Genomic DNA, 103,725 nt, shown 5'->3' on the forward strand with positions numbered 1-103,725 from the left:
TGTATACGAAGCGTGCTACTTGAGACGAGACTTTCACATAATTATAATTGGCCAAATTAATTTATATCGTTACAATGTCGGCTGCGTGCTTATTATTCCTCAGATAACAGTAAAAAAGTGAGGGTCAAATTGTGACGTGAGATTTTTTTACCATACATTTCAACCCTTCCTGCTCCTATCAGTGGCATCTCAGTACTTCTTTAGAAGGATAAATCACAAAATATTGATGATGACATTTGACTCTAATTCATAGGCTATCTCTGCTGCTGTTGACCTCCCTGTGACTTCCATAAACCCACATGCAGATGTTTTGTTTGAATTGACATGGAACACTATTGAAATCTCATCAGTAAACTATTATTAAGTCTGTCTGTTGATATGTCATTAATAATGGGGCTTGCGAAGCAAGAATCCCCACTTTAAGTCTTCTACATACTTCTGACTTATTATTTAAATAATAAGGCCCAAGGAGTGTGTTATATGGCCAAAATACCACGGCTAAGGGCTGTTCTTAGGCACAACGCATCGCGGAGTGCCTGGATACAGCCCTCAGCCGTGGTATATTGGCCATATACCACACCCCCCCGAGGTGCCTTATTGCTATTATAAACTGGTTACCAACGTAATCAAGCAGTAAAAATTTGTTTTGTCATACCCGTGGAATACGCCCTGATATACCATGGCTGTCAGCCAATGAGAATTCAGGGCTCGAATCACCCAGTTTATAATTAGCGTTATACCACAGCGTTGTTGAATACTTGTTTCTGATTGGCTAAAAGGGTCATTTTAGAATGAACATTAAAACCAGATAACGGACAGTTAGAACCCGGCAGATGCTTGGAATTTAGAGTGGTAGAAAGTGGCTTTAGCAGCAGAGAGAGAAGAGGAAAATGTAGAGAGGAGGGAGTGAAAGGATGTCAGGTCCGCAGGGAGGCGAGTTTTCCTCCATTTCGTAGAGCGACTTCCGGGTTGGAGCGAGCGGTCGCATCTGCACTCGGTCCGCAGGTAGTATTACATTTCATTATAGTACAACGGTTTGATTTGTCTAATCTTAGCAATTTCTTCTTAGCTAGCTACATAGCCGTCTTTGTATCATAGATAATTGCGTAATTATCGTATTTCGTCATCCTAACGCAGTCTACACTGCCCTGCAGCTAGCCAGCTAGCTAACGTCCACCGTTAGCTAGTCCACCGTCTACCGATTAGCAGCACAACTATTACACTCAACTGAACGACTTGATTAGTGTAGTGTTAGCTAGCTACATAGTTGTCTTTGCTGTCTTCGTACCCAAGATAATTGTGTAGTTTAGAGTGTGTAGTTTTATGTCGTCCTTAACATAGGAGACTCTGCTAGCTAGCCAACAGCTAGCCAACGTCTACCGAACAGAACTTCTGCACTCAACAATCCGGTCGCATTTCGCTTCGCTCCACAGGTAGTATCACATTTTTCATTTCATTTCATTACAGTACAACGGCTTGATTTGTTTGATCGTAGCTAGCTACATAGCTAGCTACATAGCCGTCTTTGTATCAAAGATAATTGTGTAGTCTAGAGCGATTTCCTAGGTTAGCTAGCCAGCTATTGTCGTTCTTTTAACGCAACGTAACGTAATCAACACTGCTAGCTAGCCAGCTAGCCCCGAATAGCAGCACAGTAGAAACTATTACACTCAACGGAACGACTTGATTAGTGTAGTGTCAACAACGCAGCCAATGCCAGCTAGCCTACATAGTCAACAACGCAGCCTCTGCCAGCTAGCCTACTTCAGCAGTACTGTATCATTTTAATCATTTTAGTCAATAAGATTCTTGCTACGTAAGCTTAACTTTCTGAACACTCGTGACGTGTAGTCCACTTGTCATTCCAATCTCCTTTGCATTAGCGTAGCCTCTTGTGTAGCCTGTCAACTATGTGTCTGTATATCCCTGTTCTCTCCTCTCTGCACAGACCATACAAACGCTCCACACCGCGTGGCCGCGGCCACCCTAATCTGGTGGTCCCAGCGCGCACGACCCACGTGGAGTTCCAGGTCTCCGGTAGCCTCTGGAACTGCCGATCTGCGGCCAACAAGGCAGAGTTCATCTCCGCCTATGTCTCCCTCCAGTCCCTCGACTTCTTGGCACTGACGGAAACATGGATCACCACAGACAACACTGCTACTCCTACTGCTCTCTCTTCGTCTGCCCACGTGTTCTCGCACACCCCGAGAGCTTCTGGTCAGCGGGGTGGTGGCACCGGGATCCTCATCTCTCCCAAGTGGTCATTCTCTCTTTCTCCCCTTACCCATCTGTCTATCGCCTCCTTTGAATTCCATGCTGTCACAGTTACCAGCCCTTTCAAGCTTAACATCCTTATCATTTATCGCCCTCCAGGTTCCTCGGAGAGTTCATCAATGAGCTTGATGCCTTGATAAGCTCCTTTCCTGAGGACGGCTCACCTCTCACAGTTCTGGGCGACTTTAACCTCCCCACGCCTACCTTTGACTCATTCCTCTCTGCCTCCTTCTTTCCACTCCTCTCCTCTTTTGACCTCACCCTCTCACCTTCCCCCTACTCACAAGGCAGGAAATACGCTCGACCTCATCTTTACTAGATGCTGTTCTTCCACTAACCTCGTTGCAACTCCCCTCCAAGTCTCCGACCACTACCTTGTATCCTTTTCCCTCTCGCTCTCATCCAACACTTCCCACACTGCCCCTACTCGGATGGTATCGCGCCGTCCCAACCTTCGCTCTCTCTCCCCCGCTACTCTCTCCTCTTCCATCCTATCATCTCTTCCCTCTGCTCAAACCTTCTCCAACCTATCTCCTGATTCTGCCTCCTCAACCCTCCTCTCCTCCCTTTCTGCATCCTTTGACTCTCTATGTCCCCTATCCTCCAGGCCGGCTCGGTCCTCCCCTCCCGCTCCGTGGCTCGACGACTCATTGCGAGCTCACAGAACAGGGCTCCGGGCAGCCGAGCGGAAATGGAGGAAAACTCGCCTCCCTGCGGACCTGACATCCTTTCACTCCCTCCTCTCTACATTTTCCTCTTCTCTCTCTGCTGCTAAAGCCACTTTCTACCACTCTAAATTCCAAGCATCTGCCTCTAACCCTAGGAAGCTCTTTGCAACCTTCTCCTCCCTCCTGAATCCTCCTCCCCTCCCCCCTCCTCCCTCTCTGCAGATGACTTCGTCAACCATTTTGAAAAGAAGGTCGACGACATCCGATCCTCGTTTGCTAAGTCAAACGACACCGCTGGTTCTGCTCACACTGCCCTACCCTGTGCTCTGACCTCTTTCTCCCCTCTCTCTCCAGATGAAATCTCGCGTCTTGTGACGGCCGGCCGCCCAACAACCTGCCCGCTTGACCCTATCCCCTCCTCTCTTCTCCAGACCATTTCCGGAGACCTTCTCCCTTACCTCACCTCGCTCATCAACTCATCCCTGACCGCTGGCTACGTCCCTTCCGTCTTCAAGAGAGCGAGAGTTGCACCCCTTCTGAAAAAACCTACACTCGATCCCTCCGATGTCAACAACTACAGACCAGTATCCCTTCTTTCTTTTCTCTCCAAAACTCTTGAACGTGCCGTCCTTGGCCAGCTCTCCCGCTATCTCTCTCAGAATGACCTTCTTGATCCAAATCAGTCAGGTTTCAAGACTAGTCATTCAACTGAGACTGCTCTTCTCTGTATCACGGAGGCGCTCCGCACTGCTAAAGCTAACTCTCTCTCCTCTGCTCTCATCCTTCTAGACCTATCGGCTGCCTTCGATACTGTGAACCATCAGATCCTCCTCTCCACCCTCTCCGAGTTGGGCATCTCCGGCGCGGCCCACGCTTGGATTGCGTCCTACCTGACAGGTCGCTCCTACCAGGTGGCGTGGCGAGAATCCGTCTCCACACCACGTGCTCTCACCACTGGTGTCCCCCAGGGCTCTGTTCTAGGCCCTCTCCTATTCTCGCTATACACCAAGTCACTTGGCTCTGTCATAACCTCACATGGTCTCTCCTATCATTGCTATGCAGACGACACACAATTAATCTTCTCCTTTCCCCCTTCTGATGACCAGGTGGCGAATCGCATCTCTGCATGTCTGGCAGACATATCCATGTGGATGACGGATCACCACCTCAAGCTGAACCTCGGCAAGACGGAGCTGCTCTTCCTCCCGGGGGAAGGACTGCCCGTTCCATGATCTCGCCATCACGGTTGACAACTCCATTGTGTCCTCCTCCCAGAGCGCTAAGAACCTTGGCGTGATCCTGGACAACACCCTGTCGTTCTCAACTAACATCAAGGCGGTGGCCCGTTCCTGTAGGTTCATGCTCTACAACATCCGCAGAGTACGACCCTGCCTCACACAGGAAGCGGCGCAGGTCCTAATCCAGGCACTTGTCATCTCCCGTCTGGATTACTGCAACTCGCTGTTGGCTGGGCTCCCTGCCTGTGCCATTAAACCCCTACAACTCATCCAGAACGCCGCAGCCCGTCTGGTGTTCAACCTTCCCAAGTTCTCTCACGTCACCCCGCTCCTCCGCTCCCTCCACTGGCTTCCAGTTGAAGCTCGCATCCGCTACAAGACCATGGTGCTTGCCTACGGAGCTGTGAGGGGAACGGCACCTCAGTACCTCCAGGCTCTGATCAGGCCCTACACCCAAACAAGGGCACTGCCTTCATCCACCTCTGGCCTGCTCGCCTCCCTACCACTGAGGAAGTACAGTTCCCGCTCAGCCCAGTCAAAACTGTTCGCTGCTCTGGCCCCCCAATGGTGGAACAAACTCCCTCACGACGCCAGGACAGCGGAGTCAATCACCACCTTCCGGAGACACCTGAAACCCCACCTCTTTAAGGAATACCTAGGATAGGATAAAGTAATCCCTCTCACCCCCCCTCCCCCTGAAAAGATTTAGATGCACTACTGTTCCACTGGAGGTCATAAGGTGAATGCACCAATTTGTAAGTCGCTCTGGATAAGAGCGTCTGCTAAATGACTTAAATGTTAAATGTAATGTAAATGTAATGAGGATAATTGGAAATGATAGAGTGCGATGGGACAAGGACATCCCGGCCGGCATAATAACCCCGTCAAAGCTGGGCCAATTGTGTGCCGCCTCATGGGTCTCCCAGTCGCAGCCGGCTGTGACACAGCCCAGGATCGAACCTGGATCTGTAATGATGCCTCTAGCACTGCGCCATTTGGGAGGCCCATTTTCTCATGTTTTGACCCAGTCGTTAATTCTAATCATTCACAGACAGACTTGATAAACAAATCATTGGCTTGTAGCTAGCTAGTAGAGATTTAATGAAAATGAAAGACAAGAACTTTAATAAATAATGATTTAATAAATATCCAATAGGCTTACATTTGGGCGGCAGGTAGCCTAGTGGTTAGAGCGTTGGACTAGTAACCAAAAGGTTGGAAGATCGAATCCCTGAGCTGACAAGGTAAAATAATATTTTGTTCTGCCCCTGAACAAGGCAGTTATCCCACTGTTCCTAGGCCGTCATTGAAAATAAGAATTTGTTCTTAACTGACTTGCCTAGTTAAATAAAGATAAAATAGATAAAAAATAACAACTATTATGGTTATCGAGTAATAGCCAATGAAGCTAGTTGGTGATGTTAATAGTGACATTTTTGTTGATGGCACGAGTGAAAGAACTGTCCATGTTCCTGCCGCTAGTTGGTGACAGCCAGTGCTTGCCTCTTCTTTGGCAGAGAATGGGAGGTCACACACATCGTTGCCAGCTAAAATGGCACTCCAGCGCTTTCTGTTCTCCATTTTAGGCTACCAATAACTCTTGAGTTCTCTCAGACATTATTTCCCTTGCCTCCAAGCCCGCATCGAATAACCTTTCCATTCTGAAGTTGCTACCCAAGCAGGCTGGTCATTAGTTATTTTCTGTCGTAAATTCGTTCTATTCATTCGACGTTGCTATGCTTAACAAGTCATTGGCATGTAGCTAGCTGTCATTCAAGAGAGAAGAATTTAAATAAATAATGATTTAATAAATATCCAATAGGCCTGCATACACTACATGACCAAAAGTATATGGACACCTGCTCGTCAAACATCTCATTCCAATATCATGGGCAGTTGGTTCCCCCATTGCTGCTATAACAGCCTCCACTCTTCTGGGAAGGCTGCGGGGACTTGCTTCCATTCAGCCAAAAGAGCATTCGTGAGGTCGGCACTGATGTTGGGCAATTATGCCTGGCTCGCAGTCGGTGTTCCAATTCATCCCAAAGGTGTTCGATGGGGTTGAGGTCAGGGCTCTGTGCAGGCCAGTCAAGTTTTTCCACACTGGTCTCGACAAACCATTTCTGTATGGATCTTGCTTTGTGCATGGGGGCATTGCCATGAAGAAACAGGAAAGGGCCTTCCCCATACTTTGCCACAAAGTTGGAAGCACAGAATTGTCTAGAATGTCATTGTATGCTGAAGCGTTAAGATTTCCCTTCACTGGAACTAAGATATGTACCCCGAACCATGAAAAACAGCCCCAGACCATTATTTGTCCTCCGCCAAACGTTACAGTTGGCACGATGCATTGGGGCAGGTAGTGTTCTCCTGGGCTCCGCCAAACCCAGATTCGCTTGTCGGACTGACAAATGGTGAAGAGTGATTTATCACTCCAGAGAACTCGTTTGGCATGGTGATTTTAGTGTGCTGCTGCTGGACTATGGAAACCTATTTCATGAAGCTCCCGAAGAACAGTTATTGTGCTGATGCTGCTTCCAGAGGCAGTTTGGAATTCGTGCTTTAGTACTCGGCAGTCCCGCTCTGTGAGCTTGAATGGCCTACCACTTCGTAGCTTAGCCGTTGTTGCTCCTAGACATTTCCACTTCACAATAACAGCACTTATAGTTGGCAGGGACAGCTCTAATAGGGCAGATTTATTTATTTAAAACTTCAACAATGTCTCATTGTCTTCTGTGCTCTATTATTATAGTTGTCATATACTGTGGTATTCTAGTAGGACACTGTATACAAGTGTAGTAGTCCGAGTGTAAACTCAGCAAAAAAAGAAACGCCCCTTTTTCAGGACCTTGTCTTTCAAAGATAACTCGTAAAAATCCAAATAACTTCACAAATCTTCATTATAAAGGGTTTAAACTCTGTTTCCCATGCTTGTTCAATGAACCATAAACAATTAATGAACATGCACCGGTGGAACGGTCGTTAAGACACTAACATCTTACAGACGGTAGGCAATTAAGGTCACAGTTATGAAACCTTAGGACACTAAAGAGGACTTCCTACTGACTCTGAAAAACACAAAAAGTAAGATGCCCAGGGTCCCTGCTCATCTGTGTGAACGTGCCTTAGGCATGCTGCAAGGAGGCATGAGGACTCTAGATGTGGCCAGAGCAATAAATTGCAATGTTCATACTGTGAGACGCCTAAGACAGAGCTACAGGGAGACAGGAGGGACAGCTGATTGTCCACGCAGTGGCAGACCACATGTAACAACACCAGTGCAGGATTGGTGGTTGCGAACATCACACCTGCAGGACAGGTACAGGAAGGCATCAACAGCTGCCCGAGTTACACCAGGAAAGCACAATCCCTCCATCAGTGCTCAGACTGAGAGAGGCTGGACTAAGGGCTTGTAGGCCTGTTGTAAGGCAGGTCCTCACCAGACATCACCGGTAGCAACGTCGCCTATGGGCACAAACCCACCGTCGCTGGACCAGACAGGACTGGCAAAAAGGGATCTTCACTGACTAGTTGCGGTTATGTCTCACCAGGGGTGATGGTCGGATTCGCGTTTATCATCAAAGGAATGAGCGTTACACCGAGGCCTGTACTCTGGAGCGGGATCGATAGGGATGTGGATGTTCCGTTATGGTCTGGGGCGGTGTGTAACAGCATCATCGGACTGAACTTGTTGTCATTGCAGGCAATCTCAACGCTGTGCATTACAGGGAAGACATCTTCCTCCCTCATGTGGTACCCTTCCTGCAGGCTCATCCTGACATGACCCTCCAGCATGGCAATGCCACCAGCCATACTGCTCGTTCTGTGCGTGATTTCCTGCAAGACAGGAATGTCAGTGTTCTGCCATGGCAAACGAAGAGCCCGGATCTCAATTCCATTGAGCACGTCTGGGACCTGTTGGATCGGAGGGTGAGGGCTAGGGCCATTCCCCCTAGAAATGTCCGGAAACTTGCAGGTGCCTTGGTGGAAGAGTGGGGTAACATCTCACAGCAAGAACTGGCAAATCTGGTGCAGTCCATGAGGAGGAGATGCACTGCAGTATTTAATGCAGCTGGTGGCCACACCAGATACTGACTGTTACTTTTGATTTTGACCCCCCTTTGTTCAGGGACACATTATTTCATTTCTGTTAGTCACATGTCTGTGGAACTTGTTCAGTTTATGACTCAGTTGTTGAAACTTAAGTTCATACAAATATTTACACATGTTAAGTTTGCTGAAAATAAACGCAGTTGACAGTGAGAGGACGTTTCTTTTTTTTGCTGAGTTTATAAGGAAATCAGACAATTGAATATATTTCATTAGGCCCTAATCTATGGATTTCATATGACTGGGAATACAGATATGCATCTGTTGGTGACCGATACCTTAAAAAAGAAAGGTAGAGGAATGGATCAGAAAACCAGTGAATGTCTGGTGTGACCACCATTTGCCTCATGCAGCTCGACACATCTCCTAAACATAGAGTTGATCAGGCTGTTGATTGTAGCCTATGGAATGTTGTCCCACTCCTCTTCAATTGCTGTGTGAAGTGCATGGATATTGACGGGAACTGGAACACGTTGTCACACATGTCAATCCAGAGCATCCCAAGCATGCTAAATGGGTCACATATCTGGTGAGTATACAGGCCATGGAAGATCTGGAACATTTTTAGCTTCCAGGAATTGTGTCCTTGCGACATGGGGCGTGCATTATCGTGCTGAAACATGAGGTGATGGCGGCGGATGAATGGCAAGACAATGGGCATCAGGATCTCGTCACGGCATCTCTGTGCATTTAACTTGCCATCGCTAAAATGGAATTGTGTTCGTTGTGTCCGTAGCTTATGCCTGCCCATACCATAACTCCACCGCGACTATGGGGCACTTTGTTCACAACTTTGACGTCAGCAAACAACTCGCCCACACGACGCCATGCACACACTGTCTGCCATATGCCTGCTACAGTTGAAACCAGGATTCATCCGTGAAAAGCACACTTCTTCAGTGTGCCAGTGGCCATCTATAGTGAGCATTTTCCCACTAAAGTCATTATGACGCTGAATTTCAGTCAGATCAAGACACCGGTGAGGATGACTTGCACGCAGATGAGGTTTCTGACAGATTGTGCAGAAATGCGTCTTTTGTGCAAACCCACAGTTTCATCAGCTGTCCGGGTGGCTGATCTCAGACGATCCCGCAGGTCCTGGGCTAGCATGGTTAAAATCAAATCAAATTCTATTGGTCACATATACATGGTTAGCAGATGTTAATGCGAGTGTAGAGAAATGCTTGTGGTGTAGCGAAATGCTTGTAGTGTAGCGAAATGTTTACACGTGTTCTGCTGTTGTGAGGCCAGTTGGACATACTGCCAAATTCTCTAAAACAACGTTGAAGGCAGCTTATTCTAGAGACGTTCAATTCTCTGGCAACATTCTCTGGTGGACATTCCTGCAGTCAGCATGCCAATTGGCCGCTTCCTCAAATCTTGAGACATATGTGGCATTGTGTGTTTGACAAAACTGCCACACTATTTAATCAGCTTCTTGACATGCCACACCTGTCCAGTGGATGGATTATCTTGGCAAAGGAGAAAATCTCACTAACAGGGATGTAAACCAATTTGTGCACAATTTGAGAGAAATAAGCTTTTTGTGCGTATGGAACAGTTCTTGGATCTTTTATTTCAGCTCATGAAACATGGGACCAACACTTTACATGTTGTGTTTATATTTTGTTCAATATAACTAATTTGCTTTAAATAGTAAGGTTAAACTTTGTACACTTCTTCCACTACCACAAAAATACTTTTGAAGAGCTAAAGCAAGCCCCACAACTTTACTTCATGTACAGTTACCATCTAGTTTGAGTTATCATTTCAATGTTGTTTATGCATACACTGATTGTTCAAAACATTATGAACACCTGCTATTTCCATGACAGACTGACTAGGTGAAAGGTACGATCCCTTATTGATGTCACTTGTTAAATCCACTTCGATCAGTGTAAGAGGGAGGAGACAGGAATAGAATATATAATAACTGTTAAGCCTTGAGACAATTGAGACAAGGATTGTGAATGGGCAAGACACAATATATACAGTTGAAGTCGGTTTACATACACCTTAGCCAAATACATTTAAACTCAGTTTTTTATCATTCCTGACATTTAATCATAGTCAAAATTCCCTGTCTTAGGTCAGTTATGATCACCATTTTATTTTAAGAATTAAATTAAATTGTTTAACTTGGGTCAAACGTTTCAGGGAGCCTTCCATAAGCTTCCCACAATAAGTTGGGTGAATTTTGGACCATTCCTCCTGACAGAGCTGGTGTAACTGAGTCAGGTTTGTCGGCCTCCTTGCTCGCACATGCTTTTTCAGTTCTGCCCACAAATTTTCTATATGATTGAGGTCAGGGCTTTGTGATGGCCACTCCAATACCTTGACTTTGTTGTCCTTAAGCCATTTATCCACAACTTTAGAAGTATGCTTGGGGTTATTGTCCATTTGGAAGACCCATTTGGGACCAAGCTTTAACTTCCTGACTGATGTCTTGAGATGTTGCTTCAATATATCCACAATTTTCATCCCTCATGATGCTATCTATTTTGTGAAGTGCACCAGTCCCTCCTGCAGCAAAGCACCCCTACAACATGATGCTGCCACCCCCGTGCTTCACGGTTGGGATGGTAATCTTCGGCTTGCAAGCGTCCCCGTTTTCCTCCAAACATAACGATGATCATTATGGCCAAACAGTTCTATTTTTGTCCCCATGTGCAGTTGCAAACCGTAGTCTGGCTTTTATATGCCGGGTTTGGAGCAGTGGCTTCTTCCTTGCTGAGCAGCCTTTCAGGTTATGTCAATATAGGACTTGTTTTACTGTGGATATAGATACTTTTGTACCTGTTTCCTCCAGAATCTTCACAATGTCCTTTGCTGTTGTTCTGGGATTGATTTGCACTTTTCACACCAAAGTACGTTCATCTCTAGGAGACAGAACGCGTCTCCTTCCTGAGCGGTATGACGGCTGCGTGGTCCCATGGTGTTTATACCTGCGTATTATTGTTTGTACAGATGAACGTGGTGCCTTCAGGCGTTTGGAAATTGCTCCCAAGGATGAACCAGACTTGTGGAGGTCCACAATTTTCTTTCTGAGGTCTTGGCTTATTTATTTTGATTATCCCATGATGTCAAGCAAAGAGGCACTGAGTTTGAAGGTAGGACTTGTGGAACTTGAAGGTAGGACGGGTACACCTCCATTTGACTCAAATTATATCAATTAGCCTATCAGAAGCTTCTAAAGCTATGACATCGTTTTCTGTAATTTTCCAAGCTGGTTAAAGGCACAGTCAACTTAGTGTATGTAAACATCTGACCCATTGGAATTGTGATACAGTGAATTAATCTGTCTGTAAACAATTGTTGGAAGAATTACTTGTGTCATGCACGAAGTAGATGTCCTAACCGACTTGCAAAAACTATAGTTTGTTAACAGGAAATGGTGGTTGAAAAACGAGTTTTAATGACTCCAACCTAATGACTCCAAATGCAACTGTATTTGGCTATGGTGTACATAAACTTCCAACTTCAACTGTACAGGATTCCATATGTTTTATTTCATTGTATCGATTCCTTCACTATTATTCTTCAATGTAGAGAATTGTAGAAATAAAGAAAAACTCTGGAATGGGTAGGTGTGTCCCAACCTTTGACTGGTACTGTATATGGGAGACATTAAGAGATGTGAAAAAACATGGTTGTGTTTTCTTGTGCCTCAGGTAGGGGTATCTCAAACTAAATACCTTTTTGAAGGTTGGCCACCAGACTAATTATGGCAATATGTTACTAGCATAATCAAATATGGACATATTTTACAACATTTTACCAATAATATTTGTAAGGGGACTCAACAAATGTCAATCCATTGGTGTCTGTTTGTTCTGTCAACTTTGAGCAAGTTATTCTTTGGATTCCAATATGGCTCTCATCTTCATCATCACATTGTGTTTCAGTTTCTATGAAGAGCTGCTGGCCCATGGTGTTCTGAAGCCACTGTTGTCCTCAGTGGAAGGCGAGGTGATGGATGGAGGCCATAAAAACTATGTCACTCCCAACAGGAGTGTCGTCCATCGTCAACCATTTCCTCAAGCAGCCAAGGTAGCCCTGTCTCCTACCCTTTTTACCTTTTATTTGAAGAGCACACATTTCATGTCTGTCTCAAATATCTTTGACAAGGACCTTGTTGGAGATGTGATTTGCTTGTGTCGTTGTCTATTGAGTATAAGATAGCAGAATGTCATACCAGGTTAAAGTCATGGAATGTCATACGAGGTCAAAGGTTGCAAGTCGTCAACCGATTAATCGGAATGGCTGATTAATTAGGGCCGATTTCAAGTTTTCATAATAATCAGTATTTTTGGACACCGATTGTGGCCGTTTTTTTTGTTTTTGTTTTACACCTTTATTTAAGTCAGTTAAGAGCACATTCTTATTTTCAATGGCGGCCTAGGAACGGTGGGTTAACTGCCTTGTTCAGGGGCAGAACAACAGATTTTTACCTTGTCAGCTCTGGGATTAGTTTTTGCAACCTTCCGGTTACTAGTCCAATGTTCTAACCACCTGCCTTACATTGCACTCCACGAGGATCCTGCGTGGCAGGCTGACTACCTGTTACGCGAGGGCAGCAGGACGCCAAGGTAAGTTGCTAGCTAGCATTAAACTTATCTTATAAAAAACAATCAATCTTAACATAATCACTAGTTAACTACACATGGTTGATGATATTACTAGTTTATCTAGCGTGTCCTGCGTTGCATATAATCGATGCGGTACCTGTTCATTTCTCATCGTATCACAGCCTACTTCGCCAAACGGGTGATTTAACAAGCGCATTCGCAAAAACTGCACTGTCACCAATGTGTACCTAACCATAAACATCAATACCTTTCTTTAAAATCAATACACAAGTATATATTTTTAAACCTACATATTTAGTTAATACTGCCTGCTAACATGAATTTCTTATAACTAGGGAAAGTGTGTCACTTCTCTTGCGTTCCGTGCAAGCAGTCAGGGTATATGCAGCAGTTTGGGCCGCCTGGCTCGTTGCAAACTGTGTGAAGTCCATTTATTCCTAACAAAGACCGTAATTAATTTGCCAGAATTGTACATAATTATGACATAATATTGAAGGTTGTACATGTAACAGCAATATTTAGACTTGGGGATGCCACCCGTTAGATAAAATACGGAATGGTTCCTTATTTCACTGAAAGAATAAACGTTTTGTTTTCGAAATGATAGTTTCCGGATTCGACCATGTTAATGACCAAAGGCTCATATTTCTGTGTGTTATTATGTTATAATTAAGTGTGATTTGATATTTGATAGAGCAGTCTGACTGAGTGATGGTAGGCAGCAGCAGGCTCGTAAGCATTCATTCAAACAGCACTTTCGTGCGTTTGCCAGCAGCTCTTCGCTGTGCTTCAAGCATTGAGCTGTTTATGACTCAAGCCTATCAACTCCCGAGATTAGGCTGGTGTAACCGATGTGAAATGGCTAGCTAGTTAGCGGGGTGCACGCTAATGTCGTTTCAAACGTCACTCGCTCTGAGACTTGGAGTAGTTGTTCCCCTTGCTCTGCATGGGCCGTGGCTTTAGTGGAGCGATGGGTAACGATGCTTCGAGGAGGGCTGTTGTCGATGTGTTCCTGGTTCGAGCCCAGGTAGGGGCGAGGAGAGGGATGGAAGCTATACTGTTACACTGGCAATACTAAAGTGCCTATAAGAACATCCAATAGTCAAAGGTATATGAAATACAAATGGTATAGAGAGAAATAGTCCTATAATTCCTATAATAACCTCAACCTAAAACTTTTTACCTGGGAATATTGAAGACTCATGTTAAAAGGAACCACCAGCTTTCATGTGTTCTCATGTTCTGAGCAAGGAACTTAAACGTTAGTATTTCTACATGGCACATATTGCACTTTACTTTCTTCTCCAACACATTGTTTTTGCATTTTTAAACCAAATTGAACATGTTTCATGATTTATTTGAGGCTAAATTGATTTGATTGATGTATTATATTAAGTTAAAATAAAAGTGTTCATTCAGTATTGTTGTAATTGTCATTATTACAAATAAAATAAATTAAATTCGGCCGATTAATCGGTACCGGCTTTTTTTGGTCCTCCAATTATCGGTATCGGCATTGAAAAACCGTAATCAGTTGACCTCTACTATCAACAGATAAAGGAGGGGGATATCCAGGCCTTTTAGAAAACATTCACAGGAATTGAAGCCTACAAAACCTAATAGTACAGTGTTAGCAGATCAAATCACAACCCTCATGCAACAACAGCTATTTTATTTCCACTAAAAAGAGGTTGAGGGCTCCATCTATATTTTTTCTGGATCTCTATGGTGCGCCTAACCTGGTTCTTCATCTCTAAAGAGATTCTGTAGTCTAATTCTGGAATGTGAACTCCGGGTCCTCGGAGAGAAGAGCTGTGCATCCTTGCTCTAATTTACTATCTCATCCTGTGTTTCCTCCTCATTGTGCATCATTTGATTACTGTTTGTGGTGAGGTAACATACTGTTCTACTCGTCTCTTGCCACCGCCATGTGCGGCAGAGTGTGTGTGTGTGTGTGTGTGTGTGTGTGTGTGTGTGTGTAACCATCTCCAGGCTGTGTGTATCATTAACCACAAAGTTTGAATCATTTCCCCAGTGATGCACAATCAAACAGGTTCTCTGTATTTGACATCCTCTCTGGATTTTTCCTCACCGCCTCTCTTTCTCTCCTTCTCTTCCTCCGTCCGTCCCTCTCTTTCACTGGAACGGTGAGGTGCAGAGGTGTTATTTAACCACCAAGTCACCCACATCTACCAGAATGGCGCGAGCTGGGAGGTGTGTCGGAAGGGCACGGCCACGGAGCAGTTTGACGCTGTGGTCCTCACCGTGGCCATACCGCAGATCCTACAGCTGCAAGGAGACGTGGGCTCCTGTGAGTATTGATCTACCAACCATCCGCTGATGCACAGACATATGCATGGTTAGTCATAATACTACACAGCTCCAGTCTTTGAGGGTCTGTATGTGCTGTATGCTGCTCCTTTTTCATCCTGGCCTTTTATCAATTAGGATCCAAGGAGGTTAAAAACAGCTGGACTGAGGATCTTGAGGGCCTGAGTTATGTACCCCTGATATACTGTACACTGAGTGTACAAACATTAGGAACACCTACTCTTTCCATGACAGACTGACTAGGTGAATCCAGGTGAAAGCTATGATCCCTTATTGATGTCACCTGTTAAATCCACTTCATTCAGTGTAGATAAAGGGGAGGAGACGGGGTTAAAGAAATATTTTTAAGCTTTGAAACAATTGAGACATGGATTGTGTATGTGCCGTTCAGAGGGTGAATGGGCAGGTCAAGATTTAAGTGCCTTTGAATGGGGTATGGTAGCAGGAGCCAACTTGACACAACTGTGGGAAGCATTGGAGTCGACATGGGCCAGCATCCCTGTGAAACGCTTTCAACACCTTGTAGACTCCATGTCCCGACAAATTGAGGCTGTTCTGAGGGCAAAACGGGGTACAACTCAATATTAGGAAGGTGTTCCAAATGTTTGGTATACTCAGTGTATATACAGCCTATGGTGTATATACAGCTACTTAATTTTATGTTCATGATGAAGCTCCCCATCATTCCTCTGACTTAAGAAATTGGATGTTATGAGAAATCTTTCTTGATATTTGCTCCTCACTCCAACACATATGTATGAATGCATCACTCTGGCCTCTCCAGACAGACAGACAGAAAGACAGCTGACTGGCTGGACGGTGGGTGAATAGGCCCCACCAGTAGACCAACAAACACAAAGCCTGTCCTTGGCTGCCACACCGCTGTCCGGGTCCCTCCAGTCGCATGTTAAATCAGTCTCCAGCTGTCTCTCTGGCTGCGAGGGGCTCGCATCCACAGCCAAATTTGTATTCTCCAAGTGAGATTTCGAAACCCTAACGCAGTGTAGTGTAGATTCCTAAAGGACAAATATGGAAATGGGAGAGGAAGGCATAGTCCTCCAGGGTGTGTAGAGTTTCTTGGAAACGGTGAATAATGCAGAGTGTGAGCAGAAGTCGCTGCATTCCACATGAGCCACTGGACTGAAAAGGGGAATAAGACAAGTGAAAACGGTGGAGGAAAAGTGCCTATTGCTATTAGGGTGAAGAGATGGTCTAAGATGCTGAATTCCGAATGACTAGTTTGGTATCACGCACAGTATGTTGAGGATGGTCAAAGTAGGGCAGTACAGTCGTGGCCAAAAGTTTTGAGAATGACACAAATATAAATTTTCACAAAGTATGCTGCCTCAGTTTGTATGATGGCAATTTGCATATACTCCAGAATGTTATGAAGAATGATCAGATGAATTGCAATTAAGTGCAAAGTCCCTCTTTGCCATGCAAATTAATTGAATCCCCAAAAATCATTTCCACTGCAATTCAGCCCTGCCACAAAAGGACCAGCTGACATCATCTCAGTGATTCTCTCGTTAACACAGGTGTGAGTGTTGACGAAGACAAGGCTGGAGATCACTCTGTCATGCTGATTGAGTTCGAATAACAGACTGGAAGCTTCAAAAGGAGGGTGATGCTTGGAATCATTGTTCTTCCTCTGTCAACCATGGTTACCTGCAAGGAAACACGTGCCGTCATCATTTGCTTTGCACAAAAAGGGCTTCACAGGCAAGGATTTTGCTGCCAGTAAGATTGCACCTAAATCAACAATTTATCGGATCACCAAGAACTTCAAGGAGAGCGGTTCAATTGTTGTGAAGAAGACTTCAGGACGCCCAAGAAAGTCCAGCGAGTGCCAGGACCGTCTCCTAAAGTTGATTTAGCTGCGGGATTGGGGCACCACCAGTACAGAGCTTGCTCAGGAATGGCAGCAGGCAGGTGTGAGTGCATCTGCACGCACAGTGATGCGAAGACTTTTGGAGGATGGCCTGTTGTCAAGAAGGGCAGCAAAGAAGCCACTTCTCTCCAGGAAAACAATCAGGGACAGACTGATATTCTGCTAAAGGTACAGGGTTTGGACTGCTGAGGAATGGGCTAAAGTCATTTTCTCTGATGAATTCCCTTTCCGATTGTTTGGGGCATCCGGGAAAAATGCTTGCCCTGAGAAGACAAGGTGAGCGCTACCATCACTCCTGTGTCATGCCAACAGTAAAGCATCCAGAGACCATTCATGTGTGGGGTTGCTTCTCAGCCAAGGGAGTGGGCTCACTCACAATTTTGCCTAAGAACACAGCCATGAATAAAGAATGGTACCAACACATCCTCCGAGAGCAACTTTTCCCAACCATCCAGGAACAGTTTGGTGACAAACAATGCCTTTTCCAGCCTGATGGAGCACCTTGCCATAAGGCAAAAGTGATAACTAAGTAGCTCGGGGAACAAAACATTGATATTTTGGGTCCATGGCCAGGAAACTCCCCAGACCTTAATCCCATTGAGAACTTGTGGTCAATCCTCAAGAGGCGGGTGGACAAACAAAAACCCACAGATTCTGACAAACTCCAAGCATTGATTATACAAGAATGGGCTGCCATCAGTCAGGATGTGGCCCAGAAGTTAATTGACAGCATGCCAGGGTGGATTGCAGAGGTCTTGAAAAAGAAGGGTCAACACTGCAAATATTGACTCTTTGCATAAACTTCATGGAATTGTCAATCAAATTCTTTGACACTTATGAAACACTTGTTATTATACTTCAGTATTTCACAAAAATATCAAGACACTGAGACAGCAGACTTTGTTAAAAATAATATTTGTGTCATTCTCAAAAGTTTTGGTCACGACTGTAGAGGATGAGTTGGTGAAGCGGAGATATCTTCCTGAACTGTGCTGCACTGCGAGTGACAGTTAAAGCTGGGAGGTACACCTGAAAGGAACTATAGTCTGGCTGAAGTGATGGTGTCAGCTATGTTACCATATACTGAATGACTGTGACATGTACTTTATAAACAGTAAATGTCAGTCCAATTCAAGATTTGCTGAATCTTAAGGAGCAGAGGGAATAGGTTATTTAAATTTAGACAGAGCCTCTGTAAGTATTACATATCGAATAACCTGTCTCTACAATATTCACAGTGTTGTCTCGAGAAAATTGTTTTTAAAAATTCTCTACTGGGGATCAAATCAAATTGTATTGGTCACATGCTGGTCACATGCAACAACTTTACAGTAAAATGCTTACTGTAGACATTCCCAACAACAGGGTTAAAAAGTAAGACAAATATTTGCTAAATAAAAAAGGAAATAGTAGCACAATTTCAACAATAACGAGGCTACATACAAGGAATACCAGTACTGAGTCAACGCTCAGTGGTACAAAGTAGTTGAGGTAATTGAGATAATACAGTATGTACATGTGGGTAGGGGTAAAAGTACATAATGTGCTGCTAGTGAGTTCACTTAATAGACAAATTCCAAAGCTAGTTAGTCGGCCCAGTTTGACTGCTTTCATTCAAAGCCATAGAAATGACTTCAAAGCCCCCATGACTTAGAAATAGATTTATGGATTCATTTGAGAAATGTGCTCTGTGCCTTTTGGGCTTAGGTTTACTGTGAGAAACTCTATCCATACAAATGGTTCTGCTTTACAGAGACAGGCTGGAGTCATTTGGGAGCATTCTTCAGAGCCCCGGCTCCTTTGTTGTTTGTAATTTATACACAGATCTTTTGACACTTGCATGCATATTTTCTTCTCGCTATAGTTTTCGGTCAAATTAAATCTGACCCAAACGAACCATCTGTCTGCATGTAGTGTGTTGATCTCATCATGGATTGATTGTGTGTATTCATCAGGACAACTGGTTCATTCTAGAACACTCAACATCATTGGGAAAACAATTGTTACTGTATGAATATACACTGTTCATCGAACATCTCATTCCAAAATCATGCACATTAATATGGAGTTAGTCCCCCCTTTGCTGCTATAACAACTTTCACTCTTCTGGAAAGGCTTTTCACTAGATGTTGGAACATTGCAGCGGGGATTTGCTTCCATTCAGCCACGAGCATTAGTGAGGTCTTGCACTGATTTTGGGCGATTAGGCCTGGCTCACAGTTGGCGTTCCAATTCATCCCAAAGGTGTTCGATGGGGTTGAGGTCAGGGCTCTGTGTATGCCTGCCAAGTTCTTCCACACCGATCTCGACAAACTATGTATGGACCTCGCTTTGTGCACTGGGGCACAAACAGGAAAAAGTTGGAAGCACAGAATCGTCTAGAATGTCACTGTATGCTGTAGCGTTAATTTTTCCTTTTACTGGAACTAAGGGGCCCAAACCATTATTCCTCATCCACCAAACTTTACAGTTGGTGCTAGGCATTGGGGAAGGTAGCGTTCTCCTGTCGTCCGCAAAACCCATAATCGTCCTTCAGACTGCCAGATGGTGAAGTGCGATTTAATCACTCCAGAGAACGTGTTTCCACTGCTCCTGAGTCCAAAGGCGGCAAGCGTTTACACCACTCCAACCGACACTTGGCATTCTGAACTTAGGCTTGTGTGCGGCTGCTCGGCTATGGAAACCAATTTCATGATGCTCACGACGGACAGTTATTGTCCTGACGTTGGTTCCAGAGGCAGTTTGGAACTCGGGAGTGAGTGTTGCAACTGAGGAGAGACAATTATTTTGGTGCGCTTCAGTACTCGGCGGTCCCGTTCTGTGAGCTTGTGTGGCCTACCACTTCGCGGCTGAGCCATTGTTGCTCCTAGACATTTCCACTTCACAATAACAGCACTTAGAGTTGACCGGGGCAGCTCTAGTAGGGAAGAAATCTGATGAACTGACTTGTTGGAAAGGTGGCATCCTATAACGGGTGCCACATTGAAAGTCACTGAGCACTTCAGTGAGGCCATTTTACTGCAAATGTATCTATCGAGATGGCATTGCTGTGTGCTCGATTTTAGACACCTGTTAGCAACGGGTGTGGCTGAGATATCTGAATCCACTCATTTGAAGGGGTGTCCACATACTTTTGTATATATAGTGTATATACTTTTTGCCACACTCTGAATAGGCCCGGCAATAGACAAGCGTCCTGTCCAAGCGGTACACATGAAGCTGCCTTATGCTACAGAAACAAGAAATAACATCCTTCCCCTAATGAGCCATTCCGGCTCTTCCAAGCCATGGCTTGTGCAACAAGGCTACTTAAACACTGAGTATACCAAACATTAGGAACGCCTTCCTAATATTGAGTTGCTACCCCCTTTTTGCCATCAGAACAGCCTCAATTCGTCGGGGCATGGAGTCTACAAGGTGTCGAAAGCATTCCACTGTTGTGTCAATTTGGCTGGATGTCTTTTGGGTGGTGGACCATTCTTGATACACACAAGAAACTGTTGAGCATGAAAAACGCAGCAGTGTTGCACTTCTTGACACAAACCAGTGCCCCTGGCACTTACTACCATACCCTGTTCAAAGGCACTTAAATATTTTGTCTTGCCCATTCACCCTCTGAATGGCACACATACACAATCCATGTCTTAGGGCTTAAAAATCCTTATTTAACCTGTCTCCTCCCTTTCATCTACACTGATGGAAGTGGATTTAACAAGTGACATCAATATGGGATCATAGCTTTCACCATGATTTACCTGGTCAGTCTTATGTCAAGAAAGAGCAGGTGTTCTTAATGTTTTGTATACTCAATGTATATTTATATATGTTTAAGACCACCATACATTGGTTTGCCTTTATAGATTAGATGCAAATTATATACAGTATATAAGATATTATTCTAAATGTGGGTGGTAGTAATGACTTTGTCAGATTCATTCATTATGCATTTTATTTAGCAAAAAAGGTCCTCCGAAAAATGTGAAGATGTCAGTGATAGTGGTGCAGTGCGAGGGACTGGACAGAGGAGGGCAGTAACAGGTGTGAGCTGGAGCCAGTCCCTGCCCCCATGAGGATGCAGTCTGGAAGTCATTTAAACAGAATCAAGCTCCAAAATAACCCTTGCTTCACACTTCCTCCTCTGTCCTGGTTGCTCAAAATTCTGAAAATATGAGACACTGATAAATGTGTTGTCATTATGTTGAACAGAGAAATGGGGAATAAGAATAGTCTGCGGATAATGTGCAGAAATCTACCCAAACAGTAATTCTAATAAAACATGTCTAGAAAGCCAAATCATACACAAAAGTGATTTTTTTTCATATCAAATCATTTTTGGCAGCTACTGTATGAATTTTACTTTTGATCTCGCTGAACAGAGTCAATGTGGATTTATCTATTCTCTGCAGACCCTTTTTGAAATGAACAAGTTTATTGGTAAAACCCCTCAGAACCACCTTGACTGAGTCTCCAAAGGGATCTAGTTTTTTTTTTAAGTATCTGAAACCGCAGGGATCTAGTGTTTCTTGAAGCATCTGAAACCGCAGGGATCTAGTGTTTCTTCAAGCATCTGAAACCGCAGGGATCTTGTGTTTCTTGAAGCATCTGAAACTGCAGGGATCTAGTGTTTTTTGAAGCATCTGAAACCGCAGGGATCTAGTGTTTTTTTGAAGCATCTGGTGGTCCAGCTCTTTGTTGTGCAGTTAGTCTTTAGATAATGGTTTCATGTGTTCTACGTTTGGTTAACATAATAGAGATGGTCGAGGTATAGGCCTGTTGTTCTTAAGGTTTCAATATAGCATGGCTCTCTTTGCAAAAAGTGGTACGATTTCCTCCATAGAATTCCTTTTGTGTTGCTCTGGGCAAACTTAGGTTAGGAGTACAGTATGTGAAGACTTACCTATCTGCACCTGTTCCTCTAACTGTTTTTAGTCATAGACTATATAGATTTAGTGTGAATGCATGGCTTTTTTCCCACCTCATTTTGTGGACAGTGTGAACACAGCATCACACTGGATCTGATCACCAAACATTTTGCTCCCTGCTTTTACATGACCGTCCATTCTGGTCCGGATTTGAGCCATTTTTATTACGGTACTGGTTAGCGATTATATCACCTTCATGGTTTTGTTTTCTGCCCAACGGTTATTTTATCATTTATTGTCGCCCTGGATGTCTGCCTAGTTGAGGGCTTCTCTTCGGCCACCTCCTGTTACCTGCTGCACTGCTCCCCGTCTGCCCTGGTCTGTCTCTCCCAGTCTGCTACAGGTGCCCTCGCCACTCTCTTTCCCTCCCTCTCTCCCCCCGGAGATTCGCAGACTTGTTTACTGATCTGCTGTTGGACTATTTGATTAGTGATTCTTGCTGTGTTTTGTATTATTATTTAGGAACGTTTTTCATTTGAAGTAGCCCATTCATAGCCCATTTAATGAGGGTTTAGCGTTGCGTTGGCTACATATCTTAGGTTGTTCTGTTAACTTTGTATGTGCCTAGCACTGTGTTTTCCCCCGTGGTAATTGATAGGGCAATAAACTAACATGCTGCTGTCGCTCGTTTCGCTGTTGTCTGACCTTGGCTTTTACCATGTTGGCAATACTTTTAGAGCCCGTTGCTCTGTGAATGAGGAAATACATGACTGTTTCTCCTTTGTGTTTCGGGAGAAACCACCCTCTTGCTCCGTAAATGCACGTGAGAACTGTGCATATTTCTCCCAAACAACATGGGAGAAATCTGACTCTTGCGCTTACATGTCAGGACTGTTCTCTTGGTGCTTAACCATGTCTCTGGACTTCACACATCTCCTGAAATATGTGGCCTTAAAGACTAGTGACTATGGATTGTCGTTCAAGTCCCGTCTGTAAAAAAACCCGATCTAGACTTGCCATTATCTTGCTGCTTCTACTGTCTGGAAATGTGCAATCTAACCCAGGTCCTGACATTTATACCCCTGCCGAAGTAAGTAGTCAGAGTGGCCTAAAGTTTCTGCAAATGAATGTAAGAAGTCTTCTGCTGAAGCTTGGCGGTCGTTCTAACTTCTGTTACCAAACCTAAGCAATTTCAATATCTGTCTTTGATCCTAAACCTCGTCTCATCTTTAGATATTGTTGTATCTTGTTGTTTATAGACCTCCATCTGCTACTGCTGGCTCTCTGGATTGTATTTTGTTTCAAATTGTTATCACAGAATGTCAACTCTGAGTTTGTCCTGATGGGTGATCTGAATCAGGATTGGTTAGCATCTAGCTCTGATCAACTCAAGATTTTATGGAATACCTATAATCTCACCCAGATTGTCAACAGTGTAACTAGGTTGATTATAAAGTATCCTCTTTGATTGATTTGATCTTAACCAATACTCCTCATCGTTTCAATGCTTCTGGTATTTTTGCAAATGACATTAGTGATCACTGTGCTATTTCCTGTGTGTGAGATGGTAAAACTAACTCCTAAGCAATCTCCACGTGTCATTATGAAAAGAAACTAGAATCAGTTTGATATTCAAGTTTTTTTACATGACATATCTAGCATGGAATGGAATAGAATTGAATTAGTCCCTGATGTTGAACTAGCCTTATCTTACTTCCACAACACATTCCAGGATGTATGCAATAGGCATGCCCCTTTTAAAAAAAAATCCGGATTAAGTGCAGAAAGAACCCTTGGTTTACTGATGAATTTACTAAAATCATAAGGGAACGAAATGCTATGTGGGCTACAGCAAGAGGATGATTGGATGTCTTTTAAATGTCTTTGAAATATGGGTGTGGCAATGACCCGAAAACTGAAAGCATACCACTACCTTAAATCTACTTCGGATAATTTAAATAATCCCTCCAAATTTAGTAGTGAAAGGTTTGGAGTGCAAAAAAAGATACACAGCTTCCCAAACAATTGTTGGTAGAGACACAGATTGTAACTGAGAGAACCTCTATTTTGAAAGCCTTAAATCAGCATATTCTAGATGCAGGCAGTTTATTTGAAAAGGTTGAAGTTATAAATGAGCCCCCCGTGAATTTACCCGACACCCCTGTGCACTCCTTCGCCAGGTTCTCCTTCTCATCCTTCTCCGTTTCAGAAGTGCACAAAGCCCTGAAAGAAATTGATAGAAAGAAATCCCCTGGCCCTGATGATCTAGACCCCCGCCTCCTACACCTAGCTTTTGACATCATTGCTCCCCCCTTAACATGTACTTTTAACCTCACGCTTGACATTAAGGAAATCCCGAAGTTATGGAAATCTGTTTTTGTACTGCCTCTCCTGAAAGGTGGAGATCCTTCGCTACTTGACACCTATCGACCCATATCAACATTGTCTGTACTGTCAAAGGTACTGGAGTCCTTTGTTACGTAATATGTAATTGTTGTACTGTGTGTGTCCCTATAGTTTGGTCCAATGTTGCGTAAGTTGTTTAGTCTGAAACTGTCTTGAAAAAGTTGTTTAGTCTTGATAAAGAGATGTTATCTCAATGAGAAAAACCTGTATAAATAAAGGTTAAATAAAAACATTTAAAACGTTGTTTTAGTAGATGATTGGACTGGATGTGTGCATGTTATTCTGTTGATTTCTGATTTATTGCCTTACGATCGACGATCTGGCCACTATTCCTTTAGAACTGCAAACAATATGAAATAAATCAACCACATATCCAAGCTGTCAAATGTACAGTGGGCAAGTTCTGAACATACTGTTCAATGTTGTCTCGTCTGAAGCGTTTGGTTTTATGATTGGTATCCGGCTGAATACTCAGGCATAGCTTGTGCGCGTCTTGTGGTGTGTCTTGGCCTTCACAGCACTTTTCCTTTCCTTGCAGGGGAAATGAGTGGGAAATACGGCCATGTATCGTTTGCAAAAGATGAATGAACTCGGGGAGCACTGGCGGGACATGGCACGCCTGATATAAATCACTGTGGTCTCCTGGCTTATTTGTTCCCCATAATATATTGCAGAGGATTTGGGGTCAGCGGTTTGACACGGTTCCTGGAGCACTAGTTTTAGGGAGGAGAGGTGTCCTTTCATCCAGGGTGGCTTGCCAACGTCTTTGCCAGAGGCTTAATGCATTCTACCCTAGCCAATTGCATGACTTTTTAAATTTTTATTCTTGGAAGTGAATTCCCTGTCTTAATGTTTGGAGCGTTTGCAGAATCTCCTCTTTTTACCCTTTACTCTAGCGAAATGTCTGATTTCATTGACAACCCAAGCCAGCTGCCAAAAATGAACAACAGAAGCAGGAATGTTGGTTTTGCAAGAGCTGGCAGAGTTCGCAAAGTCACTAAATGACATAAGACATTTGAAACGGTTTCTGATGGCCAGTGTGTCTGTTGCAGTGTTCACAGGGCCCCTGTTGGTATGGAGGGTGTTCCCTACAGCCAGCCGCAGCCCACACACACACAGCATGCTGTACCCACATTGGAAACCGTCCATGAAACATGTCAACCCACAAAAAAAACATGACACAATCCTCCTCTTCCCCACACTTTCCTCGAATTCGACTGGATCCAGGCCATAAGTGGACCACTATCGGTATTACAAACAGGTGGTTAACCCGGTCCTGGAACAATGCAGAAGAGCTGAGTAAGGTCATTTTTTAAATTAGAATGCGATATAAACTCACTTCCGCTTTGGCACACACCGTTTTAAAGCATAAGAGGAACTGTTTCTGTTCTTGTGGGTAAAGAAAGAATAGGACAAAAGAGGAAGTTAGTTGACCCTCTGTTATAAAAATGTTACAGGCTAACCCATAGAAAAGAGTAGTGTTTCTATGAAACAATTATTTTGTCCTAAGGCCTACAGTATATCACAAAAGTGAGTACACCCCTCACATTTTTGTACATTTTTGAGTATATCTTTTCATGTGACAACACTGAAGAAATGACACTTTGCTACAATGTAAAGTAGTGAGTGTACAGCTTGTATAACAGTGTACATTTGCTGTCCCATCAAAATAACTCAACACACAGCCATTAATGTCTAAACCGCTGGCAACAAAAGTGAGTACACCCCTAGGTGAAAATGTCCAAATTGGGCCCAAAGTGTCAATATTTTGTGTGGCCACCATCATTTTCCAGCACTGCCTTAACCCTCTTGGGCATGGAGTTCACCAGAGCTTCACAGGTTGCCACTGGAGTCCTCTTCCACTCCTCCATGATGACATCACGGAGCTGGTGGATGTTAGAGACCTTGCACTCCTCCACCTTCCGTTTGAGGATGCCCCACAGATGCTCAATAGGGTTTAGGTCTGGAGACATGCTTGGCCAGTTCATCACCTTTACCCTCAGCTTCTTTAGCAAGGCAGTGGTCGTCTTGGAGGTGTGTTTGTGGTCGTTATCATGTTGGAATACTGCCCTGCGGCCCAGTCTCTTAAGGGAAGGGATCATGCTCTGCTTCAGTATGTCACAGTACATGTTGGCATTCATGGTTCCCTCAATGAACTGTAGCTCCCCAGTGCCGGCAGCACTCATGCAGCCCCAGACCATGACACTCCCACCACCATGCTTGACTGTAGGCAAGACAAACTTGTCTTTGTACTCCTCACCTGGTTGCCGCCACACACGCTTGACACCATCTGAACCAAATAAGTTTATCTTGGTCTCATCAGACCACAGGACATGGTTCCAGTAATCCATGTCCTTTGTCTGCTTGTCTTCAGCAAACTGTTTGCAGGCTTTCTTGTGCATCATCTTTAGAAGAGGCTTCCTTCTGAGACGACAGCCATGCAGACCAATTTGATGAAGTGTACAGCGTATGGTCTGAGCACTGACAGGCTGACCCCCCACCCCTTCAACCTCTGCAGCAATGCTGAAAGCACTCATACGTCCATTTCCCAAAGACAACCTCTGGATATGAAGCTGAGCACGTGCACTCAACTTCTTTGGTCGACCATGGCGAGGCCTGTTCTGAGTGGAACCTGTCCAGTTAAACCGCTGTATGGTCTTGGCCACCGTGCTGCAGCTCAGTTTCAGGTCTTGGCAATCTTCTTATAGCCCAGGCCATCTTTATGTAGAGCAACAATTCTTTTTTTCAGATCCTCAGAGAGTTCTTTGCCATGAGGTGCCATGTTGAACTTCCAGTCAGTATGAGGTAGTGGGAGAGCGATGACACTAAATTTAACACACCTACTCCCCATTCACACGTGAGACTTTGTAACACTAACGAGTCACATGACACCGGGGAGGGAAAATGGTTAATTGGGCCCAATTTGAACATTTTCATCTAGGGGTGTACTCACTTTTGTTGCCAGCGGTTTAGACATGAATGGCTGTTTGTTGAGTTATTTTGAGGGGACAGCAAATGTACACTGTTATACAAGCTGTACTTTACATTGTAGCAAAGTGTCATTTCTTCAGTGTTGTCACATGAAAAGATATACTCAAATATTTACAAAAATGTGAGGGGTGTACTCACTTTTGTGATATACTGTATATGCATGCAAGTACAGTATAATAGTGATCAATGGTTTTCACTGTCCTCTAAATATGTTGAGATATATTGATTTACAATAATATACTGCAAGTACTGGCTTCTTAGTAAAAGCAGTGTTACTGCCTAAATGAATGTAGATATCTCCCGTGTTATCTGAGTGTGATCGCTTTCTTAGTCGAAGCTTAAGTGTTACTCTTTTTATAGAGGTGGAAGTCAAATGAAAAGCAATGAGCAGATCTATCAAAGGTTATCAGTGTGTAGCCACTCTCAATCCCCTTTGCACTGGTTTTATCATCTGTCAAACAAATTAGCCACAGATCTGCATGATCAAAGTGCACTTGGTCCTCCCCAGCTCTCCCTCAGCCAAGGCCCAACTATTTTTACTGAGAAATTATAACCTGCCTCCACCAAGCTATGAATCATAAAGCCCTGATCCACTCGACTGTAGTTTATGACATCCTTGCGGGTTCACAGCATTTCACCTCTCCCCAAAGTACCCCTTCAGGTTTCCTCAACTTTTATTGCCCATAGACTGTCACCACCACTTGCGACCCTGGCCTCGAACTGATATCCCTCCCTTCGTTCATCTCTCCGTTATCTGTCCCTCTGGCCGGACCACACCCTCTTCCCATGGAGGCCAGCATATAGCAGTGCCTCCTCTGCTGCCCGCCTGCCTTTCTCCGATGACATCATCCGTCCTGTCCGGTCACAGCACAGTGCTGAGAGCCTTTAGGCCACTGCTTTGATTTCCCTGAGCTGCAGATAGCCACAGATAATTACAGCAGGATAGAAATAAGAATAAGTACTGCCGCATGGAGCGGAGGGGAGTATGATGGAAGCACCAGAACCAGGGCAGTCAGGCAGTCACTCACCTCCTATATTTGACCCCTCATTCTCTGTGTCGGCTCCCACGCCAGTCTGATATTGAGAAACCTAATTCTTGTTCCGTTCTTATGAAATGCCTAACTGTTCTTGGCAGGCACGCCTCGCTTGTGTGGCAATTTGTGTTTTTGGCAGCCAAGTTTGATTTGTGGCTTTGATAGTTTGAGATGAATAGTATGCACACTGAGGATTTCTCCCCAGAACTCCCTTTACTTACAGTATGCTTTTCAAATTCATTAGTAAACAGCCATATTGCACATTTCGGTTTATTCATTGTTGAAACATTCATTATTTATGCAGTTGTATCCTTTGAACAGGTTCAGGTTTATAGTTGGACTGTGTTGTTATGCACAGCTTCTCTATTCAGACAGTGTGTATGTCTGTCTGCCTGGGGTAGCTACAGCAGTGCTTCAGTCTGGTGTGCCTAAAATGATGTAATCCTTCTCTCTGATTACTGTCAGAGATGCATCCTTTTTTTTTTTTTTCTGCCTGCTCTGTGTCGTCTTACAAAGACGAACCATAGAGGGGACAGAAATGTGCAATATATGTCTCCAAAATATATGTTGAGGACTTGATGATGCTAGAGTGTAGGCTACAGTATATGTTCTGTATGTATGTTCCTCATTTCACGTCACACCTACAGATTGTTTCCTGTTTCCACTAGCAACCCTGTTTTCGCTGCTTTTTCTGTCCTCTTGTTTCTTGCTGCTTTGCATTGCAAGTGCATGTGAAAATATATAATGGACTTTCTGTTGCTTGTTAAGGGTAAGGAAACAAGTAGAAGGTTTATTGGTTCCTCACTGTGGTTGATGAGACGTTTTATAAAGGAGACGGAAACAAGTGGTGACGCACATCCCCTATCCTCTGGGGTTCAAGTATTTCACACCCACTTAACGCGTGAACCCCTTATTTACATAGCTCATCCGTAAGTACCCAAAATACTTCCAAAGACTCCTGCCTACCAGCACTTTTATTCAAAATAGAAACTATGGCCACAGATGTCTCGCCAGGTTCTGTCTCAGCTGCACAGAGCACTGTGAAGGGTTTATATAGCAGCTAGGTGGCTTCACATTCACAGGCCTGCCAGTGTGCACAGATGATGTCATCGATTGAAAGCACCAAACACATCCATTTTAGGGGTTGCATAGATGTCAGCCAAAGCTCTGCACTAAATGGGTGGTTTGCAATTTTTCAATTCTCTACTCACTGGCTGAATTTGAGTAAGTAGATATTTTTTTCCAGTTGTACCAACGGCTTTCATTCGTAGAGGAACTGTTGTGTAGTTTGAAATGGGGATTATTGATTTCCTATTCTGTTCAATTCTGTTCTGTCCTGCAGCACTCTGACTGCACCAGTGACACTTCTACAGAGGAGAGAAGAGGGGATGTTCCATAGATTTAGAGAGAACTAATATTTCGTAGGTAAACGGTGTACTACTGCAACTTTTATGAATGCATTTGGTAGCTATCCATCAACCCAGTTCAAAGTCAGAAACAAAAATACCTTTCTAGTTTAGTTTGCATGATACGAAGCAATATGAATAGCTTTAAGGAATACCTAGGATAGGATAAAGTAATCCCTCTCACCCCCTTAAAAGATTTAGATGCACTACTGTTCCACTGGATGTCATAAGGTGAATGCACCAATTTGTAAGTCGCTCTGGATAAGAGCGTCTGCTAAATGTCTTAAATGTAAATGTAAAATAGCTGGGTCAGTATGAATAGGTTAAGCTGGTCAGAACTAGTGCTTAGCTCCCCCTATAAAAAGACAGTGGAACTTGCACATTTTTACTCCCTCCCTGCTAAAAATAACCACTCTGGCTTGACGTCAGTCCTGGAGCCTGCAGGTTGTCGCTCTAAATGTCTCTGTTTGGGACCGAATTAAACACAACCTATCTCTGAAATAAACCTAGCCATTTAAGCCCTGAGGTGCTCTGTTTACCCAGAAAATGGTTTAACTGACATCGGAGCAACCTAGCTTCATTTGCTTGGCTACACAAAGGGGTCCGTTAAGCTTGTTTGCAGAAAGGGAGAAAAAAAACTCCAGCAAATACATTAAGAAACATCCCCTGAGAATGTGTGCTGTAGCCCTTTATACTCGTACCCCGTATACGGGTTGAAAATGGCAGATTTAGTCACTGATAAGTGTCTAAATTGGAACACAGTGGCTGTACAGTAACATGCTATACATTACGTCAGACCTCTGCGCTTCACAGCGCTGTGTGGGTTTTGACTGACAGCCGTTCTGAACTTGAGCACCGCACGCGACAAGTAGTTGCTCCCATCCCTCCCCTAAATGTTTTGTTTGTCTCAGTGAGGGAAATGCTGTATATTAAGAGGACTCTATGTATTTTTGAAAGATGAGACGTTGAGGATTATAATAAATACCACTTTGATGTCATACAAGTAAACATCTGAGTCCAAATGTGCACTTCACACTTCCATATCATAAAACTCATGTCATAAACAGGGTCAACATGTATAATCACTGTGTTTTAGGGCTGGGCGGTATACCGTATTTTATGATATACCGGTATTGATGCACGGACCGGTTTGGGTTTTTACTTTACCTTCTATAACGTAATTTGAACGTTTGGCTTGTTAAATGTGATATGCTGTGTGCAATGTCCATTTTTATAGTTTACTTCGCTATTTAAGTAATCTCTCTCTCTCGATGCAACTTTCCACACAGACCTAGCCCCGCCCCCTGTCACTCAAGGAGCACATTTGTTTCTCGACTACGAGACACTTGAGTTCAGTCTGCATGGTCAATGCAGCACATGCACCAATGTCGATGACAACGATGCTGTTTTATCTTTGCTTCTCAATATAAAACCACTAGCGTTCTATAATTACATTATTTGTTTGTGTTTCTTACATCTGCAAACAGCTAGTTTGTTCTCTGCAACTTGGGCCTAAATCTTGTTAGCTGCTAATGCTAATCACTAGCTAGTTAATGAGTCAGCGCAAACGTAATTAGCTATAGAGCCTGATTAATACCAGTGATAGTGCAGACCTAAATCAGCATGTTGTTTGTGAAACAGTATCTTCTAAATCAAAGGGGAATACACGAAGCAAGAATGTTAGCTAAATTAGGTAGATTATAGGGTTCACTAGGAAAAACTTATCAACACTTTGGTTCCTACCCTGTCACAACTCTTCCCTGGCATTTTCATTTGTTGTCATGTCAAACAACACTGTATTCAAAGTTCCCACTATTATATTCCAACCATAGAATTAGAATATTCATTATATTTCCATGATTCCAACAGTTCACCCAAGTGTAAAATGTCAATTGCAACATTTATTTAAAAATAAGGCCTAGATGTTTTACCCATATCGTGCAGCCTTGCTTGGCAGTTTGGAAATGATATCAAATGAGTGCAGGAAATGCAGAAATTGATCAATTATTTTGGGTTGAATTGAACGGTTTAAAACAATCAGAGTGGGAAAAGCACCATTGAAATCACTTAGAATGTATGTGTTGTCACTCTAGGGTCACGCACTACTCATAAAGCAAATTTAGAACTTTTATTGTTCAAAAACATAAAATACCGTCCAAGCTTTTTTTAAATACCATAACATGATATTTTGGCCATATCGACCAGCCCTACGGTGTTTGATGCACAGTTACAAGATGATATGGCGTCATACCTTGGGTTGTTCTGAACAGAATGTTGTCTGTCGTAGGGTTTTCAGCAGAAGAATTTACTTCCCTGTTCATTTTCAACGAGGGCACACAGAGAAATGTGCGGGGGATTGTGAGAAGGTAAGTGGCGAAACCCTGCTAACGGAGCGGTTGAAAAAGTTGCACTCTGTTTCATGCTAATTTCAAGCGTTGGAGCGAAGCGTTGTCAAGAGGATGCGCCACCTCTGGTCAAAACCCACTGTATTCGCTATGGAACATGCACCTGAATGCACTCATGACTCCTTTCTATGCGCACCAAAATGACGATCTGTTTCTCTGAATTGCCTTTGTGAAAGCCTAACACTGTAAGATTGCATTTTATAACTTAGCTAGTCATGTTGGCAATAGAACAAGCATTCAAAGGATGCCCACCTGACCCAGATCGTGATTTATACGTTGTTTTACATTTTAGTTTGTTAACAACAGTAATTGTGTGACGGTGGGGATGCAGGGTTGTGTTCCAAACAAAACGACTTGAAGTGTGCCTGCTCTAGTTCCTCAACGGCACAGCTTGGAGAGCTATAAAAAAAAAAAGCACCTCATAGTTGAAGACTCTTCTTTGAGTCATAAAAGTGCGTTGAAATGACTTAGGAACTGTGCACACTTTGGAAAGGTGTGTGTGTGGCCACTTGGAGACACCAGTTAGTCCTCTCACTCATATCCTTGTATTTTTTTGTTGTCTTATGTTGCACCTATCCCACATTTTCCAGTAATATTCTGAACATGTTACTGAATGTATCCAGAATGTATTCAGATATCGTTATCAATTAATTCTGTGAAAAGTACAGTAAATGTAAAATGCACATAGAATCAACAGTGTAATGTTTGGATTCAGTCTTGTGTCAGGTGAAATGTTGTGTCCTCAACTTTGCTCTAATAATTTTCCCATCACCTCCAATCTGTTCCCTTATAATTGCTCGGATGTGTATGCATATGCTTTTCATATCCCTTCTGTAAGAAACATTTCAATGTAGCCCTATCCATATAAGCCAATTCCCACGAGTGTAAAGGGTTAAAAGTACACTGTTGCTGCAGCTGTGGAGGAGTTGGTCAGAATCAGATCCGCTTTTCCTTGCCGTCTTCCATGCATCACCCCGGAGATAAAGAGGCCAGAAGTTTTCTTCTACAGAAGCAAGACGCATGCTACAGCGAGAGAGATGTGTGAGGGGATGTATGAATGTCCAGACCGGTCTATATGTTTGCCACTCATATCTCTAGTCTGACTCTGTGGCTCGGGGAGAAGTGGTAGCTGAAAGTGAATATTTGTTGTGGTGAGGAACAGCAGAGTCAGTTACTGGCATGGCTATCTGAGAGCTTTGTCTGAGATTTTATCTTTTAATAATGCAAAATACACAAACAGAAGGACACCAAACAGTCAGAGAGAAATAATGCATGAATGAGATATTCTGACCCGTTCTAATGGTAAAACCCCAAGTAGGCTACTTCATCCAGACTCCTCTGTCTGGCCAACACACTACCTCATTCTCTTTGTAGAGTGTCTCTAATCTGACCCTAATCTAGATGCGTGCTGCAGTTGGAAAAGTCATTTAGCCCCCTTCCTAAAATATATTGTCTACGCCATTCGTCATTCCAACAAATTAGTTCTCAGATGGGATCCATTAGGAAACGGGGCTAATGACGGGGCCGGTCACTCCTGTGTGGGGGCTTTCTGACCGCTGACAGACACAGAGTGCTGGGCGCTGAGCCGCTGACCTCTCCTCTCTTCCCCTCTCAGTAAGCACGCCAATGACTCACCCTGCCCAATAAATATTTTACTTATTGTTGGACACAGTTCATGTACAAGTGCATTAAAGGTTAGCAAAACAACCTCCTTTTTCTTTTTTCCCCTTCTAACTAATGGGATGCCGTCCAAAACCTCTCAGGCAAATATTAAATCAACCTTTAAAGGGCTAAGAGATCATAAATTGGGGGAACGGTGCAGTTAGAGCTCGCCTCACGCGCGGAGTGCTGGCTCTATGAATAACTTTTCAATGCGCTGCTGTGGTGCTGGGGCCGAGCCCCCCTAGGGAAGCAGCCAAAGGCAGGGTCCTGGCTGGGAACAATGGAGAATGGCTGGGAGTAGTGTTCTGACCCATTCAAACCTTTGTGTTCACTCGCAACAATGTCCATTTAAAACAATACTAACGTGAAATAAATCTCCTACCACCCCCGTTTTAAAAATAAACAGATGCTGATGATTTTGTGAATAAACACTTGCCGGTAAGAGTGCCAGGACTTAGCTTTTTTCATTGAGTCCTTGGTTTGTGAGGCACAGTTTATGCTTTGCATATCACATTCAGCTATGCTTTGTAAATTACGCTTGGAAGCATGGCACTCAAGAATGTTTACAGTAACAGTGTGTGCAGAGCAGCTGAGATGTGGCACTTTGTACTTCCTATTTTACCATCTTATTTCTTAACTGTTGTCACACTTTATCATTCCTGTCAAGGAAAGCGTGTACATCACTTGACACCTAGGCTAGGGTGTTAACAGGCCTGTGGTTGTGGTCAGTGTATTTGCAGTGTTCTCATCTCATCGTGCTGTTGTATGTTAGCCTTCCTCATTTTGTCTTGCCGGTTGACTATCCTTTATTATAGAGTTGGTGTTGGTGGACAAACCATCCTTATTACAGTGAGAGGGACATACAAGGATCTTCTCAGATTATCAAGTGCAAGTGTTAGGTCAGGAAAAGCAAGGGTGTTATTTTAATAATTTTTCATGGGTTGTGGGATTATTTAAGATGATTTAAGATTCTCTTTGAAGAGGTAGGGTTTTTAGATGTTTTCGGAAGGGGGCAGGGACTCTGCTGTCCTAGCTTCGGGGGAAGCTGGTTCCACCATTTGAGGTGCAAGGATAGAAAAATAGATTTGACTGGGCTGAGCTGAGCTGACCTCCCGTAGGGGGAGAAATCAGAGGTGGCAGAACGGCAGTAGTGTAAAGTACTTCAGTAAAAAATACTTTCAAGCACTACTTAAGTAGTTTTTTGGGGGTATCTGTACTTTTTTTTTTTTTGAGAACTTTTACTTTTACTCCAGTACATTCCTAAAGACAAGAATGTACTTTTTACTTCATATGTTTCCCTGACACCCAAAAGTACTTGATACATTTCGAATGCTTAGCATGGCAGGAAAATGGTCATGCGCTAATCAAGATAACATCCTTACTGCCTCTGATCTGACGGACTCACTAAACACAAATGCTTTGTTTGTAAATTATGTCTGAGTGTTGGGGTGTGCCCCTGGCTATCCATACATTTAAATAACAAGAGTGCCATCTGGTTTGCTTAATATATGGAATGTGAAATGATTTATACTTTTACTTTTTGTAATTAAGTATATTTTTACAATTACGTTTACTTTTTATACTGAAGTACAGTACCAGTCAAAAGTTTGGGGACACCTACTCATTCAAGTTTTTTTTTTTTTTTTTTTTACTATTTTCTACATTGTAGAATAATAGTGAATACATCAAAACTATGAAATAACACATGGAATCATGTAGTAACCAAAAAAGTATATTTTAGATTTGAGATTCTTCAAAGTAGTCACCCTTTGCCTTGATGACAGCTTTGCACACTCTTGGCATTCTCTCAACCAGCTTCATGAGGTAGTCACCTGGAATGCATTTCAATTAATAGGTATACCTTGTTAAAAGTTCATTTGTGGAATTTCTTTCCTTCTTAATGCATTTGAGCCAATCAGTTGTGTTGTGACAAGGTAGGGGTGGTATACAGAAGATAGCCATATTTGGTAAAAGATCAAGTCCATATTATGGCAAGAACAGCTCAAATAAGCAGAAAGAAATGACAGTCCATCATTACTTTTATACATGGTCAGTCAATTCGGAAAATTTCAAGAACTTTCAAAGTTTCAACTGGATGCCAGTGGAGTGTGTAGAGTAGCGTGTGACATGGGAGAACTTCTAGTCCAGGCTGGTGATGACGTGCCTGGATTAGGACCTGTGCAGCTTCCTGTGTGAGGTAGGGTTGTGCTCTATGGATGTTGTGGTGCATGACCCTAAAGGAGTGAGTCACTGCTTTGATGTTTGCAGAGAACCACAGAGTGTTTGTTGTCCAGGGTCACGCCAAAGCTCTTTGCATTCTGGGAAGTGGACACTGTGGAGTTGTCAACCGTGATGGAGAGAGAGGTCTTAGTGGAGGCAGGCCTTCCCCGGGAGGAAGAGGAGCTCCGTCTTGTCGAGACTTGTGTCGCTACCTGGGTGTTAGAAGGGGGGAAGGAGAAAAGTAGTTGAGTGTCATCCGCATAGCAATAATAAGAGAGACCATGTGAGGATTTGACGGAGCCGAGTGACTAAGAGGGCCTAGAATCAAGCCCTGGGGGACACCAGAGGATTTGTATTTGAATGTTATTAGGGACCTGCCAAGGCAGTGGTGAGAGCACGTGGTGCAGACACAGATCCTCTCCACGTCACCTGGTACTAGCGGCCTGTCCGGTAGGATGCAATCCAACATTGTGCAAAGCCTGAGATGCCCAGCTCTGTGACGGTGGAGGATCCGATGGTTCACAGTGTCGAAGGCAGCGGATAGATCTAGGAGGATGAAAACAGAGGCGTGAGAGTCAGTGTGACACTTAGCTCTTCCTGTGAAGTGACACTTAGCTCAGCCCATTAGCAGGTGTCTAACCTGGTCAATTATCATTTTCATGATTTTTAAAATTTGATTTAACTAGGCAGTTAAGAACAAATTCTTATTTACAATGACAGCCTAGGAACAGTGGGATAACTGCCCCATGCAATGGATGTGATGTTCTCCTCCTTACTAATGGGCATAGCTGGGATCCTCATAGAGCACCATTAAGGTAGCTCACTGCAGCCCCATATTGCCCCAGTCCAGGGTCAGATATTATTTAATTCCCCTAATTGTTAAAGATAGGATTATTTAGGAAAGTAATCTGATCCTAAACCTGTAGTTTTAGGAGGGAAACATGCACCTTGAGTGTCACAGTAGTCCTACATTTAGCGAACTAGACTCCTGACTCCCCCACTAGAGCTGCAGTGATTAACAGTGCCTGCCAGTACACACTCCCTGCTCACACTCCCCACTCATTTGGAGTCCAGCAGCAGCACTGCAGGCCTGTGGTTCTTCCTAGTACCTTGGCCCAGGCTGCAGGGCCTATAAATCTCATCCAACCCAGCACAGTCTTTATGTAGCATGGCAGTCTAGCACCCTGACATGGTGAGTAAACATGCCATATATATTCTGGGCCCTCCTCCCTTCTGGCACAGAGTATATTTTATTATAAAAAATGTTTTAACATTTATTTAACTAGGCAAGTCAGTTAAGATCAAATTCTTATTTACAATGACAGCCTACCAGGGAACAGTGGGTTAACTGCCTTGTTCAGGAGCAGAACGACCGATTTTTACCTGGCTCAACTGGCTCAATGCTCTAACCACTAGACACCCTGCCAAAGTTCTACTAACAGTCTGCATATTAGTGAATTGTGGGACAGGACTATAGCAGAGCAGTGATATATAAGAAGAGGCTGGATCGATTCACTTGGTTCTGTGCTTCGAACTCACACTGTGGACAGTCTGCAAGGGTATTGGGCATCACAGTCGGTCTTCCTGGTGTTGCCTTAAGGACATGCCACACAAGCAGGGGAGTGATGGGCCGAATGTTTAATACCCAACTCTGAACGTTGGTATTTTATGTGAAAACGCCCTTGCCTGGCCTGCATGTTTCTCCCTTCACTCTCTCTCTCGCTCTCCCCCTCCCTTTTACACCCCATTGATCGGCTGTGAGCCGTCGAGCGAGTTTCACAATAACATTCTCTTTTACAGCCTTGCCCCTGCCAGATGGGGAAGAGGCATTGCCGTTTATGATGTGTAACCGGGCCTTCCAAGTGATGCGCGACTCCACATGGCTGCCACTCCGCCGCCCGCACAGATCCTTTACAAGGTTTGACAAAAATGCAATTAAGTGAAAAGACATTGCGGTGTGAAGGGGCGAAGCGCTTGCCTCCGGGGATGGCGACGTGCAGGGGAGCATGTATCCTATCAGACTAGAGGACATGTAGACACAGGAGAGTAGAGGGGCTAGGAGAGGAGCAGCCATTTTATTTGAACACGAGGAGAATCTCAATTGCATTTCCTTGATTCCTCACGTCCTCTCTCCTCTGACCTTCTCATCCAATGGGTTTTGAGAAGGAGGCAGACGAGAGAAGATGCAAGGGATCAAGGAAATGCAATTGAGATTCTCCCAAGGGCGCATTGTTTCCTTCACATTGGGTCATTCAACAAGGGAAATGGTGTGATGTGCATTCATTGCACTATACATGCCCCACTTCACCATACATTCATGTCTTAAAGGGCAATGTATTTCCTCCTCAGTGCAACTGTTGTGTGTTTTCAGAGCACCTCATTGTGAATCTTGAAATTAGGTAAAATACTATGTATTTGAATGGTGTTGAAGGCTTCCCCACCACCCCCAGAACAGGTAGATAGCTATTTGTTTGCCATGGACCGTGACCTTAACATTGAGCACATTTTAGAGTGTAAACTTTTTTTTTCATTTATGCTTTACAGTACTCCTTCCTCCCTTACTGACTATAGAGACTGTGACTTCCACATCCACCTTATACTTCACTATACAAAGCTCTTCTCTTTTCTTCTTGCTGTAGTATAGTCATAAAGATTTGAATTATGGCATTTAATTAAGGCATTGATAGGCAGTTTAATTCTAGCACATCAGACAGTAAGCCTGCGGGTCCACATATAAAGGGCCATTGTAATTGACTGTTGGAATAAATATTTCTTAAAGTATGGGGTGTAGACCATAGACAGTCCCAATTCGGATGTATAGACATTGTAAAGCATACCCGAGGGGCATTTTAAAAGGAATTGTTCATTTGACCTTTGCTACTGTACTATATGTGCTGTGCATTAATTTTAATACGGATATTGACAGAGTATGAACTTCTATACTAGGGATGGGCATTTGACGTTTTATGACTGTTCGACTACTCCCATGATTTTTTTCAAGTACTTGTAATGGAAAAAATACATGTTTTTAGAAGGGCAAGGCCAGCAATGGAAAATAAATATGTGAAAGTGCACAACAATGTCTAATTTATCATAACCATTACAGATAACAAAACCTAATTGCTAAATTGCCTCATGTATATTCAATCAATAAAAAACTATTGCCTTTAAAATTCATTTATTGAATCTATAATATCAACTGTTTATATTATATCGTGGAACACACTCTTCAAAAAGGCAGTAACCTCAGCAGTGGCGCTTGCTTGTAAAAGCCTATGGCTGAGCCTTGTTTTGTTATACAGTCAAGACACATCTCTTTTATAGCAATAACATGATGTAATATAAAATAATTAAAATTATTTTTTCCAAACAAAAAAAAGTTGGCAGTGCAAAGTACACATCTCACGCGTCTGGAACAGTTATTGCCAAAGAGAGATCGTTTGAAAAGGGGCTCAGTTTGGTGCATTGAAATAAACCATTTTCAGGGTTACAAACCAAAATATGTGTTATTTTCAATATAAGCCTAAATATGTTCGATTTTGTTTATTTTGTCCGTGTTTTTGTATTTTCTTAATGGATTAATCAATTCCAAATTGAACACTGCATGGTGTTATATTACAGCCGCGACATCTGTCTGGTGAGCCTAGGCTTGGTGATTCTGATGAAAATATAATAGTTGTCTTTATCAAACAAATGTTTTTGCATATTTTCATTGTGGAACCAGTCTATGTTTAGGGGGTTATAGCCTAGTCTAACCAATTCTAAATGGCACTATCAGTTCGCAAAGTAGCCTAAGCGGAAAATAGACGGGATGCAATTATTCCAAAACTGCAGCTCGTTGTTGGAACACGTATTTCCGTACTTCAATCAACCAGTCCATTTTGATAAAACTGTTGTCATTGTGCAAGTAATGTAGCTTGTGTATCCCATCAGTTAGAGGCATTTTTATACCCACCGTCCCACCGTTTTTATAGGCATTTACAGTGCATTCGGAAACTATTCAGACCCCTTGAGTTTTTAAACATTTTGTTATGTTACAGCCTTATTCTAAAATGGATTCAATTGTTTTCTTACCCTCATCAAACTACACACAATACCCCATAATGACAAAAAAATATATATATATATTTTTTTATGTTTGCAAATGTATTAAAAACAAAAAACGGAAATGTCACATTTACAGAAATATTCAGACCCTTTACTCAATACTTTGTTGAAGAACCTTTGTCAGCGATTACAGCCTCGAGTCTTCATGCGTATAATGCTACAAGCTTGGCACACCTGTATTTGGGGAGTTTCTCCCATTCTCTGCAGATCCTCTCAAGCTCTGTCAGGTTGGATGGGGAGTGTCGCTGAACATCTATTTTCAGGTATCTCCAGAGATGTTCGATCGATCGGGTTCAAGTCCGGGGTCTGGCTGGTTCACTCAAGGACATTCAGAGACTTCTCCCGAAGCCACTCCTGCGTTGTCTTGGCTGTGTGCTTATGTGCAGTTCAAACGTGCCCACTCCCACATCAAAGACCAGGGAGGCCACCGGTGCACACACACACAGCGGCAGCCCCGCTGCACCACCACCCCGCTGGAAAATGTTAACCTTCACATCTGCACTGAACTCCAAGTGACGCACACACACACACACACACACACGTGTGGGTGCGTGCACATACACACATTTGTTCTCTCTTTATGTTCATTTCTCACACACACACGCAGGCACACCCATGCTCACACACACATACACGTGTTCGCACACACATATACGGACTATCTTCGTAGATCCCTGCAACACATCCAGGTGATTGTATAGTAAAGGCCCCTGCTCATATGGACTTTTTTAGTGATGAACTGTACGCTCTGAATGTGTTTTATAGGAGCCGTAAAGCATTTGTTCAAAGCCACCAGGGTTGGAAGGAGCCACTCCTCTCAGCACATAAAGCACAGCTGGCCAAGTGTCTGCAGAGAGAATGCTGAGGAAATGTATAATGTATGGACAGACAGAGGGCAGGCACCCCCACTCCGGAGGCCTCTGTGGTGACACGTGTGAGAGGATAGCGTGTGTGCGTGTTGGTGTGTGTTTTGCAGTACTGTCTCTTGGTGAATGAAGGTGGTTGGAGAGGTCCAAAGAGGCCCCACTTTTGCAGAAGCGACTTTTTCAGATATATCTGTCTTCTCCTTTTTGTGCAGAATGAATATTGAGCGTCATAGTCAGTAAACCAACGGATATAAAAAGTAGGGCTGTCCTTGACCAAAAAAATCTTGGTCGGCTGACCAGGAGTCCTCTGTTCTGTCGACCAATCGATTGGTCTAAATTTTTAAATGTGTATTTTTCCATATATAGACACATTTGAATCAAAACAAGTATATGCACTGAGCTTTAAGCAAAATGTTTGATGACATAATTAAGATACACAAATGACTAGAGGGAGACCAACCGCAATTGATTTGATTGTGCTGGACCTGGCTCAGACTTGCTGCGTGTGTTTAAAAAAAAACTGCGAGTGACTCTGTAACTAGCACCCATTTATCTCGCTTCCTTCCATGCTGCAGCGACCAACACAGAACATCAACAGTGTGTATCACACTGTCCGTGTTGCTGAAGCTGCAACGTCATTACAGCCATTTCTGAATGAAAAGTTATGTTACCAAAATCCCTCATTTGTTTAGGAAAAACATTCAAGTCAAATTTGATTTGTCACATACACATGGATAGCAGATGTTAATGCAAGTGTAGCAAAATGCTTGTGCTTCTAGTTCCGACTGTGCAGTAATATCTAACAATTTCACAACAACTACCTTATACACACAAGTGTAAAGGAATGAATGAGAATATGTACATATAAATATATGGATGAGTGATGGCCGTGCGGCATAGGCAAGATGCAGTAGATGGTATAGAGTACATGAGTAATGTAGGGTATGTAAACATTATACACTGCTCAAAAAAATAAAGGGAACACTTAAACAACACAATGTAACTCCAAGTCAATCACACTTCTGTGAAATCAAACTGTCCACTTAGGAAGCAACGCTTGATTGACAATAAATTTCACATGCTGTTGTGCAAATGGAATAGACAACAGGTGGAAATTATAGGCAATTAGCAAGACACCCCCAATAAAGGAGTGGTTCTGCAGGTGGTGACCACTTCTCAGTTCCTATGCTTCCTGGCTGATGTTTTGGTCACTTTTGAATGCTGGCGGTGCTTTCACTCTAGTGGTAGCATGAGACAGAGTCTACAACCCACACAAGTGGCTCAGGTAGTGCAGCTCATCCAGGATGGCACATCAATTCGAGCTGTGTCAAGAAGGTTTGCTGTGTCTGTCAGCGTAGTGTCCAGAGCATGGAGGCGCTACCAGGAGACAGGCCAGTACATCAGGAGACGTGGAGGAGGCCGTAGGAGGGCAACAACCCAGCAGCAGGACCGCTACCTCCGCCTTTGTGCAAGGAGGAGCAGGAGGAGCACTGCCAGAGCCCTGCAAAATGACCTCCAGCAGGCTACAAATGTGCATGTGTCTGCTCAAACGGTCAGAAACAGACTCCATGAGGGTGGTATGAGGGCCCGATGTCCACAGGTGAGGGTTGTGCTTACAGCCCAACACCGTGCAGGACGTTTGGCATTTGCCAGAGAACACCAAGATTGGCAAATTCGCCACTGGCGCCCTGTGCTCTTCACAGATGAAAGCAGATTCACACTGAGCACATGTGACAGACGTGACAGAGTCTGGAGACGCCGTGGAGAACGTTCTGCTGCAACATCCTCCAGCATGACCGGTTTGGTGGTGGGTCAGTCATGGTGTGGGGTGGCATTTCTTTGGGGGGCCGCACAGCCCTCCATGTGCTCGGCAGAGGTAGCCTGACTGCCATTAGGTACCGAGATGAGATCCTCAGACCCCTTGTGAGACCATATGCTGGTGCAGTTGGCCCTGGGTTCCTCCTAATGGAAGACAATGCTAGACCTCATGTGGCTGGAGTGTGTCAGCAGTTCCTGCAAGAGGAAGGCATTGATGCTATGGACTGACCCGCCCGTTCCCCAGACCTGAATCCAATTGAGCACATCTGGGACATCATGTCTCGCTCCATCCACCAACGCCATGTTGCACCACAGACTGTCCAGGAGTTGGCGGATGCTTTAGTCCAGGTCTGGGAGGAGATCCCTCAGGAGACCATCCGCCACCTCATCAGGAGCATGCCCAGGCGTTGTAGGGAGGTCATACAGGCACGTGGAGGCCACACACACTACTGAGCCTCATTTTGACTTGTTTTAAGGACATTAGATCAAAGTTGGATCAGCCTGTAGTGTTGTTTTCCACTTTAATTTTGAGTGTGACTCCAGACCTCCATGGGTTGATAAATTTGATTTCCATTGATCATTTTTGTGTGATTTTTGTTGTCAGCACATTCAACTATGTAAAGAAAAAGTATTTAATAAGAATATTTCATTCATTCAGATCTAGGATGTGTTATTTTAGTGTTCAGTGTATAAAGTGACATTGTTTAAAGTGACTAGTGATATATTTATTACATCCAATTTTTATTATTAAAGTGGCTGGAGATTGAGTCAGTATGTTGGCAGCAGCCACTCAATGTTAGTGATGGCTGTTTAACAGTCTGATGGCCTTGAGATAGAAGCTGTTTTTCAGTCTCTCGGTCCCAGCTTTGATGCACCTGTACTGACCTCGCCTTCTGGATGATAGCGGGGTGAACATGCAGTGGCTCGGGTGGTTGTTGTCCTTGATGATCTTTTTGGCCTTCCTGTGACATCAGGTGGTGTAGGTTTCCTGGGGGGCAGGTAGTTTGTCCCCGGTGATGCATTGTGCAGAACTCACTACCCTCTGGAGAGCCTTACGGTTGTGGGCGGAGCAGTTGCCGTACCAGGCGGTCATACAGCCCGACAGGATGCTATCGATTGTGCTATCTGTAAAAGTTTGAGTGTTTTCAGTAACAAGCCAAATTTCTTCAGCCTCCTAAAGTTGAAGAGGCGCTATTGCGCCTACCTAAACACACTATTTGTGTCGGGGAACCGTTTCAGTTTGTTTGTGATGTGTACTCCAAGGAACTTAAAACTTTCCACATTCTCCACTACTGTCCCGTCGATGTGGATAGGGGGGTACTCTCTCTGCTGTTTCCTGAAGTCCACGATCATCCTTTGTTTTGTTGACGTTGAGTGTGAGGTTATTTTCCTGACACCACACTCCGAGGGCCCTCACCTCCTCCCTGTAGGCCGTCTTGTCGTTGTTGGTAATCAAGCCCACCACTGTTGTGTCGTCTGAAAACTTGATGATTGAGTTGGAGGCGTGCATGGCCACACATTCATGGGTGAACAGGGAGTACAGGAGAGGGCTGAGAACGCACCCTTGTTGGGCCCAGTGTTGAGGATCAGCGGGGTGGAGATGTTGTTTCCTACCCTCACCTGGGGGCGGCTCGTTAGAAAGTCCAGGACCCAGTTGCACAGGGCGGGGTCAAGACCTAGTGTCTCAAGCTTAATGACGAGTTTGGAGGGTACTATGGTGTTAAATGTTGAGCTGTAATCGATGAACAGCATTCTTACATAGGTATTCCTCTTGTCCCAGATGGGTTAGGGCAGTGTGCAGTGTGATTGCGGTTGCGTCGTCTGTGGACCTATTGGGGCGGTAAGCAAATTGGAGTGAGTCTAGCGTGTCAGGTAGGGTGGAGGTGAAATGATCCTTGACTAGTCTCTCAAAGCACTTCATGTTGACGGAAGTGAGTGCTACGGGGCGATAGCCGTTTAGCTCAGTTACCTTAGCTTTCTTGGGTACAGGAACAATGTTGGCCCTCTTGAAGCATGTTGGAACAGCAGACTGGGATAGGGATTGATTGAATATGTCCGTAAACACCCCCCAGCCAGCTGGTCTGCGCATGCTCTGAGGACCCGGCTACGGATGCTGTCTGGGCCTGCAGCCTTGTGAGGGTTAACATGCTTAAATGTTTTACTCACATTGGCCACGGTGAAGGAGAGCCCGAAAGTTTTGGTAGCGGGCTGTGTCTGGGAGCAAGACGTTGGTGTCCGCGACGGGGCTGGTTTTCTTTTTATAATCCGTGATTGACTGTAGACCCTGCCACATACGTATAATGTCTGAGCCATTGAATTGCGACTCTACTTTGTCTCTATACTGACGCTCTGCTTGTTTGATTGCTTTGCGGAGGGAATAGCTACACTGTTTGTATTCGGTCATGTTTCCGGTCGCCTTGCCATGATTGAAAGCAGTGGTTCGCGCTTTCATTTTTGCGCGAATGCTGCCATCAATCCATGGTTTCTGGTTGGAAAAGGTTTTAATAGTCACTGTGGGTACAACATCACCGATGCACTTGCTAATAAACTCGCTCACCGATTCAGCGTATACATCAATGTTGTTGTCTGAGGCTATCCCTATTCCCTCAACCCTTGCTCTCGACACATGAGACATGTATGCATTGCATGCATGTGACCAATAGGGCCTGACCTATAGCATATCATAATCACATCAATAAATGTATTATATTAAACTCTGAACACCATAACACGTGACCGAAAAATGGATGCAGAGGACGTGACAAATAAACTCGAAATGGGGGAATGTTTACTGGTTGCTCAGGAGGTAAAGGGGAAGTCAGGTGTGTGTAATACATTTGACTAGTTGTGGAAAATACTGGAAATCAAGAAAAAGAAGGTAATATGCATGCATATTATATGTGCCGAACAGGTGTTGTTAGATTACAGTATACTTTTTTGACTATATATTTTCTTATTGTTTGGAACAATGTAAACAACACTAAATACATTATAAGCGTACTAGAGAATCTGTTGTAATGTTGTTTTGAATCCTTTATTACAGCAAAGACTAAAAAGAGTCGCATTCATTCGTGAATGCAATTTCCAAAATGGAACGGTTTAGGCCTATTTATTGTTTACGCCAATTATTCAATGGTCACTTTGTTATTTTATTTTAAAACTAAAATGTTTGATTGCATTTCAAATCACGAATGACTCCTGTGTGTTGACATGAACAAATAAATGATTTATTGATACAGTAGCCTATGTAGTAAGTATTGGAATATAGGCTTGAGTACGGTATTAAGACTTAACAGGATGCGCTCTTAGGCCTACAACTCGATGGTGGTTATACAAAGCTGCTATGCTAAGCCTACTAATGATAATGACATTACTTATTGTTATAATGACCGTCATAATAATAATAACAATAAGAAGGAGGTCAAGGAAAAAGGAGGATTGTTATTATTATAAATAATAGCAGAGAAGCTGGTCTAACGAAAATAAAGGGGAAAGCCTTTATAGCATAGCAAAGATTTAAAACTGCTGAATTTGTGAAATTGTTTATCCAACATGTTGTGGTTTCCTGAGGCACGGAATTAGTAGGCTATCATACAAACACTCAAACAGGCAACAGACGCAGGGTCTGGCTTATTTCTGCAGATATATATGGCTGAGTTTATAAAGCCAGGCACATTTAATAGTTAGGCTCTTGATCAGGGGCGCAACTTTCACTGGGGACGGGGGACACACATTGTGCTTTAGTTGTAAAAGCAAGCAGAGCAGAAACTGGCTACTCTTTAGTTGACTGAATATAACTGGCAAGGTAACTGCTGTTTAACTTAACAGAAAACTAAACTAGTGTTTATTCACAGTGCTGAGCTAGTATTGTAACTGACATGTACAGTAATGTTAGCTAATGTTTCATCCCCTCTCAACTGAGGTGAATATATAAGCTACACTAACTAGTAACTACCACAGCCATGTCAGCTCTAGCTTCTAGTTATCTGTCAGATGGTAATAATAGCCAGCTCATATCGCTATCTAACAGATGTTGTTTGTATGGAAATGTTTTGTAGCCTTTATTTTGTCCCGTTTCAGAAGTTAATGAACTTGGCTAGCTTTTACTCCTGACCGCCCGTTCCCACCCTTAGCATGAAAAATGCAGACCGCGCCGCAATGATCTCTGTCGAGACCTGCAGGTCCCGCAGAGGCATCCCGCGGGATGCAGCTGAAGCTTAAACCTGAAGCTTAAAGCTACGGTCTGGGATCTGAGAATAATGGTCATTTCAATTATTAACCTGTAGTGACACCCCATCCCGTGAACGGGACCGTTGTCATCATCTGACACTAATTAGCATAATGCAACGGACATAAATCCTCCTAGAAAATCACAAGTGAAATATATTGGAACACAGCTTAGCCTTTTGTTAATCACCCTGTCATCTCAGATTTTCAAAATATGCTTTACAACCAACGCTAGACAAGCATTTGTGTAAGTTTATCATAGCCTAGCAAAGCATTATGCCTTGCTAGCAGCAGGCAACCTTGTCACAGAAATCAGAAAAGCAATCAAATTAAATAGTTTACCTTTGATGAACTTCGGATGTTTTCACTCACGAGACTCCCAGGTAGACAGCCAAAGTTAATTTTTTCCCAAAATATTATTTTTGTAGGCGAAATAGCTCCGTATGTTCTTCACGTTTGGCTGAGAAATCGCCCGGAAATTGCGGTCACCACAACGCCGAAAAATATTCCCAATTAGCTCCATAATATCGACAGAAACATGCAAACGTTGTTTAGAATCCATTCTCAAGGTGTTTTTCTAATATCTATTCGATAATATATCCATCGGGACAATTCGTTTTTCACTAGGACCGATTGGAGTAATGGCTACCTCTGTATTTTACGCGAGAATCTCTCTCGGAGCCACCATGTGACCACTTACGCAATGTGGCCGCCTACGGCTATTCTTCAACAGAAATGCGTAAAACTACGTCACAATGCTGTAGACACCTTGGGGAATACGTAGAAAGCGTAAGCTCGTTGATGGTACATTCACAGCTGAATAGGGAGTCATTGGAACGCAGCGCTTTCAAAACCTGGGGCACTTCCGGATTGGATTTTTCTCAGGCTTTCGCCTGCAACATCGATTCTGTTATACTCACAGACAATATCTTTACAGTTTTGGAAACGTTAGAGTGTTTTCTATCCAAAGTTGTCAATTATATGCATATTCTAGCATCTTTTCCTGAAAAATAAATCAAACGGGAACGTTTTTTTTCCAAAAATGAAAATATTGCCCCCTAACACCAAGAGGTTAAACCATTTATTCTATTCTTGGATAATATAATGTATACACGTACACCAAGGTAATTCTTTGTCATGCCTCATTTTAGGAGGATCAGATGGTGACAGGGGTCTCAGCAGGGTCAGGCAACCAGGGAAGACCAATCTATGGCAGAGGTGAGGTGAATTTGTGTAGATACAATACTTTATTCCCTCTGCAGCAAACACTGGACAAGCCAGATGCTATTTTAAGGCAGTCTGACAAACCTCCAAAGTTGACTGTGTCAAGGGTTGATAGAGGCTTTCCCCAATGACACAAAACATGTAAAGCAAAAATGTGAGGAAGACCTGGTAGAAGCTATTGATGGTGATGAATGGATACAGATAAGTTTGAATTTCCTGTCATGTTCATATCATCTCAGACATAAATTACTACAGTTTAAGACCATCCATAGAATGTACTGTATGCCAGTGAAACTGAATATCATGCACTCAGAAATGTACTTCCTCAGCTGGAGGTGTAAAATATGAAAGGGGACATATTTGCATATGTTATGGTCTTGTGTAGGCTAGCTGATTTCTGGCCAAGAGTATCTTCTTTTTTTCTCAGCATGTCTACAGATTCTCCCTTCTCCCTGTTTTTGTTTGCTTAGAAATGTTGAAACTGGAGACTGTTTTCTGAAGAAACGGTGTAACCAATCATTTATAGTGGCTAAATGCATTGCCATTAATTGAAAAGTTGGTTTTCCTCCCACAATGTCAAGTTATGTATCACTAGATTTGATTTATTACACAATGAAAGGTATACTGGGCAATTTTCACAAGGTCTGGATGACTTATATGGAATACAGTAGGACTAAAGGAGTCTGTATTGAAAACATGCCCACGTCAGGGGAGATACATATCTAGCTGCTGGGCTGCTCAGTCCTGGTCCTGGGGGTCTGCTGTCCTGTGGATTGTCACTCTGGCCTTGGCCTAACACACCTGATACTAATAATGAATGTTTCACTAAAATCCTAAAGCTAAGTGGGGTATGTTGGGTTGGGGGGCTGCAGGGTGGTGGACCGTTAGGGGCAGGACGGGGCGACAGAAATATATTGTGTGCAAGTAAAAAGAGCTCTACAGTACTATTAGTAGTATGAGAATAATTATGTGGAGGATTTGCTGTTTCTGTGCGTTAATGTATATTTGAAATGTATGTGTTTTATTTATTTAAATTAAAAAAGTGAAAGGTGTGAACGGTGAAGGAAATTGTGTTGGGCGAGAGTTGAGTTATTGACTAGACTGGTGGGGCTCGGGCGTGCAGGCGTCTCAGGCTGCTGGTCGGTCAGGCTGCAATTTTTTATTTATTTGTATTTTTTCAAGAGTTGCTCATTTGTTAGTCTTGGTTAAAGGAGCAACACAATATTTTATTATTGAATTACCTTTGATCTAGTTCAGTCTTATTAATCACTTAAACAGGTTTAATAATGATCTCTTACATAGCTTGATGACTGTGGGTATTTTTGCTTACTGTTGTTCTAAATAGAGACTGCATATTGGATTGTATAAAATTGCAGGAAATTAGCTTTAGATGACCCAAAAATTCAAGGAGAGGACCCCCAGACCTCACATCAGGTTATGTCCCCACTACTCCTACAAGCAAATTGGCACCCCTGCTATTGATTATAGACCTAATTAAGTTGGGCTTTCCTCTCTCCTCACTTTTCTTAGACAATTAAGGCAAGGGCTGTTTTCTCTCCGCTTCTGCCTCCGCCACATTCTTCCCAACACCAAAATGCGATTAACTTTTCTATTATACACGTAGAAACATGGCCTAGGAAAAGGTGCCAATTCAACAGCGCACAGACATATTTCAGAATTGTGGACAGCAAACGCTAACGTGGGGAAAAAACACATTTGTTATATAACAATATTATTTGTATTTGTGTTGCACCATTGTTCTTACATAATATAACCTTATAGTTTCAGTAGCAAATGTCTTAGACTGATGGACTGTGCCATCCCCATTCTCTCTGCGATGGATCAGTCCACTCAGACAGACACGAATCAGACAGTCTTGTACACCATGATTTTTTTATTTATTGACCAGTCGACTAAATGGGGTCAGCCCTAATATGGAATGGTTCCTAATGTCTTGATGACTTTAACTAATAGATCTTTATGCAATGTAATGTACAGTAATGCAATGTATATTTAGAGACCTGAACACAAGGTACTGTATTTCACACACACACACACACACACACACACACACACACACACACACACCTGTTCCATATTTATTCATACCAAAACATTTAATGCAACACTACCCACCACCTGTTAAACATCTGTGCTAGAATTGGGCACCGGACCCAATAACTCCCCCAGATTGCCACATTGGACAGTCATCTGGAAAAACGCACGGCATCTCTCTCACCCACCCACAACAAAACACTGGAGTGAAAACCACTGAAGAGAGCAGAGAATGAGCAGAGAAGGCACTGAACTGATGAATGAGCCTTCAATAAGCCTTCATCAGGACACAATTAGTAGAGACATGCAGAGGAGATGGAATTGGAGCATGCCTTCATTTGAAGCGGGAGGACTGTGAGGATTCCATTAACAAGCATTGGGACAAGCCACAGTACTCAGGGTAATTTTGATCCTGAGTAAACATTCCCCTCGCATCTACTAGGGCAATAACTTGAACAGCTCCATGAATGAGGTCTAGGTAAAGTATGGTGGGTGGACCCCAATGCTGACCGTTAAATTGAACAAAGTCTTCTAAAAGATTTGTCTCTATTCAGATCATTAGAATCTTTTCCATTACCAGATGTTCACCGAGGTTCTGACCGACTGTGTTTAAATTGAATGCATTTAGTAAGAGTACTAAATCCACAGTTGGTGCGGGACTGTACTCTGTTTTGAAATGGTACTCTGAGACAAGATTAGCTTCCGCCCTGCCCATGTCTGAGATCTTTAAACGGCATCAACAATGGGCTTGCTCTGCTCCATTTTCATGAGAAACCAGAAAGCCTCTTTATGGATGCATCAGGTAGTGGTATTGCATTCTCCCCTGTGCAGACAGGCCCTGTGTGTGTGTGTGTCTGTGTTTGTCCGTCCGAGCGTGTGTATGTGTGTGTGCGCCCATGTATTTGTGCGATGCAAACAAGGGCAGCATCCATTGCCTGCCGCCTCCCTACCACTGAGGAAGTACAGTCCACATTTACATGGGCCCCCAATGGTGGAACAAATCTGACGCCAGATGTTCCAGGAGACACCTGAAAACCTCTTTAAGGAATAAAAGGTAATCCCCCACCCCCTCCCCTGAAAAGATTTAGGAAAGTCATCGCTCTGGATGACCTTAAATGTAAATGTAAATGATGCCGCAGCAGATTGTGACTGGCAGATGTTCCTGACACAGAAAATCATACCCTGGGAAAGTCATGTGACCTTGTGACTGGCGCTGTCATATTCCCCCATCGTCAGCCTGTTGTGCAGCTAATTAGATGAACATTTGCTTGTTAGTATAACTACAGCACGGGGAATATAGGTGGGGTCATTTTTAATTCTGTTGTTTTAATAGCTTTGGTCACTGGGACATTAGGCATACAGCTGTGGTGCTTGTAGTTGTTTGTACTGGGCAACATGTTAAGATGGCTTGTGCTCAAGGACTATTTCTGTGTTCGTTAGCCTCACACATTTTTATCTCTTTGCCTCTCTGCCCCTGTTTTACTTTATGGTTATTTTGTTTGCAATTATTTCCAAATATATTCTACTGACCCTGCTGTAAGTCGTTGTTCAGATTCAGAAACGGCTGTCGAACAACCAGTCCATTTGTCCTACATACATAGGTTAAGTTTAACTAAAGTTTATCTACCCACATTTCAGCTCTGCGCTCCAAGAATCGCCTCAGTCATGTATTTTTTAGGACCGTCCAGAGACGACCGCCAGGTTAGCTGACTTGCTGCTTCTCTTAGGACTCACTGTTGGCCTAGATTAAAATAGTTATTTTTCTGTCCAACGTGTTCTAGTGGAAATATGTATTCGAATCCACAGCGTTGACCTCTGACCTGTGTATGCTCCATACTCTGGGGCCCTAAATAACTAAAGCGCGGCCAAGCTAGCGCTTCAGAGGCCAATAAACAACAGATGTTTCAGACTGGAAACAAGGAGAGATTTGCTTTAAAAAAACAACTCAAACCCTTATAAATAAACTAAGGAGAGAACATCTCTTCTACCATATGCAATATGGACGTTAGTTTAGTTATTTAGTTGCGCCCAAGCTTACAGGGTGAATGCATGTGGTCTGGTAGGCGGTAGCTATCTTGCCTCAGTAGACTGAATGCTTGCTCGTTAATTATACTGTGAGCACACAAACATCATTAGATATGATACTCCAGTTTTGATATGAATGATATGTCCCTTTTTTCAATAATGCATTAATGTTACTGCCGTAAGCCTGCTTGGATCCAATCCTTTAAGAAAATGTAATTCATGTAATTTAATGTCTCATTGTTGAGGGCTCAGTGGGAATGAATGAGTGAAGCCTGACACTGGTTACCTGAAAGCTTGACATATTCCTAGACTCCGGGGTGCAGTCCCATCACCTCACAGTGGTATCCATTGTAAGCATACTGTAGGTTTGGTAGGTATCCATGCTCGGCTAACTGATGCCGGCCTGGTAACAGGCTTAAACTCCCTGACATTGTCCCTCTGTTTCCCTATGCGACAGTGCTAGAGGAGATTCCGCGGCAGCAGCTTGGGGCGGTAAGCTACTCGTCGGCGCTATGCGCTGGGCCTCTTCTACAAATGCCCAGGCTCACTTCGACGTCCCCTGGGCCGCCAAGTACGTCTCCAATAATCCCTGCATTCCCTTCATCGACGATCAAAAGCGCAATTTAGGTCAGTGCCGCCATTCTCTTTCTCTGTGTGCGTTTGTCTGTCTGTCTCTTTATTTTCCACTCTATTTTTCTGTCTGTCTCTTTATTTCCACTCTTTTTCTGTCTGTCTCTTTATTTCCACTCTCGTTTTCTGTCTGTCTCTTTATTTCCACTCTCTTTTTCTGTCTGTCTCTTTATTTCCACTCTTTTTCTGTCTGTCTCTTTATTTCCACTCTCTTTTTCTGTCTCTTTATTTCCACTCTCTTTTTCTGTCTGTCTCTTTATTTCCACTCTCTTTTTCTGTCTGTCTCTTTATTTCCACTCTCTTTTTCTGTCTCTTTATTTCCACTCTCTTTTCCTGTCTGTCTCTTTATTTCCACTCTCGTTTTCTGTCTCTCTTTATTTCCACTCTCTTTTTCTGTCTCTTTATTTCCACTCTCTTTTTCTGTCTGTGTCTTTATTTCCACTCTCTTTTTCTGTCTGTCTCTTTATTTCCACTCTATTTTTTTGTTTCCTTTTCTGCATCTCTGTCTCCCCCCCCCCTTCTTGACTTTCAAGCTGCATTTGGTGTGTAAATGTAAGTGTTTAAGTTCTTATGTTTCCATTCAACCTCACATCATTCTCTTATTTGACGGCGCTGCCGTGCTGTTGAGAGCCTCCGTAGACCTTAGTGTTTGATTGGCTCTGTGAGTGCTGGGCTAGCCTTGTCCATTGGTAGTCCGACTTCATTGCTGATTTGAACGCAGAAGGGAGATGAAGCAGATACTGAGCAGGAGAGCACACACAGCACAACACCCTAAGATCAGGCTTCTACACACACCAGCCTTCATTATCAGCTCTGCTAGAAAACCACTGCCTCTCGGCTTCTATGAGAAGGAACAACATCTTATATCAGACCTGGAGGGGTGTGTGTGTGTTTCACAGAGAGACAAATATGTGCGTGTGTGCTTCAGTGAAAAACGATAAGTGCCTTTCTCTGTGTGTGTGTGTGTGTGTGTGTGTGTGTGCACGCGCACAAGCGCATGTTTGCACGTCACTTGTGTATGTGTGAGAAAGAGTGCGAGAGAAACTGAGAGCGATAGATACTCTTTTGAAAGTGTTCACACACCTGTCACCTCTCATCCACTCCAGTGTTCAGAAGGCAACATCCTAATTAGAGGAGCTGGTAAATGTTTCATTCTACAAGTCTCCTCTGCCCCGGGGGTTGCTACTGCGCTCCTCCTCTCGCCCTCCCCCGCTATGCTTTAATCTTATTGTTCCTTTGTGTAATGTGTTTTGCTTGTAGCTCAAGTAAGCAGGGGGTAATAGGGTGCAAGCACAGATGATTTCTGACTGGCCCTTTGAAAGGCCTAGGAATGCAGAGAGCAGGAGAGGCGCTGTAAGAATAGCTGTGGAGCGTCTCTCCAACTCTCTCGAGTGGTCTAAAACAGGGAGCTTGCTGTGACCAGGGGAACAGGTGTCAGGTCACAGAGCACACAGGACAGGACAATGGCCCTCCTGCGTCACCAAGATTGGACGGCCCCCTGAGGAAGATTTAGGAGTAAACAGCTTCATGTTCCGAGTTTCATCTGTACTCCGATTGGAATGAAATATGTGAGTTAGCAACTCGTTCAAATTGCACAACGCATCATTTGGTGCCAACTTTCTCTGAGTGGTGCCTGTCTACCTAGTGAACTTAGTAACCTGTGTGGTTTGTGCCAGTCTCTAGCCTACCTGCCTACCTTGCTACCATCATACACACTGTTTCCCCACCTCTTTCTGTCTTATCTCTTTATATTCAACTTTCCTCCTACTTCTCTCATCTTTGTTTGCCTTCCTCCTCTTTCTTTCTCTCCCTCTCTCATTTTGTCTCTCTGGCAGGCCCTATGGGAGGGGACTATGTCAAAAAACTGGTTAGGGTGGCTATCTAAGCAATGAGCCAAACCAGAATGGCTCTTTGGACAGAAGTTGGACAGACCCCAGGGAATGGGTGCTGTAGCCTGTCTGTGTGCTATAGTCACTGTCACCAAACTGAAGTATCCCTGTCCCTACACTGTCCACACAGTGACCATCCCTAGTTCCCTACAAGGGAATTCAGCATCTCCAGCTTGGCTCCGAACAAAACAACCGTCTGTGTTTGATGTGTGTGCACTCCCTCACGCAACGTTGTCCCGTCTGCCGCTTTTAAAAAAGAGCCAAGCTGGAGGAAATGATTGACCTCGTAGTAACTCTGTTTCCCGCTCCAGCAGGTCAATTGCGGGACATGTTTATTGGCGGCAGTAAACCATTATTCTCCACAATCAGTTTAAATATGGTTTTAAGACGATGTCATTAGAGAGATGACGTACAGCCTCGATAAATCAATGCAAAACATCCTGTATGGTTGAGAGCTGTCTGTCTGTCTGTCTGTCTGTCTGTCTGTCAGTCATTAGAAACAGGATCTCACCGTGTCCACTCCCCGCATGATGTCACCGCCACACAACCGGATCCTCAGCAGACAGGGCTCCAAGCCTTTCTGTTGTGTGTACAGTTACCAAACACTCAACATACAGTGCATTCAGGAAGTATTCAGGCCCCTTGACTTTTTCCACATTTTGTTATGTTACAGCCTTATTCTAAAATTGATTAAATAAATTCCTCATCAATCTACACACAATACCCCATAATGACAAAGCGAAAAAAGGTTTTTTAGATATTTTTGCATATGTATAAAAAAATCTAAACAGAAATAAGTATTCAGACCCTTTGCTATGAGACTCGAAATTGAGCTCATGTGCATCCTGTTTCCATTGATCATCCATGAGATGTTTCTACAATTTGATTGGAGTCCACCTGTGGTAAACTCAATAGATTGGACATGATTTGGAAGGGCACACACCTGTCTAAGGTCCCACAGTTGGCAGTGCATGTCAGATAAATAAACAAGCCATGAGGTCAAAGGAATTGTCAGCAGTGCTCTGAGACAGGATTGTGTCAAGGCACAGATCTGGGGAAGGGTTCCAAAAAAGTTCTGCAGCATTAAAGATCCCCAAGAGCACAGTGGCCTCCATCATTCATAAATGGAAGAAGTTTGGAACCACCAAGACTCTTTCTAGAGCTGGCCGGCCGCCCGGCCAAACTGAAAAACCGGGGTAGAAGGGCCTTGGTCAGGGAATTGACCAAGAACCCAATGGTCACTCTGACAGAGCACCAGAGGACTTGAGGCGTCTGTTTCTCAAACTCCAGAGAACGTGAGGCATCTGTTTCTCAAACTAGGCACTCTAAGGTACTTGTCCTATTGCTCAGTTGTGCACCGGGGCCTCCCACTCCTCTTTCTATTCTGGTTAGACCCAGTTTGCGCTGTTCTGTGAAGGGAGTAGTACACAGCATTGTACCAGATCTTCAATTTCTTGGCAATTTCTTGCATGGAATATCCTTCATTTCCCAGAACAAGAATAGACTGACAAGTTTCAGAAGAAAGTAATTGTTTCTGGCTATTTTGAGCCTGTAATCGAACCCACAAATGCTGATGCTCCAGATACTCAACTAGTCTAAAAAAGGACAGTTGTAATGCTTCTTTAATCAAAACAAAAGTTTTCAGCTGTGCTAACATAATTGCAAATGGGTTTTCTAATGAACAATTAGCCTTAGGAGTGATGGTTGCTGATAATGGGCCTCTGTACTCCTATGTAGATATTCCATAACAAATCTGCAGTTTCCAGCTACACTAGTAATTTACAACATTAACAATGTCTACACTGTATTTCTGATCAATTTGATCTTAATGGACAAAAAAATATACTTTTCTTTCAAAAACAAGGACATTTCTAAGTGACCCCAAACTTTTGAACGATGTGTATATTTCATAATGTTTACTGTTCAACTGAACGATTGCGCATTCACTGACTTGGATGTCGATTCTGATGAAAGTCAGTATGGCCAAAACATAAATGTCTTAAAAAACAAATTGAATCAAAAATTCTATTCAAAAACCAGAATTTTACCACAACTTTCCTGCATTGTGAATTGTGAACTGAACTGTGTTCTTAGCTGTGCCGTATTCCTGTGTGTCCCTGTGCTGTGCAAAGTCTGCAGAGTGCAGTCCGTCTATGGTGGTATGGTTCTGAACTGTGCTGTATGTGCTTGCCTGTGCAGAATTCCCAGAGTGCGGTCCCTCCATGGTGGTCCACATCAGTGTTCCATTTGGTGTCAAACACCTGGAGGAGGCCAAGGAGCAGGTGGAGCCTATCATCCTGGTGAAGCTGAACAAGCTGCTGCCTGGCTTGCCACAGCCCGACAGCATCAAGTGCCAGAAGTGGAGATACTCACAGGTGAGAGGGGTTACTCAGACAGGAGTTTTACTGTATTACTTCATCGAGTGAGGAGAGATAATACCAGGAGTTTTACTGTATTACTTCATCGAGTGAGGAGAGATAAGACCAGGATTTTTACTGTATTACTTCATCGAGTGAGGAGAGAAAATACCAGGAGTTTTATTTCATTCACTCATTGAGAGAAGAGGAAGAGTTTTTTTTCTTCTTCATAGAAACTTTAAGAGATAATAACTGTTGCTACTTCACAGTCCTGTCAAGATACATGGAAAGAAGGTCAGAGGGTTAGACTCGGTTCCGTAAAAGTCATCGTCTGTGTAAAGAACGTTGATGAGTGACATGCTGTGTCGATCATGATCACGCCGTACTAAACTTAAACGTATTACGTTTTTCTGCTTCTGTAATACCACATGAGTGTAGTGTACGGAGACTGCTTGGACATGGTGTTCCTTTTTCAACTAGCTCCAATGTCCTGTTTACTGTGATGTTTCCCTGGATCTCTATGTTCCTCTTGGACCAGATACTGTGACTTTATTTACATTATTTATGTCCAGCAAGAATATGTCCTCCAAGGGCTCTCGTAGCTGTTCATCACTCTTCTGTAGTGATTGAAGTACACACTCGGCGATTGCATCACTCAATCTCTTAAATGTGCTCTCTCTCTCTCACTCTCTCTCTCTCTCTCTCTCTCTTTCTCTTTCGCTCCAACACACACCCACACACGTTCTGCTAAGCGAGGCTGGGCTGGGCTGGGGGTCAGAGGCCACAGAACATCTGTGTGGGAGGCCATATCACTGGGAGTGCCAGAGCATGGGCCAAGGCCCACTGGAACTGGATGGACCATGATAGAACACACACACACACGCACATTTGTATTATAAAATAGACACACACACATTCATAATGGAATGCGCAGACACACACACACACTCACTCATACTGTACACACATCAGCTCCCTGTCAAATGCACTAGCAGTCATTCTAACAAAGACCATTGTGACAGAGAGACACAAATGCATGATTGAACAGTTATATCAGTTTAACTGTTGCTAAAATATAGGATATAGGTTGCATGCTCTTTAGATTACTTCTCTTTTGAAGTAGACGTATTCTCAGCTGCCGAATTCTCTTGCTTTCCTTGCGATAAAACGTGTTTATATTGGGGCGTTTATCTTAAGGTCCCAAACCCTCCTCCTTGGCGCTCCGTGCTCTTTGTCATGGGAAGTCAGCCTCACACTGTATATGGAGATGGCAGGGCCCAGGGCCACTTTATCAACGTACCACTAGAGTGAACCAAACAATTTGTCCATGGCCACATTTCAACAAAAATGCTTATCATCAATTGATTTACATGGTGATGACCTTTTCAAGGATGCATGAGCAAACAAACAATTATGTTTTTGGGGAGGAGTGGGGATGGAGGGAGGTGGAGGGTGGGGGTTATGATAGCAGCACATAGTAGCCTATAACGATGCCTATTAAAAGCCCCAGCAGGAAATGGATACTATTTCCTTACCCTTAGCGGTGCAGGGCAGCGTACCTCGATGTTTATCCATCTGCTGCCTCTCATCTTAGTACAGCCTCTGACAGAAGCTACGACACGTACACCGGCTTGTGTGTTTACACTCCCAAGTCATTAACACACTTAACTCTCAGCATTCAGGATTTAAACATGAGGAAGACAGTTGGCCGCAAGGCTGATTTGATATCTGCCTGTCTGGCCAAAGGCGGTGCATTTTATGGCTTGATCTGTGGTATCCCACCACGTTCATCCAGAGGTAACTTGAGCACAGACAGTTTTTTGGATTGCAGGATAACTGTAGCACAAACAAATCATTGTCTCAATACACATTCTACTGTAGCTGTGGAAATAGATACATCTGTGGCCATGACAACAATTTGGCTTCAGTAGTGTAGTATACAATCAATGCGTCATTTATCAGTGAAGGACAGTGAGCTGCCGATTCCACTCAATAGCTCAGCAGCAGCATGAAGGTCTAATCAGCCCTCTCTATTGGGTCTAGTGACCGTTAGGGCCACTCCACCTGCTGCTCTATGGCCCTTCTCTCTCTCTCTCTCTCTCTCTCTCTCTCTCTCTCTCTCTCTCTCTACCCCCCTCTCTTTCTCTACCCCACCACCCCCTCTCTCTTTCTCAACTAATTAGGTGACGAGCTCGGTGGCCGACTGCCCAGGGCAGATGACGCCGCTGTCCCAGCCTCTGTTGGTGTGTGGGGGCGACGGCTTCACACATTCCAATTTCGACGGCTGTATCGAGTCTGCCCTGAAGGTGTTTGACGTTCTGAAGTCCTCTCTCTGATGCCTTAAGGGGTGGTGGGGGGGGGGGGTTGGAGTATAGTGTGGGGGCCTCTATGTGTACAGTATGCTAGCCCAGAGAGGGGGGTACTGCCATTGATCCATTACCCTATCCCCCCCCATCATGGATGAAATCTGTCAAATAGAAGAGTTGAACTGTCCACTGAAGTACTTGATATGTTTTTTTAACATGTTGATGCTATGCTGTGTTCACTTGTGGTTAGATGTGGAACCGGTGTGTATATGACCCACTAATACAACAAGGTGGACCATGATTCCGTTCCAAGGAAGTACTTTACTGAAAGTAAATATGGTGTTGTTACTCAGGATTTCTCTCTATAAACATCTGATTTTGGTTCAGATTGAATAAAAAAGTTGAAAACTATATCTCCCCCTTTGTGTCTGTAACTCCACTTTCTTTTTACTCAGAAAGATGGCAGGTGGTATGGGAACCAATCAGCACAGAGCTCAGAGCAAAGTCGTACAAAATGGATGTGGGTAGTCAAAAAGCAATTAGAAAGTAATCAAGATCCCTTAATGACTTCTAAATACATTAGGCAAAGTAGGCACACTATGTTCTGTTTGACTAACACCATACCTCACCCACCATTGATGTAGCCAGAGGACTCTGGGTATGACTGCCTGGTATGGCTAACACCATACCTCACCCACCATTGATGTAGCCAGAGGACTCTGGGTCCTGGTATGGCTAACACCAGGTCTGCCCTGTGCTCATGAAGGTCAAGTGTCCCAGTGAGAGCCCTGTGGCCCTGCCAACCCTGCCACCCCACCCCCATACAGCGCCCGTGGTGGTGTAATTCCACCCGGGGCAGCCTCCCGACACTGACCGAGTTCAGCAGCTTAGTGGCGGGACAGTAATCTGGGACAAAATGTTTGGCAGCCGGTCTGGAGAAAGAGCCCCCACTAATCCGACATAATTACAGCGTTTTGGGCCGGAGATCCAGGCTGTTGCAGCTGGGGTAGTAGTAGGCTCACTCCACTCTACTTACAGTCTGCAGTAACAAGCAGCACCCAAACACACACACCCAGCCTGCAGCTGCAGGACCCTGATCGCCCTTAGGCCCCATGCAGTCCCACCCGCAATGGCACCAGGCTCTGCCTCCACACTGGCAGTGGGAAAAGGCCTGTGTGTGATTAGGCTATGCCCTCTCGCGTGCTAGCACTATCAACACAGTGAGCCACAGAAAGCCCAGAATGCTGAATTATGAACAGCCCACTGCATAGACTTCACACACTGGCTTGAAGAGGCCAAAACCATCAAGAGAAACAAACGAGAGCGAGAGTGGTTTTAGGACACTATCGTAGCTGATTGTATCACCCTGATCTCTGTTCTTGGGGTTTGGGTATTGTTCTTCATGCTTGACAGGTTCGCTATTGTCCTTTATTAAAGGGTTTGCCCTGTTTTTGGATGTATTTTTATTATCGATCTAACACTTCTTTCCCCCTGCAGTCACTGAACAGTGCATTAAATGACGAGTGTTCTCTCCTCCACTTAACTGAATAGGTGAAATCAAGGTCAGACACAAGCCCATTTCGCTCAGGGTCATCTTATATGTGAGTATATGAAAACAGAATATAAACACAATGGTAGAGTAAAATGGAAGTGTTTCATTTCCAGTTTCTCCAGTTTTACTGCAGTGCAGGACTGTCTGCTTTCCAATGGGAGTGTGATATGAAACCAACCTTCCACAACTCGCACGAGTGCATAATTGTAAAGGCCCAAGGGGTGTGAGTGCATGCTTGTGTACAATACTATGCATGTGTTTGATATCCTGTAACATATGCACTCAGGTCGCAATGACATTCACAAAAGCACACGGACAGTAGATTACATCAGTCAGTGGACTGTACCCCTTGTGCCACACTGAGCTTCACAAGTGTTAGGGGCAGGAGGAGAGAGATGGAGCCTCCTCGGATTACATGTTAATGCTCGTCCAGGGCACAGAGACTGGTTGGAACAGAACCCAAATGCAGCAGGAGAGCGACGGGTAGAGGGGGGTGGGGAGAGACTAGCTTTTTGCTCCAAGGGGATGCATAATTCATCGCAGTCATCCTGCGAGAAATAGAAGTCAGCTGCCTGGATTGCACTAGCCTTGCCACGGCGTTGCATCAGCTGCCTGCTTCTCTGCTCTGCCTGCCTGCCTCTCTGCTCTGCCTGCCTGTCTGACTCTCATTAACACGCCCATCCTCAGCTGGGGGTCTTTGATCTTTTTTTAGCGTCCGACAAGAGTTAATTGGTTAAGGTTGAAGAGAGCTAGGCGGCGGAGGGGAGAAGAATACTGGGGATTTGTATTTGGGTTGTTGAGGAGGGTGTGTAGGATGTGGGGTGCTGGTAGAATAAACCCGGTACTGCCAGCGGGCTTGTGTGTTGTTGGTTGGATTGGGGACTGCCGGGTGATTGTTCTGTGGGAAGAGCGAGAGGGGGACAGAACAGAGCAGTGTCACGTTTGGAGCAGTGAGAAGAGCGGCGCGCACTGTGTCGTTCTCGCTGGCTGGCTGGCTGGCTGGCTGGCTGGCTGGCAGAGCACTCGCTGGCTTGGTAAATGACAAAGTCAAGTGAAGCCTTTGTTTCACTGCCAGAACTCATTTAAAATGTTCCCCCGACTCCTTTTCTCTTTTATCCACCCTCCTCTCTCGCCCTCTGTCTCTCTCTCTCTCTCTCTCTCTCTCTCTGTATCTCTGTCTCTCTGTGATTTTTTACAGCATTGTACATGCATGCACAAAAGGGCCTCTCCAGATCCAGACTGTGTGTCTCTCTCTGTGAAGAGTCCCCCCACTCATCTTTATCCCCCATCGCACAAAGCAGTTAAGCATGCTGCCGGAGACACTAGGCTCATGGTGCGTCTGACCTATTTTCGTAGGCTATTCCAATGGAGCAAGGCTGCTGTGCACTATGGGTAGATGATTTGCATTTTTGCAAAGTCACTGGCAGATGGCACCAGAGGTTGAGGAGATAGCAGCTACCCCCCTCTACCTCCATCCCCCCGTCCTCCTGTTAGGGCCACAAGGGCAGGATTCAGGTCATGGCTTGTCATGTGACTCCACTTTTGGTGGACACCCCCGGAGTGGGATTAAAAGTCTCTGAGCACTCACTCTACTCTGCTCCCACTGGGGATGGATAAGTGTCGGGGGGGTATTTGTGTTTAGATCCAAGAGCATTTCTCATAAGATTACTCTGTTGGTGGAGGGCTATTTGCTCAGGGGGAAAGATGTTTTCAGGGAGGAAATGAGGAGAAATGAGGCTTGGGTTTTCAGGATAAGCGAGTCCACTCTGTGGCCTCTTGTGTGCACGACGGTGTGTAAGTGAGTGAGTGCACGCTACAAGCATGTGTGTTTGTGTGTGCGTACATGCATGAGCATGTGTGTGCGTGTGTGTGCGTGTGTGTGTGTATGTGTGTGTCAGACAGGAGATTGGGATGTTTAGACTTCTCCTCTGCCTCCACAGAGAGCCCAAGCTGGGATAACGAGAGAGGCGGTGCACAGCCCCATGGGAGGTGACGTCACCAACAGCAGTCGGCTCTCTCTCTCTCTTTCTGTGGCAGGTAGGCAGGCACAGCCAACAGCCCTCTGAGCACAGTCAGTCGATCGCCTAAGAGCTCACTATTGATCCTGGAGGGAGGGACAGACAGCCTTGTTCTACTTAAGGCCAGCATCCCGGAGTCGCTTCTTCACTGTTGACGTTGAGACTGATGTTTTGTGGGTACTATTTAATGAAGCTGTAAAGAAGTGTAAAGAAGGCCAGTTTTATTGCTCCTTTAATCAGAAAAACAGTTTTCAGCTGTGCTAACATACTTGCAAAAGTGTTTTCTAATGATCAATTAGCCTTTTAAAATTATAAACTTAGATTAGATAACACAACATGCCATTGGAACACAGGAGTGATGGTTGCTAATAATGGGCCTCTGTACGCCTATGTACTGTGCCTTGCAAAAGTATTCATCCCCCTTGGTGTTTTTCCTATTTTGTCGCATTACAACCTGTAATTTAAATGGATATTTATTTGGATTTCATGTAACGAACATGCACAAAATAGTCCAAATTGGTGAAGTGAAATAAAAAAAAAACTTATTTCAAAAAATTCGAAAAAATAAGTGGTGTGTACATACAGTGGGGAGAACAAGAATTTGATACACTGCCGATTTTGCAGGTTTTCCTACCTACAAAGTATGTAGAGGTCTGTAATTTTTATCATAGGTACACTTCAACGGTGAGAGACGGAATCTAAAACAAAAATCCAGAAAATCACATTGTATGATTTTTAAGTAATTCATTTGCATTTTATTGCATGACATAAGTATTTGATCACCTACCAACCAGTAAGAATTCTGTCTCTCACAGACCTAGTTAGTTTTTTAAGAAGCCCTCCTGTTCTCCACTCATTACCTGTATTAACTGCACCTGTTTGAACTCGTTACCTGTATAAAAGACACCTGTCCACACACTCAATTAAACAGATTCCAACCTCTCCACAATGGCCAAGACCAGAGAGCTGTGCAAAGACTTCAAGGATAAAATTGTAGACCTGCACAAGGCTGGGCTGGGCTACAGGACAATAGGCAAGCAGCTTGGTGAGAAGGCAACAACTGTTGGCGCAATTATTAGAAAATGGAAGAAGTTCAAGATGACGGCCAATCACCCTCGGTCTGGGGCTCCATGCAAGATCTCACCACGTGGGGCATCAATGATCATGAGGTAGGTGAGAGATCAGCCCAGAACTACACGGCAGGACTAGGTCAATGACCTGAAGAGAGCTGGGACCACAGTCTCAAAGAAAACCATTAGTAACACACGACGCCGTCATGGATTAAAGTCCTGCAGCGCACGCAAGATCCCCCTGCTCAAGCCATGTCCAGGCCCATCTGAAGTTTGCCAATGACCATCTGGATGATCCAGAGGAGGAATGGGAGAAGGTCATGTGGTCTGATGAGACAAAAATATAGCTTTTTGGTCTAAACTCCACTTGCTGTGTTTTGAGGAAGAAGAAGGATGAGTACAACCCCAAGAACACCATCCCAACCGTGAAGCATGGAGGTGGAAACATCATTCTTTGGGGATGCTTTTCTGCAAAGGGGACAGGATGACTGCACCGTATTGAGGGGAGGATGGATGGGGCCATGTATCGCGAGATCTTGGCCAACAACCTCCTTCCCTCAGTCAGGCATTGAGCATTGAAGATGGGTCGTGGCTGGGTCTTCCAGCATGACAATGACCCGAAACACACAGCCAGGGCAACTAAGGAGTGGCTCCGTAAGAAGCATCTCAAGGTCCTGGAGTGGCCTAGCCAGTCTCCAGAGCTGAACCCAATAGAACATCTTTGGAAGGATCTGAAAGTCCGTATTGTCCAGTGACAGCCCCGAAACCTGAAGGATCTGGAGAAGGTCTGTAATGGAGGAGTGGGCCAAAATCCCTGCTGCAGCGTGTGTAAACCTGGTCAAGAACTACAGGAAACGTATGATCTCTGTAATTGCAAACAAAGGTTTCTGTACCAAATACTAAGTTGTGCTTTCCTGATGTATCAAATGACTATCCTACCGATCCTCGACTTCGGCGATGTCATCTACAAAATGGCTTCCAACACTCTACTCAGCAAACTGGATGCAGTCTATCACAGTGCCATCCGTTTTGTCACTAAAGCACCTTATACCACCCACCACTGCGACTTGTATGCTCTAGTCGGCTGGCCCTCGCTACATATTCGTCGCCAGACCCACTGGCTCCAGGTCATCTATAAGTCCATGCGAGGTAAAGCTCCGCCTTATCTCAGTTCACCGGTCACGATGGCAACACCCATCCGTAGCACGCGCTCCAGCAGGTGTATCTCACTGATCATCCCTAAAGCCAACACCTCATTTGGCCGCCTTTCGTTCCAGTACTCTGCTGCCTGTGACTGGAACGAATTGCAAAAATCGCTGAAGTTGGAGACTTTTATCTCCCTCACCAACTTCAAACATCAGCTATCTGAGCAGCTAACCGATCGCTGCAGCTGTACATAGTCTATTGGTAAATAGCCCACCCATTTTCACCTACCTCATCCCCATACTGTTTTTATTTATTTACTTTTCTGCTCTTTTGCACACCAATATCTCTACCTGTACATGATCATCTGATCATTTATCACTCCAGTGTTAATCTGCAAAATTGTAATTATTCGCCTACCTCATGCCTTTTGCACACATTGTATATAGACTCTCCCTTTTTTTCTACTGTGTTATTGACTTGTTAATTGTTTACTCCATGTGTAACTCTGTGTTGTCTGTTCACACTGCTATGCTTTATCTTGGCCAGGTCGCAGTTGCAAATGAGAACTTGTTCTCAACTAGCCTACCTGGTTAAATAAAGGTGAAATAAAAAATAAAACATTTAAAAAATACTTATGTCATGCAATAAAATGTAAATTAATTACTTAAAAATCATACATTGTGATTTTCTGGATTTATGTTTTAGATTCCATCTCTCACAGTTGAAGTGTACCTATGATAAAAAATTACAGACCTCTACATGCTTTGTAAGTAGGAAAACCTGCTAAATCGGCAGTGTATCAAATCATTGTTCTCCCCACTGTATGTATTCCCCCTCTTTGTTATGAAGCCCCTAAATAAGATCTGGTGCAACCAATTACCTTCAGAAGTCACATAATTAGTTAGATTGCACACAGGTGGACTTTATTCAAGTGTCAAATGATCTCAGTACATATATACCTGTTCTGAAAGGCCCCAGAATCTGCAACACCACTAAGCAAGGGGCACCACCAAGCAAGTGACACCATGAAGACCAATGAGCTCTCCAAACAGGTCAGGTACAAAGTTGTGGAGAAGTACAGATCAGGGTTGGGTTATAAAAAATATCTGAAACTGAACATCCCATGGAGCACCGTTAAATCCATTATTAAACCATTGAAATAATATGGCACCACAACAAACCTGCCAAGAGAGGGCGACCCACCAAAATTCACAGACCAGGCAAGGAGGGCATTAATCAGAGGCAACAAAGGGACCAAAGATAACCCTGAAGGAGCTGCAAAGCTCCACAGCTTTGATTGAAGTATCCGGAGTATCTGTCCATAGGACCACTTTAAGCCATACACTCCACAGAGTTGGGCTTTACTGAAGAGTGGCCAGAAAGAAAGCCATTGCTTAAAGAAAAGAATAAGCAAACACATTTGGTGTTCGCCAAAAGGCATGTGGGAGAATCCCCAAACATATGGAAGAAGCTACTCTGGTCAGATGAGACTAAAATGTAGCTTTTTGGCCATCAAGGAAAATGCTATGTCTGGCGCAACCCAACAGCATGGTGGCAGTATCATGCTGTGGGGAAGTTTTTCATCGGCAGGTACTGGGAAACTGGTCAGATTTTAAGGAATGATGGATGGCACTAAATACAGCAAAATTCTTGAAGGAAACCTGAGATTTGAGACTGGAACGGGGGTTCACCTTCCAGCAGGACAATGACCCTAAGCATACTGCTAAAGCAACACTCGAGTGGTTTAAGGGGAAACATTTAAATGTCTTGGAATGGCCTAGTCAAAGCCCAGACCTCAATCCAATTGAGAATCTGTGGTATGATTTAAAAATTGCTGTACACCAGCGGAACCCATCCAACTTGAAGGAGCTGGAGCAATTTTACCTTGAAAAATGGCTAGATGTGCCAAGCTTATAGAGACATACCCCAAGAGACTTGCAGCTGAAAATGCTGCAAAAGGTGTCTCTACAAAGTATTGACTTTGGGGGGTGAATAGTTATGCACGCTAAAGTTTTCAGTTTTTTTGTCTTATTTCTTTTTTGTTTCACAATAAAAAAAACATTTTGCATCTTCAAAGTGGTAGGCATGTTGTGTAAATCAAATGATACAACCCCCCCCAAAGAAAATATATATTTGAATTACAACAAAATAGGAAAAATGCCAAGGGGGTGAATCCTTTCACAAGCCACTGTAGATGTTCCATAAAGAATCTGCAGTTTCCAGCTACAATAATCATTTCAATCTTAACGATGTCTACACTGTATTTCTGATCAATTTAGTGTTATTTTAATGGACAAAACATGTGATTTTCTTTAAAAAACAAGGACATTTCTAAGTGACCACAAACTTTTGTACGGTAGTGTATATTTGTTGCTGCTTATAGGATGAGGTTGCTATCCCCATGCACAACCATTCACCATGACTGGTTTCTAGGGGGGTGCCGCTTGGGAATCAAATCCAGGTCGCAAGAGGGTGAATATTGCATGCTACCACAACATCAGGGGTACCTATAGCATCACCTTAATAGACATCTATATAATATAATACATAGTGTCACTGCACATATAGGACACGCTGAGGTATTAACACTAAAGCCCAGGAGGTGGTGTCTATAGCAGCCCAAAAAAATGACATGCCCCTAATGTTGCGATGATTATGATTCCTCGGCTAGTTCCGCAGAGCTACTGCTGCCTGTCATTACTGTGCTGCGCCCCAGTCAGCCAAGCAAGCTACTAAATACCTGGAATCTGCAGAGCCGCCAAGGTGAGTCGAGCCTAAATCGTCTGACCAGTGCTGGCCTTCCCCTTTGCAGGGACTGTTTTGTCAGTGAATGACAGCCCTGTCTGTCTCCTACCACGTGTGACATTAGTAGGCTCTGTGCCAAGCTCCCGGCAGCGGGGATGGTGAACTGATTCCATCCCACAAAGTGCTCACTGCTCTCTGTCAGGACAATCCATGCCTCGGCCTGACACCAAGTCACACAACATTTTTAAGGCATTATCCTCTGTTTCTACTCTCTCTCTACCCCAATTGGCCCAAAGAAAACAATCCTCCAAAAATGTGTCTTGCTGCACATGAATAATACTGAAGAATGTATTTTTTTTGCATAACATGCAGCTTTTGATTGCAACATCATAGATGAGTTCTCGTTATTCAGTTGAACTGGTTACATGTGTGTAGACACCCAAACTCAGCTGTGATGTGAGGGGCGGAGAGAGAGGAGAGCAGAGTTGTCATTTAGCTGTGTGTAAGGAGACTGGTAGTTATTGAGCTGTGTGTAAGGAGACGGGTAGTTATTGAGCTGTGTGTAAGGAGACGGGTAGTTATTGAGCTGTGTGTAAGGAGACGGGTAGTTATTGAGCTGTGTGTAAGGAGACGGGTAGTTATTGAGCTGTGTGTAAGGAGACGGGTAGTTATTTAGCTGTGTGTAAGGAGACGGGTAGTTATTGAGCTGTGTGTAAGGAGACGGGTAGTTATTGAGCTGTGTGTAAGGAGACGGGTAGTTATTGAGCTGTGTGTTAAGTCGTAAAAAATGGTAGAGGAGAGGTGTAGTCGTTGAGCTGTGGTGGTCAGAGATGGGAGTATTATGATGAGAAGCCCCGGGGCCCTCAGGAAGTGATCAGAGAGTGGTTCCGCCTCAGACAGGAGGAAAGGACAGAAGGGGGCTCCTACAATCATTACTGTTAAATACAGGGACAGGGAGGGGGTTATTATATAGGTTATTATTTTTTTAAATGGCAAATGAAAAAAGAGAGGGAGAGAGCATATAGCAGCATCACACCCACTTTGCAGAGTAAAGGAAGTGTGCACAGTCAAGCTCTCTGGGGAAGGAGACCAGAATACCCTGTATACACACACTGACTGCCTTTTTGAAGTATTGTTTGGCAATTTATATCATGTCCTCTATTGTCTGTATGGTTTTGTTGTATGAACCACCACAAGAAGTTCCTGAAAAATAGTTATCTGAATTGGACAATTATTATAAAAAAATGTTTAAATCTCCGTCTTTCCCTGGCCACATACAGTAACCACCATTATGACAACACCTGCACGAATCTGGTGCATCACAAGGAAATTAGCTTGGTTTGCCATGGAAACCATTAATAGCATGCTACGTCAACATTCTAAAGACAGATCGTCGGTGCCAGGCGTCCCGGATCAAGTATCTAAGAAACAGCCGCCCCTCCCGGGCTTTCACACACGACAGTGTCTAGAGTTTGCCAAGAATGGTGCGACAAACAAAAAACATCCGGTCAGCGGCAGTCCTGTAGGTGAAAACAGCTTGTTGATGAGAGAGGTCGAAGGAGAACGACAATAATCATGCAAGCTAGCAGGCAGGCCACAAACAGACAAATAATGGCACAGTGCAACAGTGGTGTGCAGAACTGCATCCCGGAACGCACAACTCGATCCTTGTCACAGATGGGCTATTGCAGCAGACGGCCACACCGGGTTCCACTCCTATCAGATAAATCAAGATGAAGCAGCTCCAGTGGGCACATGATTACAAACACTGGACAATTGAGGAGTGGAACATGACATTGCGTGGAACATGACAGTGAGTACAGTTTACTTGAGTGGCCTGCGCAGGACCCAGACCTCAACCCAATAGAGCATCTTTGGGATGCGATGGAATGGGCTGTTCGCAGCATGAATGTACCGCTGTCCAATCTGCAGCAACTGCGTGATGCCATCATGTCCGTATGGACCAACATCCCTATACCAACCCACACCCTCCCAGCCATCATCTGCTTGGTCCCTCTGGCCAAGACCAGGATCATGAAGCCTCAGTGGCCAGGTATGATGCCCTGAGCCGGGGTGAGCTGGAACAGGCAGTGGCTGAAGCTATTGCCCCTTTAGGTCGTAGTGGGAGAACATGGGAACCCCCAGAGCTCCAGCCTTGAGATCATCAGGGCCTGACTACGTCCTTGTTGTCCCTGTGGTGGTGCCAACATATGTGGAGTCAGCCACAGCCGCAACCCGACCAGGCAGACCCCAGCCACTCACCAAAGGAGAACACCTCTATGGTTTCAAGAATCAGCCATTAGTCACCCAGGAGACTTTCAGCCAGAGGGCCAGCTCTCCAAGAAGAAGAGAAGATTGGAGGACTGTGACAGTTTTCTCGTCCCTATGATGCCACCATGGGTTCCCTGTAAGAGAATGAGCCAGTGCCAAAAAGGTGTTTTGTTTTATTTTTTATCTTGAAATTTTCTTGCTTTTGTGTTATCTCCCCCATATGTACAAGTGTACTTGGTTGACTTGGAAAGTGCTTAAAATTAAACATTTTATTTATATTTGTATTATTAGGTCAGATAAGGTAAGTGACAGTGTGATCGCCTCAAGTGTGACCAGGGTCACCCGGAAGAGGACACTGGAATCAGCCGTTTGACCAGGAAGTTCAGAGTCTGAAGGAACCAATCAGAAGAGACAGAGGGTCTGATCATCGACTGAACTGATGTCAACTGATCTCAACTAACATTTCATTGCATGCTGTTGCATTTGTTTTTTTTTGCATTAGCTTTTGTGGCATTTGAATGTGTTATAAAAATACATATCTATCGCATTATCCTTTTGTTCCCTATAGGCTTTTTAGTAAGTAGCGAATTATCGTTAATTCAAAATTGAATTTGAATACCGTAGCTAAATAGAAATCCATATGACTGACACCAAACACAAGAGAGTAGAATATCACAATTCAAAAACATCTCTGCTCTTGACTGAGGTGCCCAAACCAGAAGGCATTGTTGAATGTAAGAACACATTCAATCTAGAAGTTGACTAGAGGGGTGAACCTATGCCAGGGGTTAGGTATCACCTCTACCTACTCCCAAAATAGCCATATTGTACTCATAGACCTCCATGAACACAATACACACACACCACACACACTGTTAACAATAGTCTTCAATTATTACAAAGTTATACTGTATTTGTTACAGTCTCGGCTGTTGTAGTACTGTATTTCACTGTTTTATTTAGATTTTAATTTTTTTGTGGCATATCTTTGGGACTGCCAATGTTCTTTCTGCCCAGTCTCAGATCAACATAGTGTTATAGTTTACTGTAGTGTTATAGTGTATTGCTGTACTATAGTGTTCTGTAGAATTGTAGTGGGCTGTAGTGTTATAGTGTACTGTAGTCTTGTATTGTACTGTAGTCTTATACTGTACTGTAGTATTATAGTGTACTATTGTGTAGTATCATAGTGTACTGTAGTAGTATAGTGTACTCTTGTGTAATATTATAGTGTAGTATTGTATTATAGTGTAGTATTATAGTGTACTGTAGTATTATAGTGCACTATAGTGTAGTATTATAGTGCATTGTAGTATTATAGTGTACTGTAGTATTATAGTGTATTGTAGCAGTATTCCCTCACTGTCTGACTGCTTGTGAAGAAAATGCTCTTAACCCTACATTGTTATTGGATCTCCCTCAGCTGTGCCAATAGAGTGGGTCAGATAATTAATCAAGGGACTTGATAAATGCAGCCTCTGACTCGACAGCTCCCTACACACACACACACACACACTGGTCAAGCCCAGCCGCTCGCAGGCCAGAGTAGTCTGCTGTGATACTAAGCCTTTCAGCACAGATTAAACTCGCACGCCGTATAATACACCCACAACAGCCTTCCCTGGGTTGTACATCTGTAACAGCTTTAGACTTTAGACTTTGGGAGAGAGAAAAAAAAGGGGACAAAATCTGTGAAAGCTGCCCTGCATTGATATTCGATTAGAGAGGGAGATAAGGAGTGGGGGAGGGGATAGAGCCGATAGCTACACAGTCCAGTCTAATCACTCATACTCCTGACTGGGACAGTTTTTTAAATGATTGTGACTTTTTTATTGCTGCATTAATATTCCTTCATGATTAATGTATTTAATACATTAACAATTTATCCTTATTTCACGTTTAATTTCATCTCAACTCATTAAGGGATTCAAAATTCCATATGTTGGTTGTACTAGTAAGATCATACATTTTTTTACAGACTTGTTTGCTTGTAAATTCAGTTCGTGATCATGAGTTTGTTGTTGTGCACTTTTGGCAGTGTTGGCATCATCACATCAATTTACAATCTGGTCATTGTGGTTGAAAAGTGACAAAGATGGTAATTTAATCATTTTAATCTTTGCAATTAAGCAGGGTTGTTGATACACAAACTGAATGTGTAATGAGACATTTTGATCACCATTTTGCTCATCTCAACACAGCATGCAAGCTATACTTTCTATATAAAACTGAATAGGTCTAAGTAATTATAACATCTATTGAAAGTACATTTTCAACCTTCCTCTTATTAAATTGTGACACCAATGGGAAAAAAAAGTGGGAAATGTGATCCCTCAAATGTGGGTTGAAACAGTTCCGGACGGTTTCAAACGGGTTATTTATCAACTCCCTCAAGTCTGAGTCCAAGAGAATGAGCATCTTTCACGGCTATGAAGAATGATTTAGTCCACTGACTATACAGTATTCCTCTCTCTTTCTTTATGGCACACACCCACGTTAAGAAATGCACGTAGGCATGCACACACACACATGCACGTACACACACTCACTTGCCACCTTCTCTTAAAGACAGGAAACTCTTTCTGTCATCTGGCATGTGTTCTTGTTCGACCACAATCTCTGTTCTGAGGTGAGAAGATAAGAGGCGAACCTGTGAAGAGATTAACCCTTAAAGACTGTATGTGAAACAGCTCAGGTTACAGTAAAGCTCACTGCTGAACTCTCATCTCTAAAAAATAATCATTCTAAACTTCATGATCTTGCAAAAGCCTTCTTCTTTGGTTAATTTATATGTGTTCTGTGCATATCCATGGGACAAAAAGTATAAATGAACATAGTGTCTATAAATACTTTAAAGGTATAATGTTTGCGTAGACAAGCTAGCAAGTCACAAACTATATAAAGAATGTTTGAAGAGCTTTGCTGTTGCAACCAGTTTAATACAGTGATGTTAATACAATTAACTGTCTCTCTTATTCTCTCCCTTCCATCCTGCCTCCCTTCTGCCTCTCATCTTTCAAAAATAAATTCTCTACAAATGTCTTGTTTTTTGCGCCCTGTATCATCTGATTTATGCCTTGCTGATAACAAGTGTTTTGTGGTAAGCTGGCCTAGCTCAATGTGATGTCTGAAACAGTAAACTGGATGAATTATCCACCCTGGTGTTCCCAGCACCAGGTGAGAGACACATCTTGCCACTCACTACCAATCAGGCACTTTGGTACTGTACTTTACCATTGGAGCCTACAAGAGAGAGACAGAGTATAATATAGTGATGGATGGAGAGAGGAGGTAGAGCAGTGTGTCTGCCCACCACAGTGGCCCTCTCCAGCCTTCAGACTCTAGGGGTTTTATATCTGTGGGAAAGGCCAGGAGGTCACACAAATGTCGTCAGACCGACCAGTTTTTCTAAAACAGATTTCAGCATATCATTTTTTTCAGCCTTGCCTTGTTGACTGTTATGTTCAAATCAAATCAAATGTTATTTGTCACACGCATCGAATACAACAGACCTTACCGTTAAATGCCTACTTACAAACTCTTAACCAACAATGCAGTTCAAGAAGTAGAGTTAAGAAAATATTTACTAAATAAACTAAAGTAAGAAATAAACAAAATAAAGAGCAACACAAGAAAATTACATAACGGTAACGAGGCTATATACAGGGTGTACTGATACCTAGTCAATATGCGGGGGTACAGGTTAGTCAAGGTCATTTGTAAAGTGACTATGCATAGATAATAAACAGTGTGTAGCAGCAGTCTTATGGATTGGGGTAAAAGCTGTTAAGGAGCCTTATGGTCCTAGACTTGACGCTCTGGTGCTGCTTACCATGTGGTAACAGAGAGAACAGTCTATGACTTGGGTGACTGGATTCTTTTTTTGGCCCTTCCTCGGACACCGCCTAGTATATACAGTTGAAATAGGAAGTTTACATATACCTTAGCCAAATACATTTAAACTCAGTTTTTCACAATTCCTGACATTTAATCCTAGTACAAATTCCCTGTTTTAGGTCAGTTAGGATCACCACTTTATTTTAAGAATGTGAAATGTCAGAATAATAGTAGAGAGTGATATATTTCAGCTTTTATTTCTTTTATCACATTCTCAGTGGGTCAGAAGTTTACATACACTCAATTAGTATTTGGTAGCATTGCATTTAAATTGTTTAACTTAGGTCAAATGTTTCGGGTAGCCTTCCACAAGCTTCCCCCAATAAGTTGGGTGAATTTTGGCTCATTCCTCCTGACAGAGCTGGTGTAACTGAGTCAGGTTTGTCGGCCTCCTTGCTTGCACACGTTTTTTTAGTTCTGTCAGTTAAGAACACATTCTTATTTTCAATGACGGCCTAGGAACAGTGGGTTAACTGCCTTGTTCAGGGGCAGAACGACAGATTTTCACCTTGTCAGCTCGGGGGAACCAATCTTGCAACCTTAACTAGTCCAACGCAATAACGACCTGCCTCTCTCTCGTTGCACTCCACAAGGAGTTACGCGAATGCACTAAGCCGAGGTAAGTTGCTAGCTAGCATTAAACTTATCTTATAAAAAACAATCAATCATAATCACTAGATAACTACACATGGTTGATGATATTACTAGATATTATCTAGCGTGTCCTGGTTGCATATAATCTGACTGAGCATACAAGTATCTGACTGAGCGGTGGTAAGCAGAAGCAGGCGCGTAAACATTCATTCAAACAGCACTTTGGTGCGTTTTGCCAGCAGCTCTTCGTTGTGTGTCAAGCATCGGCAGGGTAGCCTAGTGGTTAGAGTGTTGAACTAGTAACCGAAAGGTTGCAAGTTCAAATCCCCGAGCTGTTCTGCCCCTGAACAGGCAGTTAACCCACTGTTCCTAGGCCGTCATTGAAAATAAGAATTTGTTCTTAACTGACTTACCTAGTTAAATAAAGGTAAAAATAAAAAATTGCGCTGTTTATGACTTCAAGCCTATCAACTCCCGCGATGAGGCTCGTGTAACCGAAGTGAAATGCCTAGCTAGTTAGCGCGTGCTAATTGTCGATGTGTTCCTGGTTCGAGCCCAGGGAGGAGCGAGGAGAGGGACGGAAGCTATACTGTTACACTGGCAATACCAAAGTGCCTATAAGAACATCCAATAGTCAAAGGTTAATGAAATACAAATGGTATAGAGGGAAATAGTCCTATAATTCCTATAATAACTGCAACCTAAAACTTCTTACCTGGGAATATTGAAGACTCATGTTAAAAGGAACCACCAGCTTTCATATGTTCTCATGTTCTGAGCAAGGAACTGAAACGTTAGCTTTCTTACATAGCACATATTGCACTTTTACTTTAATCTCCAACACTTTGTTTTTGCATTATTTAAACCAAATTGAACATGTTTCATTATTTACTTAAGGCTAAATTGATTTTATTGATGTATTATATTACATCAATATTATAAGTTAAAATAAGTGTCCATTCAGTATTGTTGTAATTGTCATTATTATAAATAAATAAATTGGCCGATTAATCGGTATCGGCTTTTATGGGCCTCCAATAATCAGTATCGGCGTTAAAAAATCATAATCGGTCAACCTTTAGTTTGGACCATGATAGTTTGTTGGTGATGTGGACACCAAGGAACCTGAAACTCTCGATCCGCTCCACTTCAGCCCTTTTGATGTTAATGGGGGCCTGTTCAGCCCTCTTTTTCCTATAGTTCATGATCCAGGTCTCTGACCTCCTCCCTGTAACAAAAAAATTCATACATATGAACAAATGTTGCACTTTTCAATTTGCATTCAATATATCACACAGTTTTAAACACCATGAAAAACATCTTACACGTGGAACATTTATCCCAAGAAGGGTCTCATCGCAACAGAGGGTCTCATCGTTGTCTGTGATCAGGCCTACCACTTGTGTCGTCAGCAAACTTAATGATGGTGTTGGAGTCGTGATTGGCCATGCAGTTGTGGGTGAACAGGGAGTACAGGAGGGGACTAAGAGCGCACCCCTGAGGGGACCCAGTGTTGACGATCAGCGTGGCAGATGTGTTGTTGCCTACCCTTACCACCTGGGGGTGGCCCGTCAGGAAGTTGAGGATCCAGTTGCAGAGGGAGGTGTTTAGTCCCAGGGTCCTTAGCTTAGTGATGAGCTTTGTGGACTCTATTGTCTAATGCTGAGCTGTAGTCAATGAACAGCATTCTCACGTAGGTGTTCCTTTTGTCCAAGTGGGAAAGGGCAGTGTGGAGTGTGATTGAAATCTCATAACCTTTGGATCTGTTGGGGTGGTATGCAAATTGGAGTGGGTCTAGATTTTCTGGCATGATGGAGTTGATGTGAGCCATGACCAGCCTTTCAAAGCACTTCATGGTTACCTATGTGAGTGCTACGGGGCGGTAATCATATAGGCAGGTTACCTTTGCTTTCTTGGGCACAGGAACTATGGTGGTCTGTTTGAAACATGTAGGTATTACAGACTTGGTCAGTGAAGACACTTGCCAGTTGGTCCGTGCATGCTTTGAGTACACGTCTTGGTAATCCGTCTGGCCCCTTCGGCTTTGCGAATGTTGACCTGTTTAAAGGTCTTGCTCACATCGGCTACGTAGAGCGTAATCACACAGTCTGGAACAGCTGTTGCTCTCATACATGCTTCAGTGTTACTTGCCTTGAAGCGAGCATAAAATGTTGTAGGAGCCGACGTAGTAGGATTCAACCGTAGTCCTCTATTGATGCTTTGCCTGTTTGATGGTTCATCTGAGGGCATAGAGGGATTTCTTATAAGTGTCCGGATTAGTGTCCCGCTCCTTGAAAGCGGCAGCTCTAGCCTTTAGCTCGGTGCGGTTGTTGACTGTAATTCATGACTTCTGGTTGGCATATGTACGTACGGTCACTGTGATTACGACGTTATCGATGCACTTATTGATGAAGCCGGTGACTTAGGTGGTATACTCCTCAATGCCATTGGATGAATCCCGGAACATATTTCAGTCTGTGCTAGCAAAACAGTCCTGTAGCGTAGCATCCGCATCATCTGACCACTACAGTATTGAACGAGTCACTGGTACTTCCTGCTTTCGTTTTTGCTTGTAAGCAGGAATCAGAAGGGTAGAATTATGGTCTGATTTGCCAAATGGAAGGCGAGGGAAAGCTTTGTATGCGTCTCTGTGTGTGGAGTAAAGGTGGTGGTGAGTTTTTTTTCCCTCTGGTTGCACATGTGACATTTTGGTAGAAATTAGGTCAACTGGATTTAAGTTTGCCTGCATTAAAGTCCCCGGCCACCAGGAGCACCGCTTCTGGATGAGCATTTTCTTGTTTGTTTATGGCCTTATACAGCTCGTTGAGTGCAGTCTTAGTGCCTGCATCGTTTTGTGGTGATAAATAGATGGCTTTGAATAATATAGATGATAATTATCTTGGAAAATAGTGTGGTCTACAGCTTATCATGAGGTATTCTACCTCAGGCGAGCAATACCTCTAGACTTCTTTAGTATTAGACATCGCGCACCAGCAGTTATTGACAAATAGACACACACCCCAGCCCCTCGTCTTACTAGACGTAGCTGCTCTGTCCTGCCGATGCACGGAGAAGCCAGGCAGTTTTATATTATCCGTGTTGTCGTTCAGCCAATGTCCCATTGGTAGTATAGTCTTAATCATAGATCGTCCAGTTTGGTTTCCTGTTTTGATTGCACGTTGGCCAATAATGCTGTCTTTTCTTCACGCTGATGACGGAGATTTGGGCCTTGTCTTGACAAAGCAGTATATCATTCGTGTCGGACTCATTAAATAAAAAATATTTGTCCAGTTCGAGGTGAGTAATTGCTGTTCTGATGTCTAGAAGCTATGTTCTGTCATAAGAGACGGTTGCAGCAACATTATGTACAAAATGAGTTACAAACAATGTGAAAAAAAGAGCAAAATAGCTCAGTGTGTTGGGAGTAGCCATCCCCTCCGGCGCCAGTGTGTGGCTCCTCTGTGGTCCAGGGAGAACATGCAATCTCCATTCTTACCCAGATTATCTCCCAAACATCTCTGTCAGAGCTGGAGGAGAGATGGTGGTGTGTAGGATTATATGAAGAGCCAGATCCCATGATTGCTCTATCACTGCCTCCATATAGGATAATGGACACATACAGTGCTTTCAGAAAGTTTTCATACCCCTTGACATTTCCCACAATTTGTTGTGTTACAAAGTGTGATCAAAATTGATTGAATTGTAATTTCAATTCAATTATAATGATCTACACAAAATAGTTTAATGTCAAAGTGGAAATAAAACAATTGTAACATTTGTAAAAAAAAATATATATATATATATATATATATATATATATATAAAAAAATGAAAAATACGGTGCATTCGGAAAGTATTCAGACCTCTTGACTTTTTCCACATTTTGTTACGTTACAACCTTATTCTAAAATTGATTAAATAGTTTTTTCCCCTTATCAATCTACACACAATACCCCATAATGACAAAGCAAAAACAGGTTTTTAGAAATGTTTGCTAATTAATAAAAAATGGAAAAATTACATTTACATATGTATTCAGACCCTTTACTCAGTACTTTATTGAAGCACCTTGCGTAGCGATTACAGCCTCAAGGCTTCTTGGGTATGACGCTACAAGCTTGGCACACCTGTATTTGGGGAGTTTCTCTCATTCCTCTCTACAGATCCTCTCGGGCTCTGTCAGGTTGGATGGCGTGTGTTGCTACACAGCTATTTTCAGGGCTCTCCAGAGATGTTCGATCGGGTTCAAGTCCGGCATCTGGCTGGGCCACTCAAGGACATTCAGAGACTTGTCCCGAAGCCACTCCTGCTTTGTTTTGGCTGTGTGCTTAGGGTTGTTGTCCTGTTGGAAGGTGAACCCAGTCTGAGGTACTGAGTGCTCTGCAGCAGGTTTTCATCAAGGATCTCTCTGTACTTTGCTCTGTTCATCTTTGCCTCGATCCTGACTTGTCTCCCAGTCCCTGCCACTGAAAAACATTCCCACAGCATGATGCTGCCACCACCATGCTTCATCGTAGGGATGGTGCCAGGTTTCCCCCAGATGTGATACTTGGCATTTAGGCCAAAGAGTTCAATCTTGGTTTCATCATACAAGACAATCTTGGTTCTCATGGTCTAAGAGACTTTAGGTGCCTTTTAGCAAACTCTAAGTGGGCTGTCATGTGCCATTTACTGAGGAGTACCTTCTGTCTGCCCACTACCATAAAGGCCTGATTGGTGGAGAGCTACAGAGATGGTTGTTCTTCTGAAAGGTTCTCCCATCTCAACAGAGGGACTCTCCCCCGATTGCTCAGTTTGGCCGGGCGGCCGGCCAGCTCTAGGAAGAGTCTTGGTGGTTCCAAACTTCTTCCATTTAAGAATGATGGAGGCCACTGTGTTCTTGGGGACCTTCAATGCTGCAGACATGTTTTGGTACCCTTCCCCAGATCTGTGCCTTGACACAATCCTGTCTCGGAGATCTACAGACAATTCCTTCGACCTCATGGCTTGGTTTTTGCTCTGACATGCACTGTCAACTGTGAGACCTTATATAGACAGGTGTGTGCCTTTCCAAATCATTTCCAATCAATTGAATTTACCACAGGTGGACTCCAATCAAGTTGTAGAAACAGGATGATCAATGGAAACAGGATGCACCTGAGCTCAATATTGAGTCTCAAAGGGTCTGAATACTTATGTAAATAACGTATTTCTGTTTTTTCATTTGTAATAAATGTGGCAATTTTTTTTTTTACTACATTTTAGAATAAGGCTGTAACGTAACAAAATGTGTAAAAAGTCAAAGGGTCTGAATACTTTCCGAAGGCACTGTAAAACACTAATATATCTTGATTTAATAAGTATTCAAGCCCCTGAGTTAGTACATGTTAGTCTTTCTGGGTATGTCTATAGGTAAGCCTCGAACAGCTTTCCACACCTGGATTGTGTAACATTTGCACATTATTCTTTTCAAAATTCTTCAAGCTCTGTCAAATTAGTTGTTGATCATTCCTAGACAACCATTTCCAGCTCTTCCCATAGATTTTCATTAGATGTAAGTCAAAAGTGTAACTTTGCCACTTTCATTCACTGAACATTCACTGTATTCTTGGTAATCAACTGTGTGTAGATTTGGCCTTGTGTTTTAAGTTATCGTCTTACTGAAAGGTGAATTCATCTCCCAGTGTCTGGTGGAAAGGAGACTGAACAAGGTTTTCCTCTAGAATTTTACATGTGCTTAGCTCCATTCTGGGGTTTTCCTTAACAATTAAAAGCAAACCCATATCATGATGCAGCCCCCACTGTGCTTGAAAATATGGAGAGTGGTACTCAGTAATGTGTTGTATTGGATTTGCACCAAGCTTAGCACTTCCTTCTTTTCACTCTGTCAATTGGGTTAGTATTGTGGAGTAACTACAATTTTGTTGATCCATCCTCAGTTTTCTCCTATCACAGCCATTAAACTCTGTAACTGTTTTAAAGTCACCATTGGCATCATGGCGAAGTCCCTGAGGACACGTATCGTTGTAGTGACTAGGTGTATTGATACACCATCCAAAGTGTAATTAATAACTTCACCATGCTCAAAGGGATATTCACTGTCTGCTTTTGTATTTATACCCATCTACCAATAGGTGCCCTTCTTTGCAAGGCATTGGAAAGCCTCCCTGGTCATTGGGGTTGAATCTGTGTTTGAAATTCACTGCTCGACTGAGGGACCTTACAGATAATTACATGTGTGGGGTACAAAGATGAGGTAGTCATTCAAAAATCATGTTAAACACTATTATTGCACACAGAGTGAGTCCATGCAACTTATTATGTGGCTTGTTAAGCACATCTTTATTCCTGAACTTATTTAGGCTTGCCATAGCAAAGGGTTTGAATACTTATTGACTCAAGACATTTCAGCTTTAATATTGTATTAATTTGTAAAATTTTTGAAAAACACAATTCCACTTCAAGATAATGGGGCCAGTGACAAAATATCTCAATTGCATCTATTCTAAACACAACAAAATGTGGAAAAAGTCAAGGGGTGTTAATACATTCTTTGTGGTTGTAACAAAAATATATCATATATATTTCGTATGAGTAAAGCCTCTACTGTTTCCCTCTGATGGTGTTGGCGTCGTAATGATGAGATAAAGAAGGACTCTTGGTCACTTGATCTCACGGCCTTCTTAGCGAAAAGGGAAAAGGTGTTGGGTTTCATAAGACAGGAAAAGAAAAACATGGCTTTTTAGCAGACTGGAAATCTCATTAGCAATGAGACAAGTCCGGAATAACAATGTGGTTGATGGACTGTAACATGGAAGGAGAGAGAATCAAAGAGCGGAGCTCCCTCACTCCATATGGCTGACTTTCTTGTCATCGTAAAGTATTCAAGGTTTTGATGTGAGGTCCCCCGAGGGGACACTCTCCTAACACACTCCTTTGAAATCAGCATTAATACCCAGAAAATTAATTATCCTGTGGAGGAATCTAGATTCTCAACTTTCCCTCCATCCATGTAATAGGGGAAAGTGTGAGGGGGTTGGAAATACTGCAGGAGGGTTGGAGAGGGAGGTTGAAAAAGGAGAACGCCTGGATATTGTTTACCTAGTTGAAATGAAAGCCATTTGAAAATAACTGGGGTTTGGTACAAATATGAGGCTTATAAGGGCTAACTTTGATCACACACGAGACCTCTGGGCTGACTTCCTCCTTGTGCTCTTGTCCTGTGTGTCGGGGGCTGCTGGGGCTGGTCCGAAGCCCCTGAAGGCTTTAGGCAAACACCAGCCATTGAGGAGAGAGAGCTGAGATGGAGAGATGAACTGTGCTTGGCCTTGTTCTACCCAGGGCTCGTGAGAAAATGAGCAAAGCATCTCCTTTATCTGTTCCACAGATGTTCCCCATCCTCATCTCCACTGCAACCAAATGCTATCCCTCCCCTCCACCCCCAGCAGTTCATCCAAGTGTCCTCTCCAATATCCACAACACCTGATGGAGGAGTGAGAGTAACCTGAAGACAAGAGTTGATTTCTGGGGGACGGGTGGAGGAGGGGAGACGGCTGCAGTGGGAGTGATGCAGACATGGATTAGGGAAGTTAAACTGCAGAGGCGGGGGGGGGGGGGGCAACCGCAATGGGGTGTCCGGAAGAGTGGGTTAACCCTTAAGAGATCTCATCAGCTGCAGCCTGCCAGGCAGCATGGGGAGAGGTCGTCCACACACATCAACATGTTTAGCTTACTCTGAAAGCTTGATACAGTGATTATTTTCGTAATTTAGACTGATCTCCATCTTTTTGTTTCAGAACAATGCTACACTTATTTGGGGTTTGTACGAGGAGACATTGGGTAGAGGCGGATTGGGACTCTTCTTTGAGATTCTCTCTGTAACTCAACAGTAGGGAGGAGTCCTTCCCTCGGGACTCCTGGATTGGGACCACCGGTCACGTGACTCTACACACCCCAAGCCCCCATGCACCCTCATTTCCCTTACCCATTCTCTTGTCGAGGGGATTGGGGTTAGTGGCGTCCCCACAATGTCACTACTAGGATTGTTTATCCTCCTGTAACCTCTCAGTGCTAACTCAACAGCCGAGAGTAGAGAGTGGTTCACATAAGAGGGCAGAGGGCTAAATGCATACATTGTTCCCCTCTCGTCCCCGGGCCTGAGCTGGCCATCTGTTCACAGACCTGCAGTAATGGAGTGGAGTGACTTCTAGTCTGACTGGGACTTCTCTTTGTGACCATATAAAGACATCCTTTTCCCTAAGTGACTTGATTATCAGTGGTATGCTTTAACATAACAGAGAGGGAACTCCAGGAACTCCAAGAAATGTCAAGTTTGGAGAAACCTCTAAACATGCCCAGAGCACTCTGTCGTTGTTTTATGTAACAGTTGGCCACAGTGTGGAACTGGAACACAGGACCTCTACATACACCAGTCTGAAATGACATGGTGCCTTCAACCAGGGCAGGCGACCGTGGTCAACTCACGCCAGAAGACCAGATGCAATTTAATAGGCTGGTTGTAAAGATACGTATTACTCTGTTGTTGGGCTAAAATGCTTTATCTCCACCGCTGTGGGTTATCTGATCTCAATCCGGTTTATTGTGCTAAAGACAGTTTAAGCTGGGGTTTGGCATCTCTGATGAAAACCTTTCAACTATTTTCGTTCTCACTGAGTCCAAACCAGCTCTTTCATTATTAACCAACCAGACTTGTCAATGTGATTTAAGATATGGGACTGCAACATCCATGTGATTGCTTTTTTTTGTGTGTGTGTGTGTGTGTGTGTGTGTGTGTGTGTGTGTGTGTGTGTGTGTGTGTATTTCACCACAGGGAAAAATACCATTTTAGGCTTATGAGTTAGGGCTAGGTTAAGGGTTAAGTTTAGGGTTAGGGAAACTAGGAGTTTGAATGGGAATCAGTGGTTTGGTCTCCACAAGGTTAGTAAAACCAATGTGTGGTTAGGGTTAACCCTAACTCAGGACATACAGTGCCTTCAGAAAGTATTCACACCCCTTGAATATTTCCAAATTTTGTTGTGTTACAGCCTGAATTTAAAACTGATTAAATGTAGATTTTTGTGTCACTGGCCTACGCACAATATCCCATAATCTCAAAATGGATGTTTTTTGTTTTTTTTGTTTTTTACAAATGAATTAAAAATGAAAAGCTGAAGTGTTTTAAATCATTTCAAGAGTACAAATTAGCTTTAATAAGTAACATAATACGTAGCAATAATAGTGTTTAACATGATTTTTTAATGATTATATGTATGTACCCAAAGTCAAGCAGTGAATTTCAAACACAGATTCAACCACAAAGACCAGGGAGGTTTTCCAATGCCTCATAAAGAAGGGCACCTAAATGGTAGATGGGAAAAAGGGGGAAAAAAGCAGATATTGAATATTCCTCTGAGCATGGTGAAGTTATTAATTACAGTTTGGATGGTGTATCAATACACCCAGTCACTACAAAGATACAGGCTTTCTTCCTAACTTAGTTGCTGGAGAGGAAGAAAACCACTCAGGGATTTCACCATGAGGCCAATGGTGACTTTAAAACAGTTACAGAGGTTAATGGATGTGATAGGAAAAAAACTGAGGATGGATCAACAACATTGTAGTTATTCCATAATACTAACATAATTGACATAGGAAGCCTGTACAGAATAAAAATATTCCAGAACATGCGTACTTATAGCAACAAGGCACTAAAGTAATACTGATCAAAATGTGGCAAAGCAATTCACTTTTGTCCTGAATACAAAGTGTTATGTTTGGGGCAAATCCAATACAACCTGGTTCAGTCTGCTTTCCACCAGACACTGAGAGATTAATTCACCTTTCAGTAGGACAATTATCTAAATCACAAGGCCAAATATACACTGGAGTTGCTTACCAAGAGACAATGAATGTTCCTGAGTGTCCGAGTTACAGTTCTGACTTAAATCTACCTGAAAATCTATGGCAAGACCTGAAAATTGTTGTCTGGCAATGATCAACAATCAACTTGACAGAGCTTGAAGAATTTTGAAAATAATAATGGGCAAATATTGCACAATCCAGGCGTGGAAAGCTCTTAGAGACTTACCCACAAAGACTCACACCTGTAAATGCTGCCAAAGGTGCAAAGTATTGACTCAGGGGTGTGAATAGATATACATACTGAACAAAAATATAAATGCAACATGCAACAATTTCAAACATTTAGCTGAGTTACTGTTCTATAAGGAAATCGATTTCCTGCAGGTGAAGAAGCCGGATGTGGTTGCGTGGTTACACGTGGTCTGCAGTTGTGAGGCCGGTTGGACGTACTGCCAAGTTCTCTAAAACGACAATGGAAACGGCTTATGTTAGAGAAATGAACATTCAATTCTCTGAAAACAGCTCTGGTGGACATTTCTACAGTCAGCATGCCAATTGTACACTCCCTCAAAACTTGAGACATCTGTGGCATTGTGTTGTGTGACAAAACTGCACATTTTAGAGTGGTCTTTTATTGTCCCCAGTACAAGGTGCATGCTGTTTAATCAGCTTCTTGAAATGCCACACCTGTCAGGTGGATGGATTATATTGACAAGCATAAAATGCTCACTAACTGGGATGTAAACAAATTTGTGCACAACATCTGAGAGAAATAAGCTTTTTGTGAGTATGGAAAATGTTTGTGATCTTTTATTTCAGCTCATGAAACATGGGACCAGCACTCTACATGTTGCGTTTATATTTTTGTTCACTGTATATACATTTGATCTTTCTGTATTTATTTTTCAATACATTTGTCACTATTTATAAAAAACATGTTTTCACTGTCATTATGGGGTATTTTGTGTAGATGGGTAAGAAAAAATATATTTTGAATTCAGGCTGGAACACAACAACATTTGGAATAAGTCAAGGGGGTGTGAATACTTTCTGAAGGCCCTGTACATAGTTATATCCCCTGTGCTTAGTCCTCATGCATTTAATTCTGCTCCAGAAACCCATCCCTATATAGACCTACATGTACATATCCCACTGTATAAAATATGGTTTAATTAACATTGTTTACCCGTCATTTCAACCCAAAACATTCTACATGATGACGTTGGATCAACGTGGACAACTGATCGGATTTGTCATCAACGTAAGGACATTGTATTTTTTTTCGCCCAACTTGACATGGTGACATTTTTGTTGATTTCAAGTTGAATTCACGTTAGTTGACAACTCAACCAAATTGAAATCAAAACCTCACATTGAAATTACATCTGTTCCCAGTGAGATTTGGCTATAGAGTCCTGAGTGATCAATCCAGATATGTAATACCATTCACTTAGTTGTGTTATGTCAGAAAGCCCGAGTAATCAGGACATAGTGAAATGGAATTCTATGGCAGAATGAAAATGCTGGCCCCGCTGTAACACATATGGGTTTGTCAAAAGAGAATAGGGGCCAATATACAGCAGGCCCTGTGGCACTGCTGTGACCTTGTGACGAGATAATGGCTCCTGAATAATGAGGGGAGGCAGTACTGATTGACTGGGGACTTAAGGGAAAGAGGGGAGAAGACCGGGTAAGGGACCTTGACTCTTGACCACGAGGCAGATTATTCTGGCCTGGCCTCACACCCAGACACATATTCATTGTTAAAATGGCCAGCCCGTCGTCTTCTGAGGCAACTTGTCTTGATTCTCTAGTCTCAGTCCTTTAGCTGTAACTAAATAGAATGTTAACCTCAAAGGAAAGTGGCCTTTGTTTGTTACCTTATAATCTATTATAATGAAGTGGGCCACCAAAGACATTCACGGATATGATTATTACTTTGTTTTTTACCAACTTAAAATAAATGAACAGCTTTTAAATCCGTGATGAGGGCTGACATAGGGCAGGCTATCTCATATGTATGGGGCTTCTGTGTGGGTTCACAGGTTTATTGGTGAAGGTGTTGTGTGCACTCTTCTGGGTGGATGGCTCTCATCTATGTATGTCTGTTCAGGGCCAGGGGCCTGCCTGAGTGCAGCATTGGGCAGTCATATATAGAAGGCTTTTATTTGGGTGTGCTGAGTGATCAGATGATGACCCAGAGTCAAATAGAGGTCCATAAATGTCCATTTTCATTAGGAGTATGTGAACCTTGAGTCCTTGACATTCTTGGAACGTTAACTATTATTAGGTAGAGATGTCAAACGCATGACCTCTCGACAGTCTTGCCCTTGATGCGATGGGCCTTTTTTTACTTCATCACGTAGGGTGGTTCACTCGAAGATGTGTAAAGAAGCTGTAAAATGGACAGCTGCAGATCTTAGATCTTCCGAGGGACATTTTTGGCTCTCCCTCATAAGAACTTAAGACAATGAGGTTGTTTTGAGGAAAACCTCAAGAGGTTTCTGTAAGAATCCTGTTGGTCTTGTTTTGTGAATGGTCTCTGTTGCACACTTCGTCGCAAAATTGCAACACACACACAAACAGTTTTTCTAAACTGTGGTGTGGTTTCTGAACTTTGAGCCCCACATCTGGAGGAGGGAGATGGGTGGTATTCCCAGAGGGGTGCTGGGTTGGAAGTTCACTGGGTTTGGAGTTCACTCAGTTCAGCCACGGTCGAAAGGGCATCTTGTGTTACTGAGTTTTGCTCATCAAACCAAGATCAAATCAAATCAAATGTTATTGGTCACATACACATGGTTAGCAGATGTTAATGCGAGTGTAGCAAAATGCTTATGCTTCTTGTTTTCCGACAGTGCAGTAATATATAACAAGTAATCTTAACAATTTCCCAACTACCTAAGACACACAAATCTAAAGGGGTGAATGAGAATATGTACATATAAATATAGGCATGAGCGATGGCCAAGTGGCATAGGCAAGGTGCAATAGATGGTATAAAATACAGTATATACATATGATATGAGTAATGTAAGATATGTAAACATTATTGAAGTGGCATTATTTAAAGTGGCATTGTTTAAAGTGACTAGTGATCCATTTATTAAAGTGGCCAGTGATTGGGTCTCAATGTAGGCAGAAGCCTCTTTGAGTTAGTGATTGCTGTTTATCAGTCGGATGGCCTTGAGATAGAAGCTGTTTTTCAGTCTCTCGATCCCAGCTTTGATTCACCTGTACTGACCTCGCCTTCTGGATGGTAGCAATGTGAACAGGCTGTGGCTCGGATGGCTGTTGTCCTTGATGATCTTTTTGGCCTTCCTGTGACATTGGGTGCTGTAGGTGTCATGGAGGGCGGTTAGTTTGCCCCCGGTAATGCGATGGGCAAACCGCACCACCCTCTGGAGAGCCTTGCGGATGCGGGCGGTGCAGTTGCCATACCATGCTGTGATACTGCCTGAGAGGATGCTCTCGATTGTGCATCTGTAAAAGTTTGTCAGGGTTTTGGGTGACAAGCCTCATGGTGTAATCATAACAATATACAGGAACTCACCATCCCCGGCTACAATAAATGCAGCCTCAGGATATATGGTTTACAGTTTACATAGAATCCAGTGAAGTTCCTTGAGGGCCGTCTTAGTGTCTGCTTGAGGTGGAATGCACACAGCTGTGACAAAAACTGACGAGAATTCTCTTGGGAGGTAATATGGCCGGCATTTGATTGTAAGGAATTCTATGTCGGGTGAGCAGAAGGACTTGAGTTCCTGTATGTTGTTATGATTACACCATGAGTCGTTAATCATGAAGCATACACCCCCGCCCTTCCTCTTCCCAGAGAGGTGTTTATCTCTGTCGGCGCGATACATGGAGAAGCCCGGTGGCTGAACCGATTCCGACAACATATCCCGAGAGAGCCATGTTTCCATGAAACAGAGAATGTTACAATCTTTGATGTCTCTCTTGAAGGCAACACTTGCTCGAATTTCATCTACCTTGTTGTCAAGAGACTGGACATTGGCGAGTAGTATACTCGGGAGCGGTGGGCTATGTGCACATCTACGGAGCCTGACCAAGAGGCCGCTCCAACTGCCCCTTCTGCGGTGCCATTGTTTTGAGTCAGCTTCTGGGATTAGATCATTTGTCCTGTGTGGAGGTCCAAACAGAGGATCCGCTTCGGGAAAGTCGTATTCCTGGTCGTAATGTTGGTAAGTTGACGTCGCTCTTATATCCAATAGTTCTTCCCGGCTGTTTGTAAATAAGAATTAAGATTTCCTGGGGCAACAATGTAAGAAAAAATACATTAAAAAACGAAATACTGCATAGTTTCCTAAGGACTCGAAGCATGGCGACCACCTCTGTCGGTGCCATCTTGCACGCCTAAGAACTAGCTGATTGTCTGAGACACTCAGCCCCAGGCTTATGATTTATCGAGCTCTCTCTAACACCCAGCCTTTCATACCCAAATACCAATGGTGACCCACAAAGCTCAAAAGTCACAGGTAGTATTTCAGTAGATACAAGGTATATTACCCGCTAAGAGAGGAGTTGTCTGGTCTGGACTTGGTGAAGAAGAGTGAGACATCCAGGCTCGAGTGACCTCAGCCCCTATCTGAAAAACCAGAGCACAACCATCCAGGTTTATCTTGCGTATGTCCACATGCTATTGAAACTGCATGCTTTTGATTAGCCGTCATGTTCAAAACACAGCAACACACACTCGCCCCTTCTGCCCATATTTATACATGCATCATCCCCCGCGAAGAGGGTCAGTGGCAACAGTGAATTGCCAAATGGACTCCATGTGTGTCTCCTCTGGACACTGAGTAACACAGACATACACAACGAGCTAGATGAGCAATGTTGCTGGCCCACGCCGACCTGCAACTGACCTGCCTGACAGAAGAAAATACTTGCTTTTCTTACAGCAACTAAGGAAACAAACAGGGAGCAATTCCTTCCAACTCGAACTGATACTGTGCCGAAATGACTGACTGAAGTGAATAGGATAAGAACAATAGACAGAGCTCTGTATGATAGAGCAGAGGATAGGAAGCCACAGGGAGACAGAGGCCATCTTATTCCATGCCTCTTGATGATATCATCTCATTATCTAATAAGTGAAGACCTCTATTGGCTAATCTGTTTGTCTGATTAATCACGTTTGGCCTATGTGTTCACGGTAGCTACAACATACATGTCTACAATGAAGGATCTACAGTAGAAATCACTGTCATGTGTCTCGTAATTCTCACTGGCATAATTTAATGTTAGGAAAAACCTACCTCCTTGACTGTACATCGAATGTTTGATATTTCTCTTATGAGGAGAGAGTTATCACTGGTCTCTCTTTTAAATTGAGGATGACAACACACTGGCTCTTAGATGTGTAATCCCCACTTGTACTGATAAAAGGCCCATTATTTCCAATGAGATATTGGGAGAGAGTTTGTTTTATGGCTGCCATCCCATCTTCCATTGGAACATCATGTCCTCCTCACTCCCACATATGTCAGCGGCACAGAGCACTAGCCTCTAATCCAGAATAACTCATTTGGCAGCTCGGCATCATTTCAATCTTCCTCTGACCCTATAGGATTAATGTCAAAGTGCTTAACCATGTAGTGTAGTAACTACATAAACAGGACACAAAGCAGGGAAATGCAGGAGCGGGAAGTAGCTTAAGGGGTATTAACATTTAGCATCACACAGGGTGCTGTAATATGCACATTTGCAGAGGTTGTAGTAGTGCAGTGTCAACACATGGAGTGCAACCCCCCTCCTCTCATCTCCTTTCTCACAATCCTTCTGGTTTGGATCAGGAGCTCCAGTAGAGAGTGGGAAGCCATTTTGGGGCAGATGCCTAGTCAGTTTCCAATGTGCCAGTGATAAAACAAAACCATCTCACAGCAGTGAGGCCTGATGATACACAAAACAGTACATGAAGCAGACGTGTCCATTTTGTGTCAACCTGGGACACAGGGTTGAACAATGAGCCGAACTTGGCCCAAATACAGTGTATTTGGAAAGTATTCAGACCCCTTGACTTTTTATACATTTTGTTACGTTGCAGCCTTATTCTAAAATTGATTAAATTATTGTTTTTCCTCATCAATCTACACACAATACCCCATAATGACATAGTGAAAACAGGTTTGTAGAATGTTTGCAAATTTATAAAATCTGAAATACCTTATTTACATAGGTATTCAGACCCTTTGCTATGAGACTTGAAATTGAGCTCAGGTGCATCCTATTCTATTGATCATCCTTGAGATGTTTCTACAACTTGACTGGAGTCCACCTGTGGTAAATTCAACTGATTGGAAATTATTTGGAAAGCCACACATCTGTCTATATAAGGTCCCACAGTCGATAGTGCATGTCAGAGCAAAAACTAAGCCATGAGGTTGAAGGAATTGTCCTTAGAGCTCCGAGACAGGATTGTGTCAAGGTACAGATATGGGGAAGGTCCCCCAAAAAACAGTGGCCACCATCATTCTTAAATGGAAGAGGTTTGGAACCACCAAGACTCTTCCTAGAGCTGGCCGCCCAGCCAGACTGAGCAATCGGGGTAGAAGGGCCTTGGTCAGGAAGGTGACCAAGAACCCGATGATGGTCACTCTGACAAAGCAGAGTTCCTCTGTGGAGATGGGAGAACCTTCCAGAAGGACAACCATCTCTGCACCAATCAGGCCTTTATGGTAGAGTGGCCAGACGGAAGCCACTCCTCAATAATAGGCATATGAGAGCCCGATTGGAGTTTTCCCAGATATACCTAAAGGACTCTGACCATGAAAAACAAGATTCTCAGGTCTGATGAAACCAAGATTCAACTATTTGGCCTGAATGCCAAGCGTCATGTCTGGAGGAAACCTGTCACCATCGTGGCAGCGTCATACTGTGGGGATGTTTTTCAGTAGCAGGGACTGGGAGATTAGTCAGGATCGAGGGAAAGATGGTCGGAGCAAAGAACAGAGAGATCCTTGATGATATCTGCTCCAGAGTGCTCAGGACTTCGACTGGGGCGAAGGTTCACCTTCCAACAGGACAACAACCCTAAGCACACAACCAAGACAATGCAGGAGTGGCTTCGGGACAAGTCTCTGAATGTCCTTGAGTGGCCCAGTTGGAACCCAATCGAACATCTCTGGAGAGATCTGAAAATAGCTGTGCAGCGATACTCCCCATCCAACCTGACAGAGCTTGAGAGGATCTGCAGAGAAGAATGGGAGAAACTCCCCAAATACAGGTGTGCCAAGCTTGTAGCATCATACCCAAGAAGACTCAAGGCTGTAATCGCTGCCAAAGATGCTTCAACAATGTACTGAGTAAAGTGTCTGAATACCTAGGTAAATGTGATATTTGTTTTTACATTTTTAATACATTTGCAAAAGAATTTACAAACATGTTTTTGTTTTCTCATTATGGGGTATTGTGTGTAGATTGATGAGGAAAAAAACTATTTAATCCATTTTAGAATTAGGCTGTAACGTAACAAAATGTGGAAAAAGTCAAGGTGTCTGAATAGTTTCCGAATGCACTGTACCTGTGCTGTTAACCAATTTTCAGAGTGCTGAGATGATGGTAATGCCTAGAGGAACAGGGGCCAGAAATATCTGACAGCTGTTCCGAGCCTGTAATTGTTCTTTAATCTGCCTGGTTATGATGCATAGCTCTCCCCGGGCTTTAAACAAATGACATGGCTGCTTTTCCAGGCTACACAATCATCCTGGTACACTCCCCCAGATAAATAAATAATGGAAATGAATGTACACTGGCTGAGGCTACGGTACGACTGCTTGATTGCACCTCTCTCTCTTCTCTGTATTTCTTTTTTTGACAGTGTTTTGGCCCCGTGAAAATAGTATTTTCCACGAGCTGTCAGAAGACAGGTTCCTACATATTTGATAACTTACAGGACCCATTTTTTCAGCCCCTTGTTTAATTTCCACTTCCTGCTTTATTCTTGGCTTAATCCAAACGCAAGACAGCTGTGCAGTGAGGCGGGAGGGTAGGGGAAGGGAGAGAGGAGGGAAGAGGGGGCGATGAGGGCCGTCATGGGGGACGCTGGGCTGAGGAGCACGCTTCAACTGCTTTAACAGATTGTGGGAACCAGGGAGTCGTAGTGAGAAGAGCAGCACTCACAGTGCGAGTGCTAGAGAACCGTGCACGCCATGCTACTGATACAGGCCCTGCCGCAAACACTCACCAGGTTAGAGCTAAGGGCCCAAGGGTTTTGTACTACTCAGTCACCATATGTAGGCTGGCTGAATAGCCCACAGGGCTTTTTCACTGGAGTCTGAGGGGTCCATCTGGGCTACAGTGGTCTTAAAGATTTAGGGGACACTGATGTTAAATCATTTTACAGCAATACAGTATTTATATTTTAGATGTTATCTGCCGTTTCGCAATGTAGGGGTGAACTGATATTGTCTCATTTCACATAGACTTATCTATATTTTGAGACAATGTTTTATTCGTTTGAGTGGATAGATGATCTTGACACACACCAATTCAATTGGTTGAGAATGATACAAAACCTTCTCCATGCTGTGACTGTTTCCCTGTTAAAGTCAATGTTCTCGCAGGGAATTCTCAGCCAATGACACAGAAACCAGTAGAGGGAAATAATATCACCAGGGACATAAAAAAACGTTCAAAAAAATGATAAGGTCTTAAAGGCAGGGAGAACAATTGACTCGTTGAAAAATTCTGCGACTAACACATTTCTGCTTGAAATACGAGCCTCCTGTCTGTTCCTATCTGCTCCGTCTCTCACAGAGCTTTTGATCCACTGCACTGCCAAGGTCATACGCATGTAGAAAAAATACGATAGAGAGCGTGGGGAGAGGGTGGGAATGAGAAAAACACTGCCACACAAGTTTCCCCCTTTTCCCTATTCATGTTTTCTATTCATAGCATGCCTTCATAGAAACAAACCAAGATAAATGGTCTCTTGCCGAGAAGTTAAAAGGACTGCTGTAGGACTCCCCAGAGGGAAGCTTCTGTGGAAAGTCTAGGATCCTCCTGCCCTCCATTGGCTGCAGCCGTACCCATTACCCTCTTCAGCCTCTTCCTCAGGTTACTGGGGCTGCTAGGGCTGGGGCAGGACCTGGTAGAGTTTTGGCCAGACAGGACTATCTCTCAAGGGCAGCACTAAGGGGCCTCCCCAGACCTCAGGGTCCCATCACACTGATATATGGCCTACAGAGGAATCCAGCCCACTGGGCCTACAGCAGATGTTCCTGTTCTGGACAGAGACTCCTGAGCTCACAGCTCCTGGGCCACTAGAGGTCTGCATGGTCTTCATGGTCCTTATGATCAATCACAAGTCTCTTGGTCTCCTGGTTAAATAAAGATAACATTTCCCCAAAAAATTCTAACAAGGATTTGCCAAGTAAGTAGCTGTGGTGAGAACCTGTAGAGGATCATAAACAGGCAGAAACACAGAATGCAACCATATGGCTCCAGCCGTTTGTTGGGGGAATGCATAGAACATGTGGCATTATCCTAACAAGTCAGTGTTGTAGGCTGCTTTCTGTAACCATAGCACCATCTAACAGGGAGTCTCAAGGCGTCACAGAGAACAGAAAGAACATCAAAACTAGTTAACGGATTCCTTTACATGTAATTACAAAAAGTTGCTGCACAAACACCCGGAGAAAGCAGATCAGGAGAGATTATTGCGCAATCAATGTGCAATAATCAAATGGCCATTGTGCCTGATGAAGAATTGTCGATAAACAGACGTGGTGAACTTCAGCAGTCAGTCACAACAGCGTTGCCCTGCCTGCGCTCTTATTGTGCAGTAAATGAGATTCATTGAGGCAGGGTAATGTTCAGGATTGACTTTGACGTTGCTCGTCTGTCAATTTCGTGCATCGAGCTCCCCTCTGCTCATGAGGTGCAACGATTGGGCCAGTCAGGACAGTCAATAGCGCCCGGGGGCACACGCCTTCCACAATCCATACCCAGGCATGGCAGGCTTCTCAACAAAGCTGCCAGCAAGAATTGATCTCACTAGGACGCGCAGGCGGGCGTACAAAGTGATCTTAACCTGATTTGTGAACTCATACTCAATAGTCAGGCTCAGCATACAGCACATCTAAAGTGTTTCATCTCAGTATGAGATAGAAATGTTGTTTTGTAAATGCTACAGAGTGAGATGACTGAAGAAAACAGACATTGGAGAGCCGGTATATAGTGACTGTCTCCTGTCTAATGAAGTATAGTACCAGAGGCCCAGTGCTAGACTGTTCACCAACCTGTGTGTCTGTTTCTATGTGTGCGTTGCCAGAGCCCCTGTGAGCAGTATGTGTAGAACAGCTGTGTGTGTGTGTGTCTGTTTCTATGTGTGTGTTGCCAAGGCCCCTGTGAGCAGTTAGCAGTGTGTATAGAGCGGCACAGACGCCGGGCTCCCTCCCAGACTTCCGCCATGCTGGCAGCCGGGAACTCTGATGACTCGGCAATGTTCTTTCGACAGCAGGATAGGGGAACAGAGAGGGACTGTGACCTACCTGTGTGTGGTCTGGCGGGCACCTGACCCGCCCCTCTGCCAAGTTCTTCTACTGTGCCATAACACACACCATTAATCCTGGCCAACCATGCTAGGGGATGCAGGGGTGTTGACAAAAACACCAAGGTGCAGGTAAAATGGTTTACTTTAAATACATGGGTGAGCAATGACACACTGTCTAAAAACACACCCAGTCACATATGTGACACACACACACACACACAGAGAGAGAGAGAGGTTTAACCCCTAACACCACGGGAGGAGCATCATTAAGAAAAAGAAAGACAACATTGCCCATAAATGAATCTTCATTCTTAAAGGGAGCCCATACTGTACATACAGTAGGCTACACGTTTCATTGACAGTTGCTGGAATGGACCTCAGCAGATGCTTGGAGAATCAGGTCCACACGCAGCAGATGGCTTTAGCAGGCTCTCTGGATCTAGGCTTCTTCTGCATGTTCTCCCTTCCCCTCCCCCACTCTCTCTATTTATCTCTCCCCTCTTTTTCTCTCTGCATACATCTAGCTCTGTATCTCTCCCACTCTCTCTCTCTGAGCCTGTGGATGCTGGATCGAGCTAGGCGTGTGGGAGTCAGTTATGCCACAGGCCTCTCTGGGAGTTTACTTAGTTATGCTGCTGCTGCTTTCAGGGCTGGCCCTGGGGATAAGCAACATAGACTATTGAGAATTAGAATAGCATACACAAAGTGCAATTTCGAAATTTGGTTGTGCATCAGCAGTTTTTCTCTTGTTTTTCCTCTTATTATGTCAGTCACTCAATTAGTCATGTCAGCTAACACATTTTTGATTGGTAGTTAGTCTAGTCAGCTATCTAAACTTGTAGTAATCATGGCCAAATGACCAACCGGGAACGAAGGACATGTGCCCAGGGGCCCTGACCTCCAGCAGGCCACGATCGATTTTGTTGGTCACTCTCAATCAGATATCATATTAACATGGCATATGTCATGGCAAAATGTGTCGAATTTTGGGGAAATTAGCTGTAGAACTTCAACATTTTCTCTACGCCCCATGGCATAATGTGTAGAATTGCAGGAAATTAAATTAAAAACGTAAACATTTTCTCTCTGCCGTCAAGGGGTTGGCCACTAAAATGTTTTGCATGTGAGCTGCCCCCCCCAACCAAATCTCACCTAGGGCCCCCAAAAGGCTAGAACCGGGCCTGGCTGCTGTGTTAGGCTAGGCTGAGTTACCTAACCAAACTCAGTCACCTCTCAAACCAAACATGCCTGACTGCATCAGCAGGCAACCAGGCCACATTTTATTCTGAGGCTGCAAAGCAGCATATACTGAAGACACCCTGCTCTGTTTTGAACTTGGTAGGAAACCATAGAAATAGAGGAGGGAGACAACATTACCAGCCAGATTTCATGGAGGGTTTGGTTAATTGAAAGCTAATGTGCTATGACATGGGGACTTCTGTTGTATCCCTGTGTACCAGTGGCTTCCATTGTCATTACCTTTCAATCAAATGTTATTGGTCACATACACGTGATTAGCAGATGTTATTGCGGGTGTAGCGAAATACTTGTGCTTCTAGCTCTGACAGTGCAGTAATATCTAACAAATTACACAACATATACCCAGTACACACAAATCTAAGTAGGAATGAATTTAGACTATATACATATGAACGAGCGGTCAGAGCAGAACAGACTAAGATACAGTAGAATAGTATAGAAAACAGTATATACTGTATATACATATGAGATGAGTAATGCTAGATATGTAAACATTATTAAGTCACTAAAATACTGTAGAATAGTATAGCATACAGTATATATATATGAGATGAGTAATGCTAGATATGTAAACATTATTCAAGTGAATAGTATTCCATTCCTTAAAGTGGACAGGGATTTCTAGTCTATGCCTATAGGCAGCAGCCTCTGTGTTAGTGATGGGTGTTTAACAGTCTGAAGGCCTTGAGATAGAAGCTGTTTTTCAGTCTCTCGGTCCCAGCTTTGATGCACCTGTACTGACCTCGCCTTCTGGATGATAGCGGGGTGAACAGGCAGTGGTTCTGGTGGTTGTTGTCCTTGATGGTCTTTTTGGCCTTCCTGTGACATCGGGTTGTGTAGGTGTCCTGGAGGACGGGTAGTTTGCCCCCGGTAATGCGTTGGGCAGACCGCACTACCCTCTGGAGAGCCTTGCGGTTGTGGGCGGTGCAGTTGCCGTACCAGGCGGTGATACAGCCCGACAGGATGCTTTTAATTGTGCATCTGTAAAAGATTGTGAGGGTTTTAGGTGACAAGCCAAATCTCTTTTGCCTCCTGAGGTTAAAGAGGCTCTGTTGCGCCTTCTTCAGCACACTGTCTGTGTGGGTGGTCCATTTCAGTTTGTCAGTGATGTGTACGCCAAGGAACTTGAAGCTTTCCACCTTCTCCACTGTGGTCCCGTCAATGTAGATGGGGGGTGCATCCTCTGCTGTTTCCTGAAGTCCACGATAATCTCCTTTGTTTTGTTAAGTGAGAGGTTGTTTTCCAGGCTCCACACTCCCAGAGCCCTCACCTCTTTGTTGTAGGCTGTCTCATCATCATTGGTAATCAAGCCCACTACTGTTGTGTCGTCTGTAAACTGGATGATTGAGTTGGAGGCGTGCTTGGCAATGCAGTCATGTGTGAACAGGGAGTACAGGAGGGGGCTGAGCACACACCCTTGTGTTGCCCCAGTGTTGAGGATCAGCGGAGTGGAGGTGATGTTTCCTACCTTCACCACGTGGGGGCGGCCCGTCAGGAAGCCCAGGACCCAGTTGCACAGGGTGGGATTCAGACCCAGGGCCTCGAGCTTAATGATGAGCTTGGAGGGTACTATGGTTTTGAATGCTGAGCTATAGTCAATAAACAGCATTCTTACATAGATATTCATCTTCTCCAGATGGGATAGGGCAGTGTGTAGAGTGATGGTGATTGCATCATCTGTGGATCTATTGGGGCGGTAAGCAAATTGAAGTGGGTCTAGGGTGGCAGGTAAGGTTGGGTGGCAACATGAGGGTGATTTGGGCATTCGCCTGAAACTCAGACACCATTCAGACAGGCACTGTCTGTGACTTCTGCTGAGACTTTGGAAGCGTTGCAGCTACAAAACGTCACCCTGGAAACTTTTTACGAGCTCCAACAGACATCAATAAACAGTCTTCGGACAATATTTAATTTACATTCTGTCCATATGGATTGTAAAGACACAGTCGTGGCCAAAAGTTTTGATGATGGCCTCAGTTTGTATGATGGCAATTTTCATATACTCCAGAATGTTATGAAGAATGATCAGATGAATTGCAAATAATTGCAAAGTCCCTCTATGCCATGCAAATGAACTGAATCCCCCAAAAACATTTCCACCGCATTTCAGCCCTGCCACAAAAGGACCAGCTGACATCATGTCAGGGATTCTCTCGTTAACACAGGTGTGAGTGCTGACGAGGACAAGGCTGGAGATCACTCTGTCATGCTGATTGAGTTCAAATAACAGACTGGAAGCTTCAAAAGGAGGGTGGTGCTTGGAATCATTGTTCTTCATCAGTCAACCATGGTTACCTGCATGGAAACATGTGCCGTCATCATTGCTTTGCACAAAAAGGGCTTCACATGCAAGGATATTGCTGCCAGTAAGATTGCACCTAAATCAACCATTTATCGGATCATCAAGAACTTCAAGGAGAGCGGTTCAATTGTTGTGAAGAAGGCTTCAGGGCGCCCAAGAAAGTCCAGCAAGCGCCAGGACCGTCTCCTAAAGTTTATTCAGCTGCGGGATCAGGGCACCACCAATACAAAGCTTGCTCAGGAATGGCAGCAGACAGGTGTGAGTGCATCTGCACGCACAGTGAGGCGAAGACGTTTGGAGGATGGCCTGGTGTCAAGAAGGGCAGCAAAGAAGCCACGTCTCTCCAGGAAAAACATCATTGACAGACTGATATTCTGAAAAAGGTACAAGGATTGGACTGCTGAGGCCTGGGGTAAAGTCATTTTCTCTGATGAATCCCCTTTCCGATTGGGGCATCCGAAAAAAAGCTTGTCCTGAGAAGACAAGGTGAGCGCTACCATCAGTCCTATGTCATGCTAACAGTAAAGCATCCTGAGACCATTCATGTGTGGGGTTGCTTCTCAGCCAAGGGAGTGGGCTCACTCACAATTTTGCCTAAGAACACAGCCATGAATAAAGAATGGTACCAACACATCCTCAGAGAGAACTTCTCCCAACCATCCAGGAACAGTTTGGTGACTAACAATGCCTTTTCCAGCATGATGGAGCACCTTGCCATAAGGCAAAAGTGATAACTAAGTGGCTCGGGGAACAAAACATTGATATTTTGGGTCCATGGCGAGGAAACTCCGCAGATCTTAATCCCATTGAGAACTTAAAATTATTTTTTTAAACCTCAATGACGGCCTAGGAACAGTGGGTTAACTGCCTGTTCAGGGGCAGAACAACAGATTTGTACTATGTCAGCTCGGGGGTTTGAACTTGCAACCTTCCGGCTACTAGTCTAACACTCTCAACACTAGGCAACACCCTGCCGCCCCTGTGGTCAATCCTCAAGAGGCAGGTGGACAAACAAAAACCCACAAATTCTGACAAACTCCAAGCATTGATTATGCGGTCAGTCAGGATGTTGCCTAGAAGTTAATTAACAGCATGCCAGGGCAGATTGCAGAGGTCTTGAAAAAGAAGGGTCAACACTGCAAATATTGATTCTTTGCATCAACTTCATGTAATTGTCAATAAAAGCCTTTGACACTTATGAAATGATTGTAATTATACTTCAGTATTCCATAGTAACATCTGACAAAAATATCTAAAGACACTGAAGCAGCAAACTTTGTGGAAATTAATATTTGTGTCATTCTCAAAACTTTTGTCCACGACTGTACAGTTGAACTCGGAAGTTTACATACACTTAGGTTGTAGTCATTAAAACTTGTTTTTCAACTACCACAAATTTCTTGTTAACAAATTTTAGTTTTGGCAAGTCGGTTAGGACATCTACTTTGTGCATGACAAGTAATTTTTCTAACAATTGTTTACAGACAGATTATTTTACTTATAATTCACTGTATCACAATTCCAGTGGATCATAAGTTAACATACACTAAGTTGACTGAGCCTTTAAACAGCTTGGAAAATTCCAGAAAATTATGTCATGACTTTAGAAGCTTCTGATAGGCTAATTGACATAATTTGAGTCAATTGGAGGTAGACCTGTGGATGTATTTCAAGGCTTACCTTCAAACTCAGTGCCTCTTTGCTTGACATCATGGGAAAATCCAAACAAATCAGCCAAGACGTCAGAAAAAAAATTGTAGACTTCCACAAGTCTGGTTCATCCTTGGGAGCAATTTCCAAATGCCTGAAGGTACCACGTTCATCTGTACAAACAATAGTAATCAAGTATAAACACCATGGGACCACGCAGCCGTCATACCGCTCAGGAAGGAGACACGTTCTGTCTCCTAGAGATGAATGTACTTTAGTGTAAAAAGTGCAAATCAATCCCAGAACAAAAGCAAAGAACCTTGTGAAGATGCTGGAGGAAACAGGTACAAAAGTATCTATGTCCACAGTAAAACGAGTCCTATATCGACATAACCTGAAAGGTCGCTCAGCAAGGAAGAAGCCACTGCTCCAAAACCGCCATAAAAAATCCAGACTATGGTTTGCAACTGCACATGGAGACAAAGATCGTACTTTTTGGAGAAATGTCCTCTGGTCTGATGAAACAAAAATAGAACTGTTTGGCCATAATGACCATCGTTATGTTTGGAGGAAAAGGGGGGCGCTCGCAAGCCGAAGAACACCATCCCAACCGTGAAGCATGGGGGTGGCAGCATCATGTTTTGGGGGTGCTTTGCTGCAGGAGGGATTGGTGCACTTCACAAAATAATTGCAAATGGGTCTTCCAAATGGACAATTACCCCAAGCATACTTCCAAAGTTGTGGCAAAATGGCTTAAGGACAACAAACTCAAGGTATTGGAGTGGCCATCACAGAGCCCTGACCTCAATCCCATAGAAAATTTGTGGGAAGAACTGAAAAGGCGTGTGCGAGCAAGGAGGCCTACAAACCTAACTCAGTTACACCAACTCTGTCAGGAGGAATGGGCCAAAATTCACCCAATTTATCATGGGGAGCTTGTGGAAGGATACCCGAAACATTTGACCCAAGTTGAACAATTTAAAAGGCATTGATACCAAATACTAATTGAGTGTATAAAACTGCTGACCCACTGGGGAATGTGATGAAAGAAATAAAAGCTGAAATAAATCACTCTACTATTATTTTGACATTTCACATTCTTAAAATACATTGGTGATCCTAACTGACCTAAGACAGGGAATTTTTTCTATGATTTAATGTCAGGAATTGTGAAAAACTGAGTTTAAATGGATTTGGCTATGGTGTATTTAAACTTCGACTTCAACTGTATCTGATGCTAGAAGATAACCACAGATGATGAGCAATCCTTGGTTGCTGCCAACATGGATCAGTTGAAAAAACTGCATTGGGAAGAAAGGCAACAAGGAAAGGGGAACTGACTTGAGCTGAACTAGTGCAGTTGAGTTGAGGGGAGCTGCATGGGGAATTTCATTATCAACAGGCTAGAGAGAGAGATAGTCTCGTTCGTTAATGAGAGGCACACCACAACGCTCAAATCTCACTTCTTCTTTTTCATACTGCTGAAAATATCAGCTTCCACCGGGGCTGTGGTGGTGTTTGCTAACGACAAACGGACGCAGAGCAGTCAGTTATACAGGAGGGGAACGTTCATCTACTGACTGTCTGTATCAATGTGGGGGGGGTTCTGTTCACATATACACTAGCAGGCAGCACGCACTTCACCACATACTTGGTATTCACAAATCATGTTTGTACGGAAATGTCACAAATTACAATTCCATGAGAGATGTCTGTCTTTCCTATCATTTCAAAAGATCAGGCCACACAATTCGCTGTCATTTGTGGGAAAAACATATTACAATTTCTGCCACATCATAGAACAAATACAAAATGGTGAATCCTTCACACTGACAATAGGAACCATCGGGGATATTAGCAAACAAAAAGAGAACACAGTTTCCTGTGTTAAATAATCATTGAAGGACATTTGATGCATGCATTACCAAGCAATGAATGTGCTCAATATCACAGCACTGTCCTTGAAGGTATCATGAAATGTCATCTGTATTCTATTATCAGATCATACTTAAAGTACGGTGATGGCACCATTATTTTTTGGATAAAGAGGCTTAATGTTTCCAAAACAGAGGTCATTCCGATTTACAGGGTTTGCAGTCAGAGTATACAACCACTTCATTATCCCACTCATAGATTGACTAAGCGAGACCATCGACATGACTTCTCACAAACTCCTGGCATCTTAAAAGCAAGCTATTTACACACAGCAGTAAACATTTCCCAGCCTTGAGAGAATGTGACGCCACAATGACCATGTCTGTCCCAGCCCTGGGACCTAGAGGCTTTGCACACAAGCTCACACTCATGGTCATCCTACAACCCTCTTCTCCATAGCTAGTAGTACTGTTCATTATCCAGTTCTACTTGAATCAGAATGCATCAACATACTTAATGATCATTTGATGTGTCAAGGACCATAATAGGATACTTCTCTAATTAACACCGTTCATCTAAAAGCAAGAAGAAAATCTGTCCGGAGTCTCCGTATGGAGGGTGTGATGCAATTGCACGGATCTCCTCCGTTGCCATGCAGAGGCCAAATTGAGCCATGTACCGCGTCGCCGTGCGCCTCCCAAATTTTCCAACAATGCGGAAGGCTACGTATAGCTCCGCATTGACATGATTGGTTGATTGTAGGTAGGGGGTGGGAAGTCCTGTATAAACACAAACTCCCTTCCTTGACAACAGCTCTGCTCAACGCCACGAAGCATGAATGCCCGGCTATCTGCTGAGGCCGTATCACCGTAAACACTGTCAATGCAGATGTCGGATTGACCATGCAGCACCTTTTAATAATGGAGATGAATAATTCTCATCTTACTGGTCAGCATAAGATAACGGTGGATCACAAATCAGGTATTACATTTACATTTAAGTCATTTAGCAGACGACTTACAAATCAGGTATCTCAGACAAACAGACAAGAATGAGACTTTATTGGACTTACGTGAAGTTTATAACACTAAGATAATGGGCAGTTTACACATACAATAACAAACAGACATCTGATTTGTATGAGCATAATTATAACCTGTACAAGTCTTTCCGTACATTGTTGGTTGTGTATTCTCAGTGCATAGCATTACACACAGAGCAACTGTTGCACAGCACAATAGTATCCGAACAGGCTGAAATGGAATAAGGCTGTTTTTTTTTTTTTTTTTTTTTTTAAAGACTGAAAATAGAGTGAGTTAACATACCTTTGCACAAAATTAAACCCAGGGAGAGAAAAAAATCCTAAAAATCGCGAGTGGCAGGAACCAGGCAGCTAGC

General features: G+C 43.6%; 2 protein-coding genes and 1 long non-coding RNA gene across 6 annotated transcripts in view; 1 reads left to right on the forward strand and 2 right to left on the reverse strand.

The window, feature by feature from the left end:
- The first annotated feature begins 12,160 nt into the window (after nucleotides 1-12,160).
- On the forward strand, nucleotides 12,161-60,002 carry LOC115144453 (renalase-like). The gene is given in 7 exon segments (XM_065002310.1): nucleotides 12,161-12,254; nucleotides 15,032-15,190; nucleotides 52,867-52,916; nucleotides 52,918-52,944; nucleotides 52,946-53,036; nucleotides 57,128-57,303; nucleotides 59,469-60,002. Coding segments are annotated over 7 exon segments (750 nt in total). The 3' UTR covers nucleotides 59,622-60,002.
- Nucleotides 35,584-40,700, reverse strand: LOC115144051 (uncharacterized). The gene is made up of 3 exons (XR_003865762.2): nucleotides 40,369-40,700; nucleotides 36,517-36,633; nucleotides 35,584-36,299 (listed from the first exon to the last, which is right to left on the reverse strand). It is a non-coding gene; the product is annotated as an uncharacterized LOC115144051 (long non-coding RNA).
- Nucleotides 60,003-103,371: 43,369 nt separating the features above from the next.
- LOC115144052 (phosphatidylinositol 3,4,5-trisphosphate 3-phosphatase and dual-specificity protein phosphatase PTEN) overlaps nucleotides 103,372-103,725 on the reverse strand; it is a 16,425-nt gene continuing 16,071 nt past the window's right edge. For all 4 annotated transcript variants that reach the window (XM_029684685.2, XM_029684683.2, XM_029684686.2 and 1 more), the window contains one exon: nucleotides 103,372-103,725. This exon is cut by the window's right edge and continues 4,269 nt beyond it. The gene's annotated coding sequence lies outside the window, so the exon portion shown is untranslated.

This window comes from Oncorhynchus nerka, linkage group LG16 (genome assembly GCF_034236695.1).
Source record: "Oncorhynchus nerka isolate Pitt River linkage group LG16, Oner_Uvic_2.0, whole genome shotgun sequence".
NCBI lineage: Eukaryota > Metazoa > Chordata > Actinopteri > Salmoniformes > Salmonidae > Oncorhynchus > Oncorhynchus nerka.